Source organism: Rattus norvegicus, chromosome 5 (genome assembly GCF_036323735.1).
Source record: "Rattus norvegicus strain BN/NHsdMcwi chromosome 5, GRCr8, whole genome shotgun sequence".
Classification (NCBI taxonomy): domain Eukaryota; kingdom Metazoa; phylum Chordata; class Mammalia; order Rodentia; family Muridae; genus Rattus; species Rattus norvegicus.
Window position 1 is genome coordinate 64,472,115 of NC_086023.1, and position 143,345 is coordinate 64,615,459.

The following is a 143,345-nucleotide window of genomic DNA, read 5'->3' on the forward strand; positions in this document are numbered from 1 at the left end:
CCTTGCACCTTGGTCAGCCAAGGACAGCCATGCCTTTCCTGTTGCCCATGGATGCAACAGAGCCAGATGCGATGGTCAACCTTCCTGGCTATCTTGCCTGTATTTATAATCACCTAGGAGACATAGCTCCTGGTATGGCTGGGAGGTGGCTTCCAGAGCAGCTTAACTGTCGAGGGAACATGGCCATGAATTTGAAGCAGAGCCAGGTGGGGTATATGGGAGAGTTTGAAGGGAAGAAAGACAAGAAGTGATACAATTATAACCTCAAAAAATAAGATGATTGATGCATTTATAAAAAAAAAAAAAGAGGGGGATATGTTCTATGGAGGTGTCGTGAGGTGTGGGGGAAGGGGGTTCCTCTGCAGGCCCATGCTGAGGCATCCCTTCCCCAGGGACCAACCACACGACAATAGTATAGTAGAATAGAGTTTATTCAGGGCATGGGGAGGGGATTGGGGGGACAGAGACAGAGAGACACGGGGAGGGGGAGGGTGGTTAGAGGCTGGCCATGAGCATATGGAGAGAAGGGGAGGGGGTAAGGGAATGGGGAGAGAGTGGGGGCAGGAAGGCAAGAGCAAGAGAGGAGTGAGAGAGAGAGAGGGGGGTGGGACAAGCAGCCCCTTTTATAGTGAGTCAGGTCTACCTGGCTGTTGTCAGGTAACTGTGGGGCAGAGCTTAGACAGAATGTTAATGATGATGATGATGATGGTGGTGATGATGGTGGTGATGATGGTGATGGTGGTGTGGTGATGGTGGTGGTGATGATGATGGTGGTAATGATGGTGATGGTGGTATACTTCAGTATCACCCCATGGGCTGAGGTCCCAGGATGAATACTGAAGGCCAGGTGAGCAGGAGCAGTCACACATCTGCTTTCTACTGAGGCCCAACACTCCCCCACTGTGAACTGAATCATGAACTGTGAGAAGCCTAACTCTCCTTTAATCGTCCATCTTGTCATACAGAGCAAGGTGACCAACACACCAGTCTGCACGTGTGTGTGCGCACACAGACTTTCATCCATGTGGTGACCAAGAGGGTTCTATGTCCCCTGACATATCAGGAATTCACCCTAAACAAGGTGACTGTGGGGCCATTCAGAGGGCTGCTCATGAGCTGTGCCCTTGGGAGGCCACTTCCGCTCTCCCCACATTAGACTCCTTTCAAGACAGTGCACTGGGAGAAAGTTAATGGGGAGAAAGCCCTTTGTAGGCTTCTGGGCACCATGTAACTGAGGGGTTAATTCGGATTCGCCATTAGCTGCCAAGCGTAGGAGGGGAGTCCGGAAGCTCGGTTGACTTCGAGGCCACATGGCCAGTCTGAATACAGGTCTGGCTGCATTCTCATGCTGACTCACTCCTTTGTTCACACTGCTCCTGCACAGTCCACAGTGACCCCTCAAGTGTCCAGAAAGTTGCCAAGGCCTGACTGGCCTGACTCTCCTTCACAGGGCCTGCTATACCAGCCAACAAAACCAGGAATCACATGTTGCTTGGGAATTAAACCAGCAGGCCGGCATTTCCCTCTGCAGAGAACATCTCACATATATATTTAATTAAAAATAAAATGGCTAGTAATATATATTAAATGACTATTTTATTTACACACCCTATCATATCCATAAATAATTGCGCCCTCTTTGTCTGCACAATGGTTCCTTGACATCTAACGATTACAGAGTGAACATCTAAAAGTAGATGGGGGCTTACTCCGGCTTAGGACATGGTCTCTTGTGTACACTCAATATGCACACCCAGTAACACAGACATAGACCAGAGAGGGTGGCTCCCAGGGCCTCCTGGGCTCCCAGCACCAATGGGAAAACCTTGCCCATACACAGGTGAGTTCCTGACAACTGGAGAACAGAGAGATGCAGGCCAGGGCTCCGCCCCACCCACCGCAGGGCCCCGCCCACCTCTGGAGCAGCTCCACCTTTGTTCACCCTGGAAGGCATCTCTTTGGATTGCAAATACTTTAATTCACAGAGGGGATGGGGTAGGGGCTGGGGTGGTGTGGCAGCAGGCTGCCCCCCTTCATCCAGGCCTTCTCCAACCCTGTAAGTGGCGACAGCATCCTAAGACATGCAGTGGTGTGCTTGTACCATACACACGACACACACTGGACACGGCTGGCAGCACAGAGGGCTGGTCGGTGGTTGGTCACAGAGCAGGGTGAGGCTGGTCTTTTCACAGAGTCCGCACAGCCACTGGGTAGAGGAGGGACAAGTGCTCGGCCCCCTTGATGGGTAGCTTCCTGGTGGTGTAGTAGTGGATGACTTCCGGGACACTGTCGAAAGGGGGGCTGTTCTGACCCAGAACATACTTGTCTTTGGTCTTGGCCAGTTTCATGTGCATGAAGCCCTGGTTGCTCCTGTGAACAAAACACAGAGGTCAGAGGATGTGCACAGTGCCTAAGGAGAGGAGGCACTGTTCGGGCACAGCTTCCATATGCACATGCTCTCCCCAGGAGCCAGCCCTGGCCACTGGGGCAAGGGTGCAAAGTCTCCCAGCTGTCTAGGACAAGGGGTCCTAGCCACACCCTGGAGCACCATGCATTGGGGTCCAGGCATAAACCAGATAATATAAAGACTTGCCACCCCAAAGCTGCTGGGAATTTCAGGGGTGGTGGTAAAAACCAGCCCTTCTTCCTGTAACAAGGCAGGGACCTGTTTAAACCTTGCAGGTATTGAAGATGCTCCAAACTGACAGGTGGCCTTGGGCCAGTGTGGTACGTGGCAATGGCAGGCGAGATATTCTCTTAGACAGAGGGTAACTCTGTCTCAGGGAAGGGGCGACGGGGTTAGGAACATTTCCCAGCTTCCCTGGAGTACAGCTGGCCACAAGACAAGCTATAGCCAACGGAATATGGGAAGACTTACGCTCGCTCTCCACCAAGCATGTCTTAGGGGGTGCTCTTTGCCAGCAGTCTCCCGGGAACCCCAAGGCAGAGTTCCTTCCTTCACATGGCTATCTTAAACACGAGGAGTCTACCTGCACTTTCTAAGCTGTGATTAACATGTGCCAACCCCACCCCTCACACTCAGCTTCCCCCAGAGTCTATGTAAGCCTGGCAGAGCAGGCCAGGTTTCTGTGTCCACTCTATCTGGTTTCAGATCCGTCCTGGAAGGAAGACTTTGGCAAAACCTGAAGGAAGGGCAGTGGCAGATCCCAACTGCTGGGAGCAGATGTGTCTGGGTCGTCATAGCACACATCAGCATGCCAGGTGGGCACAGGTCACGGATGATAAAGGCCAGCGTCTAAGTGTCAGCACTGCACGTCCCAGAGACCTCTCCCATGTGGTCCTAAGCTCCCGCCACTCTCTGACTCACCCACGTTCCCATCACCCTGCCTTTGTACAGGCTGCCCCGTCTTGTTCACTCACCCAAACCTAAGGTTTCTGACAGAGTGTGCTACCATCTCAGAGCCCATCCCTGGAAATTTGTGAACAGCCCTAGGGGACCCAGCAGCCGGGGCTACCAAGGGAAGCCAGAGTCCTGTGTAGACTCTGAGAGCCGTGGTCTTCCTGAGCCCCAGTTCCTTTTCTGGTTTCTATGTTCCAATGGGGGGGTCTTAAATTTTACCTGTCCTCTGGGTGTAACGCCCCCACCCTCCAAAATCTGTTACGCTCTCTAAATGGGTAGGAAAAAATGCTAACTGTGTAGGAGCAATGTGTCTGCGCACAATAGCATACTTAGAGATATTACCCTGGGATTAAAAAGATACCATTCAGAGAGCAATTACATTTCAAGAGAGAATAATTCTTGTGAAGAACTAAAATTTAAATCAAGAGTTTTAAGGCTGTGCTGTTCTAATCACAGAGCCTGTGCAAGCTGCGCCCTGCAGCGGAGGGTCACTGCTCCCCAGAATCGCCTCTGTGTTGGGGGAGGAGTGCTTACTGAGGACCCAGCATGTCACAGAAAACAAAACCCAGTGAAGCCAAGGGCTCACCCTCAGCTTTCGAAAAGGACCTGGAGCTGTAGTGAGAGGACACCCAGGAGCTGTCCAGGAAGCTTGCTCAGCCTGTCTGGGACATTGAGCAGGCGTACAGGAACATGAGGTGTGACTGTGACGCACCCTCCTCCCTTCCCGCAGAGCACTGCCTGCAAGTGAAGTTGATGGAAACCAAGCAACCTAGCGCTATGAGGGCTCCACAGCTGCATCGGAGGGAGCAGAGGAGGGCACCACAGCTCTTATAGGCTGACATAACAGCTCCCATTACACCTCAAGGGGGTCTGGGCAAGGCACTTACAAGGTTACTGAGACTTCCACACTAGATTTTTATGCCATCCAGTAGGCAGCAAGGGTGGGGATGGCTCTAACAGCCATAGGTAGAGAAGGGTGAGTCTCTACTCCTGGGCAGTGGACAGGGAAATTGCCACCTACACTTTCTATGGACACAGGGGACTTGAAGTCGATGACAATCAGTAGCAAGGCCTAATCCTCTCCCAGAACACTCTTCAGAGCAGCGGTGCTCCATGTTAAGCCAGGTGGGGGTGGGGGTGGGGTGCCACTAAGCAGATGTCTCCTCTAAGCAGAGCCTTCCCACCCCTGACCATGCAGTGGCAGGTCAGAGACCAGAGGGGCAGGCTGGAAGGCCATACACGAAACTGTCCCAACCAGTGAAGTCCTAGCCATGAAGACAGAACGGTAACCCACCCCAAGAAGTTCAGTCAGGGTGATCTTGAACTCACAGAGATCTACCTGCCTTTGCCTCCCTGGTGGTGGGATCGAAGCCCAGGCTGGGTACAATTGCAGCAACTGAAACCAAACTAGAGTAGAAGGGAAATATTCAAATCTCCGTGGGCAAGAGGCAGATGCACCAGACAAGGGCATGCACGAGGAGGAGGTGGCGTGGTTTTGCAGTGACGAGTAGCCTGTGGCTGCTACATCTTCACCTCTTCCATATGCTGGAGGAGATAGGTCAGAGAGGCACCCGGCAAGGGGGCTGCGGATGCTATCAGAGCCCGGGGCTTACGTTCAAGGCCAGGCGGGTGGGCTCAGGCAGAGCCTGCTCCTGTGTTCTTCAAGGCATGGCATAGCAGCAAGGACGCCTCGGTGGTTCTGGGACAGCACCTTTGCCAGGGAGCTGACAGGCTCCTGCCAACGGTTTCTTTGTTGGCTCCATCTCCTTTGATAGGACATTTTGTGAGAGCAAAGTCACAATCAGGGGTCTCTGGCGGGTGACCTGTCTAATGAGTCTTGTGCGGCCCAGGGAGGCAGGGTGCTGGGGCTGACAGGGCACTTAGATCGCTCATTACCATCACAAAAAGTACCTCCTTGTCACTGCCCCCGATCACCAAGCAGGCCTGGTGCGAGCTGGCCTAATAACAGGCCCCACCTCGCCTCCTAATCATGAGCTTTAATAAAACATCACTCAACCCACAGCTGCCCGCCGCTGAGCTAGGGTGCGAGGCCTCACCTCTCGCTTTTAGACCTAATTGCTTGATGCATATTTCATGAAGAATCCTGGGTAATAGTTATGTTAAATCGTTTCTTTTCATGATGAAATGACTTAAAAACACTAGCATATAATATTTATGTGGGACGAAGGAGGGGGTAGCCCTATGGGACTAGCATAGAGAGACTAGCCACAGGAACCTGCACGAGGGGTTTCTGCATTGCCTTGACTGGAGAGGTGATGGGGAGATGCTCTTTTGAGCAAACACCTCACATCCTTCAGCTCTGGACCGCCCGTGATCCCCAATGGCTATTCGGAATTCAAACCCCACCAGGCAGAGCTAAGCTGACACAACTAGTATCACTTGCAGATGGGGAAACTGAGGCTCGGAACACCCTGGACCTTATTCCATGGGGAAAGCTGAGGCCAGGATTTGGACCTGAATTCCTCCTTTCTTTCTTCCTCCAGGGACATGGCCTAGGCTGGCCTCAAACCGGGACGACCTATGTCTCTTGGCTGCAGCAGCCTGAGCTCCCTTCTCAGTCCTCACTCAGGCCTGCAGCCACCATGGGGACCTCATATTCTCTGATCAGTCACCCAGTTGAATGGATTTAGGTGGGTCTTAGAACTCTCCTGCTTTGTGAGACTCCAAGGTCAGGGACCTATCTGTGGCTGTGATGCTTCCCCGATGAACATACTCCCTGCTCTGGGCTCATAGCACCTGCTAGCCTGTGTTCAGGCTATGCCGGGTTTAACTATCCTTTCTCATCAGCTGCCTAGACAGGGTCTGCCTAGCGCAGGGAACTGTCACCCTCTGACTCCTCCCCAGCTGTAAGCTCTCAAGCGTAAGCTGGAGAGTGAGCCCAGAAAGGCTCCTGAGGGGAGAGGGACCTCTGAGAGGAACAACCCTGTAAGCTGGATATAAAGACCCATGTTTTCCTTTCTTTTTTTTTTCTTTAAGATTTATTTAATGTGAGTACACTGTCACTATCTTCAGACACACCAAAAGAGGGCATTGGATCCCATTACAGATGGTTGTGAGCCACCATGTGGTTGCTGCTGGGAATTGAACTCAGGACCTCTGGAAGAGGAGCCAGTGCACTTAACTGCTGATCCATTTCTCCAGCCCAACCCATGTCTTTCAAACCACGAGATTTTCAACATGGTCAGACTCCTTCCTCGGAGTTCAGACTTCCTGTGTGGGATCCCTGAGCTAGCCTCTGCCCTCTGCATGGGTTCACACGAATGAACCAGTTTTTGCCCATCTTCCTAAAGGGCATAGGTTTAAGCCTCAGTCAGGGCACTCCTACCTATCCTTGGGTCCCAAGGGGCTGCATTTCTTCTTGTTAGGCCTCCGTTAAACATGTGATTCTGACCACGGAACTCAGATTCGGGAGCAGATTAGTGAAGGAAAAAGAACGAGGCCATGCATTTCAAATGAACTCGACAACCAAGGAAGGTGGAGGGCACAGAGGCCTGTCCTGCCCAGCAGAGCAAGGACTATGCTCTGAGGCCTGAGAGGACAGGCTCTATGTTCAGCATGCAGGACATACCACCTGCCCACGACAGACAGGGACATTTGTGCTAACTTGATGGGCAGCCATCCTGCCTCTGCTCCCCTTTCCCCTCTCCAGCAAGGGCTTGCTATATAGCCCAGGCTGGCACTGAACTCATGATTCTCTCAGTGCTTGGATCCACCTACTCTGACCTTGAGAAGCATCATGCTAGGACTGCTTTCTCTAGGGAAACACTCCTCATACCTGGGAACTAGGTGCTCTAGCAGTATCTATCACCAGTGTGGCTGCCCTGTAGGGCTTTATAAACCTTCACAGCAATCAAAAGACAGGCCTCCCTAGTCAGTTCAAGCTACCTGCCTAAGTGACACTGAAGGAGGGAGTCCTCTCTCCTGTGACACCTTAGATCAAAGCAGCCTCCGTGACAGGATAATCTGACAGCATTCAGTAGATAAGGCCTCGGTGTTTGGGAAGCAGAGGGAACGGCCCGATCACCGGAGATGCCTGGGAAGACCGTGACTATTCTCTCGATTCACGACAAACGCAGGAGACTGGCAGTAGACACAGATGCCTACTGCACAGATGTGAAAAGCTAGTGTCGAAGTGAGGGAGAAGCAATTTGCTGGGTCACGGGGCAAGGGCCCCGGAGCTTCCCAGGGGTCGTGGACAGACCAGCATCCTTCACTGCAGACTGCTCTCCAAGGGCCTCTTTCAGCAGAGCTGTGCTGAGTCCCAAGAGGTGGGTGGACAGAACAGGTTGACAGAGCCACAGGGTGAGCACCTGCATCCCGCCACCGCCACGGAGCATCAGAGCGATAACAAAAGCTCGTCCACGTGGTGACCGATGTCTAAAAGTTAAGCCCTGCTGAGCCAAGCAGCCTGATTTATAGCCAAATTATCACACTTTTGGTAGACACCAGCAGGAACCAGGCTCAGGCAGGTGCCTGGTGTTCCTTAAGTGACAGCCCAGGGCGAGGGCCTTCTGTAAATCACGACACAGTGCCATCTTCACAGAGACAAACGGGCGGGTGGACACAGAGTAAAAGGCTTGCTTTCACAGACCGAGAGGAGGCAGGGCAAGAGGAGACCATGAAGGGCCGTTTTCTTAGGGGAAAAACTTGTATGAAGTGTCATCCTAGACGCTGTTAATGACAAGACTCAGGGAGAAGGCACGAGACTCTCACTGGCTGAGATATGTACAGGGCGGTAGTGTACGATTTGGTGGTGTCCCTCCCCGCCAGAGTCAATGTTTCCATCCATCCTGATTCAAGGGTTAAGACATGAAACCTAGAGAAGTACAAGTGGCAGTGGCATTGGTGGCAGTGGCATTGGTGGCAGCGGCAGCTGTGACTGTCCCAAGTGCTGACCCAAGTCACAGATGCTGGTTCAGTGTGATCCTGACAATGCCACAGGACAGCCTCCCTCTGTCCCTAGGCTTCAAGGTCCCCTCTGCAAAAGGGGGAGATCCCTCCGCTGATGCAATTTTAATTTTTTCAAACCCTACTTTTAATGATGGTTCTTAAACACTTTAACCTCTCTTGTAGCCCACCACCCACCAGAGATGGTGGGAAAGAAAGGGTGGAGGGTGGGGTGGGGATGGACCTGTTTAGAAAGGTTCTTTGGAGCAACTCTAGTCTGTGCTGTCTGGAAATCAGAAGTTCAGTTCACAGGTGAGCGGGCACTGGCAGCTCGATCTGCTCGCAAACACCTCACGGATACGCCAGCAGTCCTGTTTGGTAGTAGGATCAGCAACAGCGGTGACATGACCTAGCAGAGACTGCCAGGCCTCAGCCTCCGCTTGAGTCAGCAGGAGGGACCAACAGGACACCAGGAGAAGTTCTCTCATCTGTGCCTCTCTCAGGGAAGTGAAGATCAGCGAAGACTTGGAGACTCACAACAGCTGCACAGCTAGCTGTACCAGCAAGCCAAGCTCTGTCTCCGTCACTCCATGGAGTCCTATTTATTCCCTCCAAACACCACGTGTCCTCCATGGCCTTGCCTCAGCACGAGCATCCAATCAGCCCGAGTCCTTGGAAGCTGTAACAACTGCAGCTCACCAGCAGAAGCTGTCTGGTGCATTTCTCTCCATGGCGTCCTGACAAATGCAGCTCAACTACAGTGTAAGGTGAACGAATGCATGCGTGTCCTTAGCAAACAATCTTTCATCATGTGTCCTTTCACGTGCTTGCTTTAGCAGATCCTCCTCTCCTGTGTCTGTTTCAGCGAGTCTGCTTTTAGTCTTTCACACTTGTGTCCACTTTAATGAAACGTTCCCTCATGTGTCTGCCCCAGCAAAACGCCATCCAAGCGACTTTCCAAAGTCACACTGATGTTCTCAGGCCAGTAAGAGACGCTGCTGCACGGGCTGGACAGGGAAGAATGGGGACACCTCTGTTGAGCGCCATCCATGTGGCTCTCTGGGCTTGGAGAGACAGACACAACCTCAGCCTGGGCCAAAGAGGATGGACAGAATCCATCCAGGACAAAAGGACAGGTCTCTCCCAGCCCACAGTGTCCTTAGGAGACCGAGGTTCTCGACTGGGCCCGATGACCTTCCTTCCCTGAGAGGGATCTGACAATGTTTGGAGAGTTCAGGGCTTAGTATCTAGTGAGGAGCCGAGGATGATTCTCAGTGGACGGCAACACACAAAACAACTCCTTAGCCCAGAATGTTGATAATGTCAGGGGAAAGCCATACTCCTTAGTCACCAGCACAGGGGTTACAGCCAGCTGCCCTCCCAGACACTTTCAGGATGAACACATGAGCCAGCCAGCCTGCCTGCCTGCCTACCACCTGGCTCCTTGGTAAGGGCTTATGACACGACAGAGGACCTGCTAAACAGCTTGCTCCCCAGGCTTCTGGACAACTTCAAGAATCAATCATGGCCCTTATCCCTCCTGTTTTCATAACCAGATTCCAGGGACTGCACTTCACAGGAGTGGGGCATTCCTGGGCCTGGGACCTATATACATGGGAGACAAGGAGCTATAACCCAGGTCACTAGGTCAGCCAGTCCTGGATCTGAGTGAGGCCCACGCTGCCCCTCTGAGCAAAGGGCTTCTCACTACCTGTTGTAAAGGTTGACCTGAGCTCTAGAGGTCTGAGCTGGCAATGAAGGGCAGGCAGGCTCTCTTCTGGTGCAAATGCAGAGCCCAGGGCTGGGTCCCCAATATGGGCCTCACTTCCCCTGCTGGGAGGAAGCTGCCACACAACTGCTGTCCATCTGGTCTGCTGGCTCTGGTCTATATGGGCCCAGAACCAGCATGGACTCCCAAGCCTGTCTGGTCTGCTGTTCATGGACAAACTGGCAACCTCAAACCCTTGATGGCCAAATTGCTCTCTGACTCCAGCCTCCCTCATTAGGCTGGGTGCTGGCCCCAGCTCTGCTGAGTATCACTGGGCAGAGCAGGTGAGACTGGCAGTGTGTTTGTTTATTGGCCTGAGAATCACTTCCCCACATCAAGTCCTGTCTCATGGCACCAGGAACGTACACTGTTTCTACCTGGCTGGCGGTGCAGACCTGTAATTGTAGCTGTTTGGTAGGCCGAGACAGGAGCCTGCAAGCTTAAGGGCAGCCTAGGTCACAGTAAGTCACCCTAGGTAACTTCACGAGCCTGTCGGAAAGTAAAAAGTAAACAGAAGGGTATAGTTCAGGGTTGGAGCATCTGCTTAGCATGCCTGAGGCCCAAGGTTCAGCGGGAGGCATCCTAGTATACAAAGATGAAAATTAACTCACACTGCTGTGTGAGGGATCCACCTGAGAAGGAGGGAAAGTAGGGAAATCCTAGAACCCCACCATTTGGGAGGCAGAGACAGGAGGATCAAGAGTTCGAGGCTAGCTTGGCTACTCAGTTGAGTTTAAGGCCAACCCAGGCCACCTGAGATCCTGTTTCTAAAAGCCAAATTAATGAGTTAATTAATGCAGTTATCAGTAAACGTGGCCTGTACCAGGTCCTGAGCGCTCGCTGGGAGTTATTACTGTACTCAGAGCTTCTGGGACAGAAGGCACCACTGAAGAGATGATGAAGAGAGTGGCAGAGAGATGCGGAAGGTGGTAGGGGCCGAATCCCTCTACTAAACCTGTGATCTGTCCAGGCCATCCGTGGGAAAGACCTGTGACTTATGACCTGTGACCTGTGACCTATCCCTATGAGATCAAGTAACAGGAGGGTAGGAGAGGAAGCAGCCATTTTCCCACTCTGTCTGCAGTCTGGGTTAGGTTAGGTTCAACAGTCCTCAACACCACCAGGAGATGGTTTTCTCCTCTCTGGAATTTCAAAGGCACATAGTGGCCTGTCAACAGGTCAGACACAGGAACGACAGTGATTCCCAGTGGGGAAAATGCCCCTCTGTCTTCAGGAACCAGGCAGCAGTTCCTGAGCCCAGTGTTGAGAGCTGAGAGTCCTGGCCTGCTACAGTTTCCTACAATGGGAACAGGGGACCAGATGACTATGGAGGGGGTCCTGCATATGCAAATTAGAAGCCTGATCAAACACACAACAGGTGCCCAGAGCCCCAGGGCCTTTCTTAGGGTGGCCCTGAAGACACTTCCCAGGCTTGCAGCTCCCTGGGCCTCCGGGGAACCAGGATCTGCCTTCAGTGTGTTTTTCGGCTCTGCAATGGTAAAGTCTTTCCCCACTCTGGGCCGAAATATTCCTACTACACCTATCTGGGGGCAGCTCCAGGCTCTGGTTCTAGCAGACCTTGGGCATTCTACCTGCCCTGGGAAGGAAGCACAGGAGGCGACCCCTCTCCAGATATCCTTATGGGGCACAATGGCTTCCCCCTCACAGTAGTCACTCCATGTTTACAACCCAGTTGGCCTGACTGGTGTCCCTGGTGGGTTTGCCTAGCTAGGCCACTGGTCCTGACATCTGCGCATAAACTCCATCATTAATGGTGGGTGCCTGTGACCTCCTGAGGGTACCTCTCTCCTCCTAGTCTCAAAGGAATTCTACTGACCCCCCACAACCATTAGGCGCAGAAAGCTCTCGCCTCCCAGCCCAAACCAAAGCACACACGCTCAAGACTGCTAACAAGCAAAAGCCACAGCTTATCCCACACTCAAAAGATTGACAAACTATTCCAGAAGGCCACGGTCACTTCTCAGTTGTCTCGGCTCTGGAGGGCAAAATCGCTCATGTTGGACATTCATTCCGGCAGCTGCCTGACAGCCTCTTTCCACAAGGTAGGGAATTTCCTCAAAATTAAATCTCTAGCTCTCTGCTCCCTAATGAAATTGATTTCTGCCTTGATACACAACAAAGCCTCCATTTTATTATTTGGCCAGGGTCTGGCCACATTAATTATGTTTTTCTTTTCCAGCATGGCTGCAAGTAATTAGCTACAGTTGCTCACCGTCAGAACTGACTGGCTGCCTGTTAGAACTCCAGTCCCACAAAGAGTCAAGCCTGGGTGGTGTTTGCGTTTGGAGCCATTCAGGACAGAAAAGATTACCTCCCCAGCCTGGAACTCGGAACTCGGAAGGGGCATGCTGCTCTGTGGAGGCAGAAGACGCTGGAAGCCCAGGTCACAGTCTAGGTCTGAGTGTCAGTCAGAACTCAGGCAGCATCAAGCCCGTAATCATGGTCACTGGCACCATTCCACCTCCCTCAGAGGACACCGTTCACAGCCTGTTCGAGTTGGTTCCCAACTCCAGTGACCAAGCACTGCACAGGCTCCAAGGTACACGGCAGGCACATCACTTCATGGAAGGCTATGTCTAGCACATTGCTTGGTCTTTGGCAAGCCGAGCTGTGGTGACAGTGCAAAGGCTGCAGGGCTATGAGTGCCAGAGGCCAGCACTGGCCAGTGAATAACCTGACTTTCCTGAGCTGATGACCTTGAAAGGCAAAGTGGGTGTGATGGGGGGGAATGGCTCTCACTGGGCGGGAGCATCGACTTCCCCATTTTCTCCTTTCAAATCTGTTATGGTTTGAGTCTGAAATCTGTTTCTCCCACAGGCACATGTTTTGAACACTTGTTCCCCAGCTGTGTTGGGATGCCATGAAAACCGTGTGTGTGTGTGTGTGTGTGTGTGTGTGGTGTGTATGTGTGGTGTGTGTGTGTGTGTGTGGTGTGTGTGTGTGTGTGTGGTGTGTGTGTGTGTGTGTGTGTGTGTGTGTGTGTGTGGTGTACGTGTATGCTGAGCTGGAGAGGTATGTCGCTGGGAGTCAGTATTTGAAGCAGGCACCTGCCTCAGATCTGCCTGGCTCTGTTTCCTCACCCTCAGTGGTGTGAGCAGCGTCCACCACACTCTCCAGCCAACACACACTGAGCTGCTCTGCTCTCTATGCCAGGACTGAAACCACGGAGACAAAATAAGCCACCCGTTCCTGCAGCTGTTTCTTTCTGACGCTGTGGTCATAGCGACAGGAAGGCTGACACAAGCTCTGTATAACCCACAAGGCCCTGTCCACACGCTATCACCTGCAGGAAGCCCCCTAACGCCCCCACCAGAATCCCTCTCTTCTGCCTGCTTGTTTGTACCCCCTATCCTAAGCATCTGGGCTGAGAACGTGGCATGAACCCCACACTTGGAGGCCATCAGCCACATGCGGATTTTCAAAAGGAAAACTCGCAAAAGGGGTGGGGAAAAATACTCTATTAAAAGGATTTTTAATAAGTCAGCTTTGCCAAACCCATCTGACTCTGAGTCCTCTTGGGTGAAGTCATCTTAGAAAGCAACGGGGGGGGGGGGGAAGCTTGATTACAAGTGGCAAATGTTTTTTCGGGGCGGGACTGCCCACTGGGGGACCGACCTGGACATGAACAGGTTTGAGGGGAAGTGCCAGATGTGCACACATGCCAGGGACCCCACCTCACTTACACCCACACAAAGGCAAACGCAGCTTTTACAGCTCTGAGCTATGGCAGCAAAGATGAGGGCTGTAAAACCCGACGTGTGATTTTATAAATCTGCCTCAAATACCCAGAACATTTATCAGGAGAGCAGGAGAAGGAAACAGTGCTGGTGAGGCTCAGAAGGGTCATAACCTTGCAGAATCGGGAGGTGGGACAAGACGATGACAAGCTGCTGGCAGAGTCTGTGTGTCGCCTCCTGACTCTGCTCTCACTGACAGGGGCCCAGGGAACAGTTAAGCGCTGCCTATAACCTGGGGTCTTACAGTACGCAACTGTGGCTTTGAGATCCACCAGATGCCTCGAGTTAAGGCAGATGGGGTTTGTTGTGGGAGACCTGAATTGTTTACCACGGTCTAAGAGAAACAAACCCCTCCACCACACACCCCTCGCGGAGGTCAGAACCCAGGCTGCCGTGAACCCATGCATCTGTGTGGCATCTCCATGTGCACAAAGGTGGGAAGCCACTGGGGGCAGAGGGGTGCCTGACCCAGGGCTCTTCCTTCTCATGCAGACACGCTCTGCAGCTGTCCTCATGGATAGCATCCCAAGGGATGTCCTGAAGGCCCCAAGCAACCATTTCCTGGATGGCTCTGGCAAAATTTCATTAAATACATTATGTTAACAAACTGGTATGGGGTGATTAAAGGAAATGCTCTGGTTTGGAGAGATCGGCCAGCACCTCCAAAGGAAGTGTCCGGGCCATGGGATGTCCCTGGTGACGAATGGGCAGTTGGAATGCCTCCCCTGGTGGCTGAGCCACACAGGCAGATGAAGCAGGCTGATAGAGTATAATTAAAAGCCTGCTGGGAATGTAATCGGGGTAGGTCAGATGCTGGGAGGACCCAGGAGGAACAAAGGGAGGATGGAGCAGGCTGGGAGGAGACAGCCACCACCCCCCCCCCCCCCCCCCGCCCAGCACAAATCTTGCTGCTGGACAGTGCGAGGCAGAATCAGCATAGCACACACCGTTGGGGGGGGGGGGGAGCTGCACGATCCAATCAGAGGGAAGCAGGGAGCCACGTCTGGTGTGTGTGTGTGTGGGGGGGCGGCGGCGGCAGCGGGTCATTTTCAAAGCCTGAAATGTATCTGATCCCCTAGCCACTCAGAAACCAGGCCTCAACTTTGCCCTTCTCTCCCCTTACTGTTTGTCACCCATCTACCAACTGTCCTTGTCCTTCCCTGAGCTGGTGCAGCTGCCTCCCTCCTGCCTAGCATCCATCCACGGGCAGAGGCCCATCTGCAAAGCTATGGAGGTACCCCACCCTGTGAGCTGCCTTGGGCTTCTGTCTGCTACCAGACACCACCCCAGGTTTCCATGACACACCCCGTGTGTGTGTGTGTGTGTGTGTGTGTGTGTGTGTGTGTGTGTGTGTGTGTGTCTGTCTGTCTGTCTATCTGTCTGTCTCCTGGGGTCAGGCAGAACGCCTTGCCTGCCCCTAGTCACACAGCCTAGCAGAACGGGTTCCTATGGAAGCTTGGCTTACTCACTGTAAAGAGGAAACAAGGAGGGTTGCATTTCCCCACTGGTAATGAGGACTGGACTCTGAGAAGAAAGCCAGACAGAGGAGCCCTGCCTTCAGGTCCATGTCTTCAGGCTTGTAACATGTCACAACTGCCTGGGAAAAGCTGCCAGAGGATGCCTGACCTGCGTCCTGTTAGGAACATCTGGAGAGTCCTGGTGGTAAGAAGGGGGTGCCTTCTGCTCTGATGGACCCGGCAGGGCAGAAAGAATGTCAGGCTGCATTAAAATCTGAGCTTCACCCACAGCTGTGGTGTCACATGACCTCTGCTAGCTGCAAGAATGAAAGCTTTCTGGTGGCGCTGTCACAGAGGGAGAGCTACACTCTAAGTGCCCACCCCCTTTGCTATCGGACATGTCCTCCCTGCTTCGCTGGGGAACTCAAACTGAGGTCTGTCTGAATCCCTTCCTAAAGGAAGGGCCAGGACTGCTATGTCCATCTACCCTGGAGTAGTGCAGGATTCAAACCCACTGTTCTGAACCTTCCTGAACCCTCTCTACCTACCACACTACCCAAAACTGTTGACATACAGGCTCTGGGGCCTGGAAGATGGCTGGCTGAATGCTGAGGGCAGTGGCAGGCAAATGTCTGCTGGCTGGCCGGCACAGCTCAGCATCCTCTCACTCCGGAGGCCATCTGCACACTTCAAACTCACCATTCTCCCCCAACCCCTTCGAAAGAGCACTAGGGTCCCTTGGCCTAAAGCTGCACTCCTTAATTATCACACTTACTTTAACCTCCCAGAGTGGGGTGACACAAAGCACACTGGGTGAGCAGAAGGCCACCTTCTCCTTTAGCCGTCCTGAAAGCATAGGGATCCATTGGGTATCGAGAGCTGCATGATCTAGCCCTGCCCACGCTCACCTTCTCACATGCTGACTGAGGTTCAGGGTGAGCGTGGGGAACAACGTCCTGTTTCTGAGCCTTGGCTTCACCCACAGGGCCTCTTTCTGTCATCTGTGTCCCATGATTTCGATCACGGAATCATCAGCGTCCCGTCCACACACCCCACCCCCCACCCTCCCACCCCCCGACCCCCCGGGCATGCTACATGAGGGACCGGAATGAGACTCTGATAGGAAGGGACCTATGGTTCCAAGGCACAAGGGTATGATGGGAGGAGAGCTAGAGAGGAGGCGGGGCGGTGAGGAGGACAAGAGCCTCCTGAGATAGTCATGGCTACAGCCAGAGGAGCACAGGTCAGAGGCCAAATGATGTCTTGGAACAATCCAGAAGAGGGCAGTCTGAATGTGACCCCGGTTCTGTGAATCTCAAGTTCTCAGTCATGGGGGTGCAGGGTTTGCTCTAGTCACAGCCATATAACCCTTTTTTTTTCATGGAAAGGTTTACCTATTTTTATGTGTATGAATGGTTTACATTCATGCCTGCCTGTGAACCATGTGCATGCTCAGTGCCCAGAGAGACAAGCATCAGGTCCACCCGAACTGGGGTTACAGATGATTGTGAGCCACCACAGGGTACTCGGAACCAAACTCTCAACCACTGAGCCTTCTCCCCAGCCCCCACAGAATCCTGCCACCCTGTGACAGAGCGTGGGTATGGGCAGAGTCCTCTTTCCCTGTAACCTACGGCTTTCCAAGATTACAAAGACAGCTGTGCATTACACAGCAAGGCTCCGGCGCAAGTGTACATGTGTGAGACACTTCTAGATTCACTGTCTCTCCATTAACATGTCCATGAGACAGGTCACAGATGAGAGAAAACAGAAGCTCAGGCAGCCAGTCAGCTGTAAGGACCTGGGGACTAGGGCAACAGCCCTGAGCCAGGTTGAACCTGAGTTAGAGCACCTGGCCTGCACAGGGCCACCTCTTTCCTGGGGAGGGTGCTGGACACCGTGCATGGGGGAAGGGTGGTGCTTCCTCCCCTCCCAGGCTCCTGCCTGCTGCCCCTCACTCCTTTCCACCCTCGACTGTCTAATTCTCCTCATTAGGACAGAGTTTCCCTCCCTTCTCAGACAGGGCTATTGCTGCCGTCACCGGTATCCCCTACCCTCCAGCTTACATCCAGCTTAGCAGCTCAGAAGACAGCAAGGCATACAGAGACAAAGCCCAAGGTCCCACAGTCAGAGCTGGGTAGTGTGGGGTCCCCAGACAAGTAGTAGCTGTGTCTGAACCAGACACGGCACACATACCACCTTCCCTGGAAGGTCTGCCCTTACTGGGCCTCATCATACTCTCAGAGACCTGCTAGGGACCAGAGAGATGGACAGCTAGCCCGGATGAAGTTACTCTAGGGGACCATGAAGGGAATTCAACAGCTGCTGAGGAGCCCCGCTGTGACTGGGAGGGGGTGGCCTCAGTCAGAGCAGTGAAACTTCTGGAGCCTCCCACCTTTCTTTTTGGTTTTGTTTTAGGGCCCAGGGGACTAGAGTCTGGGCTTTGTACAAACCAAGTAGGCCCTACACCCCTGGAGCCCCCCATGTCAGCTCCACAGAAGGCAGTGAGACCTGGGCTCCCCGCTGTTGGATGCAGGGCTTCACTTCTCTCACCGCCCCCTCCCTTCCCTGCAAACATTTATTATTTCTTGCTCCTGGCTGTCAGCAGCAACAAACTAAGATTAATCACTCGCTCGCCTGGCTGGTCCCAGACATGCCTACTGTTTGAAAACTCTCTTTCACCGTACAAATCAATGAGGGGAGAGAAGAAAAAAAAAATAATACCCCTAACTGAAATACATCTCCTAAGCTCTTCCTGGCTCACAACACATACCTACCCTCCTCTACAGCCCAGGGGGGATTTACTGGTTGATACTGGGCATCTAGCAGCTTGACACAACCCACTGCTCCAGGCGATGCAAAGGGACGTCCTTAAGCAATCAGAGGCCTTGCTTCATAAACTGCCCACCCCACAGCGCAGGAGGCAGTGGGCCCTCCTCCGTCCTCAGATCCAAAGGAAGCCTCTGGGGTCCACTGTAGGGCCACAGAGCTGGAAACAACAACCAAACCCCAGACCTTAATATCATTTGTTTGCAGTGTGGGAATTGGACCTAGGCCTTCATGTTTGCCACCCAGCGCTATGGCCGCCCACCCCTAGTCTAAGGACACTAATGTGAATGACACTAGCTCTAGTCTCTCTAAGAACAGGGAGGAATGGAAACTCAGCATCCTAAACGCCTACTGTGTGCCAGCGCCACAGTGGACCTCACCTGCCCAGCCTACTTCTTACCTATAGGCCTCGTCTTAAGGGAGGCCCGGGGGAACAACCCCTTGCCTGGCACCAGATGGTTGGTGAAAGATCTGGAACCAGAATTCCACCCAAGGTGCCCCTGGTTGAGCTTTAACCCCAGGGTGTTCTCATGTTGCCCCGAGTCCTCTCACAGCAGGTCCCCTGCCAGTGCAGGCTCAGGTGGCATGGGCGTGGAGGCCAGAGCTGTGGCCTTTCCCTTTGGCAACACTCACGTCTCTAGTTCACTGTTGATTGTAGGAGGCTCAGAGGTCACCACTGTACCATGTGTACACCCTGCAGGGCTCCCTCAACTCTCTGAGATAAAATCCCATACTTTAGCCAGATGACCTGGGATGGGTACACTCCTGGGCACAGCTCTCACCATGGGATTTGTTCTTCTAAGCGTACTTTGTGTCTGTCCCTCCCACCCACCACTGACCACCCTTTAAGGTCTATTGTCCCTCAAATCCCTCTCTGGTCCCTTCCCTCATGTCAGGCCCGGTGCGTTTCCAGCCTGTAAGCTCTAATGCCTTTAGTTTATTTCCTAGGTGTCTTCTCTTCCTTGCCAGGCTGTGAGGTCCTGCAGGGACGTAGCTCAGGAAGGAAGTGGGCCCAACTAGGACACAGCATGCAGGTCAAGGAGGGTGTCTAATGTTCAGGCTGAAGTTGGGGACATGATAGAAACAGGTCAATCCCCGGTGGTGGGCAATCTATCTCTGGGGATTTAAAAATGAAAGCTTATCTTGTGAGGGCTCTAAGGGGCCACTTGCCCTTGTGTAGTGGGAAGAAGTGGGACTGGGTCTTTGTTAGCTTCCTTAGGGCTTCAGAAGTGTGACTGTGTGTAACCCATCGCAGGCCCACAGGAATGGCCCTCACCTCCGCCCCCAATAGGACTCAGCCTACCTCTACTGCTCACTAGGACTCAGCCTACCCCTACTGCCCCACTAGGACTCACCCTACTGCCCCACTAGGACTCACCCCAGACCCAGGACCAAACATTGCAGTCGTTTAAGTCCTCTTTCCCCTCTCTTCTCCAGATCTTTTGCAAAATCTTTCAGAACTAAAACTCAGAGAGCCCTGACAGTCCAAAGTGCCTGAAGAATCCTGTTAAGGAGACTGCTCCTCACCCTTCCCCCTTCCCCTAGGCCTGACTGTCTTTCCGAGGGAAAGCAGAGTGTGTCTGCTTTTGATATTTTCTCACCAATGCCAAAGGCCCAACCTTTGCTTGCCTGGCGGAGACAGTGTGCCCTACACAACCAGGACCGGTGGGAGGTGGAAGGCTGGCTAGACACGTTGTCATGCTGACGGTGGCGAAAGAGACATCTGCAGCAAGATACTGTGAACGAGAATGCCATTTGGAGGCTCTCTGACTGGCTTCAAGGGTGGCTGTCGACCATGGGGGGGGGGGGTGATGACACACCTGACTGTGATGGAGGATGCCATATAGACACTGATTTGGGTCACCAAAGACACAGGGAGCTGGAGGGGGCGGTATAGCCAGATCAAGCAAGTCACTGCCTCCATCGTAGTGGTCAAACATACCAGGGTCATGTCCACTGTGAGTCTCTACTGGGGCTGCTTCCTCACTTAGATAGATCCTTAATGTCACTTTTCACAGCTGATACACTAAGACCTCTGATCAAATATAAGGAAGAGTGTGTGTGTGTGTGTGTGTGTGTGTGTACGCAACATAGCTCTGCTGGTGGATGAGAGGACAGAACTCTGTATCTTGGCCTGGCTTCATCATCTACTGATGTCCTTGTTGCCAGGGAACACTTAATTCTCTTAAGAGTCATGTGTTGCTTCTGCCTTGCAGCTACTGGCTCTTGGTGATGGTGACTACCCATCCTCTGGGCTCCCAAAGCCCTTTGTACCACCCTGCAAGTAGCAAGGCAGGGTTGTGAGCCCTTGCAGCCTGGCCTGGCTGTCTGCCTTGTCTCTCTCTAGAGCCCAGTGCCAGGTACAGAGGGTTCCCACAAAACTCTTCCAAGGAATGGACCAAGAAGGCAGAGGGCCCTGTCTTAGGGGGATAGATAGGCTTCCCCAGGCACATTCTAGACTTGTCTCACAGAAGGACCCGAGGCCAACATGAAAATGGCCAGAGGCTGAGAAACAGCATAGCTGGGATTCCGATGTCAGCTTGCAACCTGAGTATGTGGGGGGCTGCCATCCCCCCGCCTGGCCACTGGCAGCAGGCCTGAGGATGTGAGAAACCACATCCTGCACACAGGCTGGCGAAGGTGGTGCTTCCCCGGGCAGCAGGGCTTGCAGTACCAAGGCTGCTCTGCTTGTGGGCAAGGGTCACGGAACGTGGTTGCTCTGGAAAGCGCTTCTCCCCAGTTCTCCTTTCTTCAAGCAAAGGCTACCTAGGTGAGCGCACCCCTCTGACCATCAGGGGTGGCTCTAAACAAACACAAGTCCAACCCTTCAGCTCCAGTTCCTTGTGCTAGAAGAGTAGTCCATACACAGCAGTCCTGCATGATTAGATCAGACCGGACAGGTACAATGAACCAGACCTTTGGCTGGGCACAGAGTAGTTCATGTAGCCAGAGAATACACACCAAGCACTGAGTGGGGCTGGATCCACAGACAGGGATACATGCTGATGTGTACCCAGAAAAGGGAAGGGAATTGCAAAGTTAAGCTGCACAGTGAGCAGTGTGTAGAAGGGCAGGACAGTCTTGGACAAAGTCTCCTGACATACCCGAGCTGGCCTACAACTGCAGAGACCAGGTCGGCCTCAAACTCAAGACGCGCACTTGCCTCTGCTTCCCGAGTGTAGGGATTAAAGGGAAAGCCTGGCTAGGGCAACAGGTTCTGAACTGGACTAAAAGCAATCTTCAAGGTTATTGGCAGGAAACAGGGACAGGATGGGACTACATTAGGTCACACGGGCAAGGACCTGACTGGACTGATGCCTGTTGCTGAGGAACAGATCATCATCATCCCAGTGCCCAGATAAAGACAGGGAGGCTCAGAGTGGTGAAGCCCACAAGCCAGGGAGGGCGGTGGACTCCCACTGGCGCCCACAGCATCTAGACCTGAATGATAAGCTATCGCCATAAAAGCAGAACCAAGGTACTTCCTCCCCTAGGAGCCCTAACCCAACAAGTACACAAGGCAGGGATAAAGGGGCCGAGCTTCTGGTGGAAACATGACCCTAGAGTCACTGGGTCAGTTCTGCAGCAACTGGCTGCAGACCCCTTCTGTCCTGTCTTGGTGCTCCAGCCCTGGCACATCACTGGCTCTCAGTAGACAGATTTCCACAGCCAGAGCTATGCTGAAGTTCCCAAGGGTCCCAGCACCCAGGAGACTGGTTTAGGGGAAGGCAAGTCTCCATGCGACAAACTGTAGGCTGATACCTGACAAGGCCCTGCCCTGGTACGCATGGCTTCTGTTCCTTCTACTGAACATTTAACCAGGTCTTTTACAGTGGCCTCTCCAAAGTCCCCAAACAACGGAGATTCTAGGAGCAATATAATCCCTGAGGAAGTCAGAAAGAAAGATAAGGGGGAGTAACAAACCAGAGCCCCCGGTGCCCTTGATTGGCAGCAGGCTGTCTGGGACTTGGGGGATGGAAGGGGGAGGAGAAAGCTGGCCACGTGACAGGAAGTCCATTCTGCCAGCATGGGTGCAAGGTTTCCTGAAAGAAATTCGGCCAAGCCTACTCTCATCGTAAGCAATGACTAGGGAAGAGGGGAGGCAAGGTAGAGGTCTCCACTCCTACCCAGTATATCCAAATGCAGGATCTGGGTTTACACCCCAACTGTATCGCTAATTCTGTGCCCTTGGAGGATTCCCCTTTCCTCTGAGCCTTACGTCTCCTATCTCTACAATGGATTCTGGAAGATTTCTTGGATCCCATCATCTAGCAACAGCATCAAACAATGGAACACTCCAGCAGGAAAAAAAAAACAAAAAAAAAAAAACCCAACAACAACAACAACAACAAAAAAAACAAACAAAAAACCTCTTATTTCTAAACCTGTTCATTTTAACAGCTCATGGACCAGAAGGCCCTGAGCAGCTGCACAGCAGCTACGTCAGAGGGGGTCCTTCCGGTTCACAGCAGTCCCTCCCGAACTCTGTGGGGTTTATGAAAAGAAGATCAGTTCAGGAGACAACCTGGGGACTAGGAAAGGGTTCTCACAAGCAGCTACACAGCACCATGAAGGTCAGACAGACGGTCATCCAACACCTGCTCTCTGTGAGCCTCGGTTTCCCAGTCTGCAGGGTGGGACAACACATTCCTCACCAAAGGCCTGGTGTGAACCTGACGCTGGGCAAGATGCACTAAGAGCCAGGTTCGCTGGACACGAGAGTTCTTCCGGCTAGTGGCTGTCCTTGTGAGGAAAGGCCTTGCCTCCCTGGGAGAGCAGCCGTGGAAGCCCCACCACTTCTGTGTTCCCAGAATGAGACCAAATTAGAAACCAAGGCTTGAAATAACTGGTAGGGACAATTTTCTCGGGGAACTGAGTGTAGCCTTTCTGTGGTAGACTCAGGCAGGCACGTTCCACTGGGCGGGGGGCAGGCAGAGAAAGTACAGTACTCACTTCAGGGAGAGGGAGTAGTCGTGTTTGCTGGTCTGGCTGTTCCGGACAAGGTAGCTGCACTCCTTACAGAGTCGCAGAAGGTTCTCGGCATCACTTCTGCTGATGGCTCCGTGATACCATCTGGGGAGGGAACAGGAGTGCAGTCAGAGATGAATGGGGACAGGGCCCCCAGGGTGACCTCTGAGGAGCCTCGGTGCCCTTACGGGACAGCTGCTAGCAGCAGTCTCCCGTGAGGAGGTTCAACAGATGCTCTGCCAGTGTCTGCCACATGTCAGATTCTGATGGAAACCCCTGGGTCCCTTCCCACGGAGGCTCACGTTCCCGCAGCCCAACACCAGATACTCCAAGCTCATCAAGTTTGCCCTGTGGTGACAGGTGCTAAGGGAGATGAAAGGGAAGCCAGGCCACAAGGCTGGGGCTATTTTAGGCACGGTGATCAGGAAAGCCTGTGGGGAGAGGGATTCATCAGTGCAGATCTGAGGAGGAGGGAAGAAGAAGTTACAAAGAACAGTGGCTAGAAAGTACACGTGAGAGACTAGTCCGCACAGGGGAACAAGCTGCAAAGCATAGAGAGGTGGCAGGAGGGGGACAGGAGCAGGCGGCATGGCCCAGGGGTTCTTGAGCATTTCTCTCTACAAAATGGGTTCCTAGGACATGGGCAGGGCACAGGGCAGCTCTCTAATCCAGAACAGAGTGACTGAAACCTGTTCCTGCCAAATGGTCCTGACATTAGCTGGGCACACAAGAATCGCAGCATCCCGTTTCTGGATACTACGTGAGTCAGAGAGGAGGGAGAAGGAACATACAGCCCTGTTGGCCATGGGATGAGATGAAAACCATGTTTCTGTGACTGGGAAAGCTGGAGACGAAGTCTCAATGGGTCAGCAAGGGCCTTCACTGACAGGAGGAGGCAGTCAAAAAATGCCTTTGTGTTTACGCTGGGCACATGAAAGGAACACTGCAGCGGAAGCAACCGTAGGTAGGATGCCAGGCGTGTGTCTCTGTGTGGGGGTGGGGTGGGGGTAGGGCATGGGACACAGGGACATGGTCGCTTTGACTGCCTTTCTTTCTATGGTTACACTGACATAGAACCATGGATTGGGGCTGCCTAGGCTGTCATAGTGAGAACACTTTCAGAGATGCCAGGGCCCAAGGCAGTCACGGAGAGAACAGGCAAACTAAAACAAAGTTGGCGTCACAAACAAGTTATAACAGATCTGGTGAGAGCAGGCTCAGGAGGGGTGGCCTGGGTGACACACCCCCGGCAAGCTGACAAAAGCACTTTATTAAAAACACAATTTCCAGCCAGTTGACACTGCACAGTCCTTGGGGAAGGCAGTCAAGGGTCTCTAGGGAAGTGCTGCCCACTGTCCGCCCGCCCCCATACAGGGGCTGGAACAGAGACAGAGTAGGGCCTCCAGGGGTCTCCTTTAAAGGTAGTCCCTGGTGGCAAACAGGATGGCCTGCCAGGTTCTTTCCTGGCTACTTCATAATGAAGGAAAGGAGAGGCCTGGAGGGGAGGATCAAAAAAAGAGGGGCAAGGGGCACTGGCACAGGAGGCGGGAGGCCAGCAGGCAAGTGTAGAGCACAGGCTATCCTGGGTGGTCCTGTGGGGGTTGGGCCTACTGTGGCTGGGCCTGAGCAGGAGGTCATCCTGGGAACACGCTAAGGCCTGCAGAGACAGAGACTCAGGCCAGCCAGGTGGGACTCAGGGATCAGGGAGACTCAGTCACTGCCACTCTTCTCATTCAGTGGCAACTGCTCTCTCTAGTCTGTGCTCGCTGCACCCATGATCTCACGGGACTGACATGGAGAGGAAGGTCAGCAAAGAGCTACAAGGAGCTGATCCGGCAGGAATACAAGAGCAGTGAGGAGGCAGCGACAGGCGGGGCGAGAGATGCCTTCTCTGGCGTGAGTGGTCAGCGAAGCCCTGGAGAAGGACACTGCCTGCAAACCTGTGGAGCTGGTGAGAACTCACGGCACACAGAAGGAATGGTCCCGGTAAGTGCACAGAAGAGGGCAGAGCGGCCGGAGGAAGCGTCAGGGAACTTACATTTGTTTCTCCAGTGGGATGGTGGGATCCACTCTCTCTCCCAGAATCCCACAGAACTCAGGGCTGCCGTGTTTGATGGGCTTGAAGCCTCCTCCCGGGGCACGGAGCTGACGCCGTCGGTCTCGAGAAGGCGACGGGGAGGACTGCCGTTTCTCGTTGCCATTGAACTGGGCTAAGAACAGAGAGGAGAGGAGGCGTCGTCACCTGGGGCCCAGCCACACCTGGGGCAGCACACAGGGACACAATTTTCTGTTTGGCACTTGACACCGTTCAAGATTGAGAGGGGTTCCCAAAATGCTGGATTTTGCCATGGCTTAAGTGTGTCCCCCAAAGTTCCTATGCTGGATGAGTCAATGTTGGGTAGCAGGACACCCTGTAGTGTGGGCACCTCAAGAATGAATGCTAAGGAGGCTGGAGAGGTGGCTCAGGGGTTAAGGGCACTGACTGCTCTTCCAGAGGTCGTGAGTTCAAATCCCAGCAACCACATGGTGGCTCACAACTATCCGTAATGAGGTCTGATGCCCTCCTCTGGTGTGCCGGAAGACAGCCACAGTGTACTTATACGTAATAAATAAATAAATCTAGAAAGAAAGAAAAAAAGAATGAATGCTAAGTTCTCAAATTAGATTGGCTTCCATGAGCAAGATGAAGCAAAATGACAGCTATGAAGTACCAACAAAATGCTTTTATGGTTAGGGGTCACCATACTCACTGCACCTTGTACTGAGGGTTGCAGCATTAGGAAGTTTGAGAAACACAAGCTCTAAAAAAAAGAAAAAAAAGTGTGTGTGTGTGTGTGTGTGTGTGTGTGCACCATGCCTATGCATGTACCCACGTGTGTGTATAGGTGCTGGATCCACTACAACCAGAGTTACAGTTGTGAGGCGCCCAGTGTGGGTGCTAGAACTGAACTCCAGCCCTCTAGAACAACAGCCAAGTGTCCTTAACCCCTGAGCCACCTCTCCAGCCCCGGGACTTAAGCTCTTAGGTACAGACACCCCAGCACTTGGCTGCCTGCTCAGGTTCAGGTCTCGGCCAGCTCCATTACCCTTCAGAAGCCGCTTCTCCCAGGATGTCTTCTAAGAACTCCCTCAGCCATCCAAATCACCAGTCTCCCTCCTCGCCTGGCTCCCATGGGCCACTGAAAATGGGCCACAGCTTAGATTACCACTTGTCCCACACCTACACGGTACCTGCAGGGTAACAGGTCCCAACGCATGACTAAACGAAAGCCTAATGAGCTGATATTTTGCTTTACTGGGGGGCGGGGGGGATCGGTTTTCCTATCAGATAAAACCTAAGACTGTCCTAGCCGACACTAATTCCTTACTGAATTAACTGATACATCCTCTGGCATGCTTAATACTGCGGCCAAGGATTTCAGGAAGAGCAGGTGGTGGTGAGTGACAAGCTTAATTAGGCAAATCATTTCACCTAAAACACAAATATACAAACTCCAAGTCCCCGAGATGAGATTCAGTACTGAGGGGAGGAGGGGGGACTCTGAACAAAACCTCCAAATTCGACTGCTTCCGTCTCTTCTAATTAAGTTTCTCTTTAATCTGCAATTTAAAATGGCAATTCTTTTAATTTAGTGATTTTTCTTCAAGAGATAAAGATGCAGTTCCTCCAAAGAATATCTGCATTCTGAGGAGAACACGCTGCCCCCGTGAGATGTCCAAAGGACAGAACTCTCTAAGTCCCACCGACAGGCGACTAAGAGCGAGTTAGGATTCTGAGATTGGGAGAGCGATCTAGCTATGTAGAACGAGGCAGGAGGGCGCGTCCACTTCGGGTCCCAGGGGGGAGACCAGCCCTGGGGGCAAGCAGAACAGGGTCAGCAAGTCTGCACCTTCGCTTGGTGGTAAAGGTCTACCCAGAGTCGAGGCCAGGGGACAGGGCTCATCACTCTAGTGTCCCACCTACTCTACTAGGCTTTCTACTGAAGCTTGGTCCCTTCTAATAACAGAAGAGTTATCTAAGGCACCTCGTGAGCGCTGAACTCCACAATACTACTGGTCATGATGTCCCTGGTAGGTAGGAAAAATACAGGGGCAGGGCGAGGTTGAGCCCAGGACTCTGGAACAGCAGGGGTCAGGCTTACCCCAATCTGCCTTCCTTCTTTACAAGCCGAGGTCTGAGCAGGCAGAAGCGGTGGTCTCCCTCACCTGGCCAGATGCTGCATCTGAATGGCATTGCAGATCCAACAGGCCTCCCAGCACTGGCACGAATGCTGCCCACAGCTCCCTATAGGAGCTCTAGTCCTTGGCAGTGTGTCTGCTGCTCCAGGACCTCTTTCTGTCCACTCCTGGCAGACTTCTAGTGTCCTATGGAGCAGCTCTTGGCAGGGTTTTCCTTCTGCCCTCTTCAAGTCTCATCTGCTCAACTATAGCCTGCCCTAGAGAGGACACTTAGAAAAGGCCACGGGCTGTTGCAGCTCACATAAGTACAATACACTCCATCAGTGTAATTTCCTTCCTGCTCAGAGCAGGCAGCCTCGCCAGCACTGTCCTTGACCACTGCCCCAGTGGCTCAGGTTCAAAGGCAAAAACCTCATCCTAGTGTTTAAGGTCCTCAGGAAGTTGGAGGCAGCTTGACCGCCTTCTTCACCTTATACTCTACTCACCAAGGCTGGCTGGCCCTAAACCCATCACCTGCTGCCCACCTTTGGGTGTTTGCTTTGTCTTTGTACAGCCTTTGGAATGTATCTCCTGGATAGACCCCCAGGTAGAATTCCTTTAGCCTGCTCCAGCCCTAAAGTGCTTTGTCTACCATCCCAGCATCTGCCTCTAAGCCGGAAAGAATGCAGTAATTTCCACAGAACCAGATGGCCTCAGCCTAGTCCCTTTCGGCTGTGCATCTGGCTCCAAGGAGCGGCCCACAAACTGAAGCACGGTCAGGGAAGAAGAGACAAACTGAAGCACGGTCAGGGAAGAAGAGCAGCTTGGTAGCCAAACTAGTGAGTCAGGGACACCTGGCTTTCACCCGTTGTTTTATCACTCACCATGACACCAGTATACTTCTCCAGGGTCGGCGGCCTCATCTGCTAATAACCACCGAGGTAGAGAAGGGCTGTAGTAAGTGGTTCAAGCAGGAGCCCGCCTGTGGCAGACGCCTCTTCACTGTCACACTCACCAGTGGGGAATGTGCCCTTCCATATAGCACAAAGATGAGATAACCCGTATCAGAACCGACTTCAGAATCTCAAGAAGTCTCATAGGACGGCCATCTGATTCTGTACTGTTACCTCTACATCACCAGTATCCAGAACGAGATCTGGTGGACAGGGATGGCTGAACTCGTTGAATCAGTAAGTCTCTGCCCAGCTCTGCAGGGCTTTTCCTCCGCCATCCCTTGAGAACGGACACCCAAGCTGGACTTTCTCCGATAGCTAGCTCTGTGCTGGGGTTCTGGGGCTGATCAGGTCTTCGGGCTTGGTGGCGTGAGTGCCCCTACCTACCAAACTGCTTCCCCAGTCCCAGTCAAGTGACTTAGAGTCCTCTTCGAAATGTTTTTATTCATTCTTATATCTTATGTTTCCCACAGATGGGAGGACACCACAGAAGGCCTGGGAGGCACATTTTCCTCGATGGCTCCAGAACCCCAACTACACACTATGCTTGGCCTGGGACGGGGAACGCAGGAGGTGCTCACCTCTGTCCTTTGATTTGTGACTGTGTCCCCAGAGAAAACATGGACAGCAGAGCTGAGTGCTGACTGCAGAGGACCCATGAAGCGCCAAGGGTTCCACAGCTGAGAGCAGCCATCTTTCCTACCACAACTCATTCTGCAGATGAGAACCATGGAGCTAGGACCAGGGTCTCCTCAGTCTGAGAGGTTCAGCACAGATCTCCTTACAAAGATGTCAGAGACCACAGCAGTAAGGGCAGGGTAACAGCTACCACCCACTGGGCACTCAAAGCCAACTTTAGTGCCTAATGTCACCCTCATCCTGCATGTGTGAAGACAAGGACAACTTGTCACACTGACAGCAAATGGCAGCTTTGACTGCAGACCCATGGCCCCAGCACCTGATTCCTCCCAGGGCTGAGGGCTGGGTTCACCTGTCACCTGTCACCGGGAATCGCTCAAGGCTAATAAGGCCCTTTCATCGGCAGACACCCACGAGACTCCTAGAGCCCGGGGAAAGTGATTACTCCTCCATCTGCTGGTCCAAAGAGCAGCCGCCCGGGCAGGACGCTGGAGGCTCCGCCCACTGTGTATGTCTACGTACTGCCCACTGTAGACAAAGAGGGAGGGAGAGGCACACCGGTGCTGGCCACAAACACAGCTCTCGCAAGGCTCTGGGCAGTGGCTTCCTCCGCAGACAGGAAGGACACACTTTCAGTTTCTTGGAGGGAATTCAGACATAGGCAGGAAGGGAGGAGGTCAGGCCAGTGGCCATGCGAAAATGGTCTCATGTGGCCAGGAGACAGACATCCAGCACACAAGAGATGAGAGCACCAAGCATCTGTACCACACAGCCACGGGCAGAGCCTGGCCTGGAAGAGTGCATGGACTTCTGTGGCCAGGCCTGACCCAGTGACTACACAGACTTCCCGCACTCACTGGGCACCAGGCTCGGAGCTAGACGAGGACCCATCTGTGCACAGGGCAGGCAGAGCTTTGACCGCATGCAGTTTACAGTCCCCATCCCCAAGGCGATCCGACCTGCCAGGCACAAGGGCAAGGCCACTCACTGAACTCCACACAGGAAAAGAAGACATTTGCAGGGACCTCTCTAGCAGCACATACATGCTGATGCTCTCGGTTTCCTTTTTAAGATTAATAAATGAACTCATTAATATGTCAGATAGAAGAACCAACCACCTGTCCCTTAGTAATATTTAGCCAAAGGAGAAAGAGATCCCCAGCACTCACTGACAGCCCCCCACCCCCAACACTTCCTTTGGTAGACCTGCACGTTAATCATTAATTATGGCTGTTACTCATTATACAGCAAAAAGCTCCCCGCGCAAACTCTATTGTTAATTTCCTCACAGGCCCAAGGCATTCTGGGAGGCCCTGAAGGAGACAGGGGGCATTCTGGGACTTGAGTGAGCCTGTTGAGAGGCAGCAGGCTGCTGGAGTGTGGGGAGAGCCCTGGCCAGGTCTGAGACTCCCCGTGGGACCTTCTGCAGACTCTGGGCCCCCAAGGAGGCACAAGGAGCAGCAAGTGAGAGCTGCGCTCAGAGCACACAGCACTAGAGTACTAACTTAGCAGTGTCTGCACCTGTGGGGGCAATGACCTAAGGCCAAAGAGCAAGTGGTGCAATTGCTTCTACCTTAGGAGTCTCCCAAGCCACCCTGTATCAGGTTCAAATATACCCTTTCCAGGAGGCCAATGTGACGGTGGTGAAGGCAAGCACTTTTCATTCCGACGGGCCCAAGGTCACTGCTATGTGACCACAGGTGAGCCGATTGCTGTCTGAACTTCTGTATTACCATTTATGTGACCACGGTGAAACAACACCCACACGGCGGGGTTTGATAGGGTTAATTTAAACCAGGTTCGTAATTGCTATTCAATAAAAGCTAGCTTCCTGCCCATTCCTTCTTCCCCTCTTACCATACTGGAGTTCCTTTAAAAAGAGAAAAAAAATCACCTGAGTGAGCTGGCTCAGACGACACTCAACTGTTAGGAAGCAGCCACACCTAAGACACCCCTTTCCCTTTCTCTGTCCTTCAAATGCCCTTGATAATGTTGAGAAGGTGTCAACACTTCAGAGGGGCTACCAATGGGGCACAGCACCAGCACCCCATGAGATTACCATGACAACAGTGCATCTGGCTGTTCTTGAACAGACCACACACGGAATAGGACGGGAGTCTCAGGCCAATCCGGGAGGCTGAGAGGGGACTGTCATTAGGGAGGTTTTCGGGAAGGGCTAAGACTGGTGTCACCTGAGATGAGCTGTGACACCCTCCTGGGCTCCCTCAGCTCCTCACCTGATGCACACACAGCACGTCATGGGTGAACTGGAGGTTCTCCACGTGGAACCCTCCAGAGAACCTGTGACTTCTCACACCTCAACACAGTCAGGACCCCGGTGGCACCTGGGGCTGCTGTAACACTTTCTGCACCAACTTATTGGCTTATTGGCAGCTCAAGTTCAAAGTTCCTATTCTAGGAAGAGCAAACGTCACTTTTAACACAGGGAGGGCCTCTTTCACTCGGACTGCTGGCCCGAGCCTCAGGCGGGATGAACAGGAGTGAGGGCTGGGTAACGGAGGGACAGGGTCCCTACAGTAGAGCTGCTTTCCCCGGCCTGGTTTCCCACTGCCAGGCAAAGTTAGGGCCGAGCTTTGTAAACGAGGCCTCCAGGGCTGCTAAGCGCTTCTTCATGCAGTGCTGGTTTTTATATTAAATTAAACTTTATTTAATTTGGCAAGCCCTTCCAGAACTCCAGTAATAAACCTAATAGGCACAGCCCTTTAGGACTCACAGTGTCTTTTCATCCGGAGATCTCTGCATGAAAATACATTGTATTTTACTGGGCTTTTCCAGGAGCCCATGCTACAAGACTTAAGACAGTCACTTTTCCGATGGGAAAACTGAGGCTGGGGAGGTGAGCAACCTGCCTGGGGTCTAAGCTGATGAGCTGTCGGGCAAGCATGGGAAAGCCTGCTTCCTGCCCACTGGTCTTAACAGATGAGACACACCGACCTAAACTTTCAAAGGCAGACCAACGTACCAAGGAGCCGGTATGGGGCACAGACAGGGGCCCCAAGTAACTGCCAAGTGATAAGCCCATCTGAGTCATGTGTCTGTTTTCCATCTGTGCCTCTGGCAGAGCCCAGGGCACTGTAAAGTACCTCAAAGGGAGACAACCGTGAGACAGTGAGTCACAAACAAAACAACTGTCTCTCCAGAGGCCCAGCGGGCCCCCTTCTTAGGCGTGTCCCCCACCCGGCGGCCGCTGCCAGACTCTACACTATCAGGTGCTTTGGTTATTTCTTAGTCCTAGCTGCAGATTTCTCTATCTGGGAGGTGAAAGGGTACCTGTCTCCCACATCCACAGACGGCCTGACTGGCTCTGTCACAGGGTCTTTTGTGGTTCTCTTCTCCTTTGCCTCAGTTTCTCCAGGACAAGGAGAGTGAGACCAAACAGCATACAAGGTTCTCCTTGTGTTGAAAGATGGAAACCTAGCCTGGGGCCACAGCAGGTCCCCAAACATAATTTATGTGACATTGCAGAGGCTCGGGTGCTTGCCCTGAAGTTAAGACTTAGTTTTGCTACTGACCAGGCAGAGGTGCCTCTACCTCCATTCCCCAAAAGAAGGAAATGAACCATGAAGAAGGTGGCCATGAGAATACAATGAGACAATGTATGCAGAAGGTGCATACTTGAGGCCAGCAACGAGACCATGCTTTCTGGATGGGAGGCTCTGCAAGCTCACCAAGGCTTCACAGGTCATATGCCAGCAAGGCAGTCAAAGTCCCCAGGCAGGTACAATCTCTTCAGAGGTGTGACAGCCTAGGGTGTCCGCCATCCACCCTGAGTGCGTCCTCGTCCCCATCCTTGGCCTTAGTCTCAGGCCACCTTCTGTGCAGGCCCTGCTCATCTTGCAAGGTGTCACGCCAGCCTCGCTATCTCAAAACACTCAGAAGGAAAGGAGAGCCAAGGGCTCCCTAAACAACTGCTGGGATCCCGTCTAATTCCCCAAGTTCTAATCCTTAATGAGATGTGTGCCAGGCTGAGGGATGGGAAGACCCCCTGTTCCCTGGAGCTAGGGTCACCCCACCCTCTCAGAATTTTCTCTACACAGCTGCAGCACAACCATGGACTCCTCCTGTGGCTTAAGCTCCCAGTGAAACAGGGACAAGAGAGAGACGACAGACCGACTGTCCGACTGACACAGGGTATGTCTGCTGAGAGCTTGGCTGAAAAGGGCCTGTAGTCACCAGTTCAGAGTAGGGTGGCATCCTATAGGTTATAAAGCACCTCTGTTCCACAGACTGGGACCAACAGTCATCCTGCCTATACTCACTAGCATTGCTGGGGTTCCAGGGGCATGGTCATGTGCCCAGAACTGCCTACAATCCATGCTCCTGCGGTAGAGCGATTCTGTGCTCCCCACCTTCCTCACTGCAGCTATAGTGGCCTCTGAAGCTGAAAATTACGTCTCAACAGTCTGGTTCCTCCAGAATGCTGCCCAACCTCTGGGTCCTAACCTCAGTCTTTCCTCCTTCTAAGCCTTTTGGGAATTTGAAAACACAGAAAAGGGTCCCCACCAGGTTTCTCCACCAGGCCGAGCATGCAGAATCACAAACAGAGCAGTGGCGAGAAGACAGGGCGGTTTTGCTCAGCAAACTTCATCTTACATAGCTGTTCCCTAGCGAGCTCCTGAGACCTGAGAAAAACTGGGGTTATACAAGACACACAGTAACGGCAGGCCCTAGCAACACTGCCAGTCCCTGAACACCCCAGGGCCGCACCGAAGCACCAGTACACACTTGTACATGCATACCTGTACATGCACTCCCCGTGTGCATGCACACTGATACTACATATAACAGCCACTCAGTATGGAACTGTGCCCTTCATTCTATGCAGCCACACGTCAGGGCTGGCAACTGGAACCATGATGACACTCTCCCCCCCAACCAAGTTTCTGCAAAGCATCGTCTTCCTACTGGCCTCCACCCACTGCCGCCTGGATAGAGGAAACGGAGGGAGGCTGGTGTCACAGCACCCTCCTCCTTCATCCCACCAAGTAAGAAGGCACCCAAAGCTGCTTGGGACGGGCACAGATCTGCTCTGGCGTGGGACATGTAAAGCCAAGAGACTTGGTGGGAGACAGGCGGGACAAGAGTTCAAGTGACACTGACACCAACGATAGTAAGACAGTGACAAGAACCACGAACAGACTGGACAGTCGTGGGTCCTGAGACTTACTGCCAACTAGTGCTACCTGAGGCCAACCATACGGACAGTACTGTAACTGTCTCCAGGCATGAGTGGGCGGGCTCCAGACAGTAACCGGAGAGATGATGTCCTACTACGTAAGTGCTGCCCACTTGAACGTCAACACAGATCATGTAGGAGCTGGCAGAACGTGTTCCAACTGTGTGTGTGTGTGTGTGTGTGTGTGTGTGTGTGTGTGTGTGTGTGTGTGTATATGTGAGAGAGAGAGAGAGAGAGAGAGAGAGAGAGACAGACAGACAGACAGACACACACACACACACACACACACACACACACACACCCAAGGCCTATGTGTGGAGCTCAGAGGACAACTTGCGAGAAGAATTCTCTTCCTCCATCATGAGGGTACCCGCAGTTGAGCAGAGGTCAGCAGGCTTGGTGGCCATCACCCTCACTCACTAGCCCAAGGTGCTAGATTTCTGAGCAGCTCACAGGCAATCCAACTGCTGGTCTGAGACCAAGCTGAGGGAGGAGTGAGGTGCCAGACTAGCTCTCCCAGACACCATGAGCCCAAGCATGAGTCAGCACCGCAGGCAGGTGTTGGGGTTCCCCCGTCTTCGACTGCCTCCTCACAGGGGCCCTGAGGGCTGGGCAGGACCACAGAATGAGACTCCACGAGGCCCGAGGGAAGCAGCTCTGAAGGTGGTGAGATTGGACTGGAAACCCTCAATGCCAGACTGGAGTTTCACTTTGGCTTGGCCTCTTTTCTGTCACACTGCTCCTACCTGCCAGGGCGGGGATGGTGACCCGGTTCCATTCCCACGGCTGGTCGTACTCGTCGGCAGGCCTGTCGTCGTCCTGGGGTAGCTTGCTCTCCCGAAGCCGAAGGCTCACAGTGCTCTCTGAGTCTGAGTCCACGCTCTGGCCTTCCGGCTCATACGGGGTGTCATACAACTGGATGCCTTTGTGTTGTGACCGGACGCTCTCTTGCCTCTGGAATTCTGCAGGCAAAAAGGAGACAAGTTGTGGATGTGCGGTCCCCACCAGGAAACAGGCCTGAGGTCAGGGTCACCAGCCAGGGAGGTGGGTCCAGCAGAGATGACCTCTTCCTATTCCTGGCTGCCCTGCACTGAGTGCTTTCTCAGCTCTCTGGGCAAGAGCCGTCTTACCAAGACTGTACCGGTCAACCAAACAGCAGCTCAACCTAACAGACTAACCTTGCTCTCTCGCTGTCTTATATGTCTTCAAAGACTGGGCCAGCTGAGAGCAGGAAACAGCAAATGTGCTCTGGGTCTCAGACCTGACACACCTTACTGACCACTGCCATCTTTGAACCCCATTTGCACAGAGCCACATTGGGCCAAATGACCTTCCTGTTCCGGCCTGGCCCAGAGATTTACTTAGAGAGCCAACAAGCAAGGTCCTCCTGGAGAGGTCCTACCAAGCTCCTCTTCAACCCTGTGGAGCTGAGTGATGTTTCCCAGCACTCCACCCCAGAGCCCACTCACCCACGCAAGTGAACATGCGGGGATTTGGAGATGTGGGAACAGAGTTGGCTTCTTTTAGGGAGGGTGACAGGAGCCACCTGATCAGTCATCCCGGACCGCACACAGACATTACCAGTTGCTTTTTCTAGGAGATGACACAACTACAATCACCGTGATAGTGACTGGAGGGTAAGGGAAGCCAGGCACAGGGGCTGGGGAGGGCCAGAACAGGAGCAGAGAGCCTGCATTGCCAGCTCTGACAAGTGGAAGCAGAGGGGAATGTCACCAGTGTGAGCCAAGGCCTCATTACATACAAAATAAGCTGTTTGTTTGCCTTTCTTTTTAAGGGTCTCACAATGTAGCTCATGGAGCGTCTATGTGGTACAGACTAGCCTCGAACTCATGAACTGTATTAAAGGGTCCCAACTCCTCTGCCTCAACTTCCCCCAGGGCTAGGATTACAGGCAAGGGTCACCACACTCGTAAGTAGTGACAGAGGTAACAACTGTCCGTTCCCTTGTGCAGACATCGCTAGCATCCGTCTCTAAAACTCTCATCTTCCCAAACTAAAACTTGGTATCCTTTAAACACTGGCTCCCCACTACTCTCCCCAGCCCTTAGAAAAGTCTGCCCCACCTCTATCTCTGAGCTTGACTACTCTGGGCAGTACTTCTCATAAGTACACCGCCATTTGTCCTGCCATGGCTGGCTTATTGTATGTGGCATTGTGTTTTCAAAGTGGGATCATGGGGCAGAAATTCATTTGTTTTCAAGCTGAGTAACAACATGGACATTCCCCTTGTGCTATGGTCCCAGGTTCAAGGAGGGAGTGGCCGTTGGCTGCCTACAAAGGGGTGCGGGCAGAGGCAGGGATGTGCATACCCCAAACCGGAGGCTGGCTGTCAGAGCAGCTGCTAGAACACGTGAGTGACAGGGCCACTTCAGACCTCCGCTTTGCAGGCCAAGGCCCCTCACCCAGACGGCAAAGCCCCTGTCCATTGCCCTAATGAAAAATGTCAATGACTGTGCCCTGCTCTTCAGAACTGATTAGCCCGTATGCCAGTACTCACCAAGTCCCACCCCAACCTCATGGCTTTGGCTCTTTCTCGTACCACTGTGTATCTGTTGCTGGATTCATTTTAAAAGAGGAAGTTTCTGTAAGTACCCTAGAGGCCATTATCTTTCCAAAATAACAACTGTTACACACAGCAAGGCTGAACCCACTAGGCTGGCACCTCTCTGGTGCCCTGCGGAGGGGGCACGAGGCTAGCTTTCTCTCCGTGGAAAGGGGGTTTGTAAGTGTAGAGGAATGCAGGCACAAAGCACTAAAGGCAAGATTCTCATTCTCTAGGAAGGCAGAGAACAAGCAGAGAAACCTCTAACTGTGGACTGTAAGCCATGTAATGTTATCTCCCAAGAGACGACCCCACACGGGTAAAATGTGGCTTCTGAGGACTGTTAAGTTATGAGCACTATGCTTTCCTTTTTCACACACAAGAGGGGAGGGCACTGACCGTACAGCACCACAGTCAACTTTGAAATTATATCAGGAATCCACCACCTAGGCTACCCCTGCTCTGCGGGGTCCTTGACATCTCCCTATTGGCTCTGGGGAAGACGGAGCCTGGGGACACTGGGGACACTGGGGTGCAGCTGATAAAGCTGGCCCGGGAGGACCATTCTTCTTCACTCGCACCACCCACGTGAACCACCATTTACACTAAGGCAGCGGTCCCCAACCTTCCTAATGCCTTGATCCTGTGAGGTTCCTCATGCTATGGTGACTCCCCCAACCACAAAATTTCTTTTTATGAATCATATTATAAAATATCAGTTTATATTGGTCTTAGGCAACTCCTGTAAACAAGTCATCCGACCCCCAAAGGGGCTGTGACACACAAGTTGAGAACTGTTGCTTTAAGTGCACAGAGCAGCTTCTTGGGTTGCTCCTCCTAGAAACAACTGCAGGCGTTCCAGTGAACTGGAGGGCAGGGTGTGGGGGGTGGAGAACAAGAACTGACAGCCAGACACCACGCTGCACACCAAATTCCTGCTAACTTGTTAAAATTCCAGATTCCAGAGATGGCAGTGCCTGGCAATGCCACCATATAGTTAGTGAAGAAACAGGCACACTACCAGCCAATAGGGAGATGTGCCGAGGACGCATCGGCCATTCGGATAGAGGGGCTTGTGAGGCACATCTCCTTTAAGATTCTTCTTGAAGCATCTACTTACCAAAGCTGGGTTCCTAATGGCATATAAGGCTGTTGGGCTGCCATTTTAAGCCACTGAAACCACGTTCCCTCTGTATTACAGGATGGGCTCACATTGTCATTAGGGCTCAACAATAGGGAACAGTTAAGTAAATCATCACATGTTAAGTGGATGGGATATTAAGCAACCATTAAAATGATTAATAGGAAGCGAACGCAGCTACATGGGAACGCGCATGTGAACTTATGTTGAGCTACAGAAACGTTTGTGTGTTGAGAAATTCCTAAACAATCCCTGGCAAGGTGAACACCCAGAACAGCCACAGAGGGAATTCCGCTCCCTGGTTGGGATTTACTCAAAACAGTTCAGCACACTGTGACCATAACATCTAAATTGAGATGACAGCAATGTCTCAGGCACAGACAGAGGAATGAAGAGATGAAAACCCCAGAAAGGAAGGCAAATAACTTCTGAGGAGAGAGGAGACCAGTGCTTAATTAGTCTTCAAAGTTGTTGTGAATAACGAAGATGTAATTAAGACAGGAACATGTGAAAGCCACACTGTGTGTTAAGTAGACTGGGGCTCTCTGGGGCTGGGCTGTCGTCTGTCTCAGAAGCAGCGACCAGTCCCAGCCCCCAGGAATGGACCCATGAGGAGCAGTCCCTCTTCTGAGAGGCTGCCAAGAGGACAAGTCAAGGGTCACCACACCAGGCCACATGGCAGGACATAGTGTTTCCTGACTAATGATCATGGTGCATCCCCCTTATTAGCCAGGCCCATTGGTGACAGTCCCCAGAAAGCTCTAGCAGGAGAATCAGTGCCCATATGTTCTAGGCCACAAGACATCTGACTCCTTCATCCACTCCTTCAAAGAAAATCATCTTCGACGCTGGGTGGCAGGCTGTGATTTCATGCCTTGTAGGCAGCAAACAGAAACATTAAAATTGACAGTGTGGGGATTTCTCTTGACCTCTGGAGTAGAAAGGTTTTCAAGTAGAACCAGAAAAAAAACAAAACAAATAAACAACAACAACAACAACAACAAAAAAAACCAAATAGAAGCAAAACCAAACAGATCTTACATTCCGTAGAACCAGAGAATGTTAGACCTGGAAGAGACCCTAAGATAATTCACCTGCAGAGCTTACCAAGAGGGCTGAAGAAGCCAAGATCATAATTGGTGATCATGACAGGAAAGGAGAGGGGCAACCAGGACAGGCTGAGCTTGCTGCAAACCAGAAGCCTCTTGGAGTGGATGTGCTGAGGGTTAGACCTGAGAGCTGAAAAGAAGCAAGTTACACCTTGCTCTGAACTTACCAACTCTGCTTCCCTCTTTAAAATAAGAGCACATAGGCCAGGGGTGGGGGTGCACGCCTTTAATCCCAGCACTTGGGAGGCAGAGGCAGCTAGATCTCTGAGTTGGAGGCCAGCCTGGTCTACAGAGTATACTCCAGGACAGCCAGGGCTACACAGAGAAACACTGCCTTCAGAAAACAAAACAACAACAAAGGATTATGGTTTACACCAGTGCTAGGTTTCCACAGAACTGAACAGAAGGTGGAGAGATGCCCCGTGCATCCTGTCCCCAGTCACACAGCCTCCTCCATTACACTGATGGGCCTACACTGACACTGCACTACACTGGCACAGAGCACAGCTTATGTGAGGACTCCTGGTGTGGAACTGTGGACTTACACAGACATGTAATGGTAGCACCACAATACAGGTGGTATTTCCACTTTTCTCTGTCTGGTCTCCCCCAGCTTCTGGTAATCTCCTCCTATCTTTCCCTGTCTCCGTAACTTTCCCATTTCCAAGATGACACATGGCAGAATCAGGCAGTATGCAGACCCCTCGGATTAGCTTCTTTCTCTAAAACACATTTTCATTTCCTTTATGTCCCTTCTTTGATAGTTCAATTATAGCTTACACGTCCTTTTAAAAGAGATTTTGACAGAGAGAGAGAGGCGGGCACAGAGAGAAGGGCAGGGGTGGGGGGGCAGAGAGAACACATAAGTGTAGTTGCCTGTGGAGGTCAAATCCACAGCACCAGATCCCCTGAAGCTGGGGTTGCAGGCAGTTGTGAACTACCTGACATGGGTGCTGGGAACTAAACTCAGGCCCTCTTCAAACGCAGCAAGTGCGCTTTGCTACTGAGCTTCTCTCCAGCCCTCTTGTTTCTTTCTTTCTTTTTTTTTTTTTTTAAGATTTATTTATTTATTTCATGTATGTGAGTACACTGTCGCTGACTTCAGACACACCAGAAGAGGGCATCAGATCCCATTACAGATGGTTGTGAGCCACCATGTGGTTGCTGGAAATTGAACTCAGGGTCTCTGGAAGATTAGTCAGTGCTCTTAACCACTGAGCCATCCCTCCAGCCCCCTCTTGTTTCTTAATTTTAAAAAAGCACTCTACTGCCTAGAGTTCATCCAGTTACCTACTAAAGGGTATCTTGCCTGCTTCCAGACTTTGGCAGTTATAAATAAAGTTGTTGTAAATATCCTTGTGCAACTTCTCTGGGTAATATGATTGTGTAAGGGAATGTTTACCTCTGGGGAAAAGTGCCAAAGTGTCTTCCAAAGTAGAGAGACCATTTTATACTTTCAAACTTCTGAGGAGAAGCTTCGGATGATCTGAAGGGCTAAGGAAGCCCAGGTCATAAGAGACAACCAAAGGGGAGGGGGGAGGGGGACAAGAGGAAAGAAGGCAGGACCAGGACAAGCCAAGCTAGGTGCAGACAGGACCTCCGTTAACCTTGGTGTGTAAATGTAGCCTCTGTTCCTTTAGGTGATTACGCCCATCTTTTCTATATAGATTTGATTTCTAGTATAGTCTTGACACATAACATTTCTTTCTAATACAGGCAGCCTTCAATATGTACTGAAAGTAGACACATAAAGAAAGAGAAAAACAAAGACAAAATAACAAAAAAAAAAAAAAAAAAAACCACCCTATACAATACAGTTCGTAGTACGTTAGCAGAAGACCATAATAAAACAGTTTTGTTTGTGGGAGACAAGGTCTATGTAGCTCTGGCAGGCCTGGATCTCAGAGATCCACATGCCTCTGCCTCCCTAGTGCTGGGGGTAAGGACATGCACCATCACACCAGGCCTAAAATCATTTCACTTTTTCATTACCTCTTCCCTACCCTCCAGGGGTCTTTTCTCTTCAAAAGATTGAGTAGCTTCAATTTTGAGCTCCAGTCTCAGGTGCACCTCCTGCTCCAACAGTGCCAGCACACCCGCCTGTCCTCGGTGTCATCCTCGGTGTCTCTCGACCCCCAGTATGGGAGAACATGGTGTTCTTCAGCAAAGAGAGCAGAGGCCCTGTCTACAGAGGCAAAGCCCAGCTGAGGCTACAACCAAAGAGCAGAGAATCAGCTCTCGCCGGCCAAACTGTGAGAGCCTCAAAGAATTCAGATCATGCACAGTGGTATGGGAGAGAAAGTGGACACAGGGTAGAGACGAGCCCAGGGGGCTGGAGGTCGACAGAAAAGCAAGGGTGGATGCAGAGAGGACATTGTCCTGGAGCCTCTGGGCAAGGTGGGCTGGATGGAGTGATGTAGGCTGCAGCCTCCCTGGAAACGGCAGTGCCGGCAAGAGCTCTCACCTCTAGCTTTTCCACCCAGGCCTGAGAATCCACAGCAATTCTCAAGTCACATGACGGCAGAGTTCAGTGGGGACGTGGTCCTGAGAGGCTTCCACTCCCAACCATTGCTGTCCCTTTGGCCTAAGAAGCTTTTCCTCTGCCAGAGATGGGTACAACCAGACCCTGTCACCCACATCTGACCTCTCTTCCAGGCTGTGTAGCCATGGCGACACCATGCCTGAGATGCTGGGGCTGCAGGTGCGTGAGACGGAGTCTCAGGTAAGGCCAGGAAAGGCTGCATTACTAGAATGATGTAGCTGCTATGAACCAAGCTGCCTCACATGGAGCTCTCGGAGACATCCAGAAGTAGGAAGACCGAGCGCCTAGGCCGGAAGACAAAACCAGTCAGACTGCTTGGTCTAACAGAGGCCTTGTTTCAGCACTTGCTCGACTTGGGGCAAGCTGCCTCAGCTTCCTCATCCTTGGGTGGGAGACAACCGCACAAACTTGTAAAGAGGCCAGGAGCGTGATGAAGCTACACACATTAAATGATGTCTGCTATAAAGAAAGTGCTTCAGGAGTGTGTGGTTTGAATAGGCTTGGTCCAGGGAGTGGCACGGTTAGGAGTCGTGGCCTTGGAGTGGGTGTGTCCTTGTTGGAATGGGTGTGTCCTTGTTGGAGTGAGTGGGTGTGTCCTTGTTGGAGGAAGAGTATCACTTAGGGGTTGGGCAATGAGACGCTCCTCCTAACCACATGGAAGTCAGTCTTCTCCTAGCAGCCTTCAGATGAAGATGTAGAACTCTCGGCTCCTCCTGTACCAGGCCTGCCTGGACACTGCCATGCTCCCCCTTGATGATAATGGACTGAACCTCTGAACCTGTAAGCCAGACCCAATTAAGTGTAGCCTTGGTCATGGTGTCTGTTCATTGCAGTAAAACCATAATTAAGACAAGGAGTAACACTTTCTTCAGTTAGACCAGGCTCCTTTGGAGCCCCACTCCAAGATCCCTTCTGAGACTGCCCTTTGACCCCATAGCTCCATTGATCCACTTGCTGCAACTGGACATGTCAGTCCCACCACAGAACCTTGAAAGAAGAGCCTCAATACCAACCTCTCGACCGGTTTCTATTTCTGACTCCATCCTTCCAACTCCAGCTGCTGCTTCTTTGGCATTCTGAGGACCCTACCCTCTACCTGGGTGGCACTGCTCCGTGGCGCTGCAGTGAGTGGCCTGAGGTCCGGGTATGCCCAATCATCACAGTGCACACACACAGAATCTGAGGCCTGAAGAAGCAGGAACTGGACCAGGGTTCTTCCCGCCCCTCCCAGATGCTTTCTGACATCTCTTTCATCAGCCTGTCTTGTTCTAATCTCCGGGAAGCAGGGCAGGCCTCTGAGGTGTTAAAAGCACATCCAGCACCTCGACCAAGTGAACTCCAGGGGAGTGGCAGGCGGCTGCTTCTAATTAGACACACAGCTGAAACCCGGCCTGGTGCCAGGGTACAGCATCAGAGAGCTAGAAGGCCGCCTCCTCCTCCCCCCTTCCCCTCCCCTCCCTTCCCTTCCCCCCGCTCCTCCTCCCCCCTTCCCCTCCCCCTCCTCCCCCTCCTCATCTGAACTATGTAACACCTGCCAGAGAAAGACCCTCCCCATCAACTGAGGCACTTGCCCTGGCATTTAGAGTTCAGGTGCTCCTTGGAGGCTGCCGGTCAGAGAGCAGTCTGAGCTCTGGGGTGGTGATCAGATGGGACAGGCCAGCTCAGAGACAAAACCTGGAGGCAATCTAACCCTGCCCCAGGTCCCTTGTCCTCCTCCTTTACTGAGTTCCATTTCTAGAGCTGTACAGAGCCAGGAAGCTGACAACTAGGCTTCTTTCGGCCTCCTCTTCATAGGTGTGCACAGAAATACCCAAGCAGCAGAGCCTGGACTTTGTAAAGCAGGGGCGTGAACCAAACAGTGATCTCCGCGGTCAGCAAGCCCTCACTTGTTCTTCTGTGTTCATCCCGGGGGAGACAAAACAGCCCAGTCTGAAGTCAGGAGGAGGGCCAGTGTGCTGCCATTCCTTGGTTATTTGTCTGGTGACAGGGCCATCTTGTGAGCCCCTCTAGAGAGGGCCTGTGTCATGTGTACCAACATGCCTCCCCTGCGATTTACAAGTCCACATGATTCACCACAGAGCTTATAGGTGTCCTGTGTCATTTCTACCGTGTCCTCCAGCCCAGTCCGCTGCTCTGCCTTGGAATGTCTATGCTCTGCATAATGACTGCCTTTATGTGTGGAGGCCTAGGGGAGATGCAGTGCTGAGAAGGGACACGAGGGATGGGTTTCCTAGGGACAAGTGTCGTTTTGTTTTGTTTTTCCAAGATATATATGTATGTGTGTGTGTGCGCGCGCGTGCGCATGCGTGCACATGCATGTCTAAGTGTCTGTGCCACGTGTGCATAAAGGTGCCGGTACCAAAAGAGGCTGTCGAATCCCTCTTGTACACACACCTCCTGTACTCCCTCCAACGCCTGTACTAAAAGAGCCCTTGGTGAACTCAAAGATCAGCAGGAGAATCAAGACACCCCCATTGTGATGGCTATTCCGGGTAGTCAACTTGACTACATCTGGAATGAACTACAATCCAGAAATGGAGGGCTCAAATGTGATCTAGATCTTGAGGCTAGAAGACGACACAGGCTTCCTGACCCAGATCTTGAGGCACAGTGGCCATGAGAAACTTAAGGCTCAAGCAAGGTAGTACACCCCTTTAATCTCAGGAGACTGAAGCAAGCAGATCTCTGAGTTCAAGGCCAGCCTGGGACAAAGCAAGTCCCAGATCTAGGCCTGGAGGTACACACCTATAATCTGGACCACACCTTCTGCTGGAGAGCTATGTAAGGACACTGGAAGAAGGAAGACTCGCTCTTTTCTACCTGCTTGCACTTTCGTGCCAGCACGTCTGCTGGAACCCACTTCTACAGAAGCCCAGCTGAGACAGCTACGCTCGTGGGACTGAGTAACTACTAGATTCTTGGACCTCTTATCCACTGTTAGGTTAGTTAGACTACGATAAATTCCTTTCCTATACAGAGACATTTTATAAATTCTGTGACTCTAAAGAGCCCTAATACAACCATCTACCATCGATTTTATTTAATTAGTTACTTGCTTCTAGGCACTGTCCTGGGTTTTGGGTGAGTATTCCTTATCCCAAGACACAGACAAGAGTAATACATGTGCAAATCCAAAAATTCAAAGTCTAAAACCTTGTGAGTGCTGACATGAGTCCACAGCAGGCTTCATGTTACAGGCTACAGTCGAAATGCAGGCATGCTGAAGTTCCATATACAGCTAGGTTATTGCCATTAGGTGTGTATAATACATGTAACTTTCATGTTTATACTTGCATCCCAACACATGTAAATATCCCCCAAATCCAAAAAACATCATCCTCAGCCCAACCCTGAAAAGATGGGCCAGGCATCCCCGGGCTCCTGTGCAGCAGGAGGAGGCCGGAGCCCAGCAAGGACCCATCCGTCTCAGCAAAAGCACACAGAAGTCTCTCAGGACAGTCCTGGGGCAGGGCACTCTTCCAGTCTACTGAGCACAGTGAAGCCTGGCTTCCAGAGGAATCTAAGGCCATTCTCTAACGTGATAAAGCCATGGGGGATGGGCTACAGCCCTCACCCTCAGGAAGCAGGTCCTCACGGGTCCTCAAAGAGGCTCAGAGCCAGCTTTAGAAGAGCCACGGGATCATCCTGAGCTGACGAGAAGTCTATAGCTTACTGTTGTAAGGTAGGGTGTAGAAGACAGTATACAATTATACAGTATCGGGTACCAGGTCTGTTGATCACAGTACACCCAGTTTCTCTTAATTCCAACACAGACCTGCCCATCTGACCACTGCTACCAAGTGAGGGTAAGTAGAGACAGCCTGGCTCCAGAGCTCATGTTCCCAACCCTTGGTCATTGGTAGCTCCCTTTCAGCAGAAGTCAGTGTTCCCCCTGAATTCCACTAAGTGCAAAAAGAGCATGAACCGAAGTCAGCAGGAGCCACAAGCCCTGGAAGGACCAGGTCCTGCCTAGCTGAATGACCAGACACACTGCCTTCCTGCCAATCAGGACGATAGGATATCCCAGTGGGCCCTATCTGGCAAAGCCATATGGAGTGCCTACAGACATCATTAGGGTCGGTCTCTAAGGAAAGCAAGGACAGTGCCATGAGGCAGACCTGCCTACCAGGGAGCCATTCGGCCCATTCTAGATGCCACACAGACAGCCAACCCATGTGCCGGTCCTCAGTCCTGCAGCCCTAAGCTGGCAACTACAAACTGACAGCAGGCACAGAGGCCTCCTTCCAGAGTTGCCAAGATCCTCTTCTGGCTGCTGGTCCCTGTCACCTAACCGAGGCACCCTGCCAGGCTTCCCCGGCACACTGGTCAAACCCCAACTGTCCTTGGGCTCCTTATAGGGTCACGGACTCATGCTGAGAGAACGTGGCTGGCTTCATGCCCAGCACAGATGTCTGGTGGAAGCGACCTGGTGAGACCTGGCAAGAACTCTGCCTAGCCTTCCTCGTCAAAGAACTAATTCCTCCTGGGACTGACAGACAACCCCAACCTTCTGGACAGAAGCAGTGAGGCTGCTGGCCCAGGACCAGCCTGGCCCTCTGGTCTGCCAGTCCTTTGGAGCTGAGATTCCTCTTAGATGAGGGAAGAGTTTGGTTATGATGATCTTCCTCACTTTGGAGTCCCTCAGTCTGGTTTCTCGGGATACCCTGGAGGCTCACAGAGCACCTGTCGCTCTAGAGCTGCAGCTTCAGCTCAGGAGACCACCGGCCTATCCAGTCAGGATCCTCACCTAGCTCAAGAATGATGGCCAGCCAAAGTCCAACCCAAACTTAGAAAAACAACAGGCTGAAGGGAGTCCCTTGTTCTACCCAACATCCCCCAGCTCAAAACACCCTCTGCACTGCTGGGTTCTTACAGCCACCAACCGCAGAATGGTCCTGGTGGGCAAAGCCACCTTGCCCACTTAGTGGATGAGGTCAGCTCCTGGGTGAGGGGTTTACTGTCCCTTACCTCAGCTCTTCCAGCTCTGTTGTTACCTCTTTTTAGTGTCACAGCACAACAGACCCAGTAAGGGGAGAGAGGCGTGGAACCAACCGCAAAGCTTCCATTGTCCAGGTTGGTTTCCACCAACAGCTCGCACAGACCACTCTGTGCACAGCCATCCCAAACTACGTCAGGGAAAGGGCTCGGCAGAAATGAAGCAGAAGAAACCAAATGACAGCCCTGCCTTAGGGTCCTGAAAAGGGGCACTGCAGAGACCTAACACGGAGAAGTATCGCCCATTTCTAGAACCCAAAGCAGGGAGGGGCTCTAGCAAATGGCAAGCAGGGGCAGCCTTCTTCCCATACTTTCGATTCACTGGAGTGACTCCACCTGAAATGACCTGACCCTGGGACCAAGGGCAAGCGTCTGCTTAGTTTGGGATATGGAGAAGTGAACCCTATGTGTTACAGACAGTGAGGGACTCAAAGATGAATACACAAAGGCAGTGGAGTCTCTGTTACACCCACGGGGGGTGGGGGTGGGGTTGGGACTGTGACACCTAGCAATACAGAAGCTCAGATAGTCCCCTACCCCCTTCTGTTTCTGAGGACTGGGTTCAGTCTAATCCATCTTGAAACACCCCTGAGATTCCTAACATAGAAATCCTGCTATGCAGTTGCTCCAAAAATACAAGTTGAGAGAACAACATTAAACAAACAAGTGTGCTACAAATTCAGAATTTAGCACAGGGGGGAAAAAGATACTTTTAAGATGCTTGTCTAGAAAAGAAATAGTACTAAAAGACTGCTGGAGGGAAGATAAACTGAAGATGGCCTTTTCAGAGGCAAGCTTGATAGATTTAACAAGTTTTCAATAGCACATGGCCTGGAGTTTATTTCTGAAAATACCTACAGCCATAGGCAGAAATAAATGGACTTGGATGTTCACTGTGAACAGAATGGCAAAAAGCACTGTGCTCCAGTCACTTGATGGAGTCGTCCACAGGGGCTAATGACCCCAGACAAGATCTGGGACCAGCCAGCATGTCTGTAGAAAAGAATGCGTCTGCACATGTCAGTATGTGCAGATGCCTGTTGGAAGCACGTGAGGAAAAGCCAGAAGAATGTGTGAACTGGGCCGCTGAGGCAAAAGAGGATTGCCTCCGAGATTGACAACCGGGGTTTGAGTCCCAGGACCCAGGAAGTGGGAGAGAATCTCCTGCAGGCCGTCCTCTGACCTGCAAATGTGCACACGCGCTCTCGCTCTCGCGAGCGCTCTCTCTCTCTCTCTCTCACACACACACACACACACACACACACACACACACACACACACACACACACACACAGCCATGCACCAAACACAGATGTCCAGACACGCACACACACAAATACTTTCTAAAAATAAAAGGAATAGGTTTTTTTTTTTTTCTCTATTCTTTTTTTTGGAGCTGGGGACCGAACCCAGGGCCTTGAGCTTGCTAGGCAAGTGCTCTACCACTGAGCTAAATCCCCAACCCAGGAATAGGTTTTAAAAGAAGACACAGGGGCTGGAGAGATGGCTCAGTGGTTAAGAGCACTGACTGCTCTTCCAGAGGTTCTGAGTTCAAATCCCAGCAACCACATGGTGGCTCACAACCATCTGTAATGAGATCTGATGCCCTCTTCTGGTGTGTCTGAAGACAGTGAAAGTGTACTCACATACATAAAGTAAATAAATAAATCTTTAAAAAAAAAAGAAGACACAGATCACTGAACTGGGCAGAGAGGGAAGAGCATTCACTGTCCAAGTGTAAGGACCTGAATTAGAGCCCTCAGCACCCATGTGAAAACTGTGCGTGTAACCCTGGCATTAGGGGGCAGAGGAAGATGGACCCCAGCTTACTGACAACCCTCCCAGTCTCCAGGCTGAGTTTCAGTGACAGACCCTGTCTCCAAGGATTGAGGTAGAAGATGCCTGGGATCCTCCTCTGCTCTCTTCTTGTTACGCAGGAACGCATACACCATGCACAAAAGAGTATGCAATCATTAGCCATCCGTGTCCCAGGAGAGATGGTTTTCACTTTTCACTGTATGTTTGATTTTTTTTTTTTTTTTTAAACACCAGGCACACGCCATTCTTTGGCCCACCTTTCTCAGGGCCTCACTATGTAGTCCAACTAGCTTAGAATGTGCAATCCTCCTGCCTCAGCTTCTTGGTGCAGGAGTCTTTGCTTCTGGTCCTGCCGACACCTGCTCTTATCTATACTGAGATGGTATGATTAGTTTTTACCTTAGCCCTAGGGAAGAAGGAGAAACTGAGGTCAGGACAGGAAAAGATGTCTGGGATTGTCTGTGGGAGCGGGGATCTCCCAAATCTGCTTTCACCAGAGGACTCATTTCATCCTCAGCCACATTCTGCTGGGACAGAACAACAACTTCTGTCCTGGTATTCTTTCTAAGCGGTTCCTATTTCATGTGTTTACCCATTCGAAGCCTGAGATAAGAACCCTGAAGTAAACGGTTCTGTCTTTACTCACATTTTAGTTATTCTATGTGTATTGATGTATGGCCTAAATGCCTGTCTGTGCACCATGTGAGTGCAGAACCTGCAGATGGCAAAGATCCCTGGAACTGGAGCTACAAGCAGTTGTGAGCTGCCCCATGGGTGCTGGGAATCAAACCTGGGTCCTCTGCAAGAGTCTCAAGTGCCCTTAACCCGGATGTATTTTGGGAGACAGGCTCTCCCTGAACCTGCAGCTCAGTGATCTGGGCTGCCTGCCTGGCCAATGCACTCCAGGAGCCCACCTGTCTCCACCTTCCTCACTTCAGGACTGTAACAGACAAACCATGTCTGGTTACTCCATGAGTGTAGGGAATTCTAACTCAGGTCCTTATGACTGAGTGATAGGCATTTCAATGACCAAGCATCTCCCTGGCCCCTGTGCTTTATTTCATAGTCCAGGCTGGCCTATGTGAAGGTTCACTTTGACTGTCACCTTGACATAATGGTAGAAATGACCAGAAGAAAGAGAGTTCAAGGAGGGATTGTCTACACTGGTTTTGTATGTAGGAAACTGTTTTAATTGATGTGGGGAAATCCCAGCCTACTGTTGGTGGCACCATTCCTTAGGCAGGGTTTCTTTTCTGCATTGTGAGAGTGGAGAAATTACTGAGCAAAAGCAGGAGGGCAAGTCAGTAAGTGTGTGTATGTGTGTGTGTGTGTTCATTTCTCTCTGTTCTTTATTATAAATATCAAACAATTAGCTGTTTTAAGTTCCTGTCGCCTTGATTTGCTCGGGACTGACTATAACCTGGAATTAGGCTAAAATAAACATTTTCTACTCAAAGTTGTTTTCTGATCGGGGTATTTTATTACAGCAACAGAAACTACAACACTAATGCCTCAGCATCCCAGTACTAGGATGGCAGCACGGGCCACCACACCCAGCCCCACAACACAGACAAACTAAATGATACAACGTAATTAAGCCATCAACTGTGGTCTGATGGCAAATGTCATCTATGGAATGCCTTTCTGGCCAGAATCAAGTATCGTGAAACTGCAGACAGAATTAGGGCCCAGAAGCATCATCGATGCACATATGCACACACAGGCTCACATTCTCTAGGTTCTCTGGTGGCCTCGGTACACATTCCTAATCAGGTACGTGTACTAGTGTGAGTGTTGCAGACCCCCACCAGAGACAGGCGAGGGTCGAGTGAAGAGACTTTAATGAAAAGACCAGGAGTGTGTGCTACAAGCAGGTGCTCAAGATTAGCCGGAGCCACTGACGCCTCCTCTCTTCTGGTGTTGGATGGAGCTTAGCGCTTGCCTGGAGGATTGAATCGTGTGACCTAGTGAATAAGAACGAAGGGCGGGGTGGGGAGGAATGCCTATTTGAGTGTGTGTATGTGTGTGTGCTAAATTTGAAGAAAAGGAAAGTCAGGAAGGAAAACAAGCTATGCTAAAAATAAGGCGGCTACAGCACCATTGCCAGACAGAAAACATACGCTCAGCTTGGGGAGGGGGCAGAGCGGGACAGAACACAGAATAGGAAGTTCCCACCTAAAAATAACTAGGTGGCTGGATGTGGACTCAACACTGAGAAACAAGGCATTCGAGCTTCAAGCCTGAGGTGGAAGCCGTGCTAGCAGAAGGGAGCGCTCGCACTCTGGAAGCTCTGGTTCTCTTCCAGCTTCCTGATGACAGGGACCTGGGGTCAACTCTCAGTTCAGATCCCAAAACTTCAGGAACCTACAACACGAAGGCTTGTCTGAGGCTGAGAACTAGTGGGTGGAGGATGGGCTGGAGGTCAGGAGCCTGGCCAGCTCCACCAGCAGACTCCACACTACAGCACTGTCCCTTCTGGCAGCCTCCCTATCTGTCAACCTCGGGGCTCACTCTAATACTGAACCATCCTTTTATAAACTGCTCTCTGTGTCTCCGCTTATATGTGACTGTAGCAATCAATGCTATAACACAAGCAAGCAGAAGGCACCCTCGGCACACGGATCGGCCTTTTGGCCAGCTAGCTTCTAGCTGGTGACTTTGGCAGGCCCTCCAACCTCTCTGGGCTTCCAGTAGCTCTCAGAAAGATGACATCAGCAGGCCTCACTAAGCAAGCACTCCACCCCATCCCACCTCTCATCCAACCTCCGACCTTGCTCAAGACAGAACAGATTCAAGTGCAAATCAAACAACTAAGTTTTTTCAGCTACAGAATATGAAGGAGGCAACCCACATATCCGTGGGTACGCTCTGGAGCTGGATTCAACCCCTGGCTCTTCAAAATACCACCAGCTCATAACTCGAGGGGCCTGCCCCAGCGGAGTACTGCAGGCTCAGTTGTGGAGTGGGGAGAAAATTAATATCGACTTCATGGGGACTGTTATAAAATAAAACCAGACAAAGGATATAAAAGAGGCTTGTAAACCATCAAACCCCGTGCAGATGTTACACATTAGGGAGGGACAGACACACACGGGCAGAGTCCCACAACCTCGTTCCTAACTGACATCTGGTACACATGACTCACAGTCAGTTGGCTTGGTTCAAGTCCACAGGAGAAGGCCTGCCATTTTTTTTTTTTTTTTTTTTGGTTCTTTTTTTTTTCAGAGCTGGGGACCGAACCCAGGGCCTTGCGCTTCCTAGGTAAGCGCTCTACCACTGAGCTAAATCCCCAGCCCCAAGGCCTGCCATTTTATGTTGTTCAGAGCTCTTTTGATAAAGTCAACTTCAAGCCTACCAGTTGGCATATTCTATATCTGCCCTCCTAAAGGCAATCCCACTTGATCTTACCTAAGTTTTAAGTTTAAGAGGACACAATCTTGTCCCCCGGGTTCAAGAGCTTGACAGTTCTGCACTAAAGCAGCCCCCGAGCCCACGTGAAAGGAGCCCCTTGGCGTTGCATCTCAGACCTGCTGGTCTGGAGCCAAGCCTCTCTTCCTCAGTGCTTCGTTAAGTACATCATCTGCTGGCGCTTGGCATGTTTCCTGAGCTGGGAACCACAACCGCTGATGTGCTATGACAGCTGAGTGCTGCTGCCTGCTGCCAGACAAGTTTCCTCACTCCACACTGGGGGAGGCTGGGGCTGGCCAGAGCCTGAGGGGAGGGCAGTCGCTGTCATGGCACAGCTGCCGCCTCACAGACTCTCACAAGCTCACACTTTGGATTCCACTCACATCCCCCTGACAAGGAGGCCCCGCTCATCTTCCTCCTGCTGCAGAGACAAAGAGGTGAGGGAACCCCCCACCCAAACACACACCTCTGTCACCAAGAACCTTTAAATTCCTGGGTGCGAGGTGCCTTTTACCATGGATGCCTACTGCCACCAGACAGAACAGCTCAACCTGCCCTTGACTAAGTACCACCTCTGCTTTTCCAAATCTTACCTCCAGCCCTGTCAGAAAGCTGGCTGGGCACCTGCAAGCTGGCAGAAAGGCAGCGGTCAGTCACACCATGTGCCAAGCTTTGAGGAATGACAGAGCCTCAGAGATCTTGCTGGGGAGTCTCCCACTGTCCTTCCTCCACTGGGGAAGGCTCTTGTCTAGTCTGCTTTTATCATGGACAATGTCAAATACATTAATAAACGAGAGCGTCACATGAGAAGCCAGGGAGCCAAGAAAAAGGGGAGAAGGAATTTAGAAACCTCACAAACCCCTGCAAGGGGCCCACGTTACAGGCTGACTGAACTGGCCTGTGCTACGCCACTCCTACACACCCCACAGGGGTCACAGCCATCACGAGCCTTGAGTATACTCCGCTCTACCTTCCAGAAGAACAGCGTAGGACAAATGACTCCAAGACCCAAATCTTCCTCTCAGGCAGATGTCTCTCAACATTCGCTTGGTCCCCATCTAGCAGTTCCATACACTAGGTCAGACCATTCTGGTTCCTGGGGCTTTAATTTGCAACTAATTCCTCTTACAGGTTCAGCAGGAAACTCCTGCTGTTTAGAACAGAGCCTACGCCCCTGCTACTTGCAGACCCTCTATAAGTCAGAGGACCTGAAATGTCTGCTTGTTAAAGTGTCCAAGCTGACGTGCAGTGTGCCCCATGCCCTACGTTAGTTAGGGGCCACAGGTGGGAGCAAGGCAGAGAGTCCGTCCACACCGCCTGACTGAACACCTGAGCTTCCAGGGGACTGAGCTTCATCTGATACCCCAAGTGAAGCTTTCTCAGTGTTGTAGGTTCAGCTGGGATCATGCTAAAGTCTGTTCATGGGGGGAAATCAGTTCCTACGCACTGTGCTCTTGAAGATTGCCTGATTCATACATGGAGGCTGTCCCAGATTCCAAGCCTCAAAGCATGCAGACTCCATGATCAGACTCCATGGGCCTGTGTAACTTCAAGGGCAATACTTATATAAAGTGAAAATAAACGTTAAGTCAGTAAACACTTGCATGTGGATCTACAGCCCTTATCTCCAGGGCACTGGCTGGCGTCCCCAGCCCTTGAACCCTGGACAGATCCAGAGTGACAACCTCAGGGGAGGGTGTCCACTGATGGGTCTGCTCTAAGTCAAGGTTAGCACTCCCATCCAACACTGACATTCCCTCTTTCTCAACCTGTCAAGCTTCCAAGGCTAGCTTAGACTTCACCTCCAAGTGCCATCCCTGACCCTCCTGGAGAGGCCAACTGTCCCTTTGGTTCCAGAGCTAGCACTGAGCGCCGCTCCATTCTGTTATCACCGTACTCACTCACCCAAGGTTCTAAGATGTTTGAGGTGCTGGCTTTAAAAACTGCCACGTGACTGTGGATGCAACTTCTAAGACTATTTCGGGAGAAGAGGCTCTGTGGTGATCCTGCCATGTGGCCCAGTGCCCACCTGCTATCACAGCAGGATTCCAATGAGCTTAATAATGCAATCCGGGGAAAGATGGGTTGAGTGAGTTTGGGGGGTGGGGTGCAGAAAGGTAAAGGTTCAGCAATTTCAGGTCACCTCAGGGTAAAGCCCAAACTCCTGTAAGTGGGATTAGGAAGTCCTGGTCACTGGGCATGTTGGCAGCCACAAGTCCTCATAAACTGTGGCTATGGCCACACTGGCTCCCAGGATAGGTGGCTTACTCCTCCTTTGGCTAGACTGTTGTCACTCTCTATACATCTGTCATTCTTCTTAATACAATGCCCATATCCACATGACCTCCAAGACCCAGCTCTGAGGTCGGTTCAGTGCCTGTAAAGGCACTGGTAAATCCCAAGGGCCGACATGATGGTCCACTCCTTTGTTCCCCAAAAGACCCCTTCCCTTTGACCTGCTCACCTTCTGGGGTTTAACTCAAATTCTGACCACTTTTGTCTTTCATGTTCCCTCTTTCCTGAAACATTGGTGACCACACAACATCTCCACTGACCTCCATGTCCAGGAAACCAAACCAAGGGGCCAAGCTTGCCCACCTCCTCCTTCTACAGTGGCCTGAGTGTCATTTATACCAGTCCCTGGCGGCCTAGTACTGAGTGCAGTATTCACTGCTGAATGAAGAACACCCAGCTTTAAGAGCTGCCAACCCCACCCCAAATCCTCTCTGTGGCCTCCCCAAGCCCCTGCAGTCCACTCCTCCATCCCAGGCCAGGCAGCCAGGCAATCAGAGAGCAGCATCCAACGGCGAGACAAAGGGGGTGAGGAAGGACAACAGACTGTGGGGTCTGAGTCCCACACAGAGATCCTTCCTAGAGAAAAGGTTTTGGAACAAACAGGATGGAGACGGAGAGGAGCCGGGCTCATAGCACCACTGGGGACAATGAAGCAGGTAGAGGCCCGGGTGACTTCTTTGTTGGCCTATAAAGCAGTTGTCTGGCTCATGTGCCCTCGTAACAGGGAGCGCAGTGGAGATCCGAGCATCCCTGTTGGTCAGAGCTTTTACTACTACAATTCCAAGGCCACAGGAGCAGTAGTGACCACCACCACCACCACCACCAGTAGCAGCAGCAGCAGCAGCAGCAGGGCAGCTCTCTCTGTGGGAGAGGTGATGGGAACCAGGAGCCCTGATGGTCAGACCATGATCCTGCTGGCCTGGGGTTTCTCACCACAGCTGTCTCCATCAGTGTAAACTCCCCAGAACCGCAGATGCCCCAGAGACTCAGGACATCCCTCAGAGCCAGAGGGATGGTCTCAGCATGGCCTGTCTTCAACCTCAGAAGAGCACATGCTTGGGCAGTCCCCCAACAGTGTGGGGATGCTTGTTTTTCCAGGACAGAGAGAGAGATCACACAGTTCACCTAGTTACTCTATTGGTAGCAGTGAAACAGAGTTCAGAGATAAAAGACACACATTCATCACGACTCAGGGAGAGCTAGGCCCTGTGCTGCGCTGTTGGGAGAGCTGAGGGTGGGAGGGTGACTGGAGAAGACCTGAAGTCTGTGGATCCATGGGACTGAACTTCTGAGTAACACACGATCGTGGAGATCAGCCAGACCTGGGAAACTCATCAGAGGACAATGAGAACCTGGAAGCCCAAGCTAGCAATGTGAGCCCCGCCCTCACTGCCTCCTTCCCAAAATCTCTCCTTGACAACAGGGGTGGGAGACAGCCCAGGGCAGCCAAACTCAGTGCCTTCACCCTTCACCTCCTCAGACGCTGTGTGTGCAATTAAATACAATTAAGTACAATTAAGGGACTCTTTAAAAAGCAGCTGGGCATAGCACATGTCTTAATTCCAGCAGTGGGGAGGGAGAGAAGGAGGAGGCAGAGAGATCTCTGTGCGTTCCAGGCTAGCCATGGCTAAGTGATGAAACTCAAAGGGGGAGGGGGTGTCTTTTTTTTTTTTTTCTTAAGTAGGCTTCCATAGAAGAATATCTATGGTAAGCAAGCTTGTGTTTTTGTCACAAACTGGTTTCTGAGGTGTTGAGGGAAACCGCTGGCATCAAGCATCACATGTTGGTCGAAGAGCAGCCGGGCACCCTGGAGACCAAGAGCCAGCACGAGGAAGAAGGTATTTGGGAAACGGTGTTTCTGAGCTTGGTAGGACCTGCCTGTGTCAGGTATGTCCACTGCTACTACCATCAGCACAAGTCTCCTAATACTCAAGTCCCCTCAGGGTCAGACCAGATCAGACTGGAGACAGGGAAAACTGAGACCCAGAGATAAGGGATGTACTGTCCAAGTCAGACCAGAAGGGGGAGGGACCGGCCCGCCTGTCCTCCACTCATAATTCAACCCCCAATCTACTGCAGTCCTGCTCCCTTCACAGACTGGCAAGGTTCTCCTTGTCAGAACCACAACCCTGCAAGGCCCATGCACGGCTGGACCGCCCCACTACAACAGGTGACTTCCATTGTTCTCTCAGCTCAACTACGTCCTTGGGACATGCTTGGGGATAGTAATGGAGACATCAAAACAGATACACGCTCTCACCTGCAACAGACAGAAAACCAGAAAGGAAGACAAGGAAGGAGTCAGGGAGGAGAACTCCGAAGTTGCTGGCAGACCACAGCAGAGCCTGAGACCCTCTAAACATGGAATCCTGGCCTCAGAACCAGAGTCATGCTCTACCACATAGATGCTTGGGTACCAAGGGGTCTCTGAGGGACAGGGCCTCAAGGTAGCTTGTTCCTCACTATGACCTGGGGTGGTGATGGGCAGAGAACCTGGTCAGCCTTCCCCAGAGTGCCCTTCGTAATGTGCGAGTCCCTTGATGGAACTATTCCTAAGCCTACAGAGTCTCCGTGCTCCCTACCACCAGCGCCCAGCCCTCAGCAGCTTGGGGCCCAGGGGCTTTATTTGCCACAAGGCGGCCAGAGCTCAGAACGCTACTCAGCAAACCCAGCCTAGACCTCAGAGGTTCTGTCCTGGGGCTGGGCTCCAGTCTTGTTGGTTCTTTTTTTCTTCCCTCGTGTGACTTCCAGAAAGTCCTTTACTTTCTCAGACCCTTCAGGCCCTCACTATATAGAGGAGACGGCATCCCTGAGGAGGGGCTTTCTGCTGCTCCCCTCCCCATTTCTTTCTTTTCTTTTCTTTTTTTTTTAAGAATTGGGAGGAAACGTTTCGCCCTGTTCTCATCACCTCTTAGACTGAGTCAGCTCACAGGTACAGCAGCACCAGCAGCAAGAGAGCACTTGCTTGGCTACGCAGCTCACCCTTTCTCCTAGCAAAGAAGGCGGGAGAGCCCTGGGGAGCAACTCTGAATGGCCCTTTTTATAACAGCAGCACCTCAAGAGAGCATGTGTTTCCATCAGTGCTCACACAGGGAGCTGGAGCCACCCTGGCAGGAGAAGTCACTGCCAAACCTGTCTCCCTGGCACGGCAATGCCGAGTAATTAAAGACGGTAATTACAGCCCTGTGTCTGGTGTCAAAGCCAGGGCTCTTTCCAGTCGGACTGTGATTCTCCTCTCCCTGAGTGCACAAGCATACAGGTCCTAGGGGCTGGGGAGCCCAGCTACTCTAAGCTATGGCTTCTGTTCTCCGGCTGCTCTCAGTAATTCATCCAGATGGACTGGGCTGCATGCTCCTGAACTGGGTCCTCGGCAGTCCCGCCTGATACATCCACAGGCAGCCCTGACAGTGGGAAAGTGGCCGCAGGCTCTGGGGGGGTTCCAGTACACGCCAGTGGAAGCTACACATTCCTGGGCCTACACACTGGGCCCAGCCTGCTGATTCCAGAGCTTTGCCTGCCCGTGCTTTATGCTGCGGCCTTGCAGACAGGAGGTGGGAGGAAAATGAATAGAAAAACCAACTGTCTCCCAGCGGCCTGAAGTGCTGGAGGACAGGAGTGGTGACAGGCGAGCCCTTAGCACAGAACCTGAGTACAGGCTTTTCTCAATTGTCCAAGGAGAAGCCATGGGGACTGGTGTGATACAGCACAAAGCCGCCCTAGTCAGGCTCCTTCTCATCTGGATACGTTGGCTTTCAGCACCTCTTAGAAAGGATCAAGGATGGTTTTAAGGACAAAATGAGATAGGTCTTCAAAGTGTTTAGCACTCAGGAAAAGGAAAATGATGACCCTCCCTCTCCCCCCAAAAAACTGGGTGCTGAGCTGCTGGAAGAAATTAGAGAATGGCCAAGCTGAGGGGTTTCCCCAAATCCACAGACTTCCTGAGACAAGCAGTTTCCCCCTCATACCCTTAGCCATGAGAGGAAAATGAATCCCTGGATACAGAGTTGGGGGCTAGGTGGGTCTCTGGAGGGCCCCACAATGCACAAGGACAGAGGTGAGAAGCCCCAGGGTATCAACGAAGGACTGAGGTATGTATCATGGTAGTCATCCGTCACTCACAGGGAACTCGTTCGGACACCAGGAGGCATCAGCTGCAGGAGGCCTGAGTTACAATCATCCAAGTGCACCGGGAGGGGCTGGAGCTTGGCCTGGAGCCACACCCCACCTGAGGGGTGAGTGGGGCATTCCTGCCTTCCGTCTTCACCTTGAAAGCAGGGACCAGTCAGCAAGTGTACCAGACTAGTCAGCTCTGGCACGCTCACGCTGTGAAGGAAGATCTCCAGAGAGGGTGAGCTGCAGTTGCCAGTGACTCAAAGCAGCTCAGGTCCCAGTCAGCTGAACTGCACTGTGGCCCAGCACGAGGGCCCCACGACTCCTGGGCAATATGCCAAGTCCCCCACGGCAGAGATTACAAGGGCTCCAGGTTTTAAAAGCGAGGTTCTGCCCTGAGATATCACGAACATCCTCCAACTGAGCCCAGAGCATGGGGCTGGGGACTAACAAGGCAGCCAGAAGCACTAGAGGCTCAGTACCACAGTGAGTGTTAAATCTAGATGAAAAGGAACTCAGGGAGCAAACAGGCTGACTCTATTAAAACAAACAAACCTCTCTTAACATCTGGACATAAATTATGAGAATAAAAAAACACACCACTTAGTTTGCTCTGGTGGGACAGCCTGCGGTGTGCTGGGATAAGGGTGAGGCCCTGGGGATGATGGTGAGGTGCTAGGATGAGAGTGAGTCTTGGGGGAGACAGACACTGTATAAGACTGAGGTCCTGTAGCATAACACAAGGGTTTCTGGGGTTGCTTTGCAGGACAGCCCCTCTGGTGGTCCTTCCAACTCTAGCTAGCATTACTACCTGCTCTGTCTGAGGCCAACATTTCTCATCGGGCACCAGAGTCTACCAGTATTCCTTCCACCACCAAGTAGAATGTATCACGTCAGGCCCTGCAGGCCCCATCCAGGTGAGGCAGAAGCCTATGTAGACAACTCTAGGTCAGTCATCCACTAATGGACCAGTTCCCTTCAGGCAGGGGGCCCAGGTAGGCTCCATCTTGCACCCCTGTGCTACAATTCTTGGACCTGGAGGATGGACACTCCAGAAAACTTCCTCAGCACTCCTGTGATGAACAGGCCAGGGGCTGCCAGCAGAGAGCCCTTCCTCTGTCTTACTTTACTGACACTGGCCCACTCCTGTCCCAACCGCAAGCTCTTGGAAGAAGCTCTCAGCTCCTGTCCTCAGCCCCAAGGGTCCACTCAGGCTGACCTCATAGTTGCCCAGCCCTGTCACCCCCACCCCCAGCACCATTAGCTTCCCTCAGCTCACTGCAGCCCCAGTGACTTGCTTCTGCACAACCCCTGGAACTTAACTCCCTGAGGACTCTCTGGAACCCCAGCAGCCATGGCAGCCCGAACTCCTGGGAGACAAAGGAGGGGAGCTGGAAGGTTAACTCAGTGAGCACCTCAGGGCAGAAAATAGGGCAGCAGCTGCCATCAAACTTGAAAGACGAGGGAGTCTAGGGAAAGCTGCAGTTTAGCAGGCAGAGGGTTTCAAGTAAGCTGAGCTAGCTGAGCCAGGAATGTTGCCCCAAAACTCATGTTCAGAGTCAGGTAGAGTTTCTGCATATTTGCATATCTGCCAAGGCAGCGAATTCTCCCCCAGATTTCCCCCCCCCTGGGGGGGGGGCTGCAAAGGAGAGTTGCTTGGAAAGCCAAGACTGTCCATGTGGGGAAGGTAAGGACCAGGGAGAAAGGGTGGGGCTCACCAAGGACTGAAATACTAGATAGGTGGCTTCATGAAGGGGACACATAACTAGGGGAATGGGGACAGGAAGACATGTGCCAGTCCGTGCGTGCCTGCGTGCGTGCGTGCATGTGTGTATGTGCACTCGAGTGCACCCATACACTTAAAGTCTTGTAGATTAGAGGCCCCTCCAGAGCCACAAGCCAGCATCAGGAAGGCTCGAGTGAACACTAGGGGAGGGTGAGGTGGCGGGGAGACCAGAGGCCTCTTTTCAGGATAGTCTACTTTCCCATCATTCCCATGGAATTCCCCCTAAACCAGCAGGTTTTTACCAGGAGACATTTGTCACAGGAAAGCCCAGCCAGTATCTCAAACCCGGGTGCTGCCAGTCTGTGGAGGAAATGGGGTACGGGGTTGGGGAAATGGCTCAAGGTTAGTGTGCACTGTACCAAGCATGAGGGCTAAAGTTCAGATCCCCGGAACTCCCATAAATGCTGAGTGGGCATGGTAACTGCCCTATAACTTTAGCCTCTGAAGGGGGAGATGGTACCTCATAAAGCAAGCTGGCTTAAAAAACGGCCATATTGAATCTGGCCAGGAGAGCGGCAGACTCTGGGTTTGACTGAGATCCTGCTTCACTGAATAAAGTGTAAAGACCAATTTTAGGACAGCATCAATCCCTGGCCTCTCCATGCACTCAGGTGTGTGTGTGAGCACATGAAAGTGGAAAGGGGTGGGCAGGTGACATTTAAGTGCCATTAAAACCTGCAGGGGTGCAGGAACGGTGACTCAGCAGACAGAGATCTTGCTAGTCAAAGGGTGTCAACCTGAGCTCAAGTCTCAGAACCCACCACATGAAAGTGGAAGGTGAGAACCGACTCCAAAGATGTCCTCTGACCTCCATCTGTGTGGTACAAACATGCCCACCACAGGGTCATACACACATATTTCAAACAAACAACAACAAAAAACAAAACCACTTGCAATGTAACTGAGCGGTAGGGAGACTCCCCAGCCTCCAAGTCCCTGAGGGAGACAAGCTGTCAGGTAAGTCCAAACAAAACAAAACAAAACAAAACAAAACAAAACAAACAAACAAACAAACATCGTACTTATGTGTTCATGCCCAGGCTGACTGACTCAGAAAGAACCAGAGGCAGTGTGCCTCAGTGAAACACACTGATGGGGAGAGCCAGTACCAGAGTTTGCCAGTATATCAAAACAGCCAAACTTACTGCCCTCGATTATCCACCCTCCACCAGACAAAGGGTCTCTCCATGAAAGGGGCCCAGAGGGAGGTAAGTAAGAGTCCCTGTGACCTGGCTTTCTCATCTATAAGACGGAAATGATCCTCCCAGCTTCCTCCCTTCCTAGGGACGTTCTTGGATAAATCTATAAAACACACCCTGCAAATAGAACTGTCACCTCTTAAGTTTTCAGAAAGACTACTTGAGCCCCTACTTTGGGGGTTGGAGGGAGCAATTAATTAGTCAAATGACAGGGTTCAGAGCAGCCACTGACCCCTTCCCCAGGCTTCAGAGGGGCAGAGGCAGACACTGGTGTTCTTGGTGAGCCCTGTGGGCCCACCTTCTCTCCTCAAACCAGGAACACCGTCCTCTCTGTTGGCCTAGGCTTCTGGGACCTGCCCTGAACTGAGCCTACCTCCTTCTCTAATACACCAACACAATCTGGTGTCTCTAATCCCCAAAGTCTCCTGTCAGGAGCCTCCCTCCCTCCTCTGTAGCCAGGATATTCCTAACAGGTAACTGACAGTTGCTTAGGGTCCCGCTGACGGTCATCAGGCTCCTCCTGTCCCTTAGACACTGTGCTGTCATGACTGGTAATCTCTCTCAAGCCATCCTCCAGCAGTATCTGCACAGCCTCTGCCAGGCTCCTGCCTCAACTCTCTGACCTAGAAAACTGACTGTCCTGGCTGCAGAGCCACAGAACCAGTCTGCCAGCCACTCTTCCTTGCTGCTCTAACCTGTCCTGGTACCCAGGCAGACACCCTATGCTAAACAACTTCCGAAACGCGTCTCTCGGGGTGTGCTCAGGAGAGCAGGAACTGGGTTGCAATGAGCCTGACTTCCCGAGCCTATTTGAGAGCAGGACAAGTTTCCACTCTGCTCTCGATGAAGAAAAACCCTAAGTATCAGGCCTCAGGGACCATGGCCAGATGACAGTGCCCGTCCTTGGTCCTGAGGTGACTTCAAGCTCCCTGAGGTACAGGAGCTCTGCTCACCCATAAGCCCTAGGACTCAGAACAGTGGCAGCACACAGCAGTATTTAAAACTCCCAGTTGCTAAACTGAAGCCCTGTGGTTAAGGACAAGCAAGTCTTTACCAAATGGAGAAAGTTGTTCAGTATGTTTTTGTTTGTTTTATATTCTTTCATTTATTCTCCATACAGACTTGCATTCCAACCCTCAATCGCTCGTTTAAATCAGTGACTGTTTACCGAATCCAGATGAGAAATAAAGACAGGTTCAGACCAGCCCCAGCCTCTTCCTCAGAGGGGCTTTCAGTGCAGGGAGAGAAAGTCAGGGAGAAGAGATTAATCAAACCTTCTACACAATCTGCCAGATACAGAGACTAAATTGGCCAGGAGGTACCAAGGGATTCTGCTCTCTTCCTGTCTAGGAAGCTGAAGCCACCCCTGACCCTCAGACTTGGTAGACCTGGCAAGGTAGGTCCCACAGCGCCTGAGCGACACCCAGCACTTTGTAGAACAGCCCTGGGTCTCTTAGGTTAAGTTAGCACACACGTTCATTCAGCCAAGGAGGCAAACACCTACTTCAAGTCATACAATGTATTTGTACTGAGGCCCCTGCAGGGAACACAGATAAAATGTAAGTAAAAAGTCAGAAAATGCTCGATAATGCCAAGTGCGAGACAAAACCAAACAGAGAAAAAGATGGGTGAAATATCAGACAAGAAGCCCCACCGAGATCATAGCTTCCCCCAGCTCCACTCTCTCAGCCCACACCCTTTCTTTCAAGGGCCCATATCACCTACCCCTGGGTCCTTCCAAGACCACATTATCTCTCCAGTGTCATTTTTGGCCTGTTTCATACTAAAGACAGTCATGTGCTTGCAGGCATAGATACTTGCTGCCCACAGAAAGATAGGATCTTGCTATGTAACCCAGGCTGGCCTCAAAGTTGTGATTCTTCTGTCTTGACCTCCGGAAGCTGGGGTTACAAGCATACACATCTGGTTCTGCTGCGGCCTTGCTGCATCTGTCCTGAAAACCCCGGATGTCCTCAGAGTGAGGGGTTCCAGGGGAGAGGCAGGTATGGGAGGGAACAAACAACTCTGGAGGGCCCCATCACCATGGCAACCTAGCTTCCCACCTCCCTACCCACCCTGACTGTAGCTGGGTGGGTAAGTAGTACAAGCTGGGTGTGTAAGCTCCATTCTTTCTCAAGACCAGGGAAGTCATCGCTGACTAATACAGAATCTATTTACCCTTGATTATCTCCTTCCTATCCAGTAGGTAAGTTATTCCAGCAAACGACAGACCAACCTGGGGACTCTGTACTGTCCCTGATAGAGCTCTCTTGCCTGCCAGATGGGGGGAGGTCAGGACAGGCTTCAAAACATTTCAACACAAGGCCCAGGGGCTCTGGGTTGCAAGCCTCTGCTCTGATGCTTGTTCCAGTGTGACCTTGGCCAGCGCCTGCCCATCTGGGTCTCAGGCAGAAAGAATGCTAAGCCCAAAGGGCTGTTCTTCATCCTGTCACTATTGAGGGAACACTGTGACCACCAGGGCAGGCTAAAGCATGAACCACCTCCTGGAGCTGGAGACAGAGGGATATGAGGGACATGAGAGGCAAGTGTAAGGACATGTTGGGAGCCTGGGGGAGGGAGGAGGCCTATCCTCTGTACAGAAAGGGCTCTGTGCTCTCCAGAAACCAGACATGCTGCCCAGGATGTCAACGAACACAGAGACAGGAGTCTCAGGCAAGACCAAAGGCCCTTCTCTCAGAAATATTTCCTGGACTCTAGACTAGAAGTAGAGAACAGAACAGCAAGGCCAGAGAGTGCTGTCTGCCACCCACTAAGAGACTCGGGTTTTACGCAGGGAAGGTCAGGAGATTCAGGACTCCTCAGGGCACTCCCTAGAGATGACTCCAGAAACAGTACCCTAAAAATTTAGTCAAATCAGATCTGTTACTTTGTTTGGATCCTTCTTATACCTGGTCATAAAAAGCAGAATCTAGCTTTACAGATGAGGAGATCAAGACTGGGAGGGGAAGCAACCTATCCCGGGCTGCACAGCAAATCAGGGATAGAGCCAAGACCTGAAGCCCCATCACTTCCTCTTCCTTTTCCCTCACAGAGAGCACTGCTTTCAATACACTTGCTACTGTTTTGGGAAAGTATACTGCCACCAGAAGAGGCCACACAAGAGGAGACAACACATGGGGCATCCCTTCAGACCTCCGGACAGCACAACAGCCAGGTAGAGTTTCAAAGGGAGGAAGAGGAAGGTAATGGAGTCAGTCACATCAGGGCGGCCGGGCTGTGTGGAAGGACCTCTCTTAATCTCTCTTATTATGCTATAAAGCCGATTTAGTAACAACAGGCTAAGGAGCTTCTAATGTGTAATTGCTTACATATTAAAAAGTACGGGAAAATGCTTTCAATTAAACCCTGAGTGAGTCATCTCGACACTGAGTGCTTCTGTAAAGAACTCTGAAGGCAAAGGTTAGAAACGTCAGAAACCATGTGCTCTTCACATGGGTTTGGAGACCTAGCCTGCCTTCAGTGACTCAGTGCCAGCAGCGGCAGCATCACCAGCTGCCAAATGTGACACACATACCCTCCTCTACCATGGCCACTGTCTCTCTCTTGCCCATTTGCATCCCCCACCCCCACCCCGAGATCTGTTGCATGATGTGATGTCTGCAGCTTTTCTTGACTCCTAGGGTACTTCCCTAACGAGAAACCCTGAGAGGGGGCCCAGGCCACAGTGATCTTCCCTTACTCCCTCAGTCCCCCTGGGAAGAGCTATGAGCTGAAGTTTTGAGTTAGGTGCAGTCTGCAAACACTCGAGGACTTCAGGGCGGGATCCTGGCTCTGCTGCTTCCTTCACTGGCCCAAGCTTGAGTATTCTCTACAAATGGAGAGTGCTCGTACCCTCCAGGCTCCCCCAAAGACGAGTGAGTGCAGGAAGTCCTCTGAAAAGCTGGTGGACAACTGTCACCCATCCAAGTCTTTTCTCCCACCAACAGGCGCCGCCCATCAGGCTCCCCATACCTGATTTAAGCTGAGCCACAGCCTTTTGCACTCTCATTTTTAAAAATACTTTATTCTCATTATTTTTATTAGGTAAGTAGGTATGTATAGGATTGGGGGGGCAGGGTAGTGCATGTGAGTACATGTGTCCACAGAGACCAGAAGAGGGTATCAGGTTCCCTGGAGCTGCAGTTACAGACAGTGGCGCCAAGGGCTTGCAGCCTGGGACAGAGACTTGAGGAAAGGAAGAGACTGAGCTGCAGCTGGCCTGGTGGCACCTTCCTGTCCTCCTCACTACTCAGGAGACTGAAACCTACCTGAGCTGCAGGGTGAGTTTAAAGCCAGCCTGGGCAACTTAACCAGACCACCATAAAATAAAATATAGAAGGAGAGCCTGGGATACAGCTGCTCACATAGACGGATGTCTAAACTGGTATGAGGTCCTAGGTTCAGTGCCATAGTAATTGGGCTCTGAAGCTCTCTGACCATTGGCCCAATAGGAGATCTGGTCTAAGGACATCAAATGTGTATGGGGGGCAGGAAGGAAACCCAGAAATATTTTAGTCTTTTTTTTTTGAGACGGAGGCCCAGACAGGCAGCAGAGCAGTGAAGGAGCCAATATGAGATCTGAAAGATGAGCCAAGGAGATTTGTCCTTGATGGTTCCCTTCTTTGAGCCAGTCCTAGAGAGCATATGAGAGAGAGATTGGGGGGAGGGGAGCAGATAGAGAGACAACAGAGAGACACGTACACACAGAGAGAGAAAGAGAGCGGGAGAGTGAGATCGAGACAGAAAGAGAGCGAGAAAGGGCAAGAGAGCGAGAGAGCGAGAGCGAGAGCGAGAGCGAGAGAGAGAGAGAGAGAGAGAGAGAGAGAGAGCGCATACTAGGCAGTCACAATGAAGCCTGGCACGCTAAGGCTTCAGTTGAGGGTTAACATGAACCTCAGGTCATCTGAGCCAATCACACATCTGAAATGTAACAACCCTGAACATTGTCTCCCCATGTACCACAGGGCATGGGTGGTTGGGGACTCATCAGATATCTTCCCATTTAATCACTGGGTTAAAAAATAAGTCTCAAAAGGGATTAACTTAGTCTCAATTTCCCAATTCAAAGGAAGGGTTGGACTGGTCTCTGGCTCTCCAGTTGAGTCTTCTGTTTTGAGGAACCGGGTGGGAGGGTGAAGCAGGCTAGGGTTCCCTGCACTGAGCGGCATCCTTTGACTCAATGTAAGGTTTTTAAGGAGGTGGTTCTGGAATTGGCTTGGGGAGGGTGGTAAACAAGACTCAGACGTCTAGAAGGCACTAGAACACAGAGCCCGTGGAGTTGAGCACTTATCTTGGGTCCAGGCACGGTTCTCACAGGTGAGGTAAGTATGGTGTCTGAGAGAGTCAGAGGATGCCAAAAGCGCTCACTTCTCCACAGGGCTGGGACCAGTTGCTCACAAAAGCTCCCCATCACCTGGAGTTATGACTGCAGAGGGGTGAACACCATCGATGGTGCCTGAGTTGGCAGCCAGCCCGGGGGAGAAAGTGCTAGATGGTCCTGACACAGGAAGCTGCCCTCACACCCAAGCAGCTGACTTGCCTGGGGCTTCAGTTCTCTACTGGTAACAAACAGTTGACTCCCACATCAACTACTGCAAATGAGGACTGGAGAATTGGCAACCTCCACTGTGACTGTTTCTGTCACTGACACAGGGAAAACCAGAGGCACAGAACTTGGGCACAGCAGCCTTGAACACTGTAACTGCCTGATTTAAGGTTCTTGCTACATAGGGAAACTAAATCCCAGAGACTGCATGGGTGGTGTGTGTCCATTCCAGATGTGCTTGGCTCCAGCCTGGGCCCCTTGCAGGCCACAGACACTGCCCTGGTACTTGGTGCTGTACACACAGCACAGAAATTCCAACAGTACCCGGTAGGGATCACTCTCAAGGCTTACTTTGACAGTCTGGGAATGCAGCCAGGTTGGATCGTTTGCCTAGTCCAAGAGCTGACTCCCAGTACCACAGAAACTGAATATGGTGACTCAAGTTAGAGCCAGGAGGATTAGAAGTTCAAGACCATCCTTATCTACACACTTCCTGTGCTATCCTGTTCCATGGCTATCTTTAGCATTAACAAGTTTTGGGTCTGCTCATGGATTTGAATCCCTTCTTGGAGTGCTTACACTGACAGCTCACCCTGGGCCACGTCCACACTATCAGTCGCCATGGTGTCGGTACACACAAAGACGTCAAGAGTCACAAGAAGCCTTGGCAAGATCCTCACAACCAGAAATTGCCCTTTAGCTGCCCGTATTCTAAAAAAGGAAATGATGTGAGGTAACATGAGGAAGAGGAGGGGGCAGCGAACACTGGGCTCTTTGCAAAGATACCACAGAATCGTTTTCTGTGAAAAATGGTTTCTTCTACTGGTTAACAAGTAGCATGAACTGGTCTGTTCCCACTTCTGTGCCAACTGGTAGATGGCTCCAAATAAGGCTTTATGCCTCCGTCTCTGCATTCAGGAGTGTCCGAACAAACCCTCCTCTAGCCCTTGGCATCTCTGGTTATCTATAGCTGTGTTCTAATCTAAAAGCGCCTCCCCCAACCCGATGTTGGTGATAGACAAACCAATAAAATGTGCGGAAGGGGCAAGCAAAGTGACTCCCCGGGTAAAGGCTGTTGCCACAGAGCCTACTGACCTGAGTTCAAAACTTGAGACTCACAGGGTAAAAGAATCGATTCCTTCCAATCTGCCCTCTATCCGCCACATGTGCATGTAGCATATAAGTTTTGCATGCAGGTTACACACACACACACCCTACTCAACCATGGGGGAGATAGGGGAGGGGACAGCTCAGTAACCCGCAGCTATCACTGTGAACAAGCACACTTCTACAGAGAAGGTGGCAACATGTCCAGCAGACCCTTCTCGTTGAGCTGTAAGTCCAGGGTATTGTGGCTTGAATGTGCTTTGTACCCCCAGAACTGGTATGGTGCTCACTAGGTGCTCCACACAGCAGTGTCGGGGGTGGGATTTAATGGGAGGAGTACCTACCTATAGTAGAATCACAAAAACACGCCTCTTTCTGATACACACTTGTTATAAATCGCCCACTCCCAGGTATTCTGTCACAGTAACAGAGAACGAACCGAAACTCTGTGCCTGTGCCCTGCTCACCTGTCATGATCCTTTGGGCTTCGTAGGGCTCCATGTAGCCAGCGCTCTCACCCTTTCCTGCTTTGCTCTTGAGGTCGTTCTTGGCATCAAAGGGATCAGAGTAGTCATCTGCTATGGTCACCTGCAGGGGAGGGAGAGAGTGTGAGGCCATCTCTGGCTTTGTTTCACCACTGTGCACAGCCAGACATGACTCCAGCCAATAGAAACTGCTCCTGGGCTAGCAAGGCATGGGAACCGTGAGCCCACCCCGGGGGGAAGTCAGTGCAGAGGTGAGGTGGGAACAGTTACTGAGTTTAGGTGGATGGAGCAATGGGGAGAAGAAAGTTGGGAGATCACAGAAAGCGTAGAAACGCTGGCAGGCCCTTGGCTGCTGGCTGAGACCCAAGACCTCAGACAAGAATAGTTGCGTTCAGCACCCTGTTTTTCTCCAAATCTGGAACATAATCATGTTGTGGGTCATCACACAACAATTTGGTGAGATCAACACACTATAAAAGATGAGTGCGGCCCTAGACAGGCCTGATGAAACACCAGACTGGGCAATGTACAGATGCCAGGGTCGAAGCAGGACAGGTCAGGAGTCTGAGGGGGTCCAGGGTGGACATCGGTGCCCCCAACATCCTCACTCACAAGGCCTATTCTGGTGCTCTCGCTTGGCAGTCAGCCAGAGCCCTGCCAGCCCACTGACTAACAACAGAGGAAGAGTGAGTCACCGGGCAGGTCTCAGGCTTTGTGAGGAGTGTGCATATCTGGAATTCTACCGCTCCACAGGAGAAGCACCACATTTCCTGGTAAAAAAGATGACAATTTCTAATTGAAAGATTTAGAACACAGCACCTCCTCTCTCATTTCTGACTGCCTACTCCTCACAGAGAAGAAAAGAACATAAGCCCTCTCAACCCAAACCTTTATTACAAATCTGCCTCACCCCAAACTCCCACCACCCTCCCTGCTCACCCTTCGGGTCAGGTGTCTAACAATGAGCAAATAAACCCTCAATCTCCCAGCTGCTGCCCCGGGGAGGGCGGAGGTTAGCATCCCCTTTGCTGGATTGTTATTTAAATTGTAGGTTTAATTAGAAACCACAGGAGCCGCTCTTCTCTCCCCGTTCCTGGAATGTAAGGCATTTGCAAGGCCTGTAAACTCAGGAAGAAATGGAGAAGACCCCAGTCTCTCTCTGCCCGGTGAATGGCAGCCGATGGCAGCAGCCTTGGCATGGTCGCACGAGAGACCACCGGCTACCTGGATGTAGTGCCTGAAAAGGGACAGCAGGCATTCCCTGGTCACTTAACTGCAGCACACGGATCAGGGAAGACCCAGGCCTAGAGCACCCAGCAATCAAGCAGACGAGGTTGGGTTAGGCTCCGGTCCCAGGGGCTCCTGCACATGGTGACGTGGTAATCAGTGCCTTTCAGTGAGCTCAAATGACACCAGGCCAGGAGAGGAGGGGCTGGGGAGAGCTGGGCTTGCTTTGTCTTTCATTTGATATTTGCACTCTACCATCTGCAGACTACATTAAGAGTCGTGTATGGGAAGCACCGTGGGTCAGAACAGTTCAGATGTGGGTCCTGGCGGGCAGGGCTGTGAGTTCCAGGGACCAGGTGTCCCCTCGGAGATCGTGAAATACATAGCTAGCTGCTTCAGGTGACTTGCTAACAAGCTGCTCCTGCCCCACAGTCCCCCACCGTCTTAGCAATGTGAAAATCTCCTAGTCTTCAGTGAAAAGGGGAAGAAGAATTATTTGGGGTTTCTACTGGAGACCTTAGGTAAGGTGGCGCCTAGCCTAACTGTAGTCTACAAGGTAATTCAGCAATCAGCATTCCAGTTCCCTCTCAGAAGTGCTCTGCAATTTGCAAACACAGAGGCTTTCGGGATATAAACGAAATCTTTGTTCACCTTCCGATGGGAGCACTGGGAGGCCTGTGATAAAGCAGGCGTTGTCTATATTTTCTAATTAAAATGAGATCTGAGCAGGGGCCGTCGGCCCCACGGCTGCCTCCGCTGTTCGCTTCCTTTTTCAATAAGAACTTACAAACCCTAAAACCAGGAAAACCTCTGGTCTCGGATGACGCACGGTTCCAGTTATTCCTGCTGACAGCTGAAAATCCTTCCGTTTAAAAAAAAAAAGTTTAGATTCTGTTAGTTTAAGAAGCAAATCGGAAGGTTCCTAAAATGTATATTTAGTCAATTTGCTTTTGAACTTCAAAGTGAGGCTGGTGTGGGGGGAGGGAAACGGAGGTTCACGAAACCTGAAACTCGGCAAACACTGCACTGAACGGTCCAACCTTACGCAAATCACGTCGTAGTTGGAGGTAAAATTTTAACCAGGTGTTGGGGGGGGGGGGCAGGGAGGCACAGAGCCCCCTTGTGAACAGCCATAGGCCCCTGGCCCCAGAGACTGAGTGGTGGGACAGCTTACCATAACTGTCCTGGTTACCTGGGGTTCGTGGGCAGGAGTTGTGCCTGAAGGCTGCCATGCATTCAAATAAAATGAGTAGTTTCCCACAGCCGTGGGCCTGCCGGGGTTGCTTGCTTGAGGATGCTCCAGTTAGCAGAAAAGTCCTGTACGTCTAAATGAACTGTTCAACCATGGGGACCAGCCAAGACTTCTGTGCTGGCTGCCTGATAGCACAGCGGCCTTACGAGGAAGCAAGGCCCCCCCCCCCGGTCCTCTGCAATAAGGGGTCCAATATAACAAAAGGGTATGGATCCAGACCACCTCTTCCTTGGCTCTCCCCTATGACTAAAGGATTTTCACTGGCTCATAAATCAGCCACGGAGCAGGCCTGAGGCAGGGCCAGGTCAAGTCACCAAGCATCCAGCAGGGGGGCCCTGGGACCAGCCCACAGAGCCTGACTCCCACTCTAGGATTTGGAATCCACCATTCCCCAACACTCTTCTTCATCTTGGTTCTATGGGCTGCCTGCAGTTGGGAGGTGGCCCTACAGGCAACTCTATAGTACACAAGCTGTGGGTAGAGCTCGGTCACTCTCAGCAGCCAGAGGCGTGCAGTGGTTACCATGGTGATTAGCTGTGAGATAGGAAGCAGCCTTCCTGTCCATCCATCCCAAGGGAAGTGGGTGTGGCTACAAGGCTACCCTTCCATTGGTCTGGATGAGTGTTTTAGTTGCCTTTGTAAAATAGCAGCCCTAGTACAAAGAACTGGGACCTCTTGTGGGAAGTGCAGTGACTTTCACCAGAATCAATGGAATCCTCAAGTGTACACAGTCTGACCCAGCAATTTTACATCTCAGTATTTACTCCTGAATGTGTGCATGGAAGCATGGGCAAAAATGCTCACTGAAGTACGCCATAATGGGAAACCCCATACCACTTCTATACTCGCCGACAGGGGAACCACTGAGCATGCCATCCCACCCTGGGGTGTTAACCTGGAAGTCAATTCACGGAGCTAACAGCCTTCTCCATGAGCTGCCCGCTCTAAAAGGGAAGGTCATGAAGGGATGCTAAAAAAAACAGCATGCCTGCTTATGAGAAACAAAACAGGATCCTGAGGTGATCAGCTGGAGAAAAGGTCTGCACAGAGCTAGTCCCTAGACTGATGGGAGTGGAGAGTCAGAGCTGCAGACAAGGAGGACCCATTACTTCCTGTGTGCCCTGCAAGCCCAAGAAGCGCCACAAACTCGTCTACCACGGGCTATTTTTGGAACAGCAGACAGACTGCTTCCCAAACCTGTCTAAGAAAGAAGCGGCCTGGAATGACTGTTAAGACAACAGACTCCTTGCCTCAACTGTGTATTTAACAAGCAGCCCAGGTGATTCTTATCGGGGATCAAAAGCGAGAGCCGGCCCCCTCCGTCCCTAGTCTGAAGGCAAACCTCCAGTCACTCTTCTGGAATTTCACTTTTTCCAGGAGATTTCTCAGCCCTGCTCACGAGGTCAAGCAACTACAGTGGCTCCTGCTGCCCTGAGGGTCAGCAGGCGTGAGAGCTGACCTAACGTGCCTTCGGCCTATCGTCTGAGACTCTGCTCTAGATGCAGAAGACATCCTCTGCAACCCTGAGGGCAACATGGACTGTGCGGGAGGAGAGGATTCACAGGTACATCCCCTTCCCTGTCCCCTCCCCACTTGCAGGAATCACAAGGCTCACCGACCAGGTGCTTTCAGGCCTACCAAGCTCTCAACACACAGATGTGCACCCCTAGGTCCAACCTGACAACAGAGAGAGAAGGGCAGGGCAGCTGCCACCTTCTAAGAAGGGGACACAGGCACCTCCCACCTATCAGCCACTGTGAGGTACCTGCTGCTTCTGGGAACTGGTGGCACAGAGGTTCCAGTTCAGCTGTGGGCTTGAAGGGCGGGGGTTGGGGGTGGGGAGTCCTCTATGCTGCTTTCCCATCCGTCCCTAGGAAGTGAGGGGACGGTACCCCATGAGGCTCCATGAGGCCCCAGACTTGGCATGCCATTTGGTTTCTTTACTCCAGGTGAAGGCCCCGAGTGTCTGCCTGCAAGGTCCAGCTGGATCATTTATTAACTCACCTCCAACACCAACCTTAGCTTCACTAACAGTTTGAGGCCATGGATCTCTAGATGCTGGGGAACCCCCCACCCACCCCGAGTTTACACATTCGAATAGTATACCATAGGTACAGGTGAAGCCCGGATTCATTCCACCCCAGACTTCTCCCATCAGAACCACTTTAACCAATGGTGAAAACAGACAGGTTTTTTGCTGTAATGAGGTAGCAGGTGAACAGCCACCAGGAGCTGGCCTTCATGGTAATTCACCTGTCTGAAGAGGCACAGTATTGTGTGACAGGGCCTGTCATTCACTGACAGATGGCGGGGGTGGGGAGGCAGCAGCACAAGCATTTTGGCCTTGGGCTCTTTAATCTTGCTTGCTAGCTTTAAGGTCAGGGGCCATGACCCCTTCTGTCACTGGGGGCCCAGAAGGGCTCCGCTGAAGGTGGACACAAACCTGTTAGAGTATTACGTTCTTACTGCAGTGAAAGGGCTCTGTGACAGTCCCCTGAGGAGGCCTAGACCCGCTTAGGGACCCACTCGGACACAGGACCTGGCATCCACTGGATGGAGGCTCCGTTGCCATACCAACAAAGGAACAGGGGTGTGGAAAGTACAGAGAGGACTGTGGGGAAGCAGCAGTGGGGAAGCAGCAGTGGGAAGGCGTTCTGTGTCCACCGAGAAGCTGTGCAGCAATGAAGGAGCAAGCTCTGCTACCGGTGCCGTCCAGACGGAGGCTCTGGGACTTCTGCTCTGGGTGGAAGGCTGGCTAACTGGAGGCCACAGGCCACAGCTCCTGGTGTGTTTCTTGACTTGGACATGCAGCTCTTGGGCAACTCCCAAGACACAAGCAGCCCAGCTTTTTTTTTTTGGGGGGGGGGGGCGTTCTGCAACTTTATTTGACAATCAGCAGTTAGTTCTCATGCACATGGACCGTCTGTAGATTTCGGAATGTGGTAACAGGCACATAAGTTACCAATGTGTAGAGCCTGTTTGGTGAATCCTCATCCTCGTTACGCTTCCTGGACAGACGTACTTGGATGCGCCCTTGGCCCGCATGGCTTTCTTGAGCCTGGTGTAAACGCACACACCTGGAGTCCTCATCTTCTTCATGGCCAATTTCTGAATTTCTTTGAGTGCCAGAGGAGCACACTTCTTGACGCCCACTCCATGGATGAGCTTGTGAAAGTTGATGGTGAATTCTCGGGTCACCACCTTGTTGATGGCAGAACGACCCTTCTTCTCTCCGCCACCCTTCTTTGCGGGAGCCATTCTGCTGGGCCCACGTTGGAAAGGCCAAACAGCTCAGCTTTAGGGGCTGATCAAACGGGTGGGCTGTCCTTGGAGCCCCCAACCAGGGCTCCGGGGCTGAAAAGCACCTGCTTGGGACATTGAGAGGGGAAGGCATTGCTCCCAGGACACGGTTGGGCAGTGACAGTTCAGACACGCAGCACTCTGGAACAGGCTCTGCTAACCAGCTCTGGGCAACCTGCTTTATTTCTCTGTGCTCTGAGTTCCCCTGGGATCTGGGGCAGAGTGCTTGTAAGGAGCAAATAAGATGATTCTGGGATGTGTCAGTATTTATGAAGAACAGGCTGAGTGCTTGTTTCAAAGCAGGAGGCACCCTTCTGTGTGCTCAGCACCCATGAATGCTGGGGTGCAAAAAACCTCAAATGTGACCTCGGCCTAAGAGAAGCCGAAACCTAAAGGTGAAAACTGACTCAGGAACCCCCTCACCCTGCCTCGCTCCAAGCCCCAGTAATTACACACAGGAAATAACCACAATTACACAGGACAGCAGCTCTCATAGATCTCAGTCCCCCAAAGGGAAAGCCTTAAGGAATAACCCTTTCTTCCCCACTCTGCACATCCCTACGACTGGAGCAAACATGCAGAGGTTCAGGCCCAGCCTTGCCTGTGCAGCGTGCACCCCACGCCAGCCAGTGTGCAAGGCTCAGTGGTGCCCACAGATCCAGTTGTGACACCTACATAGATATACAAGTGAGTGTCCTTATTGGCCTCTCTCTGTCCTCTGGGGTTTTGACCAGCATAGACCAACCCCCCAGTACAGGCACGCAAATAAATCATTTCTGACACAGTAAGGAAATTAATTTGGGAAAGATTAATTAGCTGCATCCATGCAATCAGCCTCAGCTTCTGGAAATGAGAGGGTGAAAGAGCACTTGGACTTAGAATGGGCTCCCTTTTTCTCCCTCTCAAGATTTGGCTCAGTCTTGAGCACTCCAAGTCTGAGCCCCCAACCCCACCCCTTCCTCACATAAGGGTACCTGCTAAATGTTTGGCCCCGAAACTCCAGCAAAAGGAGTTCAGGACCTGGTGATTCTGATCTGCAGGACACCGTCACTATTGAAGTGATCTACCATCTACATTGAGCTGAGTTCTGCCTCCCCTGTGCCCTGTGTGTGACCTTTGAGCTGGCGTCCCACCAAGCTGTCCCTTTACTGACTGTCCATACCTGTTCCACATCAGGAGGCCAGGGCAACAAATGCAACACCCCCACCACACACGCTTTCTAGTCCCGCCTCTGGGATAGCCACAGCTGCTTGCCTAAATACTTGCAGGTTCCAGCTTGTCAGGAGAGACATTCCAAACCAGCCTCTGCTGGCTCCTGTCGGGCCCACTCACAGCCCTCTTTTTCTCTCTCACACACCCACCGCACTCTTTCTGCTTAGCACCCTCCACCCAGGCTGTTAATCTGGGTAGGAAGCTGGGCTATAGCCTGGCCCAACCCTGTTTACCCAGAAACTTGCTGTCAAATGCTAGGGACAGGCCTGTCAGCATCTCTCTAGAAGTGAGAGGTTCTACTTGAACTCAGAAATAACCCAGTCCTAGAGCTTCCCATCTGCTGTCTGCCAGGATCTCTGTCAGGACAGAGTCAGCCAACACCAGCAGTGTTCCGCACTACAGAGAGGGCCGGAGGAGGTGGCCGTGTGTAAGATTTGCACAAGGGAAACCGTACAGTGTTTACATATGCCACTACCTGAAGAAAGAAGGCGGTCATCCAGTTTGGAAACCCGGAATCCACTGAGCACAGGAGGCCCAGGGAGGGGATGAACTAAGTCAATGCCAGAGACAGGAGCCAAACACCTTTCCTAACTTCTGAGTCCACACCGCTCCATTTCTGCAATTCCAATAGATCAAAATAGTGCTTTAAAAAAAACCATCAATAAATATTTCACAGAACTCTCACCATAACCACCTTTTAGAAGCCCACTGCCACACATCCACCTCCACGCCTCCACTTTAGCTTCTCCCACAAATAGCTCTCTGTGGGAAGGGACGCCAGGCTGGGCTGGGTCTGTGTTCTGTCTGACTACTGCTCCCTTGTTCTCCCTAGCAGCCTCCATCATGCTGGGCCAACCTATCAACCAGACAATCCTTCCTCCCGGGCTCTTTGCAGGGGTGAGGTGGGGGTTGTGGAGGTGTTGGATAGGGTAGCAAGCACAGGGCCATACCCTGGTCCACAAAACCAAAGTGAGTGATGTCACAGAGCTGAAGCTGGGAAGGGAGGGATGGAGGCGCTGGGAACCCTCTGTCACGTTTTGTAATTAGACAATTGGCAGAACTAACAGCTTTGCCAAGGTCACCTGAACACCAGAGCAGGCCTTCTCTGTACTGACCAGGAGCAATGAGAGAAGTTTCCAGGCAGCCAGAGGGAGACAAAAGCAGAACCCCTAACCCTGAAGGACAAGAGGCATGGCTAAAGTCGGCTGTTAGTGTGGGTATCTATAAACCGTCTGGACTTCTAAAATGCAGTTGACACTTCCGGTTTTCTGAGCATTTCCCCGGTCTTGATAGGCATGGTCCATCCACCACCACTCCCTTCACAAGGAAACACCAGGACTGCAGTGTGGCGCGGCTTTCTTGTGGCTCCGAGAGCAGTCCTAGGAAGCCCTCTGGGACAAGGAGGCTGTGGGCCTAGTGCAGCTCCTGGGCGCACGGTGCATTTCAATAAGCAGCAGCAGCAAACTACCGAGTGAAGGGTCATTTCTCTCCGAATGGGGTCCATTAGGATGATTCATGCACAGTTCCTCTCCGAGCCCAGAGGCAGACCAGGGCATCGTTAGGCACGAGCAGCAATAAAGAGCTGCCCTCCCCCAACAGACACTTTCTTTTTATGGACGACACACAGCATCAGCCACAACTACGCCACCGAGAGACTCCCAGTTATGTTCAGCTTAATGCTGGGTGCTTGGTGATGGCTGATTCACTCTATAATAGTGCTGTCTTCTCGTCATGCCCAGCAGCCAACCCCGGACAAACTTCTTCATGTACAGCTGTAGTTAACAAATTGTCCTTACACCCAAAATGCTGTGTCCCACACGCCCTTGGTACATTGCACAGGCCCGGGCTGCCTGCCGTTCGAGCCTCCCTCTGCTCACAGGTTCTGGCCCACAACCTCTAATAGGCTTGTCTTTTCCTACTTCCCCTAGGATAGAGGTTCTGAAGAGTGCCCCTTATTTAACCTTGTCACAGCTCGGTGGACAGCAGGGTTCCAGCACGGTATTCTGGGCTAGAGCCAGGGGAATGACAGAGATGGCCAGTGGTGCCGGTCTGAGCCCTAAGTGCCACTGATTACAGGCTGCTGTCAGCTGTGGGCTCTGGGCAAGCAGCAACCCTTCTCTCAGCCTGAGCTTCTAACTCTCTGGGAAGCCACCTTCCTCCTGTGTATGAAGGAGACAGGGTAAAGGAACCAGAGATCAACACCGTGCTCAGCGCACTGCACTGGCAGAGCAAGGGCCCTCCCTGGAGGATACATAAAGGATGCCACCATCTTCCTTTCAGCCCACAGTCCGCAGGCCGGTGTGAACTTCCCCAGACACAGATCTTCATCTGGGACTGCCATTCAAGTGGCTTACTTGGGAGAGGACACCTCTGAGAAGACAGAGCGTGAGAAGGGAAGGTAGAGAAACTGGGCTGCAGGGTCAGCTGTGTGGATGTGTTCTAAGAAAGCAACAAGAAGAACCCTCAATCGGAGGAGAAGGAAATCACCAGAGGGGAGGCAGGAAGGGCCCCCTGGAGAGAGACTGACTGGACCCAAGGTCAGTTGATCCCGGCTGACCCAGAAGAACACCAAACATACCATGCTGGGCCCTGGAGTCATTAGCTGGGCTCTTGCTTCTCCTACAATAAATACCTCCTGCCCCTTCACCCTCAAAATAAGTGCCTGGACAAAAATCACATGGGACCTGGTGGGCCCCTTCAGTCCCTGCAGAGACCTGCACAGCCTGCACAATGCATGACAGTCGTCCCCAGGGAGGTAGGGACAGAGGGGCAGGCACTGCTGGCTACATGAACATGGAGAGAGCCCGTCATCGCCTCCCCGGGGGCCTCACCTCTACAGCTTCCCTGCTTTGGCTTCTTTCTCACTTCAAGCATGAAGAGGTCTACAGGGAGCAGAGAAAGTGCTCTCTTGGGGATCTGGGGCGTCTAAAAGGCCTGGCACAACGAACTTCTTTTCTTGGGTTAAGTACTATGGGATTTTATTTATCAGGGATTTTGACGTTTATGGTCCCCAGGGCCAACTACGTGACACGTGGCTTGTGCAGTCACATAGGCCAGGGCTTGATTTAATGTCTTGCTGTCACCGATTTGAAAGTTCTTTTCCTCTAGTGTAAAGGATTGAACCCAGGGCTACACCTCTCAGCTACATTCCCAGCTCCCGGGAAATTTAATGAAGTGATTTACATTACTCTGGGAGAGGGCGGCCCTGCAAACGAAGTCGCTGATTCTGATTTGGCTTCCACACCCAGAAGTTCACACCCTTGAGGCTTGTCCTGGAACTTGACTGTGTAGACCAGGCTGGCCTCAAACTCAGAAATCTGCCTCTGCCTCCCAAGTGCTGGGATTAAATGTGTGTGCTGCCACCACTGAGAGGTTCAAATTCCCAAGGACCACCTCACCCCCACAGCATTTGCTAAATTGCATACTCAGTGCCTCGGTTTCCCCAGCAGGGGGGCAGGTGTCATTAAAAAATGAACAAAACCAAAACACAAATCAAAGTAAACCTCTCGAACCTCTCATTTCTGTGGCTCCACTAACACCGCCAAGCCTTGGGGAAGCATTGTAACAAATCCACCTGTGTGGATTCCACAGTGACAGTATCTGTGTGATTGCCTAAGGTCCTCTTCTGTGCCAGCCCTCTCCTCGGGGCCCGTCCCCCAGGGCTTCTCCTAGACTACCTGTGGCCCATCTCTAGAAACACCATCCCAATGTTCAGAGAGGAGTTCCCCATTCAGGCCTGAACAGCCTGTATTTATTAATGCACATCGTAAAATCTCCTTCCAAAGAGGTCACAGTTCACCAGCCACGGGGAACGTCTCATCCTTAAAGAGGGGCAAAGGCGTGCTGAACTGAATACCAGACTTATCAATTTAAGAAAACAATGCAGTCTTTGAAAGTGGTCTTGCTAGGTGAACTGAGCTGGGGAAGGGATGGCCTCTTGTTGATAAGTCAACTATCCTAATATGTCCCTAACCCAACACCTACTTCCTCTCTGCTGAGACCAGGCCTGACTCACAGGGTTCGAGTCCTGGAAAACATAAAACACTAGTGCGAGGACACGGGAACCTCAGAGCAGACCTTTGAGGCACAAACAGGATGGGAAGCGGCCATGGGGGAGCACCTAACACGGGCCGGGCTGTTGGCTCTGGGCTTCCGATATCATCTCAGTTTACCAACCTGACCTCAGAGCGGATGCGTCATCCCCAGTACTGGCTCTCCCATGCCACCTACTTCTTCCCAGCAACAGGAAATCTCCAAAGGAAGGTTTGACAGGAAGAGGAGGAAGCTTTGCCAATTTGGCTCACATGTGCCAACCCTAGGCAAGGGCCGCCCTGACACTCCCTAGTCAGCCAGTACTGGAAGTCTCTCTTCCTCAGACAACAGCCCTTGTGACTTACTTCACACACCTGCCACCTGCCGGGGCCACACCTGGGGAAGCAGGGCTTCCTCCTGTGGCCTGTGCTAACAGGCTGCTGGCTTCTAGCTCTCACCTCCCTCCATCTCTACCCTAGGGGCCCCATAGCTCCACCCAAAGCAGCACAGGGACAAAGTCCTCATCCTTCAAGGGATGGATACTATCACTGTTATGACACCACTCACAGCACTCACAGCCACTCACAGGAGAGGCCTCCTCTCCTGATCCCACACCTTTCATAGAAAAGTCCCCTGAACAGAGGAGGGGAAGAAAGCTAGAAGGAAACAGGGAACGGCCTCCCTCCCTGTGTGCGGAGTACGGAGGATAAAGTCCTGAGTGGATGTGTGTGTTTCAGACACACAGCCACACCCAATGCCTCAGGCCTATGGAGATGGCCAAGCCTTCCCCGTACAGGCCAGGTGAAGCAGAATGGCGAAGCTCTCCTCTGGTTCAAGCACTAATATCAGCAGTGTGGACAACAAAAATTAATAACCCCAGCTTCTTCCTCCTAGGACTGCTCCCCTACAAGAACCAACGCCCTCCCCTAGTGCTGTACAAAATGAAAGCACAGAGGTCCCTGGTTGTTGTGGGGTTGGTGCTACTCATCCAGGGCCAGGATGCCCAGCAGATCTGTCTTTCTACTCATGCGTCTACTTACTTCATTCCTGGCTGCCAAGTCCCAGGCAGGAGACATGGTGAACTGCTCTGCAACAGATGTCATCCACTCCCTACACATTCACTTAGGGCATCCTCCACCCCAGCCTGCTGAGAAGGTGTTCCTAGGAAGTGGCCGGTACCCACTGAACACACTAGCTTTTGGTATTTCGGCAACACCTAAACTCCATGGAAGCTCTATGCTCTTCCTGAGAGGGAAGATGTTACGTTTTCTAGTTAGAACTACCAAGAAAAGGGGTCAACAGTAAGGCAGAGTCAACTCACTTTTTTTTGGAGCCAAGAGTTGAACCCCAGCTGGGTTAAAAAGCCAAGGAATCGTGTATTTGTGGTGGGGGACTGTTAGATTTGAAAGGTGCCAGCCCCCCAGCCAAGGGGGGGAAATGGGCCTGTGAGAGCCAAGCAATGACTCAAAGCAGCATTCTCCAAAGAGGTGAATGAGCCCCGACATCCTGATGAATAGCCTGCTAGACCATTTACTGGGTATGGTGCAGGTGACCTGGAAGAGCCACGGGTCTTCTTGTAGACATGTCAGCCATTTTGGAGGGGTTTGGCCAACAGAGTGTGGCTCAGTGACAAATCTCTCTGCACCACTTTTGTCAGCCACCTCCAGCTCGAAATGCCTAATCGCAGCTGTGCCTCTTGGCCTATGGACTGGCTTGGATGGGCTTGCTTGCTAAGTAAAGCAGGAAGGGCCTTTTCCCCCTCTGAAGAATCACCTGTAAAGTCCAGACAACCCCTCCTGCACTTAGGGAGCAGGGGTTCCGGTTTAAAGAGAAAACTGGCTTCCCATTCACCATCTCCATTCAGGACAGCAAGATGCTAACAGGCAGAACAAGTTCTGCTGCTGCTGCTGCTGCTGCTGAATGAGCTCCAGTAATAACAGGGCTCACCCTTCGCCATTAAATATTAACCTTGTTCCCAATGATGTCATAAAGGCAAGGCCCAGGAAGCTCTCTCATGGCCACACTCCCCATCTGCTATGGGAGGGAGTCAAGTACTCACCCCTTCCCTGGTAGCAGGCCAGGAGGACCCAGGGCCCTTTGGTGGACACCCGGTGCCCTGGCTACCTGGGACCTTCATTAAAGTGACACTGCACCCACATGGTCTAACAGATGTGCCCAAAGCTGACCTAATCTCAGGCCGTGCTCACTTGGGGACTTTTCACCCACAGGGTAGTATCCCCATCAATTCTGTTCACAGAACTGGGGAGGGGGATCCCTGGAAGGAGCACTCTCTGCTCTGGACCCAACTCTTTTGGGAGCCATCACAATGATATGGTGTCTGGATTCTGTCTCATGGGCATCGGTGCGGGAGGAGCCATGGAATGTGTTCTGAGAGGACTTGATGTGTGGGGGTTGCCGGAGGAGCAGCTAATCCCCGACAGCAAAATGTTCTGTGGGGTCAGAGAGGGTAGCGTGAGCATCAGTAAGCAGAAGTTATGAGAAACATTCTGACTCAATTTCAGGATGGCCTGGCAGCTGTTCCACACAGAGCAGGATGCTTTGGGAGGCAGTGGGCTCTCTGCCAGAGGACTCCAAGCAGACAGTGGTCAGGACTGGCCCACAGCAACACCTAAACTGCTATCTCCCGACAAGGGAAGCTCTATGCTCTTCCTGAGACCTCCACAGCACTGCAGAGCATGGTACTGGGGACAAGAGAGCTGTCCAGGTTAAGGAGAGATGAAAGGCAGGGGTCTAGGCCCGATGTCTCTAGGGAGGCTTCAGGGAGAGTCCCAGCAGCATCAGAAAGGTTGGGTGATGTGGGAGATCCATAATCCCCCTCAAATCTGGAATTTTGCTATGTCCATGGTACACAGAGAAACCAGCCAGCTCAGTGTCTCCTCCAGGAGGGACAGACCTAGGAAGTAAGCAAACCTGTTCTCTGAAGAAAAGTAAAGCTTTGGGCTTCCTGTGGGGCATTAAAGGTGTGAGGTTCCCACATATTCTGCTAACCTACTCAAGTTCTTAGTCAGGACTGGACCACATTTGACCTACTCCTCCTGGTCCAGTCCAACATTGGATTAGCACAACACGGCTATCCCCTGAAGCTTTCCACCAGATCTTCTGACTTAACTGCTACCAGGAAGGACCCGGGGCCCATGTTTTCTAAAAGCTCTCTGGGAGCTTTGGCACAAAGACTTGAGATTGAGAATCCCCAGTAGTAACAGATGTGAGCCAACACCTCACTATTAATCCCATGATTTCACAAACCCAGGGGAAGTGATTTGCTCAAGGTCCCACGGTTGAGTCAAGAGGCAGGGAATCTGAGCTTGCAGAATGGCAGCCCAAACCTTCACCTTGTACAGGGCAGAGCTTGAAACAACAGCCTTCCTGGCTTTGGGGTCCCTTCACCCCAGGAAGCGGAGGACCACAGAAAACACCAGCTATGTTTACTCCACCCCACCCCAATACAGGAGACTCCCCTGTCCCGGACTAAACCTTGATGACCTAGAAATACCATGGGAACAGAATTCTCCCAAACATCCCTCTTTCTTTCCAGAAGCAGCATTTAACCAAAGTTTGTAACTGTTTATTAGCATCTGGGAGGAACAAAAGGAGGCTGTAAAAACTGGGTCTCTTCAGTCCTAATGAGCACACAGCCACAGGAAGCTTTTCTCCAATGACACCACCAGAGACCTGCCAAAACGTGCTGCCTGCCCAGAGCTCTGCCCACACAGGACTCAGCACAAGGAACCTCCAGGGCCTTGGAAAGGTTGCAAGAGCTTGGCCGGGCGGTCTCTCAGAGCGATGACCTAAATGTCTGCAGAGCAAGGAGTTCCAGCAGACAGGAAAACCCTGGTGTCCTACTCTTGAGGGGACTCTACCGTGGCCAGAGAGCCTGATTCTACTCATTCTGGCTGGCAGAAGAGGGTAAAGAGCCGTGTGAACCCACAGCTCAGGGATAGGAACTGCTCACTGTCCCGGCCAGGCCAAACTCTACCCTGCAAACAAATCCCGAATCCTCAACGACATCTGCCAATGGGCTTGAACAAGAGGCCAAGAGCCTGCTGAACAGAAGAAGCCAGCTCCTAGGACTCTTGTCAGGCTGCATCATGTACCCACTGCTAAGGGACTAGTGCCACTTGTAGTGTACTCTCCTGGGGTCTTGGAACAGTATCCCCCTCTTGCTACTATGTCGGACTTACTTGGACTGCTCCTATTACTACACGTTCATTATCTACTAGGAACCCCAGAAAAACACCAGCCATGTTCATTCCACCCCACCCCAATACAGGAGTCTGTCCAGCACGATCCAGGAACAAACGCTTCTCGTGGGTGTATCACTGAGCACTTAAGTCATTTCTATACCTAGGTCCTCACGGCAGAACCCTGAAGATGTGCTAAGTTGAAAACCTTGTGTGCTGCCTTGAGAAGATCCCTTAACCTCTCAGGGCTTCAGTTTCTTCACCCACCAAGCCAGGATGAGAAGAGTGCCCAGCTCCAGTGCTGAGTAACAGCAAGGGCTTGACTGGGGTTGCCACCATTCCAGACTCTGAGACCCATTAATACGGTTTTCTGAGGACCCTCCAGCACACATAGAAGTGAGCCCATAGTTCCATTTGCTACTCCACATGGCCTCCCTAGCGCAGGGCTCATGCTGGGCTCCAGACACGAAGCAGAATGAGACAGAACTGTGGGCCCACAGGAGTTCACAGGCTAACCAGGGCACAGACAAGGATCCACAAGTGGGAGTGACCAAAGTGATCTTCCATGCTGTCATATGACTTTTTTTTTTTTTTTTTTTAAAGTCTGGCTCTACTGTCACTAACTCCCAACAAGCTGTATGTCTTTTTAAAGAAGCAAATAAACGACTTTTAGAAATCCCTGTACAGCTCCCAGAATCCTCTTCTTTCTCTACGGCCTGAGCCAGGCTGTTTGCCTTGTGTTGCCCAACTCCAGTGTCAGAGATGCAGGCCTTGCCCTAGGTGTTCTACTTGCCAGAGGCTAATGGCCACATGACAGGGTGTGCACACGGGCACAATACTTGAGGGGGCCACTAGGCTTGAATGCCAACAAGGCAGACCTTGTTATACCAAAAAACAATGGTCCAGCAAGATCCAGGAACAACTGCTTCTCATGGGTATACACCACTGAGCACTTAAGTCATTTCTATATCTAAGTGTCATGTGCTCGTTCTCAAACACCCACCGAGTCACTAATAAGAGTCCTTGAAGTGACTATTCCAGGCAGAGTTTCATTCATCTGAATGGTTTCTGTCTGTGTCTAATGCAGGGCCTGACATAGAGAATATGGAAAACTGAATTCTGTAAGGAAGGAAATGGACTCAGAATCGCACCCAGGGTCACAAAGAAAAGCAGCAGGCACGCCTGACTCTTAGACTCCTTCTTGCCTCAGGCTGCTGCCTGTCATTTGAGACAGGGGCCACTGTCCCCATTGTTACCCACTCAGCAATTCACTAGCCAGCCCCTGCCAACCTGTGGCCAGCCTGGGCATGGGAAGACCAGAGACCAAGACTACCCACCAGGGAGGTGGCTGGAAAGTGACAAGGAGGGTGGGAAAGAACAGATAGGACTTAGAGGGGGGTGTCTGCTAAAGACAGAACAAAGGCAGGGATGGGACGGGCAGGATGGGAGGCTGAGGAAGTGGGGATGGACGCTTCTGAGCTGACCTGGCAACTGTGGAGAGCCCAGAGCCTATCAGACGTGGGCGGCAGGGCAGTCGGCGCCCGGGACATCACAGCTAGGGAAAGGGTCCATCCCAGGCTTCTTTCCTTTCCTGAAAACAGTGGGCATGCTGCCGGGGTGGCAAGGAGCATTCTTAAGTCCTCTGTCAGATACTGCTGCCTGGCCTTCCAGTCTCCAACACTTTCCCTGCCATGGACTGAAATCTTTAACAATCACAGCCCTTTCCTGATTCACCACTGCAGCTCCTTCTGAAGAAAGCAGATAAACTGGGCTTTTATAAACCACTGCTTTGGGAAACTCTAAGGGCAGGAACAGGGTGGGCACGGCTGTCTCCAGCTGGCTTCTCCTGCTGAAGGAGCAAGGAATGAAAAAACAAAAGAAAGGGGTGGGTGTGAGGGTTGTGGCTCCTGGTGGCACACCTTTACATGGGAATGGATCCCATGATTCCTGGGTTTTACTATCCTCTCCTTCTACCTGCTCACCCTGATCACCAACTACAGGACAGAAGCCAATTACAGAATAGAGAACTTGCCCCTGCAGCTTCCCCCTGCCATCCTATTTTCTGAAGGACCCTCCTAACCATACAACCAGCTTAATAACGGAGCAAATGGGTGACCCAGATGCAGCTCAGATTTAAGCAATGCTTCCTCCTGGAGGCTCAGCTCCCTCCCATGTCCACCAAGTGTCATTCCTGGCACTGCTGTCCTTGATTTCCTGGGGGAGTGGTTGCACACCACCCCAAGGACAACAAGGCCTCTCCAGGAAAAGTCAGCACCGAAAGGTGGAGAGGAAGTTTCCTCTGGGCAGTCCGATGGGAGTCTGGCAGCCCAGGCTCTGGGCTCCACAAATCCCTAGACCAGAGCTTTATCAGACATAGGATCACAGCTTGGGACATTTCAGAGCTGAGGAGTTCACAGAGGCTTAATTCTCACAGCTCGGCTATTCTCAAAGGACAAGCCTTGTTATACTTCTCAGAAATGCACAGGCTACCCCGTTGCAGGGTGTGGCAGACCCTGGCTGCAAGGAAAAGCCACTTACTCAGAGCCCCGACCCCCCCACCCCCAACTGGCTCTGGGGGAGGGGCAATCAGGCTGAAAGAGGTACAAAGACAAGCCTAGATGAGGTAAGGCCACTTATGGTCCTGCCTGAGCCACCAGCTGGAATGTGTCTAATCTAGGCAAGTCTCAGCTGCCTCATGGTAAAACAGGTGACGTCCACTGAGGACACGGAGAGGAGGAATTGAGAACATGTGTGCAAAGTGATCTCACAGGGATCAGCTGGAGCCAATAAAGCCAGGCTCTTCGCCTGCACTCGAGGCACAGGATGGGATGCAGAGGGGACATGGGACCAACCTACAGGCTGTGCCACACTAATGGAGGTCAAGAGCCCCTGCTAGACCCAATGCCGAACACCAACGCTAGACTGTGCTACAGTGGTCCAAGGCCTCCCTGGAGGAGATGGCTCAGGGCGCTTCTCTCTCTTCTGGATTGGAGAGACTAGTCTGTGATGCCTGAGGGTTTACTATAGGTCCTAGGACCCTGCATACCAGGGCCTTTCAGGCTTGTTTTTAGCTCACTGGTTAGGCTAGCCAGTGAGCTCTAGGCACCCTCTGGGTCTCCACCCCCTAGCACTGGGATCACAAATGTGCAAGCCACCATGTCTGGCTTTTCTTTCTAGGGTTTGGAACAGATGCAGTGCAAGAGCTGAAGCGAGGGCCCACAGCCAATCTGTGGAGAGGAAGCAAGCAGGTAGAAAATACCGTCCTGGGGTTCTCAGCAAGGAGGTCGCTTCAGGTAGCTTGGTACCTAGGGGAGGGCATTTGTTTGCCTAAGGTCACTTTTCTTTAGGTGGAAAAAGTACAGTCTCCACCCAGCCAGCCTTTGTTCTTTGCAGAAACTGAAGAGAGTCCTCTGGCCGATGACTCTCGCAGCCCTCTTTCCTAACATAGAACCTTTCTTTGACTTCTTGCCCATTTGCTCTAGGTACTAGGCCCAGAACCAGCCCACACTGAGTCCACACAGTGGAAACAGCCATACGGGCATTGTAAAACTGTTAAGGCACAGGACGGGCTGGAGTCACCAGCAAGGCACACAGGCACACTACACACACGTGAGAGGGTGAGGGGGGCCAGTGTTACTAAGGGGCCTGAGTGAGGGGCAGGATTCACTAGGTGGCTGGGAGGACAGGCTGCCTCAGTCCAGAATGGGCACGGGTGGAAAGGCCAAAACCCATTTCTTCAGAGGAGAGTTGTTCTTTAGTGAGGCAGCAGAGTTCGAAAGAGAACGTGTGGGGCGGCGTGGGCCTTGAAAGTCAGATTAAAGGAACTCCCTGACAGTCCAAAGCACGGGCAGCTCCCAGGATTTGTGGCTGCTGTAGTACTGTGCTTTTACAGGAGGGATGCGATCTGTGCTGTCCTCGATAAGGGCTTCATGGCAAGGAGGACCAAACGCACAACAGAAGCAGCAGTACCTACAGTGGGAGCCTTCGAACAACCAAAGTCAGTCAAAGTCAGCTTTCATGCACTCCTCCTAATTAGGCCTTGAGCTCTGGCACACAGCTCCTCAGTCTCTGCCTTTTCTTCTTCAATTTCCTCCTGAGTTTCTGAATATTAATCTCGCAGTGATGTCATGAGCAGAGCTGCAGTCTGTTCTAATTATAAAGCATACTGGTGCGGCAAGACTGATGAGAGGCTGTGCAGCCACCAGGCACTCAGACAAGAGCTCAGGCCCTGGGGAAGAACCAGACAGGGGTCTGTCCCTGAGCAAGATTTCTGAGCAACTTCCTCAAACCTCCATGCTTGGGTCTCATGAGAACAAAATAACCTGCCTACAAAGGTTGTCCCAAGAAAGAAGAGACATTCTTATCATGGTCCCGGGCAGGCTTAGGATGTTTTAGAAAACCCAGCAGTGGGGTTGGGGATGTGGCTCAGTGTTGGGAGTACGCACTGCCCTAGGTTCTGCATACACCAAGCCTAGAGATGCATAACTGTGATCCAGTGATGGGGGCAGAAGGATCAGGTGTTCAAGGTCATTCTCAGCTATGCACAGAGCTGCAGGCAGGCCTGTGTTACCTGAGACCTTGTATTAAAAGGGGAGGAAGTAGAATCCAGATACCATCCAGTGTCTTCAGTTGTCCTTTAATTACAAACCTTACCTCCAAAGTGTGCTCACACCCTCTTAATTACTGAGGGGCAGTGCTCTATGAGTAATATACTGGGAGGGGGGGGGTCACAGCCTTGCTTGGAGTTTCCCTGACTTTGGGGTGACTTGAACCATCACTTCTCCATCCATAAAACAAATGGGAGGGGGAGGGAGGAGATCCCCTTCTGAGGCAGCTGAGTTGAACTGCTGGCTCAGGGCACATTAAAGTGCCCACCTGGGGCCAGCGAGCCCGGCCTCCACAAGAGAGCCATTTCCATTCTGCCCATATGTCAGCTTCCCTCAGAGTTCACTCGTGAGGGCTCTTGGAAGGCCAAGCCAGAGGAACAGCAAGGCAGCAGCAGGAACAACAAGGGCCCAAGCACTAGTTCTGCCAGCCTCTCTCAGTAGCTGAATTCCTGTTAGCTCTTGCCAAATGCCCCCAATGCTGTGTTTTCCTTGAGTCCCTGCAGAGACCACTCGCACCCACTTCTTACCACATGGTTGACCAGCTTTAGAAGCCACTCACGCTTCTCCCGGCCAGACGCCGGACTCAACCTGTCTTTGCCAATTTTCATGATGACAGGCTGTGCTCTGTGCCTGGCATATTTTATTGTCCCCCTAGTCACTTTCCAGAGTCAGACTGAAACTATCCCAATTCTTCCAAGGGGGTTGCTCACCCCACTGCAGTTCCCAGCCTGGATTTCCCTCCCAGAATCTGATTTCCATCTAACACTCCATGTTCCTTGGCACCACCCCACTGCCTGCCTCCATCTTCTCTCTTCCTGGTCCACATGGTCTGTCCCCATCCTCTACCTCAGCACCAAAACAGATGAGCGGCTGACTTAGCTCCTCCCCCAGTGACTTCCCCTCACACTTAGATCCTGGGACTGAAAACAGCAAACCATTATCGTTAGTTGGGAAAAGCCTGGGGTGAACAGGGTTCTGAGGAAAAGAAGCCAAGGGTCAGTGGAACCTGCCCTCCACGTGCTACAGGAACTACCAACTGTGTCAGCCAGTCCTGGGAAGGCCAGTGCTGCCTTCAACCCTGCAGAGTACATGGACAGCAAGGAAAACTCAGAAGCCCAGGCCTGAGTCAGGGCCACATCCCCAGGGCTGGAGCCAGCAAGCTGAGTGGTATTCAGCAGAGGCGGGGCCTGGCTCTGCCAGGCGGCCCACTCCAACCTGCCACAGCACATAAATTACAGGGAGGAGGCTGGTGGCCAACTGGCTTCAGGACTGGCCCAGCCTCTCTCCAGCACAAGGAAGCACTTTATGTAGTCCAACGCCTCATTATCTGGCATCTCGGTCACACCGGAAAGGGCAAATAATGGGCTAAGAGCAGCACATGTTGCGTTACGAAGCCCCTCCCTGCACAAACCTGTCCTTGAGTCCCCACTGCCTGCGTGGCAAAGGCTCAATTAACTCCTTACTGTGATATCTGCAGCCCTTCAGTCCGACCACAACAAAGCTTCCCCACCTCCCAAAAAAAAAAAAAAAAAAAAAAAAATCTCTATTTAGCTTGGTTCATTCACAAAATATTTGCTGAATACCTCTGATGTGCCGGGCACTATGCTAGAACAACTGAAGGGTCTGTGTGTCCCACCCACTTGGAACTCTGAGTGGATCACAGCCAAGTCCCTAGACAATGCTTTTTCCCCCATTCAGGGCTACTCGGTAACTGGCAGATGTTACCTTCTCTCCCGCTTGCCACTGAGGAAGCTGCTTTCCCCAGATGCCTACCCGACACACTCACCCAAGTGTCTCTGCGCCATACCAGAAAAGCAGGCAGCTCAAGCCGGCCGGCTCCTCAGCCTGTGGAGCCACAGGTGCTTACAATGGGGCGTGTCTTGGCTCTTCCACAGGACCCTGGGTTTTTAGGTGTTTTCCCATGTTGGAGTTACAGGAAGACTGAGCACTGTCAAAATCACAGAGCACTCTGAGTCTGAAGACATTTATTTAACTGACAGGCAACCCTAGGTCCACTCTGGGGGAGGTAGGGGTCACCTTGCATAAGGTGTAGAGCTCTCACTGTCTCCTGCCAGAAACCCAGGAGTGACAATAGACTTAGGCGTAGTGACATGCTGTGACCTCTCCTACCAGGTCAGCAGATGTGTGCACAGAGAAAGGAAAGGAGGTGGAGGGTGGGTGGCAGGGCAGCTGAGCGCTGCAACTCTAGGCAAGGCCAGAGGTTTCTAGCTGGCTGGCTGGCTGGCCCAGAAGCAATGAGGCAACAGGAAGACTTTCTAAGAGGCAAGGGGCAGTTAGATGTCAAGCTAGGAGGCTGGGTGTAACAGAAACCATGGAGAATTTTAAGCAACGGCATTATCTACAGCCACGTTCAGAGGACAGGAGGTCTCACCAGAAGAATCAACAAGATGGCTCAGTGGGTCAGGCACTTTGCTGGGTAAGACTGCTGACCCCAATTCAATTCCTGGATCCCAATGGAAGGAGAGAGAACCAAGTTCCGAAAAGTGTCCTTCGACTCCCACATGTGTGCCACGGCATGCAGCGTGCACCTGCATACATGGACACACACGTGTACATTTGTGCATGCCAATGGGATTTGATTTGGGGTTTTTGTTTTGTTTTCCGAGACAGGGTTTCTCTGTGTAACCCCGGCTGTCCTCAAACTCAAAAGATCCGCCTGCCTCTGCCTCCCGAGGGCTGGGATTAAAGTCATGCACCACCGACTGCCCAGCTAATGGTGACTTTTTTATGAAGGCAGCAAGGGCCATCAGGAATAGGGCTTTTCTTCTCTAATATGTTAATGGTGCATCTGTTAATGCACCCGACTGTACAATGAGAGCTCTTACCCAGGACAACAGAGTTGCAAGAGGCCCAAAAGATGGTAGTTTAAAAAAACGTACTTTTGACATGAGAATGTGGGTAACCTACGTGCAACTTAGGAGAGATCAAAGACCTTCTGCATGCCTGGGCCAGAGGTGGCTTGCAAGAAGCTAAGGGGGTGGAGTGGGTGGAGTTCTCCATGAACTCAGAAGGTCAAAATGGGCTTGGCCAAAACCCAGCAAGAACAAGTCAATATGGGCCTTGATTCCAAAGAGGAGCAGTTCTTCTGTCTGTGTCAACGGTGTGTTACTGGAGCCCAGCCCCTCCTACTCGTTTAGTTATAGTCCACGGCCCCTTCTGCAGGGTCAGGGCAGAGCAGAGTAGCTACAAAAGAAACCGGGCTGCCAAAAGCCTAGAAGCCTGAAATTCTCCATTGTTAGCTTTGTACAGAAAGCCTGCTGACCCCCGTGTTACACAAATGAAAAACTAACACAGGCTAACAACATGTTGTCACCCTTGGGGCAACAACAGACTCATGCCTAAACACCCTGTTGGTCCCTCTTACCTGAGCAATTCCCCAAGGGGGCCCCACATTTCTTTGAAGCTCTTAGCCAGGTAAATTTTCCACCCTCTGCAGTTTTAGATATTAAGTGCCTAAGGCTTTTCCAAAGCCACTCAGGTGAGGAGGTGGGTGATCTACCAAAGAATGAGCACACAGGCCTTCCAAGAGCAGGCCGAGTGTCATCCACACAACACAGGAGGACTGGAGATCATAGTGAGAAATGTCGTTTCCTTATGAGGCTGCGAGACCTTACTTCTTGTATCTCCTTAGCTGGGGACAACAGTCACCTGATGACAGGGCCGTGGCCTGAGACTAAGAAACTCTCCCTCACTCGTGGTTTCTGAGTCCTTCCTTCTGCATCCACGGGAACCTGTCTGTGGTCTGGAGATGGCCTTTGGGAAAAGACTTCTGAATAAGAGTGACGCCTGGCCATCTAACAAATGTAGGCCCAGTGGCTCAGACAGGATGGGGCCAGGGCACTTGACTCTGGTGGATACTCAAAGTTCAACTCACCCCGAGTGGTTCCAGGTTCTGTGCCGGCTGCAAGGGGTCAATGAAAAATAAGTACGTGTTCTCAAGGAGCCCAATCCCTGGTGTTCAGATAACAGAGGAATGTCAATAAAAACAGAAGCTTGGCAGGCCTCGGGCATGGCCCTTGACCTCCAACATACCTCCCTTAGATGAAAAAGGGTTGGTTCCTTTCACATCCATACGGATCGCAGTGGGGCAATGCGTTAGTTAGTCCCTACCTAACTAACGCATGGGACAGAGTACAGCATGCCCCAGAGACCATAGAAAGCAGCAAATAAACAAATAAGTAAGTAAATAAATAAACAGAGACACACTTGCAGCAAGGAAAACACGGAGGCTCTGAAACCTCATTAGGCACCTGTCATGTGTGTCTGCCTGCCTCTCCTGAGAAGTTAAGAGGGGAAAACTGTTCCCCTCTCTAGTGCAGCAACATTCCACAGTTTGTTCACAGAGGTCACAGCAAGACAGACAGACAGGACAAGAGAAACAGAAGAGATCAAAAGGCAGGCCTCTTGCTTTGGCAGGTAGCCAAGAAAGTGCCTGCCCCTTCCTGGGCTAGGGATGCAGCCAGTCAGGGCCTCGGTGGTGGCTTCCCTTCACTGGAGGCCCGCGGTGCCTGAGGGAGTTAGGGAAGAGAGGGTGTGAACTTCACCTTCCTGGGCCTGACAGTGGGCCTCCCATACAGTGCTGAGCACAGGCTGTGCCACTCGTACAGACATATGTGGGTAGGTCGTCCGGCACTGGCTAGCACGGAGGAGCAAGCCTGGCAGGCTTATGTAACAAAGGGTTTGTCACCACTTCCTGTGATCGCCAGCATTCCAGCACAATGAGACACCCTCAGCCCTGGCTTTGAAGTTCAGCAACTCATTCAGATGGCCCCAGTGCAAACTTCAGCTGGTCGCTGCCTAACTTCCTTAACCTTCCCATTCCCCTCACAGGGAGCTTTGAGACAGCACTGCTGTGGACACTGTTGCTTTGTCTTGTGTAAATTCACTTTTAAATTTGCTTTGGTGATGAAATAATCTGCCTTTATTTTTGAAATTGTAAAATAACCCAACCTTCCTGGGACAACCACAGTGAAGAGTCTGGGTCTGTTCCCTCCCAGCCCTTTTTCTGCAAACCTGTGTGAGAGTCGGGGAGGAGCAGGGACTACAAGCACAGGCTTTTCCTATCCTAGGCATTCTGTCCACAGTCTCTGTCTCTCTGTCTCTCTCTCCACACAGCCCCGCGGCAGTCACTGAACTGTCTGTTGGCTGCTCCTTCTCACTACGGGCTTGTGCCTCACATTAGCCATTTCCCGTGGTAGGATGCATGGGGAATTACCAGTGCTTTGTTTTTTTCCAATGCTTTAAAGTGACCTGTAACTAAATTCCTCAGATTCTTACAGCACCTCTCAACTGTGTCACCATGTTCTTCCCTCACTGTTTCTGGTCACTCTTTCTGACCCAAAGCAAGCCAACGACTAACATTATTTGTTTGTTTCCGGCAAGGTCTTGCCTAGAACTCCATGCCGTTGTGCGTCACCATACCACGCCCTGCTAGAGAGCAAAGCCAGGGCTTTATACCATGTGTATGTGTTGTTCAGATGTGTGCAGGGAACGTGGGTGGAGGCCAAAGGTCAATTCCTGGTGTCTTCCTTCTTTTGCTGCCTACCTTGTTTTCGAGACAGGAACTTGTCAAGTAAACTAGGCTGGCCGGCCAGAGAGCCCCAGGGGTGTGCCCATCTCTGCCTCCCTAGTGCTGGGACTGCAAGCACATACCACCACACCACACAAGTTCTGGGGATCAAAATCGGCACCCTCCTGCAGGAGCATTTTAAAATCAAGTACATGACACTCAACAATCTACAACATAGACTGCTACGATGTAATCTCTCAATTTTTAGGATTTGGAGTCTACCCACATACACCAGGTCAATGTTTGAACATCTCTGGATCGAGGCTGGTAAATGCCATTAGTCCTTACAGAACAGTGGTCTTTTATTACACAGGTAATTGTCACTCAACAGTTACAGAGGCAAGCTAAATATGACAATCTTACTTAGGGGGGGAGGGCTGTCCAACTTCTAGACTGACTTCCAGGTTACTTGTCATGCCCCATTCATACAAGCCTTTGAAATTCAAATTCCTCCTAGGAAGGTAGGCCTCTACCAGGGGAGCTCTGGCTCCTATTTGAATTTTTTAAAAGAAAAGTCTGGGGAAGACACAAGAATGTATGAATCTGGTGTTCTCTTTCACTGTCTTTTCACCACAAAGTATAAAATAACTCTAAAAAGGAGAGACAGCATACCCACCGAAATTTACCTTCGTGGTACAAAAACTAAAACCAAGGGAAGCTCAAGTTGCTAAACTTTAAAGCAATCCGGGAGACGGGAGGCGATGCAGAAGACAGCACTCAGAAAGCGAAAAGGTTCCTTCCGTCCATGGACAACAAACTGACCACCAATCTACTTCATCAGCAGCCCACGGAGAGCTGACACGGTCAGCAGTTTCTGCTGCCAACCAGAAGCGTCATGGCTAAAACCTTTCAGTGATGCCTCCAAACAGAAAGCCTGCCTGAACTGAAGGTTCCTGTCTCAGAATCAGACCCACAGCCACCTTTCCCGCACAGGGACCCTGTCTGCTGTGAGGTAAGGGCACCGTGACAAGACTCAGTCACACCCCCAGTGTTCACTGTCTGCACTTGAACAATCTCCAGGCCCAAGTTCTGGCAACGTGATCCAAGCCATCCCAGCATTCTCAGCTGTCCTGCAGGTGACTGGCAAGTGATGACACTCACTGCCACCATCCTGTCACTGCACAATCACGCCACAGATGGGTTACAAATATATCCAGGCCCTCTGGAAGCCTACTGTGAGGTAGTGTAATTCCTCGATCTGTGAAGTCTTCCTTCTGGCTCCCTAGCTGGACAGAGTGGCCAGCTGTAGAACTACGAAGGCAAAAAGAACAGGCTGGGGACTCCTCAGGATCCCCCAGACCAGCAAGCATCTCCCAGGCTGCTGCTTTGCTCTGGTAACCCAAAGTGCTCTGAGCCTGTTTTTCAAAGATCTTGTCCCTTGGGGGGGGGGGGGGGCATAGGCAACAGGTCAGTATGAGCTCAGAATCCCATGTTCCGTTTAGAAGGCATTAAGGGCCACCTGCTTCACTGTGGCTGCTTCCTAGCAGACACCATTGGTCCTGACACCTGGGAATGCCTCCAACTCCATGTGATGTCAGATGAGACAGCAAAGCCTCAATCCAAGCCTCGGTGGCTAGCTCTGTCCACCTTCCGAACACATGTGGTCATCCCCACCAGCTCCTGAGCCCCATGCTGCTCCACCCTTCCTTGCTTCAGAGAAGCAAGGCCTTTACTTGCCCTGTGTTCTTTCGGAGGTGAACAGTTAAATTTGCTAGGCTTCTTCTGCCTGCTGCTTACCACCAGCAGTATCAAGGTATGATACACTCCCCCCTCTACCCAGACCTTGGGTCCCTGAGAGAACGTGGACAGCTAAAGTAACTTACAGACACCCACAGGGGGCATCTGGGCTATCAACAACAGCGATCTTGAAAAAACTACACCTTGAGACAAGTGCTTGGTCAATTTCCCTCCATTGACCTGTGTTGTTCGGAGAGCTGCCTGAATGGCCAGCCATGTGCTTCCCAGCTTAAGGGTGCATATTTGGGTCAGAACCTTGCTGCCCCTGCCTACAGACATAGCTTATGGACTTAGCTGAGGCCCCCACCTCTGGGTGGACTCAACTGAGGCCTCCCCACTTTAGGCTTCTGTGGCTCCCCTTAGGCTGCACAGGTTTTCCGAGAGCACAGATTTGACCCCGTCACTTCTTTGCTCCAGTGTCTTACTTTTGTCTCCCACAACATAAGGACTAAAAGTGCCCTGGTGGCCTCACAGCTCTGAGACCGGATGATACAGTGCTTTCCTCTCAACACCCCTGTATCTGTGCAGACAGGAGGTTAAGGGCAGACACAGGGACAAGGCTGGACTCAAGGCCCCGTCCACCTCTGCCTATCACTGGCTGCATCATCTGTATGCTTCAGTTTCTTCCTCAAAGGGGGATGGGGAGGGGCCTCCTAAGGAATGTGTGGGGCCCTGTGAGGTGCACACACACAGTTCTAGAACTCAGGTGGGTCCCAGGGAAAGTGTCTCCTTCTGCTCTTCCCTGACAGAGTAGGAAAAGGACATGTGAAAGCCCAAATGCTGAGCCTTGAGTCTAAAGCTGGGCTAAGGGCCGGGGAAAGGCATTGTCAAAGTCATGCAAAAGTCATCGGGCCCTTCCCACAGCTCTGTGCTCCGCAAGACAGCAATGGCTTTCTTTAACCCTTATAGTGATTGACACACTTCCCCTGAACAGCATCTCATCTGCCATCTGTAAAGTGAGACCCTCATATGGGTGTCCCTGTCAAAGACCCACTGTGAAGCCCACACACGCAAGTCACCTGCGGTGAGGGGTCAGGAAACCATCCTCATCAACCCCACGTGACAGACAGGACACTCTCAGCCCCGGGAAAGATAAACTAATTACTTACACAGCTTCCAAGCCCAGGGACAGCATTAAGATTACGCCTTCTGTTCCCAGTACCAATGCTTGTTTCTTGCCACAACCAGTGAACTGCCACTAGGGTCCTACAGTGTTTGGATCGACAGTGTTGAACCCCAAGGTATGGCCTTGCTGACTAGCCCCAAAGACAGGGAGAGAGAATGCCCAGCCCCTAACACCATGTCACTCAGCCAGGCAGCCTCTGCCTCCCATGTTGTCCACTAAGTGCCGAAGCCTCGTGGTTCCTCTGGATTCTAGTCCTGCCTGCTGCCCCCCTCTACCTTTGAGTCCTCTCCAAACCTTTGTCTTTTCTGAAAACTTCTTAGCACTTACCTTGGCCCGCCTACTCTGAACTTGCTGTGGCCAGTCCCCTCTTTATAGCAAGCACCTGAGTTTGAACTTCATCAAAGCCCTCCATTGTGATCCCAAAGGGTCCCTGTCCTTAGCTCTTGGTGCCTGGCTGGGAACCTGGCCCTGTAAGACAGTGTTAGAGCTTGCTTTGAGGAGAGACCGTCACACATCCACAGGTGGTGCAGAAGAACCAAGGTCAGACTGCTTGACCTCAGGAGTTTTACCAAGATGTACAAAACAGGAAGATCACCGACTGCAGCAGAAGTGAGCAGGCAGAAGACGGAGGTATTTCGGACAGCTAAAGCGCATATACACCAGTAAATCCAAAAAACCGCAAACTAAACCAAAATCCCAGTTCTCGACAAGAGCAAACAGGTCTGAAAACAAAAGTGCCTTTCTAGGGCACACTCTGAAAGCAGGTATCAAACACTTTAACCATCATACCCAACAACTCTCCTTCTCCTAAGCCAGGGACATAATCGCAGGAACTTCTGCTAAGAACTTAGTTAAGAAGGTGCTCATTCCTCAGAATCCTGCTAAGTTGGTGAAGACCAGTAAGCAAGAGAGATGCAAACAACACGTTGCAAGCACTAACCCCTGCTGTTGCATGTTTGAGACAACGTAGTAGGCACCATTCTGTGTCTTTGGGCAGAAAGAAACAATTTATGTGGGAAAAATAGATGTGCACACTGAAGATGTTGAGACATAAGAACACTAATAGGGGGCTGGAGAGATGGCTCAATGGTTAAGAGCACTGACTGCTCTACCAGAGGTCCTGAGTTCAAATCCCAGCAACCACATGGTGGCTCTCACAACCATCTGTAATGAAATCCAATGTTTTTTTCTGGTGTGTCTGAAGAGAGAAGCAATGTGTTCATACATAAAATAAATGAGAAGTAGCCATTTGGAAGCTAGTCTAATGACTTCTTTAAAAACAAAACAAAACACTAATAGGTTAATAATGGTGATTTTCTCTGAATTACTTGTTGGGGTCCAGGTCTGTGTTACTTTTCTTTGTATCTTCTGTATCTAACTCCAATCCTGTTGTAACAGGTAAAGTTACCACTGAGACTGATAGATAATACACTTCCTAATTCCTGCCTCTTTCTGAGAACTGGCTCGGGGCACACAATAGAAGGCAGGTAGGGGCTGCACCATCCCTGGAATGCCATGCATTCCCTAAATCACATGCTGTGGCTTAGAGTTTACCAGAAGGATTGTGGGGCTGTCTGGCTTTCTGAAGCGCAAGACACTGAGAAGGTGAAGTTTCACCTTTAGGAACGTTCTGGTCATTTTTATGTTTGGGTTTGATTGATCCTCAGTACTTCAAAAAGATTGCTTTGACTGACTCGGAGAACAGAGTAGAAGGAATGGACTGGAAGCCATTGGAACTTGGGTGCCCACAGACAGCTGATGAGAAGACATCCAGCCTGGAATGTTCTCAAGTAGGGACCAAGGCAAGAAAGAAAGGCCAACATGTCTGGTAGGTTTTGGCCTAAAAAGTAGGAAAGATGAGTGGTCACTGGCTTCTATAGAGAAGCTCTGCTAGGGTTCGTAAAGACACAGGAAACAGGGATGACCTGTCTGGGACTGCAAAAGAAACCAAGAATACTGGAACAAAAAGACTGCCAGATGAGGGATGGGTACAAAGACAGAGTAAGATGGCCTAGACAGAAGGGACCCATGCTCAGCCATGGGGCTGCAAGGTGAGCTTATAGCAAAATTCTAAAAGACGGCTCACTCAGTTCTCCACTAAGACAGATGTCAATCCTGACGCAATCTTTCTAAAACCTGCGTCCGTCCATGCAACAGCTCTGTTCAGAACGTCCTGCTGGCTTCCTACTTCAAGTCCTAGTGAAAGATCTCTCCTACACCCACAAGGCTCAACTTCTCTCCCTGTTCCACACCCCTCAGCGCCCACCTGCCCTGCCCAAACATGTGGCCCTCTACACTGTCCCTTGAGCAACGCTGCCAGCTCTTGCCTCCCTCCTCCTGCCTGGCCCTTCTCTGTGCTATTCTTTGAGAGATACAGCTCACACCACCTGGCCCTGTAGTTAAGTCCCTCCGATGAATCTCTTTAAAAGGGCATCCAGCCCAAACACAGCCACTTTAGGGTCCCTATCCTACATACCCCCAGGGGGAGTGAGGCATCCATGCTTGGTGCATGGCTCTGTTCCCACCATCTACACAGAGCAGTACCCAGCATGTAGCACCTCTAAGCAAGAGATGCTGAATGAATAAAAGAGGACACATCGACGAGGCCGTCATCATTCCAGTTGGAGACTTGGGGCTCAGCCAGCAAAGGTAGCTCAGAGGACTTTTCCACCTTCCAACACACACACAAACACACACACACACACACACACACACACACACACACCCCGTCATAGCTACCTCTTCCTTCTAAGCCTGGGGAAGCCACTATGTGACCATTAGTTACTGTAAGCACCTCCCCAGGGTCATGAATAACCCATCATCTCTGAGACCCACTCCCTAAGCTTCTCCTTTCCATCACGAGGAGCAATCCAGAGCTCCCCTTGGAGAGAAGAGAAAGAAACTGAATGACCAAGAGGAAAAGTCAGTCCTTCCTGCCTCGGCATTGAGAAAGTTCACGCTTCTCAGGAAGTCAGCACCTCTGACTCTGAAAGTGAAACAGTAACAGAAATATTACTGGAAAATACCAAACAGGAAGCCAGGGAAAATTCCATTGTGGACACGAAGGCCCTCCGTCCATGTGCCTCAATCATCTCGGCAAAGTGTTTCAGAATCAAAACATAGGAAGAAACGGAGCTCAATCAGGCTGTCACCCTTCCTGCCAACTCAGGCTCTGGCCAAGCTGCCTCCACACCCTGACTCAGAGGGCACCGGACTCAGAGAGGCAGGGCAGGGCAGGGCAGGACAGAACTCCAGCACCTTCCAGCACCCCAAAGCAGATCTGAGAGGCCAGGGAGTTACAGGTATCAAAGCTGACTGTGGAATAATTACAAGAATGTAGAACCAGTCCTTGTGGGGGTCTGGGGAGATGGCAAAGGGCAAAACAAACTGCAACGCTATCAAAGCGGGCCCAACCAACAGGTGCCATCAACCAGCCTAGTTTTCAGCTGTAAAGCCATTAAGTCTCAGGCTTGGAGGTGGGATGGGTGCGGGGGGGGGGGGGGGGGGGGGTTGGGGGGATGTGCACTTGAGCACATACACACCTGAAAAAGTTGTTTTTTTTCCAGGGATCAAAATCAGGTTGCTGAGCCATCTCCCTGTTGTCCCCAAGTCCAGATTTATGTTGTTTTGTTTTGGTTGGTTTAGTTTGGTTGGTTGGTTTTTTAATGACCAAAGCTGACCTTTGCTTCAATGGTTCTGCAACACAACTTAAGCTCAGCAGGGGAGGGTTTGGCTGCAAGACCAGAGGAAGCCACACCTGCTTCAGATTTGCCTTTTAAAGCCAAGGTACAGCCCAGCAACACTTTAGGAGCAGGGAGAGGATGAGGATCAAGTCCTGAGGTTAAATCCTAAGGCCAAGTCCAAGGTTTAGTCCTGCTCCCTAGAGGGTCTAATCAGGGGAGGCAGTCACCCGATCTCCTTTTAGGAAACCTATGTTCTTTCTGGATATGGGCAGAGGTACCACTAGCTTTCATCTTAAAGCAGAGCACACACAGCCCAGCCGATCCCTTGGGGGAGGGAAGGTCTGGTGTTAGAATGAGAAGACATGACAGTTACAAGACACACATTCTTGTGCAGCTGTCCTGTGGGATGAGCCTCTTCTGTGTGCAGAATTTCTCTATAACTCAAGGGCAGCATTAACATCTCCTTCATGGAACTTGGCAGCAGACGGGAGAGAGTCCAGCTGTGGGTCAAAACAAGGAAGGAGCTAAGGAGAGCATTTGGTGGGGAGGGAGGGGAAACACGACAGCCATAGTTGTCAACAGCTGGGCCTTCTCATGGAGCAGCTAGTGGAAAGAAAGCACATGGGTGGCGGACTCAGAATGCACAGTGTGCACCTTGTCGTCATCCTTAAAAGCTCTGACATTAGGTTCATCACTAACGTCTCTAAACCTCAGTGTCTTTATCGGTAAGATGGGCTGACGGTCCCCACAGCAGATGAATAGCCCTGAATGCCAGGAATGTCTTGCCTACATCCCTTCCCCTTGCCCAATTCCGCCTTTCTTCCCGAATCTCGGCCTTGTGTTGTGACTTGCTGGGTCAACAGCATTCAAAGGAACAATGTCCTAGATTCAAACCTCAAGAATGCTCAAGGGCTCCTGCCTTTTCTTGGAACCCTGCCCTGCCATATAGGAGCACGTGCTGAAGAATGGGGGCCAATACTGAAACACAGCTGAACAGCACAGCTCAAGACCACCCTGGCCAGAGTGAGCTCCATCAAGACCAGAATGACACTGGGTGTTTGGTGCCTGGGTAGAAAACTATAACCCACAGGCAGGCCAGCCGCCTGGCTTTGAAAAATAAAGTTTTATCAGAATACAAGTATTCCTACTAAGACTGTCTTTAGATAAAATGGCAGAGCTAACCCGCTGTGATGGAGACCATCTCAAACCAGAAAAACATTTACTGCCTGGCTCTGGCCCTTTAAAAAAAAAAAGAGTTGGCTGACCTCTAAGGCTGGAGTGACATGACACCAAGCAACAGCTGATACAGTATCTGGACCTAGAACCTAGAACGGCTGTGAGGACTTTGTGACCAAGGAAGTGTTACAATGAAGCCTCCTGGGGAATTAACACTGGGAGCAGTTTTGACACATTTCTCTCACTCAAGGGTTGGGACATGGATGGGCAACCTGTCTTCCGCCATCAACTCTGGTCCTAACCTTTTCCAAAAAAGGACATTTTAAGGACTGGAGAAGATGGCTATCAATCAAATAGAAATGGCTGACACTTCGACCCAGGCTTCATTGATCCGGACTAGTGATTTTATGTGAAAAAGATCAATGACAGGTCAGCTCCCCTGCATCAAGCTTGCATCCCATTCTGACGAAGGTAAGGCCCTTGCACCTGCCTGTTGGGCCCAGCACTCAGCATGGGAGCCTTGCTCCTCAGTTCCCTGTGCAAGCAGTCAGGCCTTCCCTCACCAGTCAGCTCAAATGGCTCCCTCCTTCAACTGCCAGTTTTCAGGCTGGTCCAGCCTTCTGGATGCATGTCAGCCCTTCCTTAGGTTCTGATACTGCCTCAGGCTTGTTCATTTATTGATACCCAAGGGACGTTGTTTCCAGAACTTTTCTGGAATACCACAAACCAAGGGTGGTTATGTCTCCTATATAAAATAACACAGTAGACCAGGCACCGTGGCATACATCTTTAACCCAGACCTTAGAAGACAAAGACAGGAGGATCTCTGTGGGTTCAAGGCTGGCCTGGTCTACACAGTCAATCCCTGTCTCAAACTAGAATAAAAAGGGGAAAGGCACAAGGTTTTGGCTTTCACATACTTTAAATACTGTCTGGCTGACTTATAAGACCTAATACAAAGTAAAATACTACACAGTTACTCAATTGTTTCTGGCTTAGGAAATAAGAAAACACAAAACTCTGTATGGGTCAGTAATTTTGTTTCAATTTGGAGGCAAAGTTCTGGGGATTGCATTCAAGGCCTGGCAATTGTGTGTGCAAAACTTTCCTGTAAGATTGAAGCATTCTATCCTTCAGGACTCCTTATTTGAACTTGCTTCAGGAAGTCCCTGAAACAGACCAAACTCATTAGGCCCCTCCTCACCAGAGTAAGCTAAGAACCCCACCTCAGAAGAAAGCTAGCTTTAGCTGCAAAGGTTTTCAGAGAAGAAAAGCCTCAACGACTTGAGTTTTGAGTGTTGCGTATACCCGGGAAAGGTTTTGCCACGCAATATTAGAGTATACTAGACAAATAAATACTCTATCACTAAGCAACAACTCAGCCCTCTCTTTTTTCCTTTTTTTACTTTTTTTTTATTTTCTGTGTTTGGCCTGTATGCTAACTATGCACTATGTATGTGCCTGAACCCCACAGAGGCCAAAAGAGGGCACTGAACCCCTTGAAAGTAGAGTGCAGATGTTCGTGAGCTGTGTGAGCTCTATATGGGTGCAGAGAATTGAACCTAGGTCCTCTGGAGAGCAGAGTACCCTAAACCACTGAGCCACATCTCCAGACCCAGTCTTCTTACATTTGACTTTGAGACAAGGTCTAAGTTGCCTGGACTGGCCTTGAACACGTTAGCCCAGGTAGGCTTTGAATTTATAAGTCTTCTGACTCAGCTTCCAGAGTAGCTGGGAAAACAGACCTGGCTTTCTCTGCCCCCATTTAAGTGGCAGGTGGTTATGGTTAAGACCACAGACAGCAGCAGAAACAGGGTATATAACCTGCTGTACCCTCCGTGGTCACACACTTGCTTTCCTCTGAATTCCCTGTGCCTAGCAAAGAACTCAGAAACTGCTAGGTGCTTTGTCGTGGTGGGTGTGTGTGAGTGTGTGTGTGTGTGTGTTGTTAAAAATTATTATTCACTCGGATTGGAAAATGTGTTATTTAACACAATTCTGTAGATGATGATAATATACCAAGTGTTGGTACACGTTAGCATGTATTAAAAACCTGGGAAAACTGAAGTCATGATGAATTCTTGACTTTCTCAGGTGTACTGGAAACACCACTTAATTATGAAAAAAGAAACAAGACCAGCAGAAAACATAACTGGATGAGACCGGTTTGGCTGCCAAGGAGGGGTCAACTTTTTTCCCCCCAAACAGCATGTCTGAAGAAATATTAGCTCTACCTACAGAACCTACCTCTCCCAGGACTCGGGGGCTCCCCACCTCTCACCTGAAGTATATTACAATGGCCCTCTAACTGGGTCATTGCCCCCAGACTCCTAATTAAGGCTTTAAGTATCACCTTCCCTGGGTCAAAGTCTACATGGACTCCTCTGTTTAAAAACTCACTTGGAAGACCCAAACTGAAGCCCCCACCCACCTCTGCTATACACTGTTGCCTCTCCTTTCCCAAGCAAGACCCACTGCATATGAGCTCTGGCTTCCAAGGACACATCCCACAGTGAGGTTTTACCATCGTGAGCACAAGTACACACAGAAGTCCCCTTACAGCCTGAAGTCATCCCATCCTATTTAAATCCCACTTTGGTCTCTAGGTTCACCTTAAACCCCTACTTCCTAGGAAAAAACCTCCCCAAGTCCTCAGGACAAAAATCACCGTGTGGGGGTTGGGTGGGTGGGGTGTAGGAACGAAAACTCACATCCACTTCCTGCAGAATCTCAGACCTCCGCCTCCTCCCCAACTCCACTCACTCACGCCTTATCTCTGAGCACAGAGATGGTTACTAAGTTATATTAGGAGGAATCTGGAACAGTGAAAAGGCTCTTTTTCCAAGAACAACTGTAAAGGAAAACACCCCATTGGAGATGTTGCGGTGGTGGAGTGGGACGTGGCCAGGTGACATGTCCCTGGACTCTCACCTGGAAGAACAGGTGGATAACTTAAGTATGCAAGAGAGGAAAGGGTTCAAGTATACAGGGGCAGAAACGGGACCCCAAAGCTGAGTCATGGTATGAACAGCTCTGGAAGATGACTGCACTAGCCAGCAGCCACATTGCATGCCACAGGAACTCTCTCTCAGCTCAAGCCTGGGGTGAAAGCTAGACACTGGTGCTGGCCAATTCTCTGAGGGCTAGGCTGCCCCAGGGTAAGTGGGATTTTCCTGACGCTATTGTTGGGGACTGAAGACAGGTTCAGGATGTTCAGGGCTGGATCACAGTAGGTCTGGCTTCCCAAATGCTGTCTGCTAGAAATAATGTGAAAACCAGATTGCCATAGGACTGCCAGATGGGGAGGTACTGGCCACATACTGAGTTGGCAACGGGCACCTGCAGCCTGTATCCAAAGTGGTCTTGGCCAGAAGACCTGGGAATTAGGTGGAGAAGAGTGGGACCCAAGACCAGAAGGAGCAATCACCCAGACAGTTGTCAAAAGGCTAATTCTCAAGGCTCCCACCAGAACTGTGGGGAGTCACACGTTTCAGGGAATGAACGCATTAGGGTTGGAACAGTAAGAATTTAAGAGCTAGGATGGAGAAGCGCTGTGAAGTATTGCCTTCTAACCATGGGCGGCCATTGTACTCACAAACTCACAGCAACTACGGTCATCTACACAAGATCTACACAAGATCCATACAAGATCAAGCCTGTCAATAGTAATTCCGAGGGGAACCATGAGGCTCCACCCCTTGCTGGGGAGCTCTTGAGCTGGTAGTTTGCCCCATGCTATACAAGCAAACAGCATTAATTGGACACCAAAGGTGAATCTTACTTAAAAAAAAAAAAAAAGATTAAGGTCAGAGCAGCAAGTGTTTGGGGGTGGGGCAGAGAGGGAGTGGGGAGCTAAGAGTGGACTCATCAAGATACATTGCATATATGTATGAAACTGTCCAAAAAATAGTCAATAAAACCAAATGTGCAGGGGTTTTTTGTTTTTTAAAGAAGTGGCAGAGGAGGGCTGAGGATGGAGCTCCCTTTGTAGAATTGCTTGCTTAGCATGTACAAAGAAAGCACTGGGTTCAATCTCCAGAAATGCATAAAACTAGACGTGGTCCATACTTGTAGTCCCCACAGTTGAGAGGTGGCAACACGTGCCTTTAGTCCCAGCTCTCAGGAAGCAGAGGCCAGCCTGGCCTATAAAGTGAGTTCCAGGCTAGCCAGGGCTACACAGAGGAATCCTGTCTCTAAAAACCAAATAGACAGTGAGAAGGGGGGGGGGGGGGCACAAACTCAAGCCCATCCTTGGCTACCTAGAGACTTTAAGGTCAGCTTTGTTTTCAGTCTTATCTCAGAAAATAAAGTACTGTCTCCACCAGCCTTCCAGGACACTTCGTGTCCCTCTCCCTTGCTGCCTCCCTTCCTCATGACAGAAGGAACATCTGGTAACTTCCTCCCTTGTCTCCCGGGAGAGACCACTTTTAAAAGATCAAAGCTTCAACATGAGAAAGGGAAACCAGCCCAGACAGTGTTTCTTTAAAACTGTATCCCCTTCCACCAGTCAACTCAGTTTACACATCCTTGGCCCAGGCCCTGCAACCCTTCTAGGGTCCAGTCCAACTCTAACATCTCAGTTCCAACCCCCAAAGCTTTATACCTGCAGGTCTCTCAAGCACCTTTCTCCAGTCTGAACACTACTGGCTCAAGCTCAACAATGGAGACCCCATTTAACACCAGGCCTCATCACAGGATGGCCTCTGTCACAGCACCCAACAGACATGTCCTGCACAGGATTCCCCTTCCAGCACCTGCTGGAGGAGAGCAAAGACCCATGGGAAATATGGTGTCAATGAAGCCAACTCTTGGGCACACTTGACATCCCAGCTACAAAATATGTTAACTAAGCACCTGTAAGTCTTAACTAACTGGGAAAAAAAATGTTTACAACAATCTTGAAAGCAGCACAAAGACTTCAGAGAGAGCAGGCTGAACCACAAGCAGTAAACAAAGAAAGTCTGCCTGAGGGGCAGTGGTCTTGGGCAACAACAGGATGCTGAGTCAAGTGAGGTGGGCTGTAAACCTCTCTGGAAAGCTCTTTCCTCACTCTTACAGGTAAAAGCTGCAGGCTCTCCCAGTGAGCACACCAAACTCAGCCTGAGCCACATACAAAGCTGCAGGAGGCTTGCCTTCCGGAAACCATCAAACGGGAGCCCAATAGCGCAGCACTCATCAGGGACCTCTCTCTCCTATGGCCCCTATGGTGACTGTGTGAGTCACCAGGGCTTCTAGCTCACTGTTATCAGTATGCCATCTTGGGTACTTGGGAAGCTCGCAGAGTACGAGATTCCAAGGTGTGTGCCTACACCGTTACAGGGGACACACTAAGCTCCTTCAGGCTGCGCACACCATCCATCCTGGGTGGGCGACGCAGAATGACCCCAGGGAGAAGACCAGTCAGAAGACTTTCTCTGGAAGGCATCCTCCTCACCTCTCTCTCCCCCACCTCTCCCATAAAATAAAAAGAGCCCTTGCCAAGCACCCGCTGTGACAGGCAGAAAATGTCTCCCTGCTAGGATATCCAATCTCTATCAGTCCAGGCAAAAGTTTGAGCTCCCAAGGAGGGTGTGGGGGGAGAACACAGGCAGAGCAAAGGGGCCTGACAGCCAGGCAACCCTGCTCTAAAGCTCTCTCTCTCACACACACACACTGGGCCTCAGATTTAATCAAAACACTGCCTCCAAAAGAAATAGGCAGAACAAGTATTTTTATGGGGGAAGGGATGCTAACTCCAGAGTGTGAAGGGAAGGAAGAGTAGAGGGGCCTGGCTGTAATTAACTCCCTTGTTATGAAGCAGGGAACAAGATGGTCTGGTAGATTGAGCAGGGGACTGTCACAAGGCTCCTTCTCTCCTGAAACAGTACTACAGGGATGGAATCAGGAAAGAAGTCTCTTAAGCAGACCGCCTGCGGAGCTGGGAGAGAGGGTAAATAGTCAGATGGCTAAGTTCTCTGGGAAGATGAACCTTTACACCGGAAAAGCCTGCGTGGGGGTTCCCAATACAAAAGGCCGCTTGGCTTCGGAAACCTGGCACGCAGAGTGGGACGTTTAGAAGCATTTACATACACACGGTCAGGGACTTCCAGTAAGGAAAACTATAACCCAGAGATTACCTTTCCGACTCTGGACTTCAATTCCCATCTGCATGTGGGAGGGGGGACCATTACTGGAACCCGGGGTAAACAAAAGTAAATGCTCTTTTAGGCCAGCCGCTGCTGACTTTACTAGGGGAGCTGGAAGGGCTGGCTGGGTATGTCTTCTGGGTAAAATTAGGCGGGGTGCTCTCGCTCTGGCTCTGGGATCCGTAAGGGTGCGTTTGGGGAGCAGAAACCAAAGAGACGGAGTCTAATTAACCATCTGGCAGAATGAGCGCTGTAGCCTAGACCCCAGGATGCCAGAGCAAAGTTGGTGGAAGGGATGGGAAACGTGGCGGTGCCTCAGTTTCCCATGCGCACCAGTAGCTTTGGATCTTACCTTGTCTTTCTGACCAGCTCCGGTCTCCTCGGCGGCGCACTTGTTGAGCAATTTTTTGCCTCCGCAGGTCGTCGGGCTCCAGGTGCGGCCGCCAGAGCACACGCCTCCCGGAGGGTCCCCCGCAGCGCCCGCGCTCTCCACTTTGATGAGTCGGTGCTTAGGGGAGATGTAGCGCACCTCCGCCGGCGTGGCCGGCCGCCGCTCGCTGCTGCTCCGGTAGAGGTGCGGGGAGCCGGATGATGAGGATGAGGACGCGGCGGCGCCCGCTCCCGCCGCCGCACAGCAGCAGCCCGCAGCGCCTGCCGCCGCCGTGAAGGCGCGCTGGCCCCCGCCGGGGTCCCCGCCGCCGCCGCAGTAGTCCAGGCGGCACATGGCGCGCAGTTTGCGCAGCGACGAGCCCGGCCCGTTGTACGGGTCCTCGAAGTCGCGCTCCTTCTGCGCGCGGTAGGCGCGGATGAGGTCACTCGTGCTGCCGCTGTCGTCGGGCAAAGAGCCCGACGAGGCGGAGAAGCAGGCGGCGGCCGACCCACAGGACGCCGAGGACGCAGAGCAGGCCTGCGGCACGGCCTGCGGGGGCTGCTCGCGCCGCTCACCCCGGCGCCGCTGCTCGCGGTAGTCCGGCCTCGGCGGCTGCGGTGGACTCTTGGTCTTGCTGTTGCCTAAGCTGAAGTACTTGTTCAGCCACTTGGCCATGGCGAAGGGCCGCCTAGGGCCGCGGCGCGCGAGCCCCGTCCGCCGCCGCGGCCATTCGGGGGACAACACTGCCGCCCAGTCCCGCAGCGCCTCTGCCCCGGTGGGGGGCGTGCGGGGCACCGGTCGCCAAGTTCAAGTTCTCGCAGCCGCCGCCTCCTGCCGGCCGCCGCCCGGCTCTGGCCGCTGTTGCACAGCCCTCCGCCCCTGCTGCGCGCCGGCCGAGCTTCGGATCTCGCGCCCCTCACAGACGAGTCTCATAGGGCCCGGGGGCCGCCTAGAGCGGAAGGCCGGGCGCCCCCCGCCGTGCACACCCGCACCCAGCGCCCCCACCCTCGCGGAGCGCGCCCCTGCCCCGTGCGAGCCTCCGCCAGCTGCGGGCTTCTCGAGTGCACTGGGGCGAGCCCGGCCCCACCGCGGGTCAGAAAGCAAGAGAGCGAATGAGAGAGGCGGCCGGCGCCTGGCGGAGCCCGCGAGCCCTTGCCCGTCCCGGCGGCGCCTGGCGCTGCCGCTGCCTCTGCCGCCGCCTCCCGAGCCGCCGCGTGTGTGACACTCCGCCGCCAGAACCCGCCCTGCGCCGCGGTCCTGCCCCTTCCCGCAGGCCCCACCCCTCCACCAATGCCCCGCCTCCTCCTAGACCCCGCCTCCCGCGTGCGGTCAGGAACCTCCCCCCTGCTGCACGAGCCACCTCCTGCGGCCGCCTGGGCGCCAGCCCCTGGGTCGTGCCCGAGGGCGTCCTCGTCCTGCTGCTTGGCAGGCCCGGCCTCCCTCCAGCTGAGACTGCGGCTCCTGGAGGCCCGAACAGTCAGCACAGTCAGTCCTTGGGGGCCCGCGCGCCGTGCACTCTAGGAATGGATGCCCACCTTCGAGGTGATAGGCGGGCAGGACTAACGCACGACCTCTAGTTGACCGAGAGGACTGTGCAGGGGAGATACCCTTATTGAGAGAGTGCCTGTCTCTCTTCTCTTTAAAGGGACAGAGACTCCGGTTCAGCTTATCCGGTGCCGCGTCTTCGAATAATTCTTTATGCTAATGAGTGTATTAGCAATCCAGATGACGGATGCGGACGCGATAGGTGGCTGGGACCAGGCGGGGCACCAATCCGGGAGCAAGGCTAAGGGGAGGTCGGAATGTTTGCTTACCTTTTCACCTTGTAGGAAGTGGGGCTTTAACCCTGTTCACTGCCAACTTAGTGGAACCAGCTATGTAAACATTTAACGCTTAAGGTTACCGGAGCTGGCGAGGCTCTATTTAATCCAGAGACAGTTTTACAGATGGAGAAACTGAGGCCCCGAGGTAAATTACATGAATAGACTTGGATACCCCCCTGTGATCTGGTGGCACTATAATGATGTACCTAAGACAATGTAGTTACTATTCCAAACGAGAAGAAACCCAGGCCAAAGAGGAGTGGCTTTCCTATGAATCTGCTCTCAGGGGGGTAGTGTGAGCCTTGTCAAGACCAAAATATTGCCTGAAAATGAGGTACTTGCCTTTTAGACCTAAGTTCTGTTTGGAACTTCTATTGGGCAACCCTCCCCCCTAACAACCCGCCACCGCCCGCTTTGAGTACCTCCTTTTGAGTACCTGGGAGCTGAACCATTCCTTTAGAATGCTGATTTGCGTAAAAAAGAGCACTGTGACCGTAATTTCACCTGTCACCTGTACATTATATATGAGTTTGGCACACTGGTTTTCCTGTGTCCTATAGGAGCAGTAACCTATTGAAATAGACAGTAAGTCCAGGAATCTGCTAGAGCTGGAGGTCAGGCTCTCATCCTGAGACTTCGGGACCTGGTGAGCCACAATGTACTTCTTCCAAGCTCCCCCTGGGGCCTACCAGGCTCAGGCCCCAGCAAGACTACACTGGAGAAAAACAGACCCAGGACTCTGAAGGCTCTGCTCTACCTACTCAGCCACGCACAGTCAGACTCCTTGCCTCTTGTGTTCCCTAAGGCCCCTTGAATGTTCCAAACCCCACTGTTAGCCCACACCCCAACAATCTCAGATAACAACATCACCACTTACTTCTACCCGAGACCTATTCATTTAGCATCCCTAGGAAACAGTCTTAAACTCTGCACACATGACAAAGCTGAACCTTTGGTGTCTGGAACACAGGGAGAGGCCCCAGAAGTCGATGCTAAGATGTTTATTTTGGGTATCCCTAGACTTAAATGTCTCAAATTACCCTTTAAATCCTCACTCTGCTGTACAAGCACTTAATCATCCTGCAGGGAGGGAGGCCCCAATTAAGAAAAAGAAAAAACCTGAAAGGCCAGGACATCCTTGTTTCAAGCCCCACCTCCAACCGGCTCCCTCCCTTCAGATTCTAGGCTCAGGAAGGAAAGGAGGCCAGATCCTGGCAGTAAGCCAGGCCACCTGGGCCAAGAACGCTGTCCCTAGGATCTGGAGGCCTGTTCCCCGTTCCCCACATGTGTGCTGCACATGGAAACATTATCTCGCTTTTCTGAAGGTTTATGAAGAGAAGTTGTGTTTCACAACTTACTTTTCACATTCCGCTTTCAGCTGGCCACGGCGTCAAGAGTTGTCTCTCCTGTAATGCTTCTTCTGGGCTATAATTTGCAAGCCAGAATTATTGTAATGCTATAGTATTATGCCAAGAACTTCCAGAGTCCCTGGGTAACTGCCTGGCCCCTAAAACACTGTCTATAATTAACCCGAGTCAGTACCCCCGCAATCTGATCTTATTCCTGGCTTACAGATGGAGTGGCCAGCCTAAAGTGGTATTTACTTGATACAAGCAAGAAGTCTATGGGTGTTTTCCTCTGGGAACGTATAGAGACACACCTTCAGAGATGGAGTCAGAAATGGTAGTTCTGAAGAGAAACAGAGAATCTCCAGGAAGATGGTAAGGAAGCATCATGTCCAGTGTTTCGGGGGAGTCAGAATCTTGTGAGAAAATCATCGATACATCAGGGAGATGGACACACTCTCTCTCAATTCAGTCACAGCTTCTTGGGTTTACAGAGGGGAAACTGAGTCAAGAGGAACAGCTGCAATTGATAACCATTTTCAACCTATGTAATGCTGTAAATAAAGCCTCCCTTGCCCCCTCTCTTTGGTGTCAGAGATCCATAACAGGACTTCACATTTGGTGTACTACCGAGTTCTACTCCCCACCCCTGCTTTGACATTGTTGCTGTTCATGTCCCCCCTCCCTGCCCTGCCCCGGTTTTCATGGGGGCAGGGTGTGTAGATAGCAATGTTTCGGGTTCTGCCCTGTCTCAGCTTCCCCTATTAGACAGACCAAGGGCAACAGGCCAAACGTGGCAGCTGCTTTGTCTGTCCCTCCGTCTAGTACCAGGACAAAGAAATGGCATTTGTAGAGAGGCTCCAAATGATGTCACTAACTCCAGGGGTTCATCTACTCCTTATATAAAACACCATCCAGTCCACTGGAAGTCACCCCTCCAATCTTTGTGTTTGCAGCAGGGTCTCGGTTACCTCAAGCTGGACTCAGACTCATAAACTGAGTATGTTGGTGAGGCCAGCCTCAACTTCCTGTCCTCCTGCCTCCATCTCCCTGTCAGGGGGATAACAGGTGTGGACTATCACACCTGCCTTCTCTCTCTTTCTGGAGGGGAGCAGGGTCTTGCTATGTAGCCCTGGCTAATCTGGACTCCCTATAAGGATCAAGCTGGTTTTGAACTTGAAGCAGTCTCCCTGCTTTGGCCTCCCAAGTACTGGGTGTGCACCACCGTGCCTAGATAATGTATCAGATATTTCTGTCTATCTCCTGTCGGTATACCAGGCCTCAGAGGCACTGAGACAATTCAAATATCAGTTGTGTCTCTCCCTAGTAATTGATACAAGGCAAGACAAGGGCAGGGCAGGAGAATGGCTAAAGAAGACTGTGGTAGAAAGAACTTCTTTGAAAAGATACCTGGGATTACCTTGAATGAGTGGCATTTCATTTTTTTTCCCTTTAAGCAGGGCATCATGTAGTTCAGGCTGGCCTCAAACTTGCTATCTTGAGGAGGAGTCTGAATTGTTCTCTCTGCCTCCATTTCTCAAGCACTAGCACTAAAGGGATGCTGCTGTAGATGACCACTGTCTGTAGGAATGGCTCTAGAGAACCCTCGCCCTTCCTTCACTTGGTCAGCGTGGAGCCTATTGTCTTTCCCTCTGTTTAGCTCATGTAGGCCTTCTACAATGGCTCTTGGCTGAGGAAGGCAGGAGGATTGAAAGCTCAAGGCAGTCCCTGGCTGCAAAGCGACCTTCAGGCCTATTTGAACCACGTGAGACTTCATCTCAAACAAAACAAAAGGACACCCAAAACGAAACCAGAAAGAGGCAGGGGGATTTAGGCAGAGGTCTCAGCTTCAGCAAGAGCAGACTCACGACGTGGGGGAAGCCCCTGGAGCAAATGGTGGGTGGTGTAGTGTGAGTTTCTGAGGACTCATGAGGGCTGGGATGTGGTGGGTAACAGGGCAAGGATGGGCTGCCCCTTAGAAAGAGCTCTGCTTCCAGACTAAGAAAAATGGAATTTCATCTTTAGGTAGCGTGTGTCATGGGGGTTGGGGGATTGCCACTTGTGATCTTTGCTAAAATAAGGAAATTCCTTAATTTTTTCTCCTTCATTGTATGATGATCATTTAGGGAGCTGCGTGCAGAATGATGCACTTTGTGGGGCGAGCCATTGCACAGCAGAGCAGTCTCTTAGCTGCTTCTCTTAGTCTGTTATTGCATTCGCTCATGCATTATTTTAAATATTTTAAAAAATGGCACCAGGATGACATCTAGTACACAGTAAGTGCTTCGTCTCTCTGGTTGAATGAATAATGTTGCAGTAATGGAAGAAAGTTAGGTAATGAACTCTGCATGACTCCCAAATGGCTGGCTTGGGCCACTTGTTAAACTCTGACCAGCCCTTGCCTGGTGACAGGTAATCCTGTAGCAAAAACAAAGGAGTTATTTGAAGGGAATGTGTGGCTAAGGCACAAATGAATTAGTTTCTTTTCTATGGCTGGGCTAAAACACCATGACCAAGGTAACTTATAAAAGGAATGAATTATTTCCTCTTATGATTCCAGAGGGGTGAGTCCCTGAGAAGGTGAGGAGGTGAGGGAATCCTTGAGGAGGTGAGGAGATGAGTCCTTGAGGAGGTGAGTCCTTGAGGAGGTACAACAGCAAGCAGCAGGCATGGCAGCCAAAATGGGAAGCCAAGAGCTCCTGTCCTGAACCACAAGCACAAAGCAGAGAGCAAAGTGCAAGGAGGCCTTTTATTCTCAAGCCCACCACCCATGATACTTCCGCCAGCAAGGCCTCATCACCTCCATCTCCCCAACAAACAAAACCAACTGCAGGCTAAGTGTTCAAATGCCTATGACTATGGAGGGTCGTACACTCACAACCTGCATAATAGACACAAGTTTAGGGCTGCAGTCTGGCTGGCTACATGGATCTCAGGCAACTGTTCAGCCTACCTGACCCTTTCCTTCCTACTTAGTTATCCCATCAGTTGGGAGTCTTTGGCCTGGATTACCGCATTGTTTTCCTACTTCTGTCTCAACACAAAAGCTGCCATCCTATAACATCAACCTAAGATTGTTTATGTCCCTCCTCTGTTCAAATCCCAGAGACTGAACCCCATCCCCCTAGTAGTAAACGCCAAAAATCTTTAAAGCGGGCCATGAGCTCTCACATGCCTGAGTTCCTGCCCTTACCATAGCCTCTCCTCTCTGCAGTAGCTTGCTCTGCTGCCTGGACCCTTCCTCTGCTTAGACTGTGTTCCCAGCACCACCCCTGCCCCCACCCCATGCTCACCCCTGGTGTCCTTCAGGTCTTTATTTAAATGTCATATGCTCAAGGAGGCCTTCCCTGAGAGCATTTTCTACAAGTGCAGTCCCAGCACTGGGTGTCCCCCCGACTCCTCGGTTAATTTGATTGTGGCTCACACCATCTCGCCCACTGCATATTTACCTAGTTTTCTTGTTTATATTTTCTCTTGCCCCACTATGGCTAGAGGATCATTGCCCTTCTGTTCATCTGCCATTTTCAGTGTCCAGAATAGTGTCTGACATTGCTATCTGTTGGATGAATGGGTGAATGTGTGCAGAAGAGGTATAGTTCAGTATTCCTGTCTGTGTCTGTCTTCTAGTGGCTGTTCTTAGCCTGGAGGTGGGGTGGGAACATGTCAAACTCAGGATGATACAGAAGATATATTTAAGATACATGACATGACGTCTCTAACTTCCCTCTACGACTGAGCTGTGTGCCTATTCCTTTTTTTTTTTTTTAATTTATATTTTAAGACAAGGTCTTACTAAGTTGTCCAGTCAGGGTTAGGATTTGTAATCCTCCTGCCTCACGTGAAACATTTCCTCCTTCAAGGAAGCTCCTTAAGCAGGAAGGTAAGCAGCTCAAAATAGCTTCAGGAAGTCCCTGAAACTGATCAGATTCACTAGGCCCCTCCCTGCCAGAATAAGCAATCAAACTTCAGACTCCCCCTCAGAGGAAGTGAAGATGAGCTGCTAAGAAGACTCTTATCCAGAAAAGTTGTGAAGACCCAGAGACCAGGCCAGCTGCCTGGAAGAAACAGAAACAGAAAGCAGTCGAGCCACCTAGAGGAGGCTTAGACCAACTGAGGCACCAAAAGGAAGCAAGCTGAGCTGCAAAGAAGACCCAGAGACCAGGCCAGCTGCCTGGAAGAAACAGAAACAGAAAGCAGTCGAGCCACCTAGAGGAGGCTTAGACCAATTGAGGCACTAAAAAGAAGCAAGCTGAGCTGCAAAGAAGACCCAGAGACCAGATCAGCGTCTGGAAGAAGCAGAAACCAACTAAGCTTCGTGGAAGAGGTTTAGACCAAAGCCACTTGGAAAGGACACTCTCCCCCCTGAAGAGCTGCCTGCAGGCTGTGTGGTGTGCTCCATGTTCCAGTTTCTGTGACCCGTCACCCATGCTAGGGTAGGCTTTGGTGATACAGCTGTCTTTGAGGTTTTTCTGCTCCTATAAGTAACCCCTTAGCCATGGTCCTGTAAATAATGCCAGTAGATCTTATTGGTTCACCAAATTGGGCTTTGGAGTTATCCAAACTTTGGTCTGTCATGCGTCCCCTTATCTGGAGTGTAGACATGTGTGTTGCACTTCCCTGGGGAGAGTTTTTTCACACAACATCCTTCCAAGTAACTTGGGTTACGGGTCTGCACCATTCAGCATCTCCAGCCTAGCTATTAGCTACCTTCAATATTAACCGTAATGCTCATACTGGACATTACATCTCCTGGACTTACTCTCCAAGGCAATTATAAATCCCCTCCGACAGCATCCTCCCACCACTATCTCCACCCTGCTTCCTGTCTCCATGGATTTTACTTAAAAAATTTTTTTCACATAAATGTGAGATCTTGTAATATTTGTATTTCTATGTTTTCCAGATTCATCTGTGTTGTGTTGTAACAGCTGGCACGATGAGTGTATTTCTCTGTATGTGTGTTCCTGTGTGTGGGCCCACATGTGTGTGGGATGTATGTGTGGTGCATTTGGAAGCAGGAGGTCCATATGGAGTGTCTTGTTCAATCACTCTCTGTTTTATCTTTGAGACAGGGTATCTCGTTGAGCCTGGAGCCAATCCAACTCCGTGTCTGGCCAGTGAGTCCCAGGGATCATCTGAGGTTTTGGGGATGTACTGCTAATGCCTGGCTTATTATGTGGATTGCAAGAATCCACAACTCAAGTCCTCAGTGTCTCCACAGCAAGCACTTTACAGACTGAGCTTCCTGTCCCCACACCTCTCTGAGACAGTCTTTTATGCACCCTCATATGTACCGTAAGCACCAGTGGCTGGTCTAGCTCTTACTATGTAGACCAGGTTAGGCTTCCAACTCCTAGACAATCCTGCCTCTGTCTCCTGGGTGATCAGATTATAGGCGCATGTTATCACATCTAACTTTTGTTTTGTTTTTGAGACAGCATCTCATGTAGCCCGACCCAGCCTCAAACCTTGCTATGGAGCCAAAGTTGGCTTTGAACTCCTGATAGCTCCTGTGGCAGAGTATCTCACCCTGTGTCACAGTTTACTCATTGCCATCTTACTCGGGCTGCACCCACGCCACGGCTTGTTGTGAACAATACTGGAAATGGGCACTGGAGTGCAGATGTCTTTACAGAAAGACGATTTTATTGTGTTTGTGTATACACTGGCAGAGGAATTGCTTGGCCACATGATAGCCCTAATTATAATAAATTTGGAAGGACCCCTGTGTGTTTTTCCAGGATGGCTACACCAATGTCAATCCTATCTGCAGAGTCCCTTTTCTTCATAGCCTCTCCTATAGGATTTCTTATCTTTCTGATTATAGCCATCCAAACTGGTAGGAAGTGACAGCTCGCTTTGGTTTTAATCCGCATTTTCTTGTTGATTACTGACTTTAAGCACCTTTTCCTACTTACAATGGCCTTTCCCCCCTCGGTCTTTGAAGACACAGCGATTTGAGCCTTTTGCTCCTTTTTAATCGGGTTTCTTTTTTTGCTACTGAGTTGTGTCTGTTTTGTATACTAATCCCTTTACAGGTATATGGTTTGCCAACATTTTCACTGTGTGTGTGTGTGTGTGTGTGTGTGTTTGTGCAAGAGTGTCCACACGTGTATGTGGAAGCAGAGGTTGACAATGGGTATCTTTCTTGAATGGCCTCTACTTATTTATTTATCTATTTATTTATGGATTAAGTGATTTTGTTTATTTTTTATGTGCATGAGTACTGCCCTGCATGTAACTCTGAACACCACGTGCTTGTCTGGTGCCCTTGGAAACCAGAGAGGGCATCAGATCCTCTGAAACTGGAGTTGAAATTGTTCTGAGCTGCCATGTAGGTGCTCGGAACCAAACCCAGGTTCTCTACAAAGGCAACAGGACTCTTAACAACTGAGCCATTTCCTCGGATCCCCACCTTTTTTTTTTTTTTTTTTTTTTTTTTTGACAGAGTCTCACTGTGTTGATAAAGCTGGCCTTGACCAGTTTTAAGGGCCTTTGCTTCCCACCTTATATTCTGACACAAGGGTTCTCTTGAAGCCTGGAGCTCACTGACTGATTAAGCGGCTGGCCAGTGAGCTATGGAGAGCCACCTGCCTTTCCCCTCCCCCACCTCACGAACAGAGGAATTACAGAGGCAATCTGGTGGGCACCTGGCTTTTACTCTTGGGATTTGAGCTCAGGTCCTCCTGCTCACCAAGTGGGTCCTGCTGGCCGAGCCATCTCTCCAGCACTACCTTTTCATGGTGTTTCCCTCCCTGCACAATGGCTGAATTTTCAGTTTGATGTCATCCCTTTTGTTTATTTTTGCTTTTATGGTCTGAGCTTTTAGAGCAGTGGTTCTCAACCTTTCTGATGCTTCGACCCTTTAACACAGTTCCTCATGTTGTGGTGACCCCCCCAACCATAAAATTATTTTTGTTGCTACCTCATCGCTGTAATTTTGCTACTGTTATGAGTCATAATGTAAACGTTTCAGGAGATTGAGGGTTGTCAGAGGGGTCCCGAACCACAGGCTGAGAAATTGCTGCTTTGGAGTGGTATCCAAAAGCCTCATTACCAAGGTCAATGTCAATGACCTTCTCTCTTAAGCTTTTATAGTTTCTGGTCTTACATTTAAGCCTTTAATCTATTTTGAGGTGTGTGTGTGTGTGTGTGTGTGTGTGTGTGTGTGTGTGTGTGTGTCTAGTATAAGATAAGAGTTTAATTTCATTCTTTTGCCCATAGATATCTGGTTTTGCTAACACCATTTATAGAAGAAGCTGTCCTTTCTCCGTTCTGTATTCTCGATGCCCTTGTTGAAAGCTCCTAGAAATGCCTGGGTTTATTTCTGGGCTCTCCATCCTGTTCCCTGGTCGGATGTGTCTGTTTTTCTGCCAGTACCACACTGTTTTCACTTGCTGTGTTTCTGAAGCAGATGCGTCTGGGGTTCTGTTCCCAGACCCTGTCTCTTAAACAGAGAAAGCAGACTGTGAGTCATCCCTACCTCCCCAGCACTGGGAAGGGGCTCCAAGTAGCCCCTTCCATGGGACTCCAAGTCCTGCTGATTTGCAAGCCTGTCCCTGGTGATATCACTGAGCCAGCCACTTCTTCCACATCAGGTACAGCTAATCTTAGGAATCTCATTACGAGTCCGAAGATAATCCTCTATATCTAGATTAAAGGCTGTGTTTTGACCATTACTGTGCATCGAACATTGAGCCGACAGCTTAATTGAGCTGTTTATGCCGCTGCCTTGATCTCTTCCCAGAGAATTTACAACTAATTCCAAGTGTCTCTGTGAATTAAGTGGGCCTCTCCCAACATGCTTTGCCCGTTGCTTGCTTGTGCCAAATCCCACTTGTCCTTGTGTTACCTAATTATGGGCTCTGGCTCGCAGCTGGCTCTGGCCAGGGCCACTTCCAGCCGACTCCCTCCCTGAGATGACCATTAATGATACAGCCCCGCATAAGATCATGCCTCAAGACAGCGTAAAGGGGCGGAGGAAGTGAAGGCTGGGGTGTAGCAGAAAGGACATAAATCACACTGACCCCTTTGAAGTCACCTCCTGGCAACTAAATGACAGCAACCCTCCGTTGAAGAAGACTATGCAGCCCAGCACTGCTAAGTGTAATGAAGAAACGTATTCCAGGCTGGGTTAACACTCCCGAACCCTTAGCCCATATTCTGATTTCCTACGGGACTACTGGACCTTAGTTCTTCTATCTGTAAAGTAGAAGCTGACAGGCCATTGCCTCTGCCTCTCTCTCTTTCTCGCTCTCAGCCATGATTCCTTTTTTTTTCTTTTAAATATTTGTTTATTCATACGTATGAATGCTATTTGCATGTATGCCTGCATGACAGAAGAGAGCACCAGATCCCATTACAGATGGTTGTGGGCCGCCATGTGGTTGCTGGGAATTGAACTCAGGACCTCTGGAAGAGCAACCAGCATTCTTAACTGCTCAGCCATCTCTTCGGCCCCCATCGCCTCTTTCTTTCGACTTATTTTTACCTATGTGTGTGCATGTGTGCTTGTGCAGGTGTTCACAGCCCCAAAGAGGGCATCAGATCCCCTGGAGCTGGAGTTACAGCCAGTTGTTAGCCTAGCACTCAACATGGGTGCTAGGAACCAAACATGGGTCCCCTGCAAGAGCAGTATTTGCCCTTAAAAGCTGAGCCATCTCCCCAGTCCAGGTTTTTCATTCAGTAGTTGAGAGATGTCACAGAGTGAGGGGGAGGTAATCTAGAGAAGTAAGCAACAAAGAACTGCCATCAAGTGTTTGGGGCATGCTTAGGGTCACCAAGCATTTGCTGTTTGTCTGAACGTCAGGTTTTACTGGGTGTTTCTTAATTTTTCTTCTGACCCAACTCCAAGTCCACTTTGAGGGACAGAGAAGGCTCTGTCCCCCTTGACAGACTCTACTGAGGATGCAGACAAAAGCAGAGATTCCCAGCGCTGGCTTAGGATCACCCACAGAGGGATTGGGGATTTAGCTCAGTGGTAGAGCGCTTGCCTAGCAAGCGCAAGGCCCTGGGTTCGGTCCCCAGCTCCGAGAAAAAAAGAAAAAAAGAAAAAAGAAAAAAGGATCACCCACAGAGCTTGTGAAACATCAAGAACCAGTTTTAATCCAGACCATGGGATCAGAGGTTGTATGGGCTACTTCAGGTGTGGTTTGTTTGGGTCAGATTAAGGTCTCATGTAGCCAAGACCACCCTCAAAATTACTATATAGCCAAGGATGACTTTATACTTGTCTATGTTCCATCTCCTGAATATTGAGATTACAAGCCTGTATCACCATGTCTGCTTGGCTTTGAGTGTATGTCTCTCTCTCTCTCTCTCTCTCTCTCTCTCTCTCTCCCCCTCCCTCCGTGTGTATGTGTGTCTGTCTGTCTGTCCTTGTTTTATACTTCCTAAGTGCATACAGTATATAGTCAAATTTGAAAAGAACAGATCAGATTGCATTATGGCTTCTGACTGAGGAGCTTGGACCAGCACATTCCCCAACCTGAGACAGATTAGAAAAGCAAATTCTTGAAGAGGTTTCCAGACCCCCTGAATTAGAATCTGGAGTCTCATGGTTCTGAAGAATCATTCTGATGTATGCCAAAGCCCGAAAGTCAGTGGGCCAAAATATATTGGAGGTTCCTTTTGCCAAAATGGAGTTCTTTACTTAAGGCTAGATCTTGAAGAGTTGGGGAAGCAAATGACTGACAGAGACTGTTGAGGGTGTGGGTCAGATAACCTAGAGGCTGGCACAAGTTGCTGTGGAGCCCATGGACCAGGAAGTGAGCATGCCCAGAAAAGAACCAGGGTTGACAGCGGTAGAAAGAATATAGTCCCAGGAAGTCGCAGGGCCAAGGAGGCAGACATCGCTCATTGTCCTGTTCCAGAGTGAGCCCAGTGGAGGCTGGCAACAAGCAGCAGTCAGAGCGGGGAGTAAACGGGAATGAAGGCTGTGCTTGCTAGATTTGTTTTAAGAAGTAAGTGGCAATCAGGAACAGAGCAGCTTTGTTCTGCGGCCGAGACTGACACCCACAACTACAGAGAGTGGTGCCATCAGATTTTCTTGTTCGGGGCCTCAGCCACAGATGGATTAGTCTGGGATACCAGGTGCCCAGACTAGGAGCCTTCTGTCCTCTAGAGCTGTCTGGAGGATAGACAGCGGGGGCTTCACGTGATTCATCTCCATCCACCCCAGGGATTCTCTCGTGCCTGCCAAATGCTAGGCCCTGAGCAATAGTGTGTGGGACTGAATCCCACCGAGAACCATCAAACTGCAGCTTCTAAATAGGAGCTCGCACCTTGGACCTCAATAAACCACACCGCCAAGAATCCAGATGTTCGGCATGTAGAAAAGTATTTTTTTTCCCTTGTAGAACCCTGCAGGCTTTCTCCCCTCTTCCTTCCCTCCCACATCCTCCTGCTGAACATCAAGAGTACCCCAGATATTAGGCCCTTACCACTTCCCACCCAAGGTTCCTCATGCATACTGTCAGAAACAAACGCAAAAGGACTCTAGGCATGATAGCGCACTCCTACAATGTCAGCACATGAGAGATAGAGTTAGGGGGATCCAAAAGTTCAAAGCTGGCCTGTGCTGCCCAGGCTGTCCCCAACTTGCTGGGTAGCACAGGCTAGCTTTGAACTTCCTTCAAAACATGGACTGTGACTCGAGACTTGTAAAATGTAATGAACCCTCTTCCTCCCCAAGCTGTTTTTGGTTAGTTTGGTTATCAGCCCCCGCTTCCCCAAAAGAAGCTAGAACAGATGACTCAGGAGTGAAAGTGATTGCCACCAGTGCCCATGGGCTGTTTTCAATCCCAGGGACCCACATTTGGGAAGGACCAGACCAACCTTCACAAACTGTCCTCTTGACCCCCACACTCATGTTGTGGCATGCCCATGCCCGCACTTATACGCTCACATGTACAAAATAAAAATAAAATATATTTAAAAATAAAAATAAGGATTGAGAGTGGTGGAGGAAAGACAGTGGCTGTCGACTTCCACACAAACATGCATGGATACCTGCACACACATGTGCGTGCACACACACACACACACACACACACACACACACACACACCCCTTTGGGAAAGTGATTTCTTCAATGTTTAACCATCTAAGTAAGTTCTTCTGGTGAGATTTCCATATTCTTTCTTTGGCCATAATTATTTAAAGACAATGTTTAAAAGTCACTTCTCATGCAGGATTTTATTCCACTGTTCTTTGCTATTTATTTATTTACTACTAAATTGAACTTTTTTAAAAACCATGTTACCATCCAAGGTATGGGATTGGAAAAAAAAAAAAAACACTCAGAGCGAGTGAAAATTTCACGAGGCCGTCTGCTGGCCTTCTCAGTTGGGATGGGTAGAGATAGCCTAATTTATCTTCCTCCTTCTTTCTAGGGCTTGGTACTGGATACTGAGCCAGCCAGAATAGCTCATACCCTGGGGATAGGTGCCTCCTCTGAGTGAGAAGAAGCTAATCTGAAACTCACACTTTAGGATTCTGAGGGAACTCTCTGAGTCACATGGTCTGATGATGAGGGCTGGGACAGAGCGGAGCCTATCCACCTTCTGAACCAAACGTGCACTAAGAAGCTGGATGGTCTCCCTCAGCATCCCTCATCCAATGGCATCTGACATAGTGTTTATCCTGGGATCACTGTGAGGCTGCTGGACGCTGTGCAGAGGGTGGGGACCAGGAGCTATGCTAGGTGATCAGAGTTTCTGGTGCTGGGAACTTACGAGATGCTGTAGAGTGGTACTTGTTCCTCCCCAGAGAAGGCAGTTGCTATTTGTGTGTACTTGCTTGGATTTTGCTTTCCAGCCATGGTGGGTTGAGGGATTCCTTAGGCTCAGGCTTCAGTTTTTCAAAAGTTTATTAGAGAGAGAGAGAGAGAGACAGAGAGAGAGACAGACAGAGACAGAGGCAGAGACACAGAGAGACAGACATATGGACAGACATAGAGGCAGAGAGAGTGCAGATGTGCTGGGTTCCTACCACGATGCACAATGGAGATTAAAGAACAACTGTGCAGGGTCAGCTATGTCCTTTCACCTTCACGTGGGCTCCAAGAATCACACTGAGATCACCAGCCTTACAGGGCTCGTTGTTTATTTATTATGTTTTTAAAGATTCGTTTTTACATTATGTATTTTGTCTGCGTGTCTGTGTACCATGTGTGCGCGCAGTGCCCAGGGAGTCCAGAAGAAGTTCAGTGTCAGATCCCCTGGAATTAGAGTAGCATTGTTATGAGCTGCTGCGTGGGTGCTGAGAACTGAACCCGGGTTCTCTGCGACAGCAGCAGTGCTCTTAACCACTGAGCCATCTCTCCAGGACCGGTGCTTCAGACCCACTTCGATTCTCTGGTGTCCTAAGGTGCAGAAAGTAGCCGATCTTTAGATGTTGGGCATCTAGATGTTGGGTGACAAAACTTTTCCTAGAGAGACACTACACACAGATCTACTCACCCCAGGCAGGGAACCCATCACAGACCAAAGTATGGATGCAATCAAAATCCTGCTTGGCGGACCAATGAGTTTTACTGGGGATACTTCCTGGAATATGGATGAGGAGTTACTTACAGGAGCAGAAATGACTCAAAGACAACTGCATTATCAAAGCCTATCGCACCGCAGCAGGATGACAGCTCACAAAGCTGGGACCTGGAACACACGGCTCAGCCTACAGGCAGCTTAGCAGGCAGGAGAGTGTCCTTTCCAGGTACCTCAGTAGGTCTAAGCCTCATCCAGGCAGCTTGGTTGGTTTCTGTTTTTTCCAGGCTCCTCTCTGGGCATTGTAACTTTTTTGTAACTTTTCTCCCTGAGAGTCTTCTTTGCAGTTCAGCTTCACTCCCTCTGAGAGGGACTCAGCTTTTATTGCTTACTTTAGCAGGGAGGGGCCTAGTGAATCCGGTTGGTTTCAGGTACTTCCTGAAGCTATTTTGAGCTGTTTACCTTCCTTCCTTAGGGTCCTGCCTACAGGATAGAGCTTTCCAATCTCACAGGAAACTGTTACTCAACGAGTAAATGCCCTCTCTGGAAGCCTGGGCAGAATGTCTCTCTGTGCTTTGAATCTGAGTTCCCAAAGCACAGCTTGAAGCTCGGCTTTCTTGTTAAGTCCTAGTCTTTTATTAACATGTAAACTCCATGCTATTTCTACTTGCTCCCATTTGCAGACATTCTTGTGGTGGGTATAGTCGTTTTATGTTATTATTAGGCACTGACCTCAGGAATTTGCTTTCCCAATAGACCGATTTTGCTATTATATAAAGTGGCACATCTACCTCAGCCCACAATATAGGTCAGAGATGCCGAAACCACTCCAAGAAAGCTGGCTCAATGTAGCTCGAGGGGAACCTACATTTTCACATGATCCTGTCCCAGGTAATCTAGAGACAGAAGCCTGCTTCTCTCAGGCAACAAAAACAGATTCCATGAAGGAATCATTTGAAGCTAGATGCCTAGCTCATGTGGCCCCTCCCATTAATGGACAAGCAGCTCTCTGGTTGGGCCAGGAGAGCATGCATGAGATGTGTGGACTCCTTAGTGAATCCCTCAAGATGTTCACAAAACGCCCAACCCCAATAAAGAGCAATTTGGCATCCACCCTGTTCCCACCATAAGATCCATAAAAGCCCATGGGGCAGGGCTCCAAAGTTATTCTTCCCTTACAGCCACCTTGCTCTCTGCAAGTTCCTTTTCATCTTCTAACAAATCTGTGTTCATTCTGCTCTGTGTCCGTGTTGAATTATCTTACTCTTCTTGGGCATGATGCAACAATGTGGCCGGGATGATCTCTTAGTCATTGTTCTGCTGCTGGGAAAAGACCCTACAGCCAAGGCACTAGCTAGTTAGTTAGCTGTGTTTTTCAAGACAGGGTCTCTTTGTGTAGCCCTGGCTGTCCTGGAATTCAGTCTGTAGACGAGGCTGGCCTCAGGGATCTGCCTGCCTCTCGAGTGTGCGCCGCCACCACCACCACCGGCAACCAAGGCAACTGATATAAAAGAAAGTACATAATTGGGGGCTTACAGTTTCAGTGGGTTGGCCCATTATCATCGTGGTGGGGAGTGTCAGGTAGGGAGGCTATCTTCGAGAGAGAGAGAGAGAGAGAGAGAGAGAGAGAGAGAGAGAGAGAGAGCGCGCGAGCGCGAGTGTGCTGGAGCAAGAGCGCCTCTAAGCCTATTTCCAGTGACACACCTCCTCGAACAATGCCACACCATTAGGGGGTCATTCTTGTTAAAACTGCCACTAGCTTTGGTGTCTTTTGATTATCGGTCATCAGGACTTGAGCTTAGGTAAGCTCACTCACATTCGAAGGACCCATATCAAGTGGGCATGGGGTGTTGGTTCCTGCCTTCTACTTTCTTGTTTGAGGCAGGGTCTCTCACTGGGCATGGAACTTCAAGCTCCATAGCTGGTGAGCTTCTGACTACTCTCCACCTCTCCTTTCCCACAGGAGTTCTGGGGTTATAGATGTCAGTTCTGTCCCTTCCCCCCACCTCCCCACCCTCACCCCCACTCACTCCCAGTTATTCATGGCTTCTCGAGCCTCCTGGAAGAGGGATAATGTCTTTGCTTTTCTGATGTCCCAACTCTGCCTCACAGGTTTGGATTGGGTCTGGCCCTTCATACTGTTAAAAGGACCTGTTGTAGAAGAAGAGGGGTATGGGGCTGCAGTGAACGCAGGCTACAAAGCAACATTAAGTTCAAGCCCAGGCTCCCGTCTCTGGGCCGTTGAGCGTATCGATTACTGCTCCTAGGGCCTGGCTTTCTCCTTTGTTATTGTAGATGCTGTCAGCCTTGAAGGATCTTGCAGTAATGTAAGCCAAGGACCTCCCGATCACCTGACCAATAACCAGCATAATTTGGCAGCAGTTCTTGAGTCAAGGGCGATATACCAAAATGTCTTCCACTGCTCTCAGTCCCTGTTCCGGAAGGCTCTGCTGTCCCTGCCTCCCTTCGCTGCTTACCTTTGCCGCTGTTATTCATGCCCTCTGTGGAATGAGAGTTATCAAATTGTGGTTATCAATTTCTTTTGCATCTAAGCTAGTTGATGTTGGATTTCTGTCACTTGCAACAAAAAGGGCCTGAAGAATGGCAGGAAGAGGAAGAAGAGGAATAGGGAGAGGAGGAGAAGGAGGAGGAAGAGGAGGAGGAGGAGGAGGGAGGAAAGAGGAGGAGGAAGAGGAGGAGGGGAGAGGAGGAAGAGGAGGAGGGAGGAAAGAGGAGGAGGAAGAGGAGGAGGGGAGAGGAGGAAGAGGAGGAGGGAGGAAAGAGGAGGAGGAAGAGGAGGAGGGGAGAGGAGGAAGAGAAGGAGGGAGGAAAGAGGAGGAGGAAGAGGAGGAGGGGAGAGGAGGAAGAGGAGGAGGGGGAAAGAGGAGGAGGAAGAGGAGGAGGGGAAAGAGGAGGAGGAGGGGAAAGAGGAGGAGGAGGGGAAAGAGGAGGAAGAGGAGGAGGGGAAAGAAGAGGAGGGGAAAGAGGAAGAAGAGGAGGAGAAGGAGGAGGAAGAGGAGGAGGAAGAGGAGGAGTGTGTAAGCCTTAGAGTCAAACTGTAGAGCAAATCATTGCAGAGAGGACTGACAAAGGGTTCAAATAGGCAGAGGGAAAAAAATCACAAGGAAGCCGTCTTCTTTTTATCTTCCATCTTGGGATGTTAGCTCCTTGGGGATGTGTAGCTTTAGCCATAATTGGTTTTGGTTTTTGTCATTCTGGGGAATAAACTCAGGGCCTGTGATGGTTTGTATATGCTTAGCCCAGGGACAGGCACTATTAGAAGGTGTGGCCCTTTGGAGTAGGTGTGGCCCTTTGGAGTAGGTGTGGCCCTGTTGGAGTGGGTGTGGCCCTGTTGGAGTAGGTGTGGCCCTGTGGGAGTGGGTGTGGCCCTGTTGGAGTGGGTGTGTCACTCTGGGTGTGGGCTTTAAAACCTTCATCCGAGCTGCCTGGAAGCCAGTGTTCCACTAGCAGCTTTCAGATAATGATGTAGAGCTCTCAACTCCTCCTGAGCCATGCCTGCCCAGACGCTGCCATGTTCCTGCCTCTACGATAATGAACTGAACCTCTGAACCTGTAAGCCAGCCCCAACTAAATGTTGTCCTTCTAAGGGGTGCCTTGGTCATGGTGTCTGCTCACAGCAGTGAAGCCCTGACTAAGACAGGGCCCTCCTCGTGCTCGGCAAATGCTCTGTTGCTGCGCTCCGTCCCTTAACCACCCCTTCTAACTGCCTATGGGTTTCCTTTCCTTCTCAAATGTGCTTTTATCGCCATTTGTTTTCACACTACTTCTTGCCCTGCAAAGACTGTAAAATATGTTCTCCCTAGGGGCCTACTGCCTTCACCCCCGCAACCCAGCTCTGAATTCTTAAAGTTCTTGGAACGGCACAGTCAAAGCTCACTCACACTAATTAATTTATTAACTTACTTATCTTTGACCCAAGTCTTGTGTAGCCCAAACTGGCTTCACATTTATCATGACCTTGAACTTCTGATCTTTCAGCCTCCACCTCCCCACTGTTGGAATCACAGGCGAGGGTCTTTGTGGTACGCTCATATAGTACTGGGGTTCCAACTCAGGGATTTGTACCCGTGGGAGTGTTACGATTTCTTATCGTGAACTATGACTTACACCCCCTCTGTGTTCCCGCTTCCTGAGTTTATCACCCTCGACTGGTGCTCACTGCTTAGGAATTGATGGATTGACTGCCCCATGGGGAGGCTGAAGTTGCCAGGGGCAATTAATAAGGAGGAGTAGGAGCGAGGAGAGGGATGCCACTCACATACCATCAACTGGAAATAAGGAAACCTTTCCAGCAAAAAAATAAACCCGATAACTCTAAATGTGTCTGGCATAGGTGGGCCGGCCCAAATCACAGGCCATGCTGCTCTCTTGGACACAAGGGGGAGGCAGAGGGCATGTCCCAGTGCCAAGTGTCCTGTGACAGCTGTGAGGGTCATCCAGTAGGCTATCTGTGTCCTGGAAGACAGAGACTTTTGTTTGGGTGATTTACCCAGGACATAGGTAAACCTCTAGTCAGAGGCTTGGCCACGGGTGCCTGGTCAGTAGTTATCAAGAATGAGAGCTGGACTCTAATAACCAAGCAACGTAGGGCGGTGGAGCCAGCTCAGTGGGTAACAATGTCACCTGTGGAAGCAAGAAGACATGAGTTCAAATCCCCAGCACCCGTGTAAAACGGATGCAAGACCATATTCGCCTGTAACCCTAGCACTACAGGAGACAGGAGAGTCCTAGGAGCTAGCTCTGCAAAACCAGTAAGCTTTGGGTTCAGCGAGAGACACCAACCCCCACGCCCCAAATAAGATGAGAGAAATAGAGAAAGGATGCCCAATGTCCTCTGACCTCTGTGTTCAAGACACCTGGGTATGCTTGCCAGCGCCTCATATGTGACTACATCACGTACCCCAAACTAGTTCTTAAAAAGCAGTAAGTGACCTTCAAAAGACTCAGCTAATCTTTAAAGGCAAAGGGATGATGCCTCCATGCCTTAGTAAAGCAGAGGGAAGACCTCTGTGTCTACAGTGGGGAGGCCAAAGCCTGAGGTGTAGGCATCTCGGAGTCTCATTCCTAAGCTTGAAGGTCCTGCACCCCATGTCCCTGCCCCTCGTTAGTGCCTTGAATGGGACCTAAGCACTGACCTCATCTTCTCTGAGCCTCAGGTGTCTTATCCCACTTACACGAAAAGGATTGGTGTCTGGAGACCCAGAGGCCCGCCCTACCTTTGCTTGGGACTCAGTGATAATCAGGGTCCTTCCAGCTTAAGTGGTCTCTGGGGTGGCTTGAATAAATCAATTCAGTTGCTCACAAAAGCCTTTTTTCATTACCCCTTCCTGGGTGCAGCTGCTCTCGTTAAAACTTCTTTTTTTTTTTTTTTCCGGAGCTGGGGACCGAACCCAGGGTCTTGTGCTTGCTAGGCAAGTGCTCTACCACTGAGCTAAATCCCCAACCCCTTCGTTAAAACTTCTGATGGACCCTGACCCGTTGGCCCAGTGTTGTTCAAGAACCTTTGTGGCAGCCATGACAGTCCAACTTTTAGACACTCTGTAGCTCAGCAGTGCCCCACAGCCTGCTGCAAACGTGATTAATTTTTCTCTCACACAGGTTTGGGAGCATTTTTGTAGTTCACTTCGAGACACGTTTGCTAATTTAATTACCAGTGGATATGATTTCTGGGAAGTCATCGCGCATGCTTAGGAATTCCTTGATGCAGATGAGTCCACTAATTGTTTTCAAATATAACAGCTGCAAAAAAAAAAAAAAAAAAAAATGCTTGCTAAATCGAAGTTTCTAGAGCTGACACAAGGTGGAATTTCCCGGATTTTGGTTTCCATTTCATGTGGGAACTTCTGTTCTACAGAGTCAACAAAGGATGATTCTTGAGAGTCTTATATAGCCTCAGCCCTTAAAGGCAGCTGAAATGGGTTTTGGCGTGTGGGGTTAATCGTTTCCTTCAGCTATTGTGACTGGTGTTGTCTGGCCCGAGCCTGGAAGTTTTGAATGCACCAACAAGAAGAGAGTCCCCCTCCCTGTCTCCTTTAATCTCACAAAACCCATTTTAGGAGCGGTCACGCATGCAGGCATTTAGGTCCTTCCGCCTCTGGGATTTTTTTCCCAAAGTTACCTTGGCCTGGTGCTTTCAAGCATTCTACCGAGAGCCAAATATCAGCCCCATGGTCAGGGCTTCCACAGAAATAGATATCCCACAAAAGGCAGCGTCTCACCTGAGAGCTACTTTTCTCCTTCTGATGATGTTTCTCCACAAACGTTTCTTTCCCCATAAACATTTTTGAGAGAGATGAATAGGTGTACCTTTCTGGAACAGTGCACAGATGCTGGGGCATGAAATGACTTTGCCTGACATGTTTTATGGATGAAGGGAGGACCTTGAGCACCACCTTCTATTTCCCCAGCTTCTGACTTGGCTGTAGGTTGCCAGGTCCTTCTATAAGCGACTTAGCTTGCTGTGGCTGTCCTGGTCTTAATGGTCCAGTCCAGCCTGGGAGAAAGCTAGAGAAGGCCAACCAGTTGTCTGGTGGGTGGGTGGGGGGCAGGTAATGGGAGAGTGTAGCTCAGTGGTAGAGCACTTACCTATGAGGTATATGAGGCCCTGGCTTTGATCCCAGCACCACCCAAACCCACAACGACCAAAAGTAAACATGAAACGCTGACAGCCTGTAACCTCTCTGGGTCCACCCTTCAGGGCCTGCCACCTCAAGCATTCTTGTTTTTAGATATTTGATTAAGCTGGTGTTTCTCACACATACACACACCAAGCCTGTCTCCACTGAGGCCATGAAGAGAATGGATTCCTCTCATCCTGATGCTAATCAACGCCAGGGTTTGTGTGTATGGGGAGATTTGACCTCAAAAAGATAAAGAAGCCAATACAAAAATGGAAGACACTGTCACCTTCCAGAAAATGAACAAAGGAGAATTTCACTTTTCATCTCCGTCTGGGGGATGGGGAGGGCGATTGTTAGTAGCACAGTGGCACTTGACAACCTGCTGGCATTCCTAAGGTCCTTCTAAACCCAAAGTCAAGAATGCCAAACGATTCTTGAAGGTGACAACCCAGAAACTAGGTCAGAGGGGGCACAGAGTTTGGCCTACTGTCAGGCAAGGAATAGCCCTCACCTCCGGGGAGGGTGAACGTGTAGGAGCTCATATATGCTCAATTCCTTGTATGCAACTACTGTTTAGTGCATCTGGGAAACAGTAATGCTAAAAATGCACTTGGTGCTTACTTGAAACTCAAATCAAACTGTCCTCATCATGTATTTTCTCCAGGAATGTAGCCTAGGCACTCGGTGCCTCCTAATTCCCAAGGGCTCGATGACTTTGGCACCCCCTGGAGAAGGCATGTTCCAGCCTCAGTCTTACCTATTGGGATCTGGAGGCAGCCCATATTTCTGGGATGATTATTTTTTCCTCCCACAAATCCCTTCTGTTGTCATTCTCTGGGTCTTTCCATGTTGGTTTATGTTTAGTTACGCGGGGCTTGTTCCTCCTCCTAGACTGGTAACAACTCAAATCCACTAGCTATCCCAAATATCTATCTGTCTGTCTATCTGTCTATCTATCTATCTATCCATCTATCTATCTATCTATATTGAGGTCTCGGTTTGGATCCCGAGCACCTTGAAAACCCACAACAACCAAAAACAAACACGAAACACTTCCAGCCTGTGGCAGCTCTGGATTCACCCTGAAGTTTCCCTCAGAGACCATGCATGTGTGTGTGTGCGTGTGTGTAGTTGATAGGGGGTCTCATTAGCCCAGAATGGCCTTGCATTTCTATGTTTCAAGAATGACTGAACTTCTGATTCCCTTAACTCTGCTGCCCAAGTGAGGAGATTATAAACCCATGTAAGTACACCCAGTCTCCAGGCTCCTGCACCCTTGGCCTTCCTTTCTTCATCATGGACTGACCCCATCTTCCTCTGTATAAAACTTAGACCTCCAAAGCTCAGAGGCTACGGTTGTCTACTAGGGGCTTCCAGCCAGGAGTTAGAGAGTCTCCATGGGAGGCCACTTGGTGGGGGTCTCCTTGTCCAATGACTCCGTGGTCTTGCCATAGGTGTGACTGAAGTAACTGATGTGCCACTAAAGCCATTGGAGAACTGTAGTCCAAGTTCGTGGAACGAGTGTACAATGGCTGATCATTTATTCAACTTGAACTTGTTATGGGTGGAGATTAGAGAGGCCAAAGTCAACGCCAAGGCCTCTCACATGCCAGGCAAAAGCTGTACCCTGAGCTGCATCCTCAGCCTTCCTTTAACATTGTGATAGAAACTACATAATACAATTTCAAACCATTTTGGGTGTGTTTGTTTTTTGTTTGTTTGTTTGGGGGTGTTTTGTTTTGTTTGTTGAGACAGGGTCTCACCATGCAGTTTTGGTGAGAAACTCTTTCTGCGGGCCAGGGCCAGGCTGGCCTGGAACTCAGAGATTCTCCTGCCTCAGTCTTGAGAACACTGGAAACGAGGGCGTGCCCTACCACACCCCACCATCCCAAACCTTCTTTTTTTTTTTTTTTTTTTTGGTTTTTTTTTTTTTTTTTTTTGGAGCTGGGAACCGAACCCAGGGCCTTGCGCTTCCTAGGCAAGCGCTCTACCACTGAGCTAAATCCCCAACCCCCATCCCAAACCTTCTTAAATGTATGATACAGTGTTGCTAAATGCCCCTTCTTGTACCTTGCAAGGGTTTCTTCTTGCTAAGCTGCAATAGTGTATCCATTAAATGGCAGCTCCTTCTTCCTTTCCCCCAGGCCTCCCTGTAACTACCAGACCCCTCTGGAAACTACCACTCTAACTCTGCATCTATGGATTTGTCTACATAAGCAGAGCCATGTAGACAAATTTTTCTCTCAGCATAAAATGTTTACTATGTTACTGCCCCCAGTGTGAACCCGAATCTCATCCTTCCTCATTTTCCTTCTTTCCCTTTTCCCCTTTCTTTTGATTTTTGAGAACAGGCTACAGCTGGGAACTCAGTGCATAGCACAGGCTGGCCTGAACCGAGGGCAATTGTCCTACACAAGCCTTGCAGGCGCTGAGGTTACAGGTGTGCCCACCATGCCTAGCTTTGCTAGGGCTGAGTGACACTCCGGTGGGTGTCACCCTCAATAGACCTGTGGCTTGATCCCATCTCTGGGTGATTGTGAAAACAGCCTCTGTGAACATGGGTCCCATCTCTTGAGACCCTGCCCTCAGTTCTTTGGGAAATATACTTAGAAAAGATATCGCTGGATTTTTGCTATTTCTGGTTTTTAATTTTGGAGGGGAATTATGACATCGTTATTCACAAGGGCCAAAACATTTTACATTCTCTTCAGCAGAGCACAAAACTTTTTACATCAGAACCCTAACCCTTCCTTCTCTCTCCTCCTGTGTGTGTGTGTGTGTGTGCGCGCGCGCGCGTGCGTTCTTTTTTCTTCTTCTTCTTTCTCCTCCTCCTCCTCCTCCTCCTCCTCCTCCTCCTCCTCCTCCTCCTCCTCCTCCTCCTCCTCCTCCTCCTTCTTTTTTCAGAGCTGGGGACCGAACCCAGGGCCTTGTGCTTGCTAGGCAAGCGCTCTACCACTGAGCTAAATCCCCAACCCCATGTGTGCATGTTCTAATAGCCATCTCAACATGGAATGTGAGGTTGTTGCCTTGCACTAATTTTTAAATCAGGAGGAGTGTTTCTAGAATGGCTCACAGAAGTCTCCAATTCATCATAACTGAGCAGTGTTTCCAGAGAACATTCTAAGGACAGAAAACCAGATATCCTAGAGCCACACACAACAGCTGTGGTTTTTGTCATGATTGTGACCACGGGCAAGTTGTGCAACTTCTGAACTCCCATCTGCTGATGGGGCCAGCACCTCAGGGACAACCCCCTCTTCCCTCTGCTCTGATGTCTTTTCCAGGGAAAGGGGAGGGGGTGGATAAGGTGTTAGATGTGGAGGAGGTGGATAAGGTGTTAGACGTGGCTCTTAACCCCATCATTCACCATCCTCTGTACTTTCCCCCTTTCTATATAAAAATAATACATGCTTATATTTTTAAAAATAGGATGTTTGCTGGGTTTGGTGCCAGATGTCTTTGATCCCAGCGTTTGGGAGGCAGAGGCAGGTGAATCTAAGTTTGAGGCCAGCCTGCTCAACATAGCAAGTTCCAGGCTTTTAAAAGACCCTGTCTTAAAAAGGAAAAGAAAAAAGTTCAGAAGAGTGTTAGTCCCAGGAGATATTTGCCCATAAATCCATCATCCAGAGGCATCCTGAGAACAGGGTCGCCCATTTATTGAATGGCTTTCTTTTTCAGTGAAGCAAACATCGTTCATCATGGAGACCAATGTTTTCTTTAAGATGAACTATGCGCTCCTTAGCAATCGGGAGCAAAGTTAACTGAGCTCGGTTCTTAAATATAATTTTCTTTGTATGACTTTATGTCTTCACCAGGTCATTTTGGGCAAAAAGCAATTAATTACAGTGAAAATGCTGCTTGGAGAATGCTGTATACAGTTATGTTAATATTTGGAGAGAGGGAGAAAGGAAGGGGACTGTCCTGCTGGGTACACAACTGATGAATAGTCCCCTGACAAATTTCTGAACAGTGGGTCTGTATACGGGGAGAGAACTGGAAGACTATGGTTCTGACCCAATTTGTCCAAATCAGTAAAACACAGCTCAAAAAGTGGAGCAAACAGAAGCAGGGAGAAAAAGCACTACTCCGGTAAATGTCACTTAATTCTTCTTATTTATTTATTTATTTATTTATTTATTTATTTAGACATGCTCTCATGAGGTGGGACTTTCTGCGATGTTTCCCTGTAAGCTGCCTTGTGAGAGGCCATGTGATGTTTCGCTGAAAACAGACACTTGAGAGGGCCTGCGATGTTTAGAAAAAAATAGTAGAACCCCACAAACAGTGAGAGGACTCTCTTGCATTGTTACACTGGGCAATGCTTTGCTGGTCTTTGCCAGTCTTCACTTTGTAGAAGAAACTCGCCAAAGAACTTCTCATGGTATTCCGGTTGACTCCGGCCGCTTCTGCTGACTCAGGCAGATTTGGAGGAGCCTTGCTGTTTCTGCTGGATCTTGCTACTGCTACTGATTTATGTTTGGTGTTTGCTATTGAGCTGAACTGCTGGTAACCTAACAAGTAAGAGTAGAATCGCCCTAAGAAATTTTTAAACAGGTCCGCAATACCCTTTGCCTGTTAACCTTCTTTCCCCCCCTACCTCTCTGGTCAGTGGGCTAGAAGGGAGGTTGAAGTGTTTAAGAGCCCTAAATAAAGTAGGTTTTTAAAAAAAGCCTACAGGGGGTTGGGGATTTAGCTCAGTGGTAGAGCGCTTGCCTAGCAAGCCCAAGGCCCTGGGTTCGGTCCCCAGCTCTGAACAAAAAGAAAAAAAAAAAAAAAAAAAGAAAGAAAAAAGAAAAGGAAAAAAAAATCCTACGGTCTCATGTAGCGCAGGATGACCCCATAGCTGCTTGATCGTTCTGTTTCCAGCTCCCAAGTGCTGGGCTTAAGGGGGAATGCTGCCATGTTCAGTAAACCATGTTCTACCAAATGACCTATAGCCCCCGGCTGCTATTTTCTTTTATGAATACTGCTACATCAGTGTGAAGGAACTAATATTATAATCCAAAGATTGAGAAACATGCTTTGTGGAAGAGTATTTGACATGAAGACAGGCTTAGAGGAAACAATTCTTGAGGTTCTTTGGGACTAGGATTCCCTAAGGGGTGGACTTTGGGGGCATAGGAGCCCCAAAAGGCTCCATCTTCTTCGCTTGGGCTGGTTGGGAACCCCTGAGTATGGCCTGACCACCTTCCAGGCTGGGGGCTGGTCTGAAGGCACTGAGCACAGGGCTCCAAGGAAGTGTTTGATGGTTATTTGGTTTATTTGTCATGTTCTGGAGCACGGGTGAGAAGGGCTTCTAGACTACTCTGGGGGTCTGGGGGACAGGCTTAAGGAAGGATCACATGTAGATAGAGAAACAGGACAAAGGGGATTTGTCTCTGAATCTGTTCTGTAATTCCTGTTTGATCTGAGCTTTCTGGGTCTTGGCTGGAAAAGGGGAGTGTGTGTGTGTGTGTGTGTGTGTGTGTGTGTGTGTGTATGTGTGAGAGAGAGAGAGAGAGAGAGAGAGTAGTGTGTGTAATATGTAGGGTGTGGGGAGTGTGTATGTGTGTGGTGTGTGTGTGGTCTGTGTATGTGTGTATGTAGTGCATGTAGTGCGGGTGTGTACTTGCAGGGATGGATATGTGTATGTATGTGTGAGTTATGTGTATGTGTTGTGTGTAGGGTAGGTAGGTGTATTTGTGTGGTGTGTTTGTGTGTAGTGTGTGTATGTGTGTCCATAGAACATGGGGAGATAGATGACTGCATTAAGAAGAGTCAACTAACGTATATTAAGCACCGACTGTAAACATTTAAGAAAAAAACTTGAGAGGGAAGATAGGTGCCCTCACTAGGTATACAGACCAGGCTCCCTGCCTGAGCCCCAGAGGTGAGTGGAGAACCTGTCCATCTCAGCAACCCCACAGGAAGATTTTTCCCCACCACTGTCCCTTAGAGCCAAAGGTCCAGCTTTGCCTTAGGCATGGTTTCAAGAGACAGTGTTTCCCAAACCATAAAATGCAGAGAGATTCCCTCTGGAGTCCTGCTGTGGCAAGACATCCTCCCCCCTCCCATGCTCCATTTGGGACTTTAGAAGGACACCCTGCAGGTGCTCAGCTGGCCTCGGCAGGCACTCTCCAGCCACTCATAAGTTCAGGAAGCCCCATGATTTCTGCCTGCTCTGACGTAAGTCCTGGGTAGGAGGGAAGCAAGCTCCAACCTGCAGGTTGACCCTGGCAAACAGTGGGGCTGAGGGCAGACTGCCATCCTTGGCACCAATGGGATTACATTGTCCAAATGGACTTGAGTTTGAGCACGTGGGAGAGCAGAGAAGCCTGTGAATATAAAGCCGCCATGCGGGCCAGAGGGGATCCCAGCGGCCAGCAGACGAGCAGATGGGGAGATAAGCATGAATGCTGGGCCTAGGAAGGAGCACCCTGCGGAAAAGAGGGCATCCTGTCTAACACTGGGGGGCCAAGCTACAAGCAGGCACTGCACAGGCCGCCCAGGGTGTGGAGACGAGCCTTCATCGAGTCCTTCCCTCTGAGATCTCAGGACTTGGCTAGAGAGTTGCAGTCAGGGTCACCTACAGTAACCGACTCCTTTGACTAGATGGCAGAAGGATAGAAACAGGGGACTTTCCTGGAGTTCCGTGTCAGAGCCAGTGGTGGAACCAGACTAGAACCCAACGCATTACTCTTCCCATTGCCCATATTACTCCACTTTCTTGGACAACCACGAAAATTATGAAAGGTCTGTGGTACTAAGGGAATTGTTGTCAATGAATTCGAGCCTTTCGGGTTTTCTTTTTTTTTTTTTCCGGAGCTGAGGACCGAACCCAGGGCCTTGTGCTTGCTAGGCAAGCGTTCTACCACTGAGCTAAATCCCCAACCCCTCGGGTTTTCTATTAACCAGGGCGCTAATCAACCTTATAATCCTGAGAGTAAATAGACAAGGTCTGCTTTCCTTCCTGACCAAACCCTTTCTTACTTCTAGGAAGTTCCTTGAAACTGCCAGGAAGAGTGACTAGAACCGTATGAGCCAAACCCCCACTGTGCCCCAGAGCATCCCCACTTATCCTATGGCGTTTGTGTGCCAGGACCACCTTCTCCACGATGCTTCACATTTATTTCATCTTTCTGTCTCATACACGGGCCTTTCCTAAGTCATTACAGCCCCTCTGCTGTGTGCCACAGACTTCTCCATTGGAGGCACACTGAAGTTTAATTAGTAATCTCCAACAGGAGTCCTGAAATATTTCCATTCACGACCCCTTTCTGCCTAAGACAATGTGTGTGTTTAATTTGGTTTTTGGTCTTCTGAGGCCATATGACCCACACTAGTCTCAAACTCACTTGTCTAGATTTGACTAGCCTTGAGCTGCTGATCCTCCTGAGTGCCAGGATTATGTGTTTGCTGTCTTGCTCCGATTCACTTGAGAAAAAAAAATTATATTCTCCATATATAGTTACCTTTCTATTTTTGTGATAAGACACTATGACCAAGGCAACTTATAGAAGAAAGTATTTAAGCCAGGCATCTGCCTGATTCTACAAAGTGAGTTTTAAGCCAGCCACGGCTACGCAGTGAGACCCTCATGAGAGAGAGAAAGAGAGAGAGAGAGAGAGAGAGAGAGAGAGAGAGAGAGAGAGAGATCAAGCTAGCAGCTCAAACAGCAATTTAAAAATCATTCTAGCACAATGTGATTCGAAGTTACCGTCATTGGACACGTGTGAAAGAATATGATGGTAGGAAATCCTGTCTTTGTTGTTTGTAATTAAACCATCATAATTTCATTACAAGTAGAGGACTTGGTCTGTATGGAGTAGACATTACAATTGACTGCATAGGATCATCTGAAAGCCGAGCTGAGTGTTTCTGGGAGCCTTCGTTGATGCTGCATGGAGGGAAAGCATTCCAAGAGCATCAGGCAGAATCAAGGCTATAGTCTCAGCATGCAGCATAGTAAGTCCGGCCAAAGATACTTCAGTCTGTGCATACTGGACTTTTAATTAAATTTTGCTTGCTGCAGGCCCAGAAACGTTTTACTGTTGCCAAGTTTTTCACAATCCCCAAATTCAGTTACGCGATCCCATATGAGGTTGCAACACAGAATCGAAGACGCTGAGATCTGGAGTCAGTTTCTTAGACTGTTTTGCAGTTGTTGGCTGCACTCAGTAGGTCCTCCAACCACAGTGTTGGCACACAGCAGAAAGTTTCCTGAGTGTAAATCTCAGCCCATAGTTTTATGGCTAAATTGAAGAAATGACATATCCCTTACCTCGTTAGCAGCTATCGGCAGAGCCATTGTCTGAGGGGCCAGAAGTGCCCGGCAACAGCTCTACAGTGAGAGGGGAGCTATACTCTGCCCATTACCTAACGTCCTGCTGGGCTTTGCTGGGTCAGCTCTTGAGCCCTGAGGATTCAAAACAGGGAATCTCTCCAGCAGGTGGACCCACGGTGGAAATGACTGTCAGGGTTTCTGAATGAGTTCCACATGCTCAAAGTTGTTCAAGGAAGTAGGAGAACTAGATTTTAAAAAAAAATCTGTAGTGTGGTGATTTTAACAAGAATGGCCCCTGTAGACTCATGTGTTTCAATGTTTGGCCCAAAGGCACTATCAGGAGGTGTGGTCTTGTTGGAGGGAGTGTGTCACTGTGGAGGTGGGCTTTGGGGTCTATGCTGAAGATACACCAGTGTGGTACACAGTCTCCTTCTGCCTGCAGCTCGAGATAAAGAATTCTTAGCTCCTCCAGCACCATGACTGCCTGGACGCTGCTATGCCTCCTGCCATGATGATAATGGACTGAACCTCTGAAACTGTAAGCCAGCCCCAGTGAAATGTTTTTCTTTATAAGAGTTGCCTCGGTCATGGTGTCTGTTCTGAGTTATAAAACCCTAAGACACTTAGGTTGCAGAATTTTCCTCAGAGTGCAGAGTTAGCTAAACCCCAAAACCATTTGAAGACGTCATTTGCTGGTGAATAGCGACATGGCTAGATATTTAGCTTTTAGTTTATAAAATTTTCCTTTCAAACCTTTAAGTTTTGCCACTGCTGCAGATGTGGCCACTGGCTGTCTCTTCTTCCTCTTCCTCCTCCTCCTGCTGCTGCTGCTCTACTGTGAGTCCAGCCTGGCTTTTAATTTGCAATCCTCCTGCCTCAGCCTTCAGAGTATACTGAGATTATAGAAATGCATGCCCTATACACAGCTCACCATTTTTTCCCTTTGAGTTTATTATTTTGCACAGTGAAGCAAAGTGAGCTTCTTTTTTCCCTCTTTAAACCCAATGCTTTTATCCTGCTCTCGGTTGCCTATAGTAATTTTCTCTTTCTTTTTTTTTTTTTTTTTTTTTTTTCATTTTAAGCACATGCCTGGGGCTTACTACAGCTCTGTCAACTTAACTAGTTGAGAAACTTCGCTGGATTATATCAAAGCATGTATCTCATTTATTTAATGTTGCCTGGTATCCCATAAGCCCGTTTGATCTGAAAGCTGCACTGTTTGTTCGGGTCAGGACATTGTATTCTTTCTTTGATTACTGCTTCTCCATCTGCTGCCTTCTCTCTTTGATAGTAATATCTGTCTCACCATGCCTGTCATTTTTTTTATTTCCTCAGTTCTTTCCCCAGGAGCTTTGAAGAACGCCTTCCATTTGTCTCCAGCTTCGTCAAGATAGACTCTCTAGAGATTTCAAACCTCACGAATGTGTTTTCCATCCCACAGCAGCTGACTGGCTTCCCTGCTTGTGGACGCAGCCATTTCTCTGTTCCTGTATCAGAAGGCTCTGTGCAGACTGTGACCACAGTCTTCCTGAGATTAAATGTTCTCTGGATGCTCTGACGTCATGTCCTCCTGGCTCACTTCTCAGCTAATTCCCTCAGCCTCCTCCCCTGCTCTTCCCAAGCTTGTCTTTGGACCAACGAAATGCCTTTGTCTTGGGGTCTCTTGTTTTCTTTCTCTTATCTGAGCCTTCGCTCCAGGTGATCCAGTTCACAGCCATCTTTCTGCTGAGCTTCTTGAATTTGTATCTCTCACTTGAGGGTGATACCTGTTAGCATTCTGTCTAACCTCCACCCTCATGGTTACCAGGCAACAGTCAGGTATGCCTGACACTATAAAAGGGGCTGCCTGCCCCCTCCTCACTCTCTTGTTCCCTCTAACTCCCTCTTGCCCCACTGTTTTCTTGCTCTTACCCTCTTCCCCCTTTGTCCCCTCTCTCCTCATTCCCCTCCCCCTTCTCTCCACGAGCTCATGGCTGGTCTCTCCTCTCCTCTTCTACTCTTCTATTTCTCTACTTCTCTCTCTGCCCTTCTACCCTCTTAACTCCCTTCCCCATGCCCTGAATAAACTCTATCCTATACTACACATCGTAGTAGGTCCCTCAGAGGGAAGGGATGTCTCAGCATTGAGGCACTCCTCCCCCCCAGACCCCCATGGGACATATCCCCCCTCTCTTTATCCTTTTATAAACACATCAATACCCAGTTACAACACTTCCCTAGCATGGTTGAGGCCCTGAGTTAGATCCCCCCCAGTGCCAGGGGGAAAAGTCTAAAGGTAACGCTGTATTTCCTCTTGCTCCTAGACTTCTGCAGTTGCTAGACTTGTAGATTTATACAGTTCAATTCCTCCTGGAACCTTACGGGTGCATCTTCTGTGTACCACAAATAAAACCAGTATCAGATTCTCTCCCTCAAATGGATTCCTTTCCATGTTATTTCTGTTTTCATTAAGGGCCTATAAATATTTCATCATTTAAGACAAAACACAAGCATTTCCCCCTTATTTCTGTCTTTTCTTTATTACCACAGTTAATGCATCCTAAGACCTGTTGATTCTCCTTTCAACGTGGAGCTGAATTCATTCCCTCTTTCTGTGTCCCATCTTTGTAATAGCTACCTCACAGTACCCTCCATCAGTACATTTGTCCAGTTGTAATCTGAGGAAGGTTAGGCAGAGAGAGAGAGAGAGAGAGAGAGAGAGAGAGAGAGAGGAGGAGGGAAAAGAGGGAGGCAGAGAGAGCACACTTTGAAAGGTAGGAACTGATGTAAAAAGCTAGATCATGAAAAAATTCCAGCCAGTCGGTGGTGGCTCACACCTTTAATCCCAACACTCGGGAGGCAGAGGCAAACAGAGCTCTCTGAGTTCGAGGCCAGCCTGGTCTATAGATCAAGTTCCAAGATAGCCAGGGCTACCCAGAGAAACCCTATCTCAAAAAATTAAAAAAAAAAAAAAAGAAGAGGAGGAAGAAGAAAAAGAAAGAAAGAAAGAAAGAAAGAAAGAAAGAAAGAAAGAAAGGAAAGGAAGGAAGGAAGAAAGGAAGGAAGGAAGGAAGGTGGATTCCAGGAAAATCACGAATACCTGGAACTGACTCCAGGAGTAGAAGATCCGAACTGGCTGTGACAAAAAGTGTTCTGAGTTAAAAACAAAAGACCTGAAATAAAACTTTCCCATTAAAAAGCCAGATGGCGGGGCTGGGGATTTAGCTCAGTGGTAGAGCGCTTACCTAGGAAGCGCAAGGCCCTGGGTTCGGTCCCCAGCTCTGAAAAAAAAGAAACAAAAAAAAAAAAAAAAAAAAAAAAAAGCCAGATGGCTTTACTGGTGAATTCCACCATATAGTTAATGATGAATTAACACTAGTACTTCATTAATTGTTCCCAAATGAGGACATTCATTCCCAACTCACTTTCTAGGACCAGAGTTACCAGAATCCCTAAATATGACAGCTATAGATGAAAGCTGCACATAATGTCCCTTACTGGTGTAGATGCAGAAACCCTCGAGAAAATACAAGGAGGAATCTAGCAACATATAAAAAGGATTCTATACCATGACCCAGTGATTTTATTGTGGGAATGCAAAGTTTCTTCAATGCATAAAAACCCATCTAAAAAACCCTCAGTCATCTCAGATGCAAAAAAGGAGTAGACAAAAAATCCCTTTCACAACAACAACAACAACAACAACAACAATAATTAATAATAATAATGTCACTCAAGAAGCTAAGGATTGGAGGGATTTTTATCAACTTGACAATAGGCAGCCACGAAAACTCACAACTAAGATACTGCAATGGTGAGAGATGTCAGGCTTTCTTCTGATATCAGGAACAGGATAAGAATGTGTGCTCTCAACATAATAACACTGGATGTTCCAGCCAGGAAAACTTGGCAAGAAAAGAAAATAAAAGGCATCCAATCTAGGAAGAAAGTAAACCTCACATGATTTTAAATACAAACCAACATGAACCAACATGTAGGAAACCTTAAAGAAGCCATTAAAAAAAATCTATTAATGACAATAAATGAATTTATCAAGGCTGCTCTCCAGATAGAAGATCTAGGTACAGCAATTCACCCACATTTTATACGCTACCAAGGAAGAATACAAAACTAAAAAAAAAACAAACAAGACCCCCATTAAACAAAAAAACGAAAAGCAGTTTGCTTTATAGTAGCACCAAAAAGTATAGAATTAATAAATTTAGAAATAATGTCTGGGCTGGAGAGATGGCTCAGTGGTTAAGAGCACCGACTGCTCTTCCAGAGGTCCTGAGTTGAATTCCCATCAACCACATGGTGGCTCACAACCATCTGTAATGGGATCTGATGCCTCTTCTGTTGTGTCTGAAGACAGCTACAGTGCACTTATATACATAAAATAAATAAATCTTTTTTTTAAAAAAGAAATAATGTCAACAAAAGAAATTCTAGTACAATGATAACTGTAAAATATCATTGAATGAAAACAGCCTGTGTTTGCGGGTAGGAAGGTCACCTATTATTAAGATGTCAATCTTCCCTATGGGATCTATAGAGTCAATAGAGTCCACCTTCAAAATCCAAGCCAGCTGTTACTCAGAACTGGCAACTGGATCCTAAAGTCGATGTGGAAATGCAAAAAGATCAACATAGCTAAAACAACCTTTAAAAGAGTAAAAAGTTGGGGAAATGACATTTCCTAGTTCTAAAGCTTACCAGGAAACTACAGCCATCAAGATCGTAGAGCAGGGAATGTTGGCACACGCCTGTAACCCAAGCATGTGAGAGCTAGAGGCAGGAGAACTGGGAGGCTTCAGATCCTTCTCCATGACTTAATGAGTGAGAGGCCAGATTGGGCTCTGTAAGACTAGTAAAGGATAAGACATAGCCATGAACTATAATTGGTGATGCAGAAATAATTCTCAATAGTCATACTGATCGATTCTTTTAATTATATTTTTAAAACTTATATTTGGGTGTGTCTGTGTGCATGTATGTACCACAACATGCAAGTGGAGGTCAGAAGACAACTTACAGACTATTTCCTTCCTTCCACCATGTGGGTCTGGA

At 50.6% G+C, this 143,345-nt stretch overlaps 1 protein-coding gene across 1 annotated transcript; it reads right to left on the reverse strand.

The window, feature by feature from the left end:
* Positions 1-1,579: 1,579 nt before the first annotated feature.
* Shb (SH2 domain containing adaptor protein B) lies at positions 1,580-108,958 on the reverse strand. Its single transcript, NM_001427398.1, has 6 exons — positions 107,721-108,958; positions 68,082-68,202; positions 34,743-34,958; positions 25,088-25,259; positions 23,035-23,154; positions 1,580-2,370 (listed from the first exon to the last, which is right to left on the reverse strand). The coding sequence occupies exons 1-6, from the start codon at positions 108,411-108,413 to the stop codon at positions 2,187-2,189; spliced, it is 1,506 nt and encodes a 501-aa protein (NP_001414327.1). The 5' UTR covers positions 108,414-108,958; the 3' UTR covers positions 1,580-2,186.
* Between the last annotated feature and the right edge of the window lie 34,387 nt (positions 108,959-143,345).

Bases quoted from the DNA above. Each gene is read 5' to 3' on its own strand.
- Shb (NM_001427398.1), bottom strand. From the start codon at position 108,413: ATGGCCAAGTGGCTGAACAAGTACTTCAGCTTAGGCAACAGCAAGACC. The intron at 68,203-107,720 runs GTAAGATCCAAA...CCTCCCCTGCAG, and splicing joins GAGCTGGTCAGAAAGACAAG to GTGACCATAGCAGATGACTA. The intron at 25,260-34,742 runs GTAGGAGCAGTG...CTCTGTTCTTAG, and splicing joins CACCATCCCCGCCCTGGCAG to CCCAGTTCAATGGCAACGAG.